At 38.4% G+C, this 142908-nt stretch overlaps 9 protein-coding genes, 1 long non-coding RNA gene and 2 pseudogenes across 13 annotated transcripts; 3 read left to right on the top strand and 9 right to left on the bottom strand.

The window, feature by feature from the left end:
- Positions 1-4364: 4364 nt before the first annotated feature.
- On the bottom strand, positions 4365-19919 carry LOC122656239 (calcium-dependent protein kinase 24-like). The gene is made up of 8 exons (XM_043850724.1): positions 19279-19919; positions 17026-17169; positions 16719-16871; positions 16477-16592; positions 5547-5714; positions 5149-5373; positions 4857-5007; positions 4365-4635 (listed from the first exon to the last, which is right to left on the bottom strand). The coding sequence occupies exons 1-7, from the start codon at positions 19820-19822 to the stop codon at positions 4879-4881; spliced, it is 1479 nt and encodes a 492-aa protein (XP_043706659.1). The 5' UTR covers positions 19823-19919; the 3' UTR covers positions 4365-4635; positions 4857-4878.
- A 305-nt stretch (positions 19920-20224) lies between these two features.
- On the bottom strand, positions 20225-38283 carry LOC122656240. Its single transcript, XR_006332064.1, has 3 exons — positions 38274-38283; positions 31595-31693; positions 20225-20239 (listed from the first exon to the last, which is right to left on the bottom strand). It is a non-coding gene; the product is annotated as an uncharacterized LOC122656240 (long non-coding RNA).
- Positions 33064-59917, top strand: LOC122656238 (DDB1- and CUL4-associated factor homolog 1-like). Of its 2 annotated transcripts, none has more exons than XM_043850721.1 (14): positions 33064-33372; positions 48737-48818; positions 48961-49077; positions 49188-49366; positions 49464-50409; positions 50493-50590; positions 50679-51102; positions 51229-51828; positions 51944-52123; positions 52235-52804; positions 53938-54048; positions 56900-57018; positions 57102-58731; positions 59012-59917. In XM_043850721.1, exons 1-14 carry the CDS (start codon positions 33188-33190, stop codon positions 59705-59707), a joined length of 5937 nt encoding a protein of 1978 aa, XP_043706656.1. In that variant the 5' UTR covers positions 33064-33187; the 3' UTR covers positions 59708-59917. The 2 variants fall into 2 exon arrangements, with proteins under 2 accessions (XP_043706656.1, XP_043706657.1); XM_043850722.1 differs by having other exon boundaries at positions 33065-33372; positions 52238-52804.
- Positions 59918-60997: 1080 nt separating this feature from the next.
- LOC122653881 (protein EI24 homolog) lies at positions 60998-73031 on the bottom strand. Of its 2 annotated transcripts, none has more exons than XR_006331859.1 (11): positions 72887-73031; positions 72733-72798; positions 71695-71845; positions 70905-70957; positions 68117-68251; positions 67925-67988; positions 67677-67762; positions 67493-67591; positions 67109-67185; positions 62740-62855; positions 60998-61342 (listed from the first exon to the last, which is right to left on the bottom strand). XR_006331859.1 is itself a non-coding variant. In XM_043847839.1 (11 exons), exons 1-11 carry the CDS (start codon positions 72997-72999, stop codon positions 61276-61278), a joined length of 1011 nt encoding a protein of 336 aa, XP_043703774.1. In that variant the 5' UTR covers positions 73000-73031; the 3' UTR covers positions 60999-61275. The 2 variants fall into 2 exon arrangements, 1 of the variants encoding a protein (XP_043703774.1); XM_043847839.1 differs by having other exon boundaries at positions 60999-61342; positions 67509-67591.
- Positions 73032-79834: 6803 nt separating this feature from the next.
- LOC122656870 (uncharacterized membrane protein At4g09580-like) lies at positions 79835-88982 on the bottom strand. Of its 2 annotated transcripts, XM_043851558.1 has the most exons (5): positions 88813-88982; positions 88465-88743; positions 83622-83892; positions 83361-83531; positions 79835-80025 (listed from the first exon to the last, which is right to left on the bottom strand). In XM_043851558.1, exons 2-5 carry the CDS (start codon positions 88725-88727, stop codon positions 79894-79896), a joined length of 837 nt encoding a protein of 278 aa, XP_043707493.1. In that variant the 5' UTR covers positions 88728-88743; positions 88813-88982; the 3' UTR covers positions 79835-79893. The 2 variants fall into 2 exon arrangements, with proteins under 2 accessions (XP_043707493.1, XP_043707491.1); XM_043851556.1 differs by having other exon boundaries at positions 88465-88982.
- A 7272-nt stretch (positions 88983-96254) lies between these two features.
- Positions 96255-98365, bottom strand: LOC122653832 (pentatricopeptide repeat-containing protein At5g66631). Its single transcript, XM_043847780.1, has one exon. It carries the CDS (start codon positions 98357-98359, stop codon positions 96389-96391), a length of 1971 nt encoding a protein of 656 aa, XP_043703715.1. The 5' UTR covers positions 98360-98365; the 3' UTR covers positions 96255-96388.
- An 8195-nt stretch (positions 98366-106560) lies between these two features.
- On the top strand, positions 106561-107778 carry LOC122654977 (annotated as a pseudogene).
- A 2191-nt stretch (positions 107779-109969) lies between these two features.
- On the bottom strand, positions 109970-111841 carry LOC122657073 (annotated as a pseudogene).
- Positions 111842-113970: 2129 nt separating this feature from the next.
- Positions 113971-116559, bottom strand: LOC122654976 (2-alkenal reductase (NADP(+)-dependent)-like). The gene is made up of 5 exons (XM_043849230.1): positions 116326-116559; positions 116002-116179; positions 115227-115420; positions 114556-114638; positions 113971-114349 (listed from the first exon to the last, which is right to left on the bottom strand). The coding sequence occupies exons 1-5, from the start codon at positions 116557-116559 to the stop codon at positions 113971-113973; spliced, it is 1068 nt and encodes a 355-aa protein (XP_043705165.1).
- Positions 116560-119013: 2454 nt separating this feature from the next.
- LOC122657074 (2-alkenal reductase (NADP(+)-dependent)-like) lies at positions 119014-120938 on the bottom strand. The gene is made up of 5 exons (XM_043851835.1): positions 120688-120938; positions 120407-120584; positions 119911-120077; positions 119690-119772; positions 119014-119392 (listed from the first exon to the last, which is right to left on the bottom strand). Exons 1-5 carry the CDS (start codon positions 120913-120915, stop codon positions 119014-119016), a joined length of 1035 nt encoding a protein of 344 aa, XP_043707770.1. The 5' UTR covers positions 120916-120938.
- A 3742-nt stretch (positions 120939-124680) lies between these two features.
- On the bottom strand, positions 124681-127490 carry LOC122657072 (2-alkenal reductase (NADP(+)-dependent)-like). Its single transcript, XM_043851833.1, has 5 exons — positions 127233-127490; positions 126918-127095; positions 125582-125748; positions 125352-125434; positions 124681-125084 (listed from the first exon to the last, which is right to left on the bottom strand). The coding sequence occupies exons 1-5, from the start codon at positions 127458-127460 to the stop codon at positions 124706-124708; spliced, it is 1035 nt and encodes a 344-aa protein (XP_043707768.1). The 5' UTR covers positions 127461-127490; the 3' UTR covers positions 124681-124705.
- Positions 127491-132118: 4628 nt separating this feature from the next.
- On the top strand, positions 132119-142017 carry LOC122654975. The gene is made up of 11 exons (XM_043849229.1): positions 132119-132294; positions 132356-132522; positions 136461-136647; positions 136690-136707; positions 136777-136817; positions 136926-137006; positions 137654-137786; positions 137870-138036; positions 140717-140996; positions 141126-141271; positions 141794-142017. The coding sequence occupies exons 1-11, from the start codon at positions 132125-132127 to the stop codon at positions 142015-142017; spliced, it is 1614 nt and encodes a 537-aa protein (XP_043705164.1). The 5' UTR covers positions 132119-132124.
- The last annotated feature ends 891 nt before the right edge of the window (positions 142018-142908 follow it).

Below are 142908 nucleotides of genomic sequence, written 5' to 3'. Positions count from 1 at the left end.
GCCACCAGATCTTCAGAAGGAAGAGTCCAACAATGGCCATTAGAATTGAAAGAAAATTGATTATGTAGAGAGGGCTGTGAAATAAAGACTAGAGATGATGGGATTTATTTATAGAGTTAGGACAAGAGATACGGTTCATGAACAATAGTAGATTGGATTTAAATGTGAGGGAGTAAATCTTGGAGAGAATAAAGAAAAAAGAACCAAAAGAGACTAAGTAATGAATGACAAGGATAACTACAATAGAAAAAGAGATATTTGGGACCCATTTGGAAAAAGAGTTGTGATGATCTGTTCATTTAATATGCCATGTCATCATCGTTTTGGCTATGTGTCATTGCAAAACTCTAAAACCCCTAACCCCATTAAAAAACCATTAGATGGGTACGTACAGGGAAGAGTTAGATTCAAGTTTATCTCTCAATAATTCTCTTTGTTACTCTTTTTAGTCTTGGGATTCCTGTTAATGGCAATGTCGAAGGTGGGGTCTCAAGACAATGATAGTTGAGTGTGTTTTGTTGATAACAATGTTGAAGGTAGAGGCCACTCTTTCTATTTATTTTTCTTGTTCCCGTCTGGGTATGTCTAAACGTTAATTCTGCACATTTTATTGTTTATAATATATTCTTTACTAACCTTTAGCAAAAAATAAGAACGTGAAGTGGGATAAGATCAGTCTGGCCTATCCTACTTAAGCATGGTTAGGCTGGTTTGGGGTTGGGAAGTGTCAGGGCTGTGTAGGGTCGAAACCCCTTGGGTTTGAGCCTGCTTGGCCCATATGCAACGTTAGGGAAATGTTATTGGTTGCATATAGTACAACATAACGTATGATTTTGTGTGTATATGATGTAAATATATCATCAATTAATTCCATCAATTTATCTTCAACTTGTTTTAATGTAGTATCGAAAAAAGTTTTAGTATAATTAGTTAATGAGTTAATTGTTAGATAGATCATATCTCTTAGTACATGTAGCTAATGAATAAGGCTTGTATGAAGTTATGAACTGGTATTTCTAGAGAATGGTTTATACAATAATAAAATATACGTTTGTTTTTCATGCAAATATTATTAATTAGTCGTTTAAATGTCGTATTGAAAAGATTTTATTAAAACTATTTAATAAGTCGTACTTACATAGCAGTTTTTATCATTTAATAGATGCAACTTATACATAAATGTAGCTATTGGTTTTTTGCTGTTATATATAGGGAGGCTAATCCGATTGCAGACTTTATTGCCAAAGATGCGGCAAAGCATGGATCATCTTTTTCTATGATTGAGTTAACCCCTTACATTAAAGAGTGGATCATCTGTTTCTATGGTTGAATTAACCCTTTACATTAAAGATGAGCTTCTGATGGATGCCCACAGCAGACCAAGATTCAGGTTTTCGATATAACTATTTAGTGTGATTAAAACTCCCCCGCGGATGGCATTGCCGAAGGTGGGGGTTCTAATCTTTCTTTCTTTCTTGTTTTTTTTTTTGGGGGTATTGTGAGTCTAGTTCACTTTCCAGACATTTCTGTAATCATTTCTATTCTTTTTTCTTACAACAAATCACCTTGTAGCTAAAAAAACGAAACAAAACACAAAAGCTATGGGTTTTTTCCTTGTTTCCTATGATGTTGTTAAAGAAGATATTTTTAAGGCAGTCCATAGCTTCTTCTACCAACCATCTAAGATTAGAAGCATCAACCACACTTTTATTTGTCTTGTTTCTAAGTTTGAGGGGGCTGACTCCGTATCATCTTTTTGCTCCATCGCTGTTGTGATCTTTCTTTATAAGTTTATTACTAAAATTGTGACCACTAGAATTAACTTGGTTATTGATGCTTTAGTGGGCCATAATCAAGGAGCTTTCATCCCTCAGAGAAGTATTGCAGATAATATTCTTTTATGTCATAAAATTGCTAGGGGTTTTGACAGGAAAAATCAACTTGTTTCTATTCTTCTCAAACTTGACATTCACAAAGCATTTGATTCAATTAGATGAGAATATATTAATCTTCTTTCTTGGATGGACTTCCCGTCGAATTTCATTTATTGGATCTATTGTTACATATCATCAACTCAATTTTCAGTTTGGTCAATGATTCTCTTCAAGGGTTTCTTTAAATCTAGTTTAGGGATTCATCAGGGTTGTCCTATCTTTCCTTTACTGCTCTCTATTGCCATGGAAGGACTTTCCAAATCCTTGAGATTAAAATGGATGCAAACTCCAATCAACCAATTCCTAAGTGCAATGCTTTGAAGATCTCCCATTCATCTTTTGCAAATGACCTTATGATATTAAGCCTCTCGTAGCTACAATTTCTGATGAGTTAAAAATTTTCTTTAGGATGCCTGGCCTTTCTATTAACCCCTCCAAAAATTTTTTTTCTTTTTTTGCAAGTGTTCCTATTAATCTAAAAGCTCAGCATAAAGATAATTTGGGTTTCCCTGAGGGTCATCTTCATGCTAGCTACTTGGTTCTCCCGTTGATTTCTTCGAAGCTCTCTATCCATCACTGTTCTCTTTTTCTCGATAGGCTTCTACATAAACTTTGGTTATGGAAGAGCAAGATCCTTTCTTTTGCTGACCTATTAGAGCTTATTAGATCAGTTATGCAGAATTATTTTATTTATTGGTATGGAGTCTTTGGTCTGTCAGCTTCTATTACATCTAAAATTGAATCCATTAGGTCATCTTTTCTTTGGAAAGGCCAGGAGAGCTCAAATTTTGTTCATCCCATGGGTTGGGCTAAATTTGTCTCTCTAAAGAGGAGGGAGGCCTTGGCTTCGTAGGGTTAAGGAATCCAACATTGTTGGCATCATAAATCTTATTTGAAAAACTATTTCTAAAATGAAGAGTATTTGGATTGATTGGGTATAATCCACATACCTCAAGTCTGACTCCATCTGAACTACATCTTGTTTGATGGATGCATCCTGGTCACGAAGAAAGATTCTCAAATATAGACACCTTGCCTGTGATTCCATCCAGACAAGTATTAATGATGGTTTTGATGCTTACCTCTACCTTGACAATTAGCATCGTGATGGTGTGCTCATTTCCAAATATAGTAATAGAATCAATATGATGCTAGCTCAGATAGATTGGCTCAGGTTTCTTCCATTGTTCGTAATTGTTATTGGTTTCCTGGCCCAAGTAATTCCCATAAACTCAGCAAGGTTTAGAGTAAATTCCTAGCATCAAATTGAGACCTAGAGATAGTAAGGATTTAGTCATTTGGATTGTCAATACATCCAAAATTTTCTCATCATCTGCTTGGGATTTGGTAAGATCTAAGTCCCATAAAGTTCCATGATATAAGATGGTTTGGTTTAACTCCAACATCCCTAGATATTGTTTTACTATTTGGAGAGCTATAATCAATTCTCTTCCTACTCAGAAGTGAAGTTCCTTCTTCATAGGCATTTGTCAATCCCTAACTGTTGCCTTTGTTGGAGTACTTTTGAAAATGTAAATCCTTTATTCTTCTCATGTCTTTTCTCCAATTCATTCTAGATATATTTTCTTAAAATGTGTGGCCCCATCCTATAGTTATCCTTCCTTTTATTAGAAAATAGAGGTAGATCTTAAAAAACTTTAGTAACGAATCACATGTGATATCCTTGGAAAATTGTCATTCGATGCAATGATTTATCATGTGCTGGGAAAGAAACAAGAGAATCCTTGATAATGATAGAGATAAATCACACTTCTTTCTATGAAAGTAAAATCCTGTCATTTCATAGGTATACTCAAAAAACATGCTAGACAAAGATAACTCTTGATAATGACAGATAAATTACTTTCAAATTATGTTGAGAACCCTTGTTTATAGTTGACTTATAGAACTTTTCGAAATAAGACAAGGGGCAAACAAAAGAAGGTTTCCTTTTTCATATTTTTTTCCCCAACAAGTGAGCTTCTGGGGTTGGAAACCCAGACATCTAAACGGCATTTCAAAAGATAAACCATCTGTGTGCCATTAGCCTTATTGATAAATGATAAGTTCCTTACATTGCTGCAGCTAGGTTAAGGAATCAAATCCCATGTTCACCCTTCTAATCCTCCAACCACACACTTCTGGAAAGGGAGTTTCCACTTTGGCTTTTGAACGCTAGTGGGGAATGTAGTTCTATGTTAACTGTTTTAAAGATATTTTCTCCCAAAAATGTTATTTTTTACCCAATAGGCAATCCGCTGGTTCATGTTAGCACCTCAAGATGCTATTTTTGCCACTCATCATCTTCCTGGTTATGGTTTTGTTGGACTTGGGTGACCAAATATCTAAATTTCAGACTCCAGTCTCTGTTCATTTCTTTTAAGCTCTGTTTAGATCTCAAATTTGATTCTACATTGAACCTGGTGAGGATGATTTGACATGATTATAGATTAGAATTTCTATTTAAGGCACTAAATTCCATATCTCAAATATAAATAAAACTCCACAACTTCAGGTTAAGGTCTCAATTCTTAATTATTGTGGGAATTAAGCATGGAGATAAAGGATACAATTCCCGAGATGGCGATGCCTCTCCACCTGATCTATGCAAATCAAGGTAATTTCTGGTTATTTGAAGCCCCATGATCCAAACTGAGCTTTTCGTAATATACTTGCATTTGTGGTTGGACCCTGAATCCCACTGCAAAATAGAAAAGACATAAGAGAAGTAGATTGTACTCGTATGGAATGAATTAGCATACAGTAGGCCTTGAAAATTTTATGGTTAGAGGGCAGCCTTTAGTAGACATCAACCAAAGTAATGACCAGAATCCACAAATCAAAAGGTTTAAGCATTGCTTTCTTCTTACCGCATATGTGCACAGCTTAATTATACAAAATTATTGACTGCAGTTACATTACCTAGGTCAGCCAGTAACGTACATCACGAATCTGTTACTCCGAAGGCATCACCCAAGTTGAAGTTCAAATTGCCTCTCATAGTTCTCCTCCCAATCCCTCCATTGCCTTTCCTCATCATTGCAGCAAACTCCCCATAATCTATTTGCCCATCCTGTTTAATTAAAAGCCAAGTAATGAAAATTAGCGTTAAACAATAGATTCCACCTAATAACATTGAGAAGAAAATTCACTGCCTAGAAAAACATGTACACTTGAAACTTTAGACTTTGTACTATGAAGATGGAGGACCCACATTGTCTTGATCAATTTCTTTGATTATCTCATCCAGGTGGACTTCACTCAGGCCAAACTGCCTGCAAGCATGCTGTAGCTCATCAATGGTTATAGAACCACTACCATCTTTGTCAAAAAAGGAAAAGGCAGACATCAAATTCTCCTCTCTCTCCATCTTGTTCATGTGCATGGTAGCAGCAAGGAATTCACCATAGTCTATCGTTCCATCATTGTCAATGTCAGCCTGCCAAACTATTCCATGTTAAGATTTCATCTTGCTAGGCAGCTCATAGTAGAAATAAAGAAAGCAAAAGAACCCTATGGTGACTGCATAAGCATTTCAAAGTCCTATCATAAATGTACACAACCTTAACAGAGCGTAAAATTCAATCGATGTCTTCCTATAAATTTACTCACCGCCTCCATAAGGGCCTTGATCTCAGACTCCATGAGTTCAGAGCCTACTTTTTTTAAACCTTCTTTTAGCTCATCAAAAGTAATTGTTCCACTGTTGTCTGTGTCAATCATTTTGAACAGCTCCTTTAAACCCCCAATTTCTTCCTCTGACAGGCTTTCTGCTATAACCTGCACAAATAGATTTTGTCAATGTAAACAATTCACAACATATCCCTTGCAAAAGTAAGATCCTACAAGAGGAGTTGACACAAATTAGCTTTGATTATCTCATGATATAATTCGATAAATTTTTCAATTAGTCAATCTGTGAGGCAAATTAAACAGCTATTGTGAGGCTAAGAAAAAGCACAATAGTCCATTTGTCCCATGAGGAGTAGACTATTCTATCATTTTTAGGTAGTCAATAGTCTTTGACAATTTTCAATTCCAACCTTATTATCCTTAACCAATTGCTACTGAAATCCCTACCACTTTCCCAACTCTACAATTAGTGGATTAACTTATCCCTTGCAAAAGCAACATCATACAAGAATGATAGGAAATGTAAATTAATTTTATTTTTCTCACAAATGAGATATTTCTTATTAGATTTCCAGCTCAAAAGACCAGTGTATTAAGTGGAGGTACTACCAGGTATATTGACAGAATGGGGATCCTACTCGCAGCCTATGTGGGATCCAACACTCCCCTCACATGTAGGTGGGTTGGAACCACCGTACACGTGAATGAAGGAAGGGGACACACTGAAGCAGGACCAGGACCCGCAGAAAGATCTGGACATGCTCTGCTACCATGTTAGATTCCTGCTTCAAAAGACCAGTCCATTAAGTGGAGGTACTACCAGGTATATGAACAGAATGGGGATCCCACTCATAGCCGATGTGGAATCTAACAATTCTATCACTTTTTAGTCACCTTTTTAGTTAATCACTTTGGGATGTTGATGGCCTCGATGGAAGAGCTCAATCTGCAGGGGAAATTAGACAGCAATAGGGAGGATGAGAAGAAAAGGAGTCCAGTTCCATTCGAATCATATTATTCTACAACTTTTTAGTAGTTACTTTGTCTTCTTTATTTCTCTTGCACCTTAACCCCACAATTAGAAATAAAAGGTCCCTCCTTTGAAGTATTATCTATAATAACCAGTTAAGCCCTAAACCTTTGTTAGCAAGCCTTCTCTTCTAATTGCTCTTTTTTCTTTCTTTCTTCGGGGTGGGGCTAAGACTTTACCAAACAGCATAAAGACCCATACTGATAGAGCACCACAATGTGTCCTGCATCACTTGAGATTTTGGTTCTTGCCATAGTAGAAAGTTAATACCCTCTAACAATTGAATACTAGAATCTCAAAAGTCAGAAAAGCATTTAGCAAGAGGAAGGACCAAACATAGTGTGATTGGTCTGTAAGAGGGAAACAAAGAAACAGAAGAAGACCTCTGGGAATTATCACCAAAAGGTGTTCTCTTGGACTAAAAAACCAGGTATGCAGCAAAATCAAAAAACATCCAATTTATTTCCATGGTGCATAATAATCAAATTACATCCCCAACAAATACCCTTTTATAACATTTCTAACGTAGTTCTCAGCCATGTATTTGTTACCTAGTTTTCAGGAAACCGAAATATTTCGCATAACAAAGAAATTTCGGTCTGTCGATGGTTTTGATGGATGATTTCAAGGCCCAAATTGCCATATTAGGTCCCAAAACTTCTAAGAAACCTTATTATTAGGTCCCAAAACTTCTAAGAAACCTTATTTTAAGCCATCTAAATATAGTGGGACCCATGGATTGTAAAAAAAGATGCACTCAAAATGGAAGTTTGACTTTGGACCCTAGGTTGGTAGTATACGTTATGCATTGTTGAATACATTCTCTAATGTGGCCTGTTCCACACAAAATTTGGTACTAGAACACACATAATTCAATTAAAACAACTAAAATCTGCATTATAAATGAATAAACATAAAATTATAAACCGTTTCCTAATTATCAAATTCATTACAAAGAGTCAAAGATATGAGAGTGAAGAATATAAGCAAGTCACTCCTTTGCCCATCCAAGATTCATAGCACCACATCGAGTTCCAGACAAGATTAAACTTGTTCCATGCTTGTATGGAAGTAATTTGGCCAAAAATCACACAAAAAAAAAAACAAGTTTCCACAAACGTTAGAGTCGAAACCGGGGGTCTTTCGAATCTATACGTTTTGTATTAAAGGTTTACATAGTTTCAGTCGAAACAATACCGAAACCACACATATCATCAAAATTTCGACCAAAAACTTGCACTTTTTACATATAGCATGGAGTTTCATTCCAACATCTTGCAAAACCGAAATATTTCGTGAAATTTCGGCGAAACCTTGAACATTGTTTGTTAATTAGGAAAAGAAATAAAAAGATAGCAATAAAAATACAACATCAAAGCTATAGTACCATGAAATACCCTAATGCTAATGAACCCAAAGAAAGAAATCTTTGGAACAAACAAATATCATCATTCTGCCTAACACACATGATCAGACACACATTACAGTAATGCCTACTTTAGAAAATACGCATGTCTTGATTCTGACCCCTCCCCCGACCCCAGTGTGCTGCCGGTCAACCAAATCGTCCCAGTTGAGCTGTTGGTCGATCGATAGGCGACCGGGAAGTTCAGCAGTATAGCCAGTTGACTGCCGGTCGACCATCAGAGCTCAAAAATGACCTTTAAGTCAGGCTTTTGACTCATTTTTCTTATTTTTTATTCAAGACTTAGAGAAAAACCAGAGGAAAAGGGAAAGGAAAGGAAAGAAGAGGAAGAGAGTAAAGGAGGGGGATTGTGGATTAGAGGGCTTTGGATTTGATTTGCAATCAAAGTGTACAGGTCTCAGATCTTAGGGATCGAAAGGAGAAGTTCTAAAAAAAAGGATTTTGACACCCAAGTGGTAGAATTTTGATCTCCATCTTAGTTTATTTGATTCTTTATGGTTTTAAAGTACATATGCATGCCCAGTGGATATAGGATGGTGTATTAGTATGAGTATGAGTGAAGGGAGATGAAACCCCGTAGTGTTCTTGGGAAAATAGTGGCGGAAGTGCCATTCCTGAGCTGTTTTCTCCGTACCAGTCAACTGGTAAGTGGTAATACCCGAATGCCCTAAGGAGGGCTGTTTAGAGAGGTTTGTTAAGTAGGAATGGTGGGGGACCTTACATACTATTCTAAGAGCAATTAAAGAGGGCCTAATACATATGAATTGTTATGTAGGAGCCTTGTGATTCAAGAAATCGGATCGTTTGAGGTTGTTTAAGAGCAGTATAGCTACAAGTACATAGTAGAGACATTGAATTGAGGGGAATTCTATCATAATGCATATGTTTTACAGTATTTCCTATTGCAGCATGTTTCATGTATCATGGAGTTATGTTTTTAAATGAAATGCATTATATGTTTAGCACGATGATCTACTGTGAATATAATACTAGTATGATGTGATTCATACATAGTATGAATATAATCCTAGTATACTGTGATTCTAAGATTCTAATGAACCTCACGAGTAAACGAATGGAAAGAGAATGAAAGAATGAAAGGCCAGTCAATGTCAAACTCAAGAAACGACTCAGATCCATTGAGCTCCGAAGGGGGCAAGAAACGGGCAAGGCATTGAGAGGAATCAAACATCCTACTCAAGAAATGACCCAAATTCGTTGAGCTCTGTAGGGGGCAAGAAACGGACAAGCCATTGAGGGTACGCAGACAACCACTCAAGAAACGACCCAGATCCATTGAGCTTCGCAGGTTGGGTGAGAAACGGGCAAGGCGTTGAGAGAGGGTAGACGTCCAGATCCGTCGAGCCCCAAAGGCTGGGCAAAAAAGGGGCATGGCGTAGAGGCTCAAGAGTAAGGAAAACTAAAGAAAAGAAAAGAAAGTAAAAGGGATAAGCTATGTTTTACTGAGCATGTTTTCAATAGTAGTTTTGAATCCTATGCATGATAATTATGTATGACCAGAGATATGTATTATAGTCCAGATTGATGCATTCATGAGTTCAACATGATTTTAGTATGTTTCCCCATGTATGTAGGACTTCTTTATCGATGTGATGTGATTCGTCTCACTAAGCTAGTTAAGCTCACCCCATTGTTATGATGTTATATAGAGTCAGAACATGTTCAGTGTCGATGCACTGCCTGTACTTTCAGAAATCAGGGGAACGATGTACATCCCTCAGAGGGATGAGGATGATGCAGAGACTTTAGACATTTCTTTTGTTATGATATTTTGAAATGATGTAATATGACATAAAAGTTAGAGGTTAACTGTGGAGTTACAAATACAGTGTTACTTAGCCTTTTGAATAGATGAATGAGTCAGGTGATGATATGAAGATGAGTATGAATGTAATTAATTGATATCCGATCCTGTGGATGTTAAGGCCTCCCGAGCCAGTATATGTAGATGATTTATGATGTTTTAGTCTTCTGCTGCGGTATTTATGATTATGAATTCAAATTTGTCCATTGTAGAATGTATGATATAGATGATCGGCCGTTATCACACATCGGGCCAATTCCCATATCTTTAACTCGGATTTGGGGGCGCTACACCCTCTATTACAAAAAGACTGTCTTGTTTGATGGAACAAAAATTTGCATTTTAAGGAGGTTTTTTGTTAATGCATTAATCACCCACTAATTCAAACCCTGTTTCCAGCATTCCCCCTATTAATTTGGTCTAGGTAGTAGACTGAAACAATTACGATAATTGATAAATGAATACAATGAATGTGGTTGAGTAAATAGGGGCATTATGGAAAATCCAACAAAACTTCATATCATGGTTTCTAAAATTGACAACACTTTTGGGACAGTGCAAACTTCAAACAGGACTATCTTTGTGGAATGGAGGGAGTACAGCATATAACAGGCCCATGACAAAAGTGTTGGGGGTACGCTGTCTTGTATTCCGTCGCTTGCATTAGTGGGTTGATTCCAAAGGGCCGTAGGGGCCAAAGGGGGAGTGTTAGCATATGTGTGTGTCTGTTTGTGTGTGTGTTACTGTTATGGGTGATTTTCCTATTGTAATTAGTATTGGTTTCCTAGTATGTTTCAGATTCACAGTGTGGTTAGGATTAGATAACTAATAGCGAGCTAAGAAGTCTAAGTAGTTTATTTTATTTCTACTTTGTAATCTCAGTTAACACAAGTAAAGTTGCTGGCTGGCAGTAGATACTATTCTGATCTATCGACACAAGCCCTCCTCCCTCAATCTCTTTCTTTCTTTCTCTATCAGTTCTCTTCTTCTTCACAGGTTCTGGTTGCTAAGCTTTTATCACAGAACTAATAGAATAAGCAGGCACAAAAGGAATTCGAATACAAATTGTGATCAGGTAGAAGTTCAGGTAGCAAAGTTCATGACTCAGAATTCAGTCAAGAGTTAAAGAATTGGCTTATCATCATTCTAAATATTGTGAAACAATACCACAAGATCAAATCAAGAAAAATAAAAAATAGAAGTAAATGATGAGAAAAAAGAATCAGACACTAACAATTGTGGGAGGATATTCCTCATCAACCACTTCCGGGCGAGAACCTCCTGAGTAACTCTTTATTCTATCTTCCATTAAAGGATCAATAATAAGCATCTATGTAAAAGACTTTGTTAAGATTCGGAGAACATCACCAAAAAGCAAAAGTAACCGCTTTACTACACTGTACTCTTCTACATTTTCTTTCAATAAGGCCTCACCATACTGTATTAGGCACCCAAGAGACTGATATATGAAACCCTCAATCCAATTGTCAAGCAAACAAGAAAAAAAATTCCAACAGCTAGCGTACATTTGTACTGCATAATATTTACAGATACAAGCACATCTGAGCATCAATTTCCATACTTTCAGTGCAACCTTGTATGCTTATCTTCTGATTTAGCATACTCATTAAAACATCTTTGGTGCCTTAAATACTGGTTACTCCAGAGAACAGCAACAGGCAGAAACAACCAAAGCGTTCAATACTTGGGTTGGTACTCAGTAATCGCCAGCTGACCAAGAATCATTAAAGGAGTTAAAAGAAGCAGTGAAGCAAGACCTCATGCAGCTGGCATAACCCAAGAAACCTCCAAGGTAGGTCATGTTAAATCAGTTTAGAACTCCTAAGCAAAAAGGGCGACAAAGTAACAGGTGTAGCAATACTGGGAATTGGAACAGATGATGCAACTCATTCAGAAAGTTACACTAAGGTGAAATTTTTTGTGTAGGTAGTTTTTCAAGATAGCATTTTCGTTGCTGACCATCTGACTTCTAGAGCTACTTTAATGCGTGTTTGCATGTTATATCTGCCTATTTTCTCAAGAAGATAAATCCTCATCTGCTGATAAATTGCATGCCTGTTCATGAAGCTTCTATTGATGTTTTGAATTCCTTACATATGCAAGGAGGATAATGGAAACTAGACGATTTGTAATATGGTTCAACTCGCAGGCCTTCATCTGGGAGTAAAAAGAACATGATCTTTTATATCTGCAGCTGCTCTTTGGAGCGTCCTCCCCCCCCCCCCTCTTCCATAAGATAAATTTTATTCTTTGAAGCATTTGGATGGCAAGGAATGGAAAAGCTTTGAAAAATTACTCTGTTCAAGCTTAAAGAATTGCAGAAATTGCAGAGTATTCACATATCTTCCTGACATATTTTGCCCAGAGTTAACTCTAACAACTACAGAGATCTGAACTAATTGTAGAACATTTTTGTATTGTAACTATACTTTCAGTGTAGAGGTTTATAAAGTGAAGCCTCTTGTACATATTCCGCTTAGGGTTCTCTCCTACCCCCAGCTTCAAACTACTAAACTTTCTAAGTTTTAGAAAAGCATCTGTAAGGTTGTATAGCGAGGTTGAGAATTAACAAAGCTTTCCAAACAAAAACTTGAAATCTTTGAGGAGATTCCTTCTTTATATACTACTTTGTAAAATAAGGCTCAATTTAACATTTGACTCAGGACAATCTGGAAGTTCCAGATTCTTAATCTATAATGCATGTTTCAATCAAGAAATGAATAACCCACCAAACAGCTGTTCCAGCTCATTAGATTCACATTTGTCGAACCTATTTCTAAGAACAGGACACACCATCAAAGGAATAAATATCTTGTACATAATTAGCAACAAAAGCTCCTTTATTTTAGGCCAGCCTCAATGGATAAGGATATTGGTTATTATACAGAATATCAATTTAAAAGCTAGCCTTACCCATCACCCACCTGATTTTGAGGCCTTGAGTGAAGGACAAATTGTCATGCATGATTATCAGCCACAATTAAGTTCTTCCAATTGCAAGCCATATACAACAACTCAGCCTTATCCCAACTAAATGGGGTCGGCTACATGGATCCTTTCACTCCAATCAGCTATATTCGAGGTCATACTTGAATACTTGATACAAGGCCCAAGCTATATATGTCTTTCCTCACCACTTCTCCTAAGACCATTTTAGGTTTGCCCCTGGCTCTTTTAGTTCCTTCAATCTGAATCAAATCACTCCTCCATACTGGAGCATCCAAAGGCCTCCGTTGAACATGGCCATGCCACCTCAAAGGACTTTCTCGTAGCTTATCATGTATCGGAGCTACACCCAAATCAGCTCTAGTATGATCATTCCTTACTTTATCGTTCCTAGTTTTGCAACGCACCCATCTCAACATCCTCATCTCCACTGCACTGAGTTTATCTATATGATGCTTCTTAATTGCCCAGCATTTCGCACCATACACCATAGCCAGTCGTATGACTATCCTATAAAATTTCCTTTAAGTTTTAAGGGAATTCTCCGATCACATTCCAAACATATTTCTCCACTTCGTCCATCCTATTTTAATTCTCGGTGAAACACCATCCTCTATATCACCTTCTTTATTTATGAATTGCACGTCTATAGCTCCTTCTCGAGTAAGTTAAGCTTAACCCCTTGGCCTAGCCCTGGATCAACTAGCTCAGATGATTTGGCTTTTAAGATTAAACTATTCGTATGCAACTGATCGTAGACCACTCTCTCCCAGTGGTCGAGCTGATTTACCACTGGCGCCCCTGTTGAATTTTGGTTTTCTTGCTAAGCGCGCACCTGACTCTCCATTGGGCTCATTCACTCCTTCTAAAGACAGTCATCGTTGTGAATCTTCCCTCTTCCTTTCTCGGCCCCTTGTCTTGGTCAGTCTGTCATAGCCCATGCACCGGGTTGAGCTTTAACCCCCTTTAGGGATTGAATGACTTATAAGCCATTTGTAATGGTTGACCAGGAGTGAGATGACTTGCTTGCAAAGAACGTCTTTCACGGGAAACTACTCAAAATTCCTTTGCTCTCGTTGCCTCTATCGCTCGAACCAATCCCATTGAGAACACTGACCCTCAAGCAGGACTTGCCTAAGGTCGACGCTAACTGCTTCAACCCCAGATACCTAAAATAATCACCTTGCGGAATCTCCCTCTCACCAATTTTCACCACCTCATTATCCGTCCTAATGTAACCAAAGTTACACACCAGATACTTCATCTTCGTTCTACTTATCGTAAAACGTTTTGATTCCAAGTCGATCTCCATAACTCCAACTTGGCGTTGATCCTTGTTTTTGTCTCATCCACAAAAACAATATCATCAACAAAAAGCATACACCAAGGAACCTCATCTTGAATGTCTCTAGTTAAATCATCCATGATAACCGCAAACAAATAAGGGCTTAAAGCTGATCCTTAATGTAACTCAACAATACCTTGGCCCCCCAACAGACACTTGTCACCGCATCATCATACATACCTTTTATTATGTCCACATATTTACTTGAAAGACTTTTCTCTAGTACTTGCAAGCCATATATTTAACTTAAATGAAACCTACCCCACAAGTTCCTGGTTGGCTGTTTCAGTAGTAGACCTCCAAGGGTCCTTGCCAACAATGATTTTATTCATCAATCAAAGTATTTCTCAGACCAAGACCACCCAGCCTTTTAGGTTCAGAACCTGATTCCAGATGAAACTCTAGTGCAACCTTTCCAAAGGAAGTATGCCCATCGAGACTCCAATCTTTCAGTTACCAATGCAGGAATGATGAATAAATTTCTTTATGGGAACTGTTCGACTTCAAAAGTTGTTGGAAGGGGAACTGTCAAGCTGAAACACACCTCCACAAAGGTGATTACGTAAAAAATTAAATACAATCTTGGGTACGTAGCACTCCCTCCTTGGCACCCTTGACCTCACTGACTAAACTTGTAGATCTGCTAGCAGGGCTCATCCTTTCATCAACTGAAATATTGAGTCCTCAGTATTCAATTGGCTTCAGGATCATCTATAAGACTATTGCCTCCAGAAGTCCTAAACCCTTACAGATGTATGGGTCTAAAATTTTCTGCAGGCATTCTTTACTAATTGGTGGAGATGCTCCATGCCCAACAAGATATAGCATGAAACTTAATTACTTGTAATAGATGGTACCCATGGCTTACTTCCATCCAACATAAATTTCTTCCCCCTACTTAAATTTCTTTAGCTGGTTGATACATTTGTACTCCCAACTTAAATTTCTTCCTCCTACCTATACAAGAAACAGCTAATGAAACTCTTGTATAGAAAATTGTCATCCTATTGGATTAGGTAGCCTCACAATAGTGGGTTTGATATTCATAACAGCACAGCAAGCTTACCGAATCTTTGATAAAGGATCCATAGGATCTTCAAATTCCACAGAACCCTAGGCTTTTTTTTCTTTTTTGTTGGGGAGGGTGGGAGGAGGAGGGCGTGGGGTGAGAAACCTTGATTAAATCCACATTTTGGAGCCTTCTCACACACTACTTGTCAGTGCTTAGAATACCTCAAAAGGCTTTCAATACCATTGAGAATATCTTTTGGGGTTTTTGTGGGAAGCGAGGAGAGCCAGAGAGATTATTTGATAGGTTAGGAGACTCTCCCTCTGCTGACAATGATGGGGAGTTTGGAATTTGGTAATGTGGACAGCAAGATTTTTACTTTGCTAGCCAAGAAGATTTGGAGATTTCCTATGAAGCAGCCATCTTTGTGGCATGGGGTGATATGTTCTATTTGCAAGCTGTCAAGTAATGATTCTGATTCAACAGAAGCAGAAAGAAGCAATGCTGAGAGTACCTTGGAAGTGTATTAGGAGAGTTCTGCCTTTAATGAGCCACTAGACCATATATAACGTTGGTAATTGGCATAAGATTAGGCTTCCAGAAGATAATTGATGGGAGGGTATGTATCTTCAAGAAATTGTTTCCCTACACTGTACATTTGGAATTCTGCTAATAGAATTGTAAGTGTACAGTGGTGGAGAAGGACAGGGTAAACTGGGATTAAGGATTTAGGGAATGTCAGATCCTAGGTGTCTAAAATCTTTTAGAGGTTTGAAAGACATTAACAGTACATCATAAACATATACATCCACATCTTAGCTTTGTTTGGGGGAGGAGGGAGAAAGAAGCGAAGATTATTTTATTTCTTTAGGGGGGGGAGGCAGGGGGAGGAGAGAATAAGAACAAAATTTAGTTAGAAAATAAACAAAGGAACAAGAGAGACATACATGAAAACAGACAATCTCTAACAAAACAGAGCTAAGAATACATCAGCCCCCACCACACTTTTCTATACATTCATTTCTTATTTCCTTTGACTTCTTGGTGTTACCGATTACTGAATGGAGCAACATAAGGGGAACCCATTTCACCCATTGATCTAATCCTCCTAAATTTCAACACACAATAAGTGGCCTTTAAACCACAGTAAATTTCAAATCTTTACATACTGCAAAGAAAGTATGTAGGAGTGACGAAAATTACAAGCGGATGCAATTCACTGTTCACACGTCTCTTATAATTAAAAACAATAATCAAAATTCACCTAAGTGATCAATTAACAACAAAACAAATTGATATAAGCTTACGCGCAAAGCCATCTTCTTAAGCTTGTTCATCGCAGAAAATTGCTTCAAGCGTGATAAAACTGCAGAATCCAGAGGTTTATCTGGAGCAACTCTGTCATCCACAATCCATGGGTGACCTGGTAAAGAATTTAATCTCAACATCATGAAGAATAGAGCTAAGGGTGTACCAATACTAAGACATGCATTAACTCTCTTAGAGAGTTCTTTCTAACAAACTGTCAATACTGCTGAAAATGACTCACAGAGCACTTCATGGGCAGTTAGTCTTGTCTTTGGGTTCCTATCAAGCATCTTCCGTATCAGATCTTTTGCACTCTCTGAAATTCCAGGCCATGGTTCAGATTGAAAATCTAATTTCCCTTGTAAAATCTGCCTGAAGATCCCTGATTCAGTCTCTGGAAGAGAGAGAGAGAAGCAAATAAAAAACTGGTAAAAAAATATGGTTCCAGTTTTTTTCTTTTCTTTTTTTTTTTTTTTTTGGGGGGGGGGGGAGATGGGGGTGGAATATCCCTGCACGGAGAACAGTACATATGAACTCATCAACATTACCTGCCCAAAAAGGTGGAACACCACTTAATAAGATGTATAAAATAACTCCAGCACTCCATACGTCTGCTTCAGGTCCATATTGTTTCTTCAACACTTCAGGTGCAACATAATATGGACTTCCAACGACATCAAAAAAAGTATCCCCTGTAAAGACAAAAATAATTCAGATATAACAAAGTGCCACCAAAAAAAATAAAACTGGATTTAAATAAGGGAGAGAATAGAAACTGGTCCATCATGGTCATAGAAATATTAAATTAGATATATTATATGGGAGAAATTTCTCTGTCTGGGAGTGTGACCTATGCCAGCACTCCCATGAGTCTTTCTCTCTCCTCCCCATTTGAAAAAACATCTCTGCCCCTTGTTTTGAGGAGGAGAGAGATAGACACATGGGAGTGCTGGCATAGGCCACACTCCCGTACAGAAAACTACTTCCCATATTTTATATATATATATATATATCAATTGGGACCCACTGTAACTTGGTCCAACAGAGTAATCCCTACAAGTTAAAAGCAAACCAACTTAGAGTAGTTGGCAACTACCCAATCTAATGACAGATTGAAATGAATGGAGAATGCTACGAAAAGTTTGCAGGCTAGATGTCTCAAAACTATGATCATTCAATAAGGTTGGGCACTGGGTAATCTCCATCATGACCTATTCCATGGTGGTTTCCTGCCATTTGCATGTGAACATGTATAATGCATAAGCCATTGCGAGGTTATCCTGATGGTCTATCTTAAAGGTGCATTAAACATCCTCTGATGCCAATACATATCAAGTCCTTAGCCAAACTGTAAAACTATTTTCCTTTTTTTTTTTTTTGAAAAAACAAACATTTTAATAAACTCCCCACTTAAATTATTTCCAAGTTTTCCCCTTGCTTTTTTAAGTTTTGGAAATGTTAGTATGACAATAGGAAAAATGGGAAAGCAACCAGATTTCATGCATTAAATGCTTGAAATGGATTAATATTTTGGAACAGTTAAAAAGCCCCAAGTGGACAGTCTTTGAAGACTGGAGAGAGTATATGTATATATAGGTCACAAGTCAATGATCCAACCTTGCCATGTGGTAAAGCCAGAAAATGACGATAACTAAGTCTACCCATCAGAGAAACATTATCAAACTAATGCAAATGAGATACACAGACATCCATCCCTGGCTCACTGCCTCTTTATACTTACAACTTGTGTTCTCTTAATAACAGAAGACTGAGGTATGGTTTTCACTGCTCTTATTTCAACCATCATGTGATGGGAGCTAGAGGAATCTGTAAGAAGTGACCTACTGAAGATCAGTAGCCACCACATTGAATCAGACTCTTATATATTCATGTTGTCCCAGTGGTCAGTTTAGCATTTTCACTTCTCTCCTTCCTCTACAACTAGTCAACTCCTTATCTTCTTTGATGGAGGAAAAAGCACCCAGTTCCTTCCATTTCTTTGGGGGATCTGTATCCTTAACAAATACACCGGATCGGATGGCAAAATGTAGTAGTTGTTTAGGTGAATATGTGGGTGGACTTGTCAAAAATATGCTACTCTGCAAATAATTGACAAAATTTATTCCTGAAAAAAAAAAAGCATTTTGTTATAAGCATAATGCCTTCCAAAGTCTGGAGATTTACACACAATTATATCATCGATATATGAGTCATACAAACTATATCATCAATATGAGTCCTCCAACTTCAAATCACTATTAGTCAAAAGTTCCATGTTCCTCATATTCGTACATGCTCACATTGATCCATGGAGACGTTAAGATACTAAAGCTTTTTCTTCCCTAAAAATCATATGAATCTGATTCAGCTCATTTAGAACGTAGCCTTGTAAAGCATGCTGACCAATCTCAATAGCTGAAAGCCTAATACTAATGTTTTCACAATAAAGCATGTCAGACTGGCGCACTTTCACTTCTTTTACTTGTCACCTATCTGATTTCTGCAGTAATGATGAAAGCTTGTGCTAATTCATTAATAAAAAAAATAGACAACAAAAACATTCCTCTAAGTGGAAGGCAACCCTGCTTTCTCTTCAAACAGAAGGCAATTCGCAAGTACCTGCGCAACTTTTACCATCACAAATATTTTGCTCTGAATTGAAAACGAAATACAGGGGAATCAAGATAACACAAAATTAACAAGCCAACAAGTTTAACTTATAGTGGATAGATTCAGGTCATGAAAAATAGAAAAGAAAGAAGAATAGAATTCAATAAAATGGAAAGAACCCATCAATCAACCTGGTTTGTAGAACATGGAAAGCCCAAAATCGGTGGCCTTCATTGGAGCATCCTCATCAGAATTAGCAAACAAGAAGTTCTCAGGCTTGAGGTCTCTATGCATGACACCAAGAGAGTGACAAGCCTCCACAACCACAACAATGGTCTTGATCAGCTGTGCAGCCTGCCTTTCACTATAATGCCCCTTTTGAATAATCCGATCAAAGAGCTCCCCACCAGCACAAAGCTCCATAACCAAATGAATAAACAAAGAATCCTCATAAGCCCCTTTGATCCTCACCACGTTAGGGTGCTCAGACAAGTGGTGCATTATCTTAATCTCTCTATACACATCCTCATAATCCTCCATGCAAAGAAGCTTCCTCTTGGGTATAGATTTGCAGGCATATCGATTACCTGTAGACTTCTCTGTACAGAGGTATGTGGTTCCAAACTGACCTTGCCCTAGCTTCTGGCCGATCTGGTAAAGCTCCCTGAGGTTCTGGGTCTTATAAGGAAGAACTGAAATGGGTTTTGAATTTGAAGATGATGAATGTTTCTTCATGGGTGGAGCCGTGGTGTTCGTGCTCTGAATCGAAAGAAAGATTTTGATGATAGGATCACTTTCCCTTCCCTCTTCTCCAACTGGGTTTCTTGAAATCTTCTGTAGACTAATTTCTTTCTATCTTTCCCTTGTTTCAATTTTTCTATGGGCCGGGCAAATCAAACAGAATATTTTGATTTCTGTTTATTAGTGGGAATGTGTCAGGAAAGGATGGTTTTGTGAGTCAGGTCGGTGTTGTCTGTGGGAACGTATTGGCTCTTCTCGCTCGCTCGTTTTATTGGTCGGAATGATGCCAATAAAGAATTGCACTGGTTGAATGTTTTCATTCTTTCTTTTTTTGTTTTTGCAAGAGAAAGATTCCCGGTGATTACAATTCTCAATCATCGGTCCCACGTGTCTGATGATGACTTGATATTTCTGCCCATTGGATGTTTTCTTTCTTGGTGAGTTGGCTCTTCCCTCTCATATTATTGGTCGGAGTGATGCAACGTAAAACTTCACCGGTTGTGTGTTTTCTTTCCTCTCTGTTTTGTAAGAACAAAGTTTCCCCTAAATACAATTCAATCATTGAATATCTTTTTTTTTGGTAAACAATCATTGAATATCACGTGTAATATTTGTTTGAAGATTTTATATTGAAAAAAAGAATTCTGTCCGAAAATGTAGCGTACGCCTCAGTTATATAACTCTCTCTTCATTTTTATATTTTAGGATAAGGGGTAGTTGGCAGGCTAGGTGGCCCTTGCACCAGTGTGGACCAATTAAAGTATACAACACCATTGATTAGAGAGAGTCTTCATTTTATAGTGGGGAGGTAATCATTCTAGGGAGGTTTTGTCCAGGTGTAAGTTGCACACAACCTAGTAGTAAGGATCTGGATCCTCTCCAACAATTGGGAGCATCCAGGCACGCACCCTGAGTGCCTCTAGCTGTCAAATGTGCACTAGAGAGGGTAGCATGTTGGAGCCTGATCCTACTTGGGTTCTAAAACAAACAGAATTTTGGTTGTCCAATTTGGAGATTCATCGTCCCCCTATTGCATCCCAAGTTGTAAATCCAAATAGTCATGATGAGGTAGACTTAACTATTCTTTCATCTATTCCTCATTTCAATTATCCTATCTTAATCTGTGTAGGATACCAGAATTCAGGAGTAATTTCAGCAGGACGGTCGATTATTTTTTCGCTAGATGGTAGCTTCATTTTGCTTGTGACAGGGTATATTAAGAATTGCAGTGGCATTAATCCGGAGGTGATTAGTATTAGAAATGGGTTTGATCTCTCAAGGAACTTAGGGTTGAAGATTAAAGAAAAGTGGTGCTCAAATCAACAGATCGCTGATCTTCATCCATCTCCAACTTCTAATCCTTGGCTGTGGTCGTTACTAAAAGATCTTTTGTATATACATAACCTATGCCTTGATATTCACTATACTCCTAAGGGTGACCTTATTTGTCGTGCTATAGCTAACAACCTTGCTGAGTCGGCTTGTCCAACTAAGTCTTTGTATATGGTTTCTCCTTAATCAATTAATATTTTTTTTTTCCTTTTCTCCTAAAAAAAAAAAAAAAGGGTAGCATGTTGGAGAGGATTCATTCTCGCTTTTAATGGGCAAGAGATTGTTGTAGTCTCATGACCCTACATCAACGTGGGGCCCAATGAGCATATGCAAGCACATCAATTTGGAAGGATTTTTTATTTCATGGGAAGCAAGATGATAATTTTAAATGTCTTTATATCTGGGCATTGGAATCACGCAGTTACATAACATACTTTTTTCCATTTTCAATACAACTTATCTTCAATGCAATCTCATTTTTTTCTTAAAAAAAATCAAACTATTTCAAAAAGAAGTTGAGAATAATTAGATGATAACATGAATAATATATCCAAAGAAATTGAGTTCTAATCATAATTTAATTTGAATCAAGTTCTAATCATAATTTAATTTAAAAAGTTAGAAAATAGAAATTGTACGGGATTGGCTTTTGATCCAACCATGTAACACTATATTTTTCTCTTTTTTTTATATTATCCGATTTTTTTTTCCTTATCAAAGAAGGAATCAGTGGGTCTTGGCCTCTTGAGAAAGGGGGAAAAGATATGCACCATCTTCTTTATGTTGTTCACATTCACATATCAAAGTGCGAACAATATGAATATTAAATTTTAACCAAAACAATTGTCTTTTTCTCTCCATTAGATTAGATTTGTTGGTGAAGGCATTAGCAAAAGCATGATTCTTAAGAATAAAATCAAGAACACGTAAAGCAAATCATGAGTTTAAAAGAATTAAGTATAGATTAAAAGCAGTTGAGATTATTAATCATATGAACCTAGTCAATATTATGTAAGTGCAATGTGTTTTTTATATGTACATCTCTAATTTGAAGTAGTCAACAAGAAACTAACAATAAAGCCATGTTCATTAAATCTTAAATTTTCATTGTTTACCTAAAGGCTAAAACAAAAAATTAAAATTTCATAAATGTGTCTAGTATTTTCGGGATTCAGATTCTCTACTGCCTAGATGAGTCCTGCCATCGTCCTGCCATCGTTGGTTAGAGAGACAAATGGAGATTCCACGATCTAACGGGGAGGTTTAAATTGCCTTTAAAAGGATCGAACAGACCAAAATGACCGAATCGATCTTGAATCCCAAGACAAAACCCTAAGTCGAGAATGAAATCGTTTTCTTCCTCTCCATCTCTCCTCTCCGTGAAAGGGCGCTGCTGCAACCAACCCTAAGTCGAGTGTGAAACCGATCCATCGTCTTCTTCTTCTCAGTCTCCCCTCCTGCTCTGCTTCCATTTCTCCTCTCCGTGAAAGGGCGCTGCTGCAACCCCATGAAGATCAAATGCAACTAGTATAATACGAGTGTCAGAATTTTGATTGACTTAAGAAAGATTTTGTAAAATCTGAAGAAACCAGTAAAAGAACTTTACTGAAACACAAGCCTGAATGCAATCCAACTACTTAATGGGCCACATTCTGTACATTAAACATTTTCAGATAGCTCTAGTGAATCAATTCACAGAAAAACTGAATTGTAAATCTAGATTTTTAAAGAATTACACCTGAAGTTAAAAATAAAAAAATTCATAATGTCCCAAGTGAAGGTAGTCTACTCTTTCTTTTTCTTTTTTGTACCTCTTTTGGAATGTCCCTATAATTTCCCAAAAACACTGCGTGAAGATTCTAATCTTTTCAGGTTTCTTTCAGGGGACATGTCATTCAACTAATTGTCATTTTTCTGTAAATAAAGAGCAGAAGCTAGCAACAAAAAAACTTAAATAACAGAATAAATGGTTGCAAGTAGCTGCCTTTGTTTATTCTTTGTATTTATTAAGCCCTTACATTTGCTTAGGCTGTGTTTGAAAACCAGGTGAAAACACAGCGCCATTTCACGGAGAGGAGAGATGGAAACAGAGCAGGAGAGGAGATCTGGGAGGTAGAAGACGATGGCTCGGTTTCACACTTGACTTAGGGTTGGTTGTAGCAGCGCCCTTTCACAGAGAGGAGGGATGGAAGCAGAGCAGAGGGGAGATCTGAGAGGAAGAAGACGATTGCATTCTCGACTTAGGGTTTGTCTTTAGATTCAAGATCGGTTCGATCCTTTTGGTCTGGTCGAACCGGTCTGTGTTGGTTTGACAAGAGAACCCATTGTTTTAAAAGCAATTTGAATTTTTTAAAATCTCACCGTTAGATCAAGGAGTCTCCACATGTCACTCTCACCGAAGATGGCAGGACGATACAGGATCTGAATCCTTATTTTCGCTTCCACTTAATCTATCTATGCTTGCAAATAAAAGCGGACACTAGCCGTAATAATTTTATGAACTTTTGGGAGGCTATGGGCTGGTGAATGCAGTTATTGATGATGCTAAATCAAGGTTGCTTGAATCAATCGTTTATGCAACACATTAGACCTAAGAGTATAAGCTTCTACGTAATGGATTCTAAAGGGGTTAAAAAAAAGGGATGAAGAGAGGGGGCAACCTGTCATGGATTTTACTCCTCTCCATTTCTAGATCCATTATTTCTTATTATTTTCCCCTCCAGAGTGTGACATATGGCGGTCTTAAATTTAATGGTCCTAAATCATTCTCTTACTTTTGAGTAATGAACTAACTATGGTTACCCCAACCCATAGTCTAACCCGGGTCAAGTTTAACCAAACCAATGTTAGACCCATAGTTAACTCAAACCGAATCTTCAACCCTAAGTTCTCATCGCCTCTCTCTGTCTCTTCTATTGCCCTCATTGAGAGACGAAAGAAGTTGCCGCCGGAAGCCCAACCGAGGAGCTGCAACTTTGCCGGAAGCCCACCTCTTCTTGCCACTCTCAACCGAATCTTCAACCCTAAGTTCTCATCGCCTCTCTCTCTCTCTCTTTTATTGCCCTCATTGAGAGACGAAAGAAGCTGCCGCCGGAAGTCCAACCTAGGAGCTGCAATACTCAGAGCAACTCCAACTCCATCGTTCATGGCCATGGCCCATGTGGATCTAACGCACGCAATTTTCCTTTCTTTCCCAGTACCATCACAAAGACTTCCCACCAAGAAAACTAGAACCCAACTCATCTTTTCTTCCTCTTCCTCTTTATCTATCAGTTCTGGTTCTCTTCTTTGTCTCTCTTCGTCTTCTTTCAGATCGTTTCAGTGTAAATACAGGATGGGTTAGTTCCAATAGTAGCTAAAGAGCCTTCTTATTCATCTGATTTAGAACAAATCTGAACCAAACCAAGCTGTATCAGAGACCTGATACACTGATCTCAGAGGAAAAAAAAAAAAGAAGAAAGAAAGCAACCCCCTTGAATCTGAAGATGAAAGAATATATTACACGAATTACAGGGTAAAAAGCTAAGTTCCAGTAACAGATTAGTTCATGTTCCTTGTATTAACGAAATGGGTACTTTGATTTTGATCACTTGCAAGTTCAGTGTAAATCCATCGCGCCCTTCTCCTCTTCACTCCCTTTTCCCCTTCTTCCACCAAGCAGCCGGACTGGACCCGACCTAAATAAACAAATTGGCGTCTACTCAAACTTTAATGGTTTGATTAGATTCAGTTCTGGTAATTTTCCATTATAGCTACATCATTACAAAGTTCTTGATACCCCACTGTTATAAAGTTTAAAAGGCCTCATCGTGATATTTTTATGCAAGGATAACCCTCTATCATCTATAAACAATTATTTGTGAGCAAAACCTTTCCATATTCAGTTATTGGCAAAAAAACAGAGTTGAATGGAGAAACGGGATCAAAATCCCATTTAATCGTGAAAAAGGCTTGTCAAGTTCACTGACAAAGGCCATTAAGTGTGAGTTTTTAATGTTTTCTTTCTTCTTCTTAAATAATAGCATATGCTAGTCCAATGACATGAGACGGTATAATCATGGTGAAGGTTGTGAAGCTGCAATGGTTGGCGGTGGGTGCCTAGGGCATGATTACAGTCCAACGCTGGAATGATGGAATCATAGGGTAATATTCAACCAAAAACAGGTAGAAGAAAGGCCCAGATCGAGCAGCTTGGTTCATGGAAGAGGCTCTATAGAGCTTGAAGAGGAGAAGAATGACTTTGAATAGTTTGAGACGGTGCCATAGAAGAGGAGAAGAAAGGCTTTGAAACGTCGGCCGAACTCTGCGATCTCACCGGAATCGTTTTGAGCAGCAACGGCGAAGATGATGTTCATGGGAGAAGAGAGCAGCAACGACGGTGTTTGTTTGGGAAGAAGGGTTTGAACATAATGGAAGTAGAGGATGTGAATCTTGAGATTAGGGTTGGGCTTTCGGTTTGAGTTAACCTTGGGTTTAATGTTGGTTTGGTTAAACTTGACCCTGGTTAGGCTTTGGGTTGGGATAACCATAGTTAGTTCATTACTCAAAAGTAAGAATGATTTAGGGACGTTAGATTTAAGACCGCCATATGTGTCGCACTCTGGAGGGGGAAATAACAAGAAATAATGGATCTGGAAATGGAGAGGAGTAAAATCCACCTGTCATGCCCCATACCAGGGTAAAAAGTATGGGGGTTGACTCTCATGAGCTGCCGTGTGAGAACTGCAAATTTGTAAACGTGTAGATTACATATGGCAACGGAAAATAAAATCTAAAACAATACTAGTGGCATCTAACAATTATTGAAATTAAACTTAAAGTTATAACATCTCTATACTCTTCTATTTACACCAAATGTACATTCATTTACATCAATACACTTTCAACATCATTGTATTTTTTTCGTTCATTCGCTTCCCATCAACTACATCCAAAGCATTGTCCCAAATATCACTAAATAAAAGTCGGGAAAAAGTTCTCTGTCCGGGAGTGTGGCCTATGCCAGCACTCCCATGAGTCTATCTCTCTCCTCCCCATGTGAAAAGACACCTCTACCCCCTTGTTTAAGGGCGAGAGAGATAGACAAATGGGAGTGCTGGCGTAAGCCACACTCCCGTACAGAAAACTGCTTCCCATAAAAGTCATAATCAAAAGGGTTTATCTGGCCTTTGTACCATAGTCTCCAATTTAGGAGACTTTACATATCTTCCCGTCTCCAAATGGCACTCAACACATTGACATTGTATGTGTGTAGGCTTTGTAAAGAATCATATAAAGGAGGGATGAGCTCAACAAGTCCAATGAGAGAAATGATATCATATTAATAGAACAAAATAATGCATATATGAGTAAATAACTTATACATGTAGCTTTTCATGAATAAGTGAATCTGAAATATGAGTATGCATGTCATTTATAAATCAGCATACACGGAAATAAACTAAATGAAAACATGTACATCCTTTAACTCCTAAGGCAAGTCATTGTCATATATGTATTACCCTAATGCATCACAATGATGAGGATACACGACTGCCCTGTTCTGAGCTCTTTTGATGGAACCCCCAAGCCCTTTGATAGGGTGGATATGTCCTCATTCAATACCTGAACCCCTACTGAAAAGGGTGGTAGACATATGAGATCTCTAATGTTCATTTCATTCATTTTATTTCAATTCAATTTCTGTTCCTTTCCTTGTTTAGTCTTTTGTCTGCATCTCTTCCAAGCCCTTTGATGGAAGTCACGAGCCCTTTGAGAGGAACCCTGAGTCTTTTGACAAAGGATACATCTATGAACTTTTAGAGTCATAAGCTTTTCTCATTGTCTTTCTCAAGCCCTTTGATGGAAAAGACCTATATAAACCATGAATTTCCTTTCACATGTACCATTCATTCTTGAACACATTAGACATATAGGATTCAAGTTGCAACAGTTTAATATTTTTTTGGCATTTTTTGAAAATTTGGCAAACGCCGACAGAAATTCGAGGCTTCGTAGAGAATGGGAAAGAGGGATTTCTCATACTGGGATTTTGTGAGTTTTGAGTATGGGAGGGTTTGTGATACGTGCAAGATAATCTACAAAAATGAAATAAGAAAAAGAAGAGAAATAATAGGGAGAGGGAGAGAGAAAATAGATAGGAGTTCGGCTTTACAGACCAAGCCTGACGTCTTGGCACAATTGGGAGGCCGCCAGTCCTCTTCTCAAGATAAGTTAAGGAATAATTTAAGATTCAATCTCTATTTTCTATTAAGTTGGACTTCTTTAAATAAGTAATAAGTAGTACAATCTAACCGACCAACTCCATAAACCCACGATTTACTCAACACCTCCTAATAACTTCTCCCATCACCACCGTAACTATCCCAATTACTAATAATTTCTTAACTACTTACATAATCTTACTTGCAACTCCAACCGCCTCATGCACTTAACAGTTTGGCTATTTATAAAACTTTGTTGATAATTTTTGGGATTTTCCATAAAATTTTAAGGGAGAATGTTCTCCGTGCCGCAATGCAGCCTGCGCCCAGGCACATGGGCAGCCTGTGCAGGGGGTAGGGTAGTCATTGCACACACCCCCATGTGCCTGGGCGCAGGCTGCGCTGCGGCACAGAGAACAGCACTCCAAATTTTAATTATTTGAAACAAAATTTTAAGTAAAAAAAGAATAGCCACGCTTGCCTTAAAGGTGTGTCGTTGGCCATTGGCATACTGACCGCACGAGTGACATGGGTTTGGTTGAGATTCGGTCGGGTCTTGAGTCGGCCCGCGACCTGATCCAAGCTACGCAATGGAATGGAGTTTTGAAACTAATTTGTCTATAAAAATCAGCTGGAAATTTGTTCAAGTGTGGGGTCCACATGGCCAAAAATCATATGAAATGATTTCCAAATCTACCCATTCTTGCACCATCATCAAATACTAAATTTTTATGACAAAATATGATTAAATCATGAATTTTATAATTTTTACTGTTATTAATTTATTTCCCTAATTAATCTATCCTAAGGGTATTTTAATAATATAAAAGATGGGTCATCCCCTTTGTCTTGAAATGATCATCTAAGATCCCTAGGGTGACAAAATGTGGTGTCTACAGAGGCCTATTGTTAGCTTGACACCAATGGCCAGAAGCATCTTGGAGCATATGCAACAAGCAATTGCAAAAGGGTTCTAGAGTGTAGAGATTTGGACAGATAGTGCTAAGCTCATTATGTGGCTAACACCAGGGAGTCAGGATGGATGGCTTTGGGAGTTACGTATCTGATAATGCTAAGATAGTTAGAATATATTGTATTTGTTGACGGTGATGCAGTTAACTCTATTTTTGTCTACCAACAAAAAAAAGTGTTCATGTTACGTGCGAGATAATCTACAAAATAAAATAATAAAAAGAAGAGAAATAATAGGAGAGGGATAGGGGTTTTGGGGCTTTACGGACGAAGCCACCGGACGTCCTGACGCAATTGGGAGGCGGCCAATCCTCTTCTCAAGACAGCTCTTAAGAGATAATTTTTCAAAAGTCCCTTCTTTACTCGTTACTCTACTAATTATAAAATTCAGATTACAATAGTAGTTATCCATAACTACTTACCCCTTCTCTAATTTAACTCTAACTACCATAGTTTTCTCCACTACTTGTAACTATTTAGCCACGTACTACAATAACTACAATAATTAAACATAGGGGTGTCAACCAGTCGGGCTCGGTCGGTCTCGGTCGGGCCTAGTCGGGTCTCACAAATTTTACAGGCTGCACCGTATCCGACCGTTTAGGCATTTGGGCTTGTCTTGGGCAGGCATGGTACGGTTTCATTTCGGTCGATCAGTGTTCGATCTTTAATCGGGACAGCCTTATTCAGGCTAATCGGGCCTAAGCCGGGTCTACAACGGGCTAATGAGGCATTTAATTTTAAACGGTCTCTAAACGGTGTGGGCTTACTAATTGACATGCAACCAGAATTTGAAGTTCAAACCATCACACCGTTGGGCAGTCGCTGTACACCTCAATTTAAAGTCAAATAAAGTTTATCCCAACTAAAATAGCAACACAACACCGAATAGAAGCTCATCTAACAAAGTAAGTAGAGGAAAAAATAATAACAGCACAACACCGAATGAAAACACATCTAACAAAGTAAGTAGAGGGGAATAAAAAAATAGCAGCACAATACCAAATAGAAGCACGTCTAAAATAAGATCTAAAAACTATTAACTAAACCTCATCTCACCTACGTTAAGTGTATCTAACCAATAAATGTAAAAGACCAACAAAGAAACAAAGATAAAAAAAGAAAATTTGGAGGGAAGGGGAGGGGAAGTTTATAAGTTAAAGGGTCGGGCTGTAACAGGGCGATCTAGGTCGGCCTGGAATCGGTCGGACTAGTTGGGCACCCGACGGGCTAGGACCCCACACCGGGACCGCCCAATTACTAAACAGCCCGACATGTTTAGTAATCGGGCCGGGCTTTAACCAGGCAAGCTTGGTCGGGCCTGGCAAGCCGGGCCTTGAATTGACACCTCTAATTAAACACAATAATAATAATAATTAAAACATATAAAATCTTAATTAACTACTCCCCCCTAAACGAGAGTAGCCTGTCCATTACATACGTAACAGTTTAGTTCCCCACGTACGTGCACCTGTGAGGGGCAACCACCTATCCTATTTTTGCCATTTACAAGGGGAGGAGGGATATTTATGAAAACAAAATAAACATGTGATTGACTCTGAGATGTATGTTCACATGCACATACAGATGATCCATTCTTAAAAAAATAAAACTTTATTTTTTGTTAAAATTTTTTTTTTCCATTAAAAAATAGGGGAAAAGAATGCTATATGATTGTGTGGTCCCTATGGTCATACATAAAAGTGCACAAAATGACCGTTTCACCCTCGTGAAATAAAAAATCATATCAACATGGAATCATTGATGCCCTTGCGCTTGCCCAAAAACAATATAGGGGGAATTTCCTAGATCTACTTGATTAAAAAAAGATTTACAAAACCATAAATTATGTTTTACATTCATAACTTACTTGATTTAAAAACATTTACCAAACCTGAGTAAAAAAAGTTAAATGAATAACCCAAAATGCCCCAACATCCTTCTCTCCTTCTTCTTCTTCTCCCAACGGAACCAACCACTCTCTCCTGCAACCACTCCCTTGATCCTCCTCCCCTGCAATCCCGCCCCACCCTTCTCCATTGAATTTGAAGGATGGGTGTATATGCGGCTTACCTATTGTGAGTGTGCTCTCTCCTCTGAATTCTATCTGTCATCTTTTCCTCCTCTCGTCTCTTTCCCAGGTCCGATTCCCTTCTTTAATATTATGCTCTTTATTTTTATTTTTTAAAGGTTCAATAATGCTCTTTTCTACTATTTGCATTACCATGGGTTGGAATGAGTTGATACGACTCTTTGTTCCTAAGCCCAAAAGACCTGAAACTATGGGAGATCGTTCCCCTCACAAAAAAGATTCAAACCCATGATTCCTGGTCTTTACAAATCTCACTACTGTTGCATCTTTCCAACCTGCCATGTCTTTGTGATTGTGTTGAACCAGTCCTAGTCGAAGCCTCTCCATTCCTATCTATAAATGCAATTCCAGGTTTGAATCAACCCATTAGGTCCAGGGGATCCCATCGATTGATTTATAGACCGTTCCGATTATAAATTAGAGGGCTGCTATTGAAAGGAGAAGGGTGGGGTGGGATTGCAGGGGAGGGGGGGGATCAAGGGAGTGGTTGGTTCCATCAGGAGAAGAAGAAGAAGGAGAGAGAAAGATGTTGAGGCATTTTGGGTTATTCACTTAACTTTTTTTACTCATGTGGGGGGGAGGGTTTGGTAAATCTTTTTAAATCAAGTAACTTATGAATGTAAACACACATGGCCACTGTTACATCGCCCAATGACACAGCAGTGCTGTAGTGCACAGCAACAGATAAAAATTCGACCAAACTAGTCGTCGTTTGTAAAACGCAAGGTTCAATAGTTTTCTACCCAAAAATAAAAAATAAAAGGGAAATTTACACATACCACCCCTGAGGTTTGACGAAAGGATATTTTCACCCCCCAATTTTGGAAAATTCTGCGTACCCCCTTGAGGTTTGCAAATGGTAACAAATAAGCCCATTCCGTCAGTTCATGACTAACACTGTTAAAAATTAGACTTGAACTGACAAAATTGCCCTTCTAAGAAGAACCCAAAAAAAAAAAAACACAAAACCTGCAACTCATCTTCCCCAAAATCGATTGGGGAAGATGAGTTGCAACCATCCCTTAAAATGTTTGCCACTCAATCACTCCTCTTCAACCTCTTTGCCTGAACCGAATCATCACCATCACTCTCTGCTCCACCCTCAAACCTAAACCTAAACTCTGATTTGTTCACCATCACTCCCTGTATTTCCTTTGCTGCCCGTACAAAGCATTGTAATTCTATCCAATAGAGCTTTAGTATCTTTCTAGCATTGTATGCCACAATCAAGCACTTGCAGAGGCCACTATCAGAGTTTCCAAAACTCTTTGCTCCACCCTCAAACCTAACCCTAAAACTTATAAGAGACGACTGGGTTTAGATAGCACCAGAGATTCAGAAGGGCTTTGTGGATACTTGTCATGATTTCCAAGCTTCTTCTTCCTTGATCCGGGCCCACAGAAGAAGGTACATTCACACCCATATGAGCTACCAAAGCACGAGAACAATCCTCCCCCAATTTTGCAGTCGGTGTGTCTGCGAGTATGCCGGCGAGGTGTCCGGTATGTCCCGTACCCACGATTGTAAATTGGTGGAAGCTTCGTTCGCCACCTATCCAGTTTCGATCTAAGCCCCTCAATGCTACCTTCTTCCATGCTCCAACCCTCCAGTATTGAACTCCCTATCTCGTTCCCCTGAAAGAAGTCCTCCACCGCCAGTCCTGCAGCCACTACGGACGGCGCTGGTCCGATCTCCGAATCCGCGTACGTGGAACCATTGGGGGTGGCCGTCGTGATAAATTTTAGCAGTGGTATTCCTCCCCCAACGCTACTACCTCGGTCGATTCCAGTATCCGAACCGTTAACGATGGAGCCAGTTTTTTGCGACACGGTGTCGTTGCAGGCCTCGGAGAGTTCGCTCTTGGTGCGGCGGAGCTGGATCTTGGGTGGTGGATGGTGGGTGTGGTGAGGGGTATGGGCTTCTTCACCCATGAGATCTCGGTATCCGATGGCAGAGGCAGAGACATGGGTGTAGAGTGGCATACTACGCATGGAGCTATCAAGTACGACAACTCCGATATTGAGGATTCCTTGTGGAGCAGAGAGTGATGGTGAAGATGGTGATGATTCGGTTCAGGCAAAGAGGTTGAAGAGGAGTGATTGAGTGGCAAACGTTTTAAGGGATGGTTGTAGGTTTTGTGTTTTTTTTTTGGGGGGGGGGGGGGTTCTTCTTAGAAGGGCAATTTCGTTAGTTCAAGTCTAATTTTTAACAGTGTTAGTCATGAACTGACGGAATGGGCTTATTTGTTACCGTTAGCAAACCACAGGGGCGTACGCAGAATTTTTCAAAACTTGGGGGTGAAAATATCCTTTCGTCAATCCTCAGGGGTGGTATGTGTAAATTTCCCAAAATAAAAAAATCCAATAGTTATGGATTCAGATGGTCCTAACGGTAGCATCAATCCGACCCGCTTACTTACCAGTTACCGCCTACAAAGTTTGGACACAATTGTCATTTGGAAGTTCTGTAGGGATGGTTCAGTCAAACAGGTAAAAAATAATACTTAATCCGCGTAGACCGATGGACGCTTCTAGGTATTACAGAGAGCGTATTCTAGCGATTCTTTCCCTCTTCTTCCTCTTCCTCCTCTTCCTCCTCTCTCCATGTTACGCTTATAAACACACGTAAGAGACGATGACACCCAAATTTTCCTGCAACTTTGAAACAATTTAAATAGAGAACTCAGCTATTCCTCGAAGCAGAAGCAGAAGAAGATTATCTATTTATCCTCAATTCCTCATCTTATTATCCGTGCTATAAATGGAGTCGGCCACGGATTCGCTGCAACCACCAGCGGAGTCGGAGGAGCCGAAGAACGTGAGCGAGGACGAAATTTTGCTCTCCAAAGCAAAGAACTTTATATCAAAGATAACATCATCTCAGGAAAACCCTAACCCCAAGGTCCTCAATGCCTTGGCTTCAATTCTCGAGACTCAAGAGTCCAGGTTTGTTCACTCTCTCTTATCTTTGTTTTCTTTTTATACTTTCTTTATTTTGATTCCTCAGGTTTGAGTTCTGTGTATGCTTAAATGGGTTTCGGGTTTTGGGGTTTGAATTTTGGAGAGGGAGGGAACGTTGGGGATTCTGGCCTAGTTGATGGACGTTAGGTGGTTCGGGCGGTTGGGAGATTAGGCTTGAATGGTTCAGGGCTTTTCTGGGAACTGAAAAATTATGGAAAGAGAGTTCTGATTGCGTCGAATTTTGGGGGATTTTGAGCTGTTGGGAATCATAAGAAAGGAGAGTTAATCGAAGCTTGAATATTGGTTATTGGTTGTTAACATTTTATATGCGTTGGTGCTATCATTATTTCAAATAATGCTTGCCTTCAGATAAAATGTGGTTGTTTTTCTTTACCATTTTAAATTCCCAGAATCTTAAGAGTTCGTTGTTGGGTGTTTTTGAATTTCTTTCTTTTCGTTTCTCAAGCCTTTAATATCTTTCCTTAACTATTTCTGTGCTCTTCTTTCACTTTGCAACTGTCACTCAAGTGGTGTAGATGCTTGTTATCACCTATTTCTGTATTTTGGAAACTTGAGCAGCGTCGACTTTCTTCTAGGCAATGTCTTGGGATGCGTTGAAATTTGTTTTGGTTTGTTTACATAAGATGCTTCCTATAATTATTGCATACTGTTTTTCATATGCAATTGTGTATGAAACAGGTCAATTCTTCAGCCATTGGATAGGCACCCGATAATCAAGTATTCCTATCCAACGGCTGAAGTGTTGACCATGCTCATATGCTACCTATATACTGTGCTCATGTATGATGCATGTTTCTAATGGTGCTTTACCTTTCACCTTTCACGCTTTTGATCTCCTGACAAACATCAAATCCACTGGCTCTTTCTGAAGAATATCGTACACTACCTAACCGTTTACTTGCTTTATTATAAGTTAGTCTCAGGATATTGGCTTTGAGTTTCCAACATGCAATTGCCTTGTACTTCTACAATTTTCTCATTTGTCAAAACACTTCTTGCTCCTAAAGCCAGTCGTTTCTAAGTTGTTTACATGTGGAGATCTCTTTATGTGCTCCAACTTTTCCACGTTAATATTTTTTTTTGTTAATGCATTCTAAATTCCTAGAGTCGCTACCTCTAGATGTTTAATCTCTCTCTTTGTCTCTCTCTCTCTCTCTCTACGATGTGGAATGATATGATTACTTGTATTAAGAAGGTTACTAAAGATGTCCTAGGCGAATCGAAAGGAAAATGTCATTCTTCTAGAGAGACTTGGTGGTGGGATGATGAGGTTCAAACAGTCATTAAGACTAAGAAAGCTAGTTTTAAGACATGGCAAAGGAATAAGGATGTTGAGGATCTACAAAGGTATAAATTTGCCAGAAATGAAGCTAAGAAGATTGTGGGGAAAGCAAGGGCGAAGAAATATAAAGATCTTTTAAAAATCTGAGCCATTAAAAGTGAGAGTAGAGATCTCGACCATGTTAGATATATTAAAAGTGAAGATGGTAAAGTACTAATAAGGGATGAGGACATTAAGAAGAGATGGGAAGGTTATTTCTACAGCCTACTAAATGAACACTATGTTCCGGAAGACTGCATTAACTCTCAAGACACCTCATGTCGTAGATATATACAAAGAATTAGGGTGTCTGAAGTAAAAGAAGCTTTAAGGAGGATGAAAGTAGGCAAGGCACAAGGCCCAGATGAGATCCCAATAGAAGTGTGGAAGGAATCTGTGGTTTATCTTGGCTAACCAAGTTATTTAATAAGATCATGAGCACAAGGAAAATGCAAGATGAATGGAGGAGAGAAGCATCATGGTTCCGATTTACAAAAACAAAGGTGATATTTAGAGCTGCAATAACTATAGAGGCATAAAACTAATGAGTCATACTATGGAATTATGGGAGAGGGTTATTGAAACCACTTGAGACAAGAAACTACTATTATGGAGAACCAATTTGGTTTTATGCCAGGAAGATCCATGATGAAAGCTATTTACTTGGGGCCTCTTTGGTAGCATATTTTTTTTTTTATTTTTTATTTTTTGGCTAAAAAAATGTTTTTGGTTGCATTTGGTATCGTTTATAGAACATGTTTCTATTTAAAAAGGGTTGAAAAAACAAAAAAAACCACAAATAGGTCCTGACCCATTTTTGTGTTTTGGACAAAAATCAGTTTTGGTCGTTTATGCGGGACTTTAATGAGCACGTGCTCATAAGTCTCAAAATCGAAGGGTAGGAGTGTCATTTCTCGTTTAATTGGAAGATTGAACCTCCTCGTCCTCCTCCTCCATCTTCTTCCTCCTGCTGCAACACCATCCACCACTTCCCCTTCCTCTTATTTCTCCTGCACTCCATCCGCCCCCTCATCTTCTTCTTCATGCGACCCCACCTGCCCCTACACCCTTCTGCAACCTAACTGACCACACTCGCCCCTTACACGCTGCAACCGACCCCTTTCTGCTACGAGGATATATTGTTCTGCATCGATGTTGACCATGAATCTCTAGTGATGAAAGCTTCGGGCCCTAAAGGTCGACCCATCACGAGATTGGATTCAATAAAAAATGCAGTCCTCCTTTTTGTCCATGCCAAACTCGCCGTCAATCCTGAGCACTGTTTTGCCTTCGCAGCTCTTGGCCAATATGCTTTTTGGGTTCTACTAGATTATATGGAAGGTTATGGGTTCTGGCATTGGCTTTTCTGCAATCATGACCCTGATGTTTTGTTTTTGTATTTTTTATCATATTCTTGGTTAATTGGTTATCAATAACATGATTTGAACTAAAGATTAGAACATCTGATGTGAATCACTGGATCCTCTCTTCGTTTTGTCAGACGTTTCTCAAAGCATCTGAAGTTTGATGAACTTGTCGATTCTCTGCACAAACAGGTTCCCTTGCGCCTGTCTGCTCTTATCCAATTCCAATCGGAATTAGGAAGAACCACCTGAAAGGCTGTGACCGTCGATGCTTATCAGAATTCCGAATCATGATTTCAAGTGGGATCCATTCCCAAGAAGGAAGATGGGTGAAGAGGGAATCTCTTCACCTACCACTTATACTATATGAGATTTGATAATTTGGGATTGTTTCTTCAAAAAAACTATTCTACACATACCTAAACCATTTCTCATTCTATACTCTATTTTGTCTAATGTTTACCAAACGATTTTTAGTTTTTGATAAAAAATGGTTTTCATTAATGATTTTTGTTAAATAGGCAAAAAGCAAAAATAAAAATGATGCCAAAGAGAGCCTTAATTAGGAGACTTATGGAAAGATTTAGTGAGTGCAAGAAGGATCTCCATATGGTCTTTGTTGACCTAGAAAAAGGTTATTCCAAAGTCCCTAGAGAGTTAATCTGGCAAGTACTAAAGAAGAGAAGTGTTTCAAGTAAATATGTAGACATAATTAAAGATCTGTTTGATGGTGCTGTGACAAGTGTAAGAATTGTGGGGGGCCAAGGTAGTGAATTCTCAATTACAATTGGGTTACATCAAGGATCAGCTTTAAGTCCTTATTTGTTTGCGCTTATCATGGATGATTTATGTTAAGAGGATCAGAATTAGAACTCAATGCTTGAATGTCTAAGGAAGACCCCAAGCCATATATTTATAATGAATAGAAAATAATAGAATCTGTACATTGGCGATGTGAGACTAAACCACACTCATAAAACAATAAAATAACAAGGAAAAATGTCCAGAATACCCTCACGGTATTCTGGCCCATATATCAACACTCCCCCTCAAGTTGGAGCATATATATCATGCATGCCCAACTTGACTAGTATAGGATGGAACAACTTGTAATTCAGCCCCTTAGTGAATACATCAACCAACTGATCGGTAGTCTTGACAAAGGGAACACAAATGAGTCCAGCTTCAAGCTTTTCCTTGATGAAATGTCTGTCAACCTCCACATGTTTAGTGCGATAATGCTGAACAGGGTTATGAGTAATGCTAATAGCCGTTTTATTGTAAATAAAGCATCATTGGAAGATGGACAGCAACACCAATATCCTGCAATAATCTTCTAAGCCAAAGAAGTTCACAAATGCCTTGGGCCATCGCACGAAACTCGGCTTCAGTACTAGACCTTGCCACAACATTCTGCTTCTTGCTGCGCCATGTAACAAGGTTCCCACCCACAAAAGAGCAATAGCCAGAGATGGACTTTCTGTCAGAAGAACCAGCCCAGTCGGCATCAGTATAAGCTTCAATCTTGAGGTGACCATTGGAAGATAAGAGAATTCCCTTTCCTGGAGCAGACTTCAAATACCTCAAAATACGCCGGACTGCATCCATATGAGAGGAATAGGGATCATGCATGAACTGGCTCACCATACTTACAGCAACCGCTATATCAGGTCTGGTGTGGGAAAGGTAGATTAGTTTGCCCACTAACCGCTGATAACCACCTTTGTCAACAGGTTCACCCTCTTTCTCCCTAAGTTTTGCAGTAGCATCCATAGGAGTATCTGAAGGATGACAACCTAGCAGCCTTGTCTTAGTCAATAGATCAAGGACATATTTTCTTTGAGAAAGAAAGATGCCTTTTGAAGAGCGAGCAACTTCTATCCCTAGGAAATATTTTAGAGAACCTAGATCTTTGACCTCAAACTCATGGCCAAGGAGAAGCTTTAAATCCCTGATAGCAGTATCATCATTACCAGTCACCATGATATCATCCACATAGACTATGAGAAGAGTAACCTTGTCACCAACTCGTCTGATGAACAAGGTGTGATCAGCATTGCTCTGCTTATAACCTGCTGTAATCATAGCCTTATGAAACCTGCCGAACCAAGCCCTAGGTGACTGCTTCAACCCATAGAGAGCACGTTTCAACTTGCAGACTCTGCCCCTAGTCCTGTCACCAGAGAAGCCTGGTGGAATGTCCATATATACCTCCTCCTCAAGCTCCCCATGGAGGAAGACATTCTTTACATCTAGCTGTTGAAGATCCCACCCAAGATTTGCAGCACAAGATAACAGCACCCTGACAGTGTTGAGCTTTACCACTGGTGCATAGGTCTCCTGATAGTCAACTCCATAAGTTTGAGTGAACCTCTTTGCAACCAGACGTGCTTTATACCGATCCATTGACCCATCAGCCTTCTGTTTGACCACAAAGACCCATTTACATCCCACTGGTTTTTTCCCTGGAGGAAGATTCACAAGATCCCACGTGTTATTTTTGTGTAGTGCTCTCATTTCTTCCAACATTGCAGCCTTCCACTTTCCATCTGTATATGCTTCTTGCCAAGTTTAGGAATAGAGACATAAGAAAGAGAGGATACAAAAGCACGGAAAGAAGGAGAAAGAGAACCATACGAAACAAAGCGAGATATGGGATGTAAGGTGCAAGGCCTAGTACCTTTGCGATGAGCAATAGGTAGGTCGGAAGGAGAGGAATTACTAGGAGATGAAGGATCCGGGTCTGTAGTCGGCAATTGGATGGGTACTGGTGCTACAGTGGGTTGCAGCTGCCCTTTGTTGGATCTGCCCCTCGTATAGGTGATGATGTTGGAGTTGTCAATTCTTTTCTAAAATTCACCAGTAGTTCTTTGGACTGGAGTCAGCTCCCCCTGTATAGGATTCCCATTAGGTGAGGGAGGAACAGCCAGAGGAAGTGGGGTATCCAAAGTAGGCTGGGCAGCAGCCGTGGGTGGTGGTAAAGTGGGCAGGACAACAGCCGTGGGTGGTGGTAAAGTGGGCTGGACAGCAGCCTGAGGAACCTCTGGTAGAGGAATCTCAAAAGGCACATCTTCACTAGAACTTTCCCCCTGAAGAGGTGGCGAAGAATAGTAAGAAAGGGACTCATGGAAAATAACATCCATACTAACCATGGTACGACGGGAAGGGGGATGATAACACTTGTAACCGTTCTGGGTCGGAGAATAACCCAAGAAAATACAATGAAGGCCCCTAGGTTCAAGTTTGCCAGGAGATCTAGTATCCCTAGCATAACACACACAACCAAACACCTTGGGGGGCACAATAAAGGAGGCATTTCCCAGCAAAATATCAGAGGGGTTACGAGAGTTAAGAACTCGGGAAGGCAGCCGATTGATGAGATAGGCTGCAGTGAGTACCGCATCCCCCCAATATTGAGAAGGGACATTCCTCGCAAACATCAAAGCCCTGGCCATCTCTAACAAGTGACGGTTCTTTCGTTCCGCCATGCCATTTTGGGCAGGGGTATCAACACAACTAGTTTGGTGAAGGATGCCATGGTCAGCAAGATATTTTTGAAATTGGGATTCTATATACTCCGTTCCATAATCACTTCTCAATAGTTTGAGAGTAGCCTAGAACTGAGTTTGAATAATTTTATAAAAATGCTAAAAACATGAAAAGACTTGATTTTTTGTGTGTAAAAGATAAACCCATGTATTCCTTGAATGACAATCTATGAAAGAGACAAACCAACGATGGCCAGAAATAGACGGTTTACAACTAGGGCCCCAAACATCAGAATGTACCAAATGAAAACAAGAAGAACTCCTTTTATTAGAAATTGGATAATTTGAACGTGTTTGTTTGGCCAGAACACAAGCCTCACAAAAAAAGTCATCCTTAGTACGAAGGGTGACCAAACTAGGAAATAAATGAGCTAAAATTCCTAAAGGGGGGTGACCTAACCTAGAGTGCCACTGGTAGAGTTCAGAAGAGACCATGGAGTTCTGGTGGAGCGGAGAAGGCACTTGTGGTGGAGAGAAGCAACCATCATCAAGCAGGTACAACCCACCGTGCAATTTACCCAATCTAATCGTCTTCCCAGATTCCAGATCCTGAAACACATAATGAGATGGACAGAAAGTGACTTTGCAGTTAAGATCACGAGTAATACTACTAATAGAAAGAAGGTTAGTAGTAAATTTAGGAATGTGTAAAACAGAACACAAGGGAAGAGTAGAAGTGCAGTTGATGATTCCTTTTCCAGAAATGGCAGAAAGGGAACCATTAGCCACCTTGACCTTATCCTTCCCAAAAGTGGGGGAATATCTGTGAAACAAACTAGAAGAACCAGTCATATGATCTATAGCTCCAGAATCGATGATCCAAGGATGGGAAGCTACAGAAGCACAATGACCCCCAAATGCAATACCTGTCCGGGCAAAGTGTGAACCTGAAGGAGCAGAAGAACTGGCAGGAGCTGATGTAGTAGAGGCAGCAGCGGAAGACCTGAGCATACGTAGGAGTGCCTGTAGATCATCCTGGGATAGACCAGGGTCAGTAGCAGGGGCTGCAATAATACTTTCAGACTGATGGGCCTTGGTCTTTTGCTTTGGCTTTGTCTTGGCAGCCCTTTTTGCTTCAAAGTCAGCCGGTGTCCTATGAAGTTTCCAGCAATTCTCCTTGGTGTGATAGGGTTTGTGACAGTGCTCACAAACGACAGTCCCTGTGGTAGAATCACCAAGAGAAGCAGTGCTATTAGGTGCAGGAATAGCAGGGGCAGCAGCCTTGAGAGTTGATCTGTCAGTAACAGGGAGATGCAACATGGCAGCCCGACGGTTCTCCTCAGAGGACACTAAGGCATAAGATTGTTCTAGTGTGGGGAAAGGCTGATGACCCAACACTTGAACACGAATCTGATCATACTCCACATTTAAGCCAGCCAAAAAATCGTAGACCCTAATCTTGTCCACATGCTTCTTATAGGAGGCAATATCAGCAGCTGTACTCGGGTGGAAGTCAGAAAAGTGGTCCAGTTGCTGCCAAAGGCTGCGCAGGGTAGCATAATATTTGGAGACTGTCAATTCTCCTCGACTAGTGTGAAGGACCTTCTTCCTGATTTCATATACCTGGCCATCATTGCCAAGCTGTCCATAAGTCTCCTTGTAAGCAACCCAAATTTCCGCGGCTGTGTCAAGGAGAAGAAAATTGTTCTGTAGCTTTGTAGTCATTAAACCGATCAGGTAGGACATAAGAACTCCATTGTGGGCAAGCCACTTGTCCTGAGCAGCTCCAACCTCAGTAGGCATAGCAGTGGTTCCCCTAATATGACCAGTAAGGCCACGGCCAGCAATGGCAAAGGAGGTAGACCTAGACCAAAGCAGATAATTTGTGCCATCCAACTTGATTGGATTTGGGGAGAAATTCAGATAATCTGGTTTGCTGTTTCCATCACCAACAGAAGTAGCAGTCAAATCCACAGAGTCACCCATGAGGACAGTGAAGAATCCCAAATCGCAAAAGGGGACTGTTGTGAATAGAAACCCAATAAAATCTCCAAGTTAAGGGCAACAACAAGGATGAAAGCCCTCTAATAATGAAGGAATAAATGTCTCCAAAAATCAGCAACACCAGACAGAGAGAACCTTGAGATCGATTTTTTCAGGGTTTTGAAAAAACCCTGAAAGTGCTGAAATCGATAAGATGAATTGAGGCCTGAGAAGTGACTGGATGAGGCTGAAATTGCAGTCGAATTAGTCTTGAACTGGGGAGAATCACCCCTCAAAAAATCAGAATCAACTGATATATGGAACCCCCAATGTCGACTATTGTCAGGGTTTTAAAAAACCCTGAAAGTGTGAAGAAATATCGACCTTGAGGGGCTGGAACTTGATGTAGGTGCTGGAATAGTATTCTGCTGCAGGTCTGGAGCTCCAATATGGTGAACAAATCCCTTGTTGTAAAGAGGGGTTCTGTCCAACGAAGGCTGAAGTCTTCAATATTCGCACCAAAGAGGCCAAGCACCCTATTGATCAAATCTTCAGATCATGGGGTGAGGTAATAAAGGAGGGCAGCAGCTGGATCAATTGATCACCTCATCAGTGCTGCCCTATGGGACAGAGAAGAACAAAACAAGCAAAGGGAAGAAGGGAAGAAGAGAAGAAGAGAAGAGACGTGAAGAGAAGAGAGATCGAGAATTAGAGAGGGAAGGGGATCGTGGATAAGAGTCCTAATTAAGAACCAGCTCTGATACCATGTTAAGAGGATCAGAATTAGAACTCAATGCTTGGATGTCTAAGGAAGACCCCAAGCCATATATTTATAATGAATAGAAAATAATAGAATCTGTAAATTGGCGATGTGGGACTAAACCACACTCATAAAACAATAAAATAACAAGGAAAAATGTCCAGAATACCCCCACGGTATTCTGGCCCATATATCAACAATTTAACTAGAGACATTCAAGATAAGGTTCTTTTGTGTATGTTTTTTGCTGACGATATATTTTTGGTGGATGAGACAAAAGAAAGGATTAACGCCAAGTTAGAGTTATGGAGATCAACCTTGGAATCAAAAGGTTTTTAGATAAGTTGAACGAAGATGGAGTATATGGTGTGTTGACTTCGGTTACACTAGGACGGATAAGGAGGTGGTGAAAATTGATGAGAGGGAGATTCCACAAAGTGATTATTTTAGGGATCTTGGCTCAATCATAAATAAAAAAAGTGATATAGAGGATGATGTTTCATAGAGAATTAAAATAGGATGGATGAAGTGGAGAAGTGCGTCCGGAGTATGTGTGATCAGGTTATTCCTTTAAAACTTGAAGGAAAATTTTATAGGACAATCATACTACTGGCTATGATGTATGGTGCAGAATGTCAGGCAATTAAGAAGCATCATATAGATAAACTCAGTGTAGTGGAGATGAGGATGTTGAGACGGATGAGTGGCAAAACTAGGAAGGATAAAGTAAGGAATGATCATATTAGCGCTGGTTTGGGAGTAGCTTCGATACATGAAAGCTACGAGAAAGTTGTTTGAGGTGGCAAGGCCATGTTCAACGGAGGCCTTTGGTATTTGGATGATTTAATATGGAGGAGTGATTTAATTCAGATAGAAGGAACTAAAAGGGCCAGTGGCAGACCTAAAATGACCCTAGGAGAAGTGAGGAAAGACATGCATAGCTTAAGTCTTGTATCAAGTATGACACTATGACCTCGAATAGAGCTGATTGGAGGGCAAGGATCCATGTAGCCTACCCCATTTAGTTGGATAAGGCTGAGTAGTTGGGATAAGGCTATATATATATATATTCTAGACCATCATATACTTTGTGTTTTTAACTTGTACCTTACCGTTTAGTAGTTTTCTGCCTAAATATTTGGGCATAGTTTGTTAGACACAAATTTTAGAATTCCTTTCCTGGATTTAAGAGTCTAGTTTTTCGTTCAATGTATGAATTACAATATTTTCTGCGGATGGTACTGATATATTTAAAAAAATCCTGCTAAATGTGTATTGTCTTCACCATGTCCTATTTTGAACCAAACAAAGATGATCATGCTTGAATTTCTTTATCAATGCATGTTAATCTAAAGATCCTGACCATAAATTCTGAGATTTGGCCCAGCCCAGATATGTAATTTCATAATGTTCGATTCACTCCCTCTTATTCTGCTCTAATTAATATTTTGGTATGCGAGTATATCGTCATAGACTATGATGAGAAAATAATGGCAAACACTGATTGACATTCCTATGTCCTCTGGGTTTACAAAGGACCTATTTGGATGCCATTTGCGGTAATAAGAATTTCGTGTGCTTGCTCCCCCCCCCCCCTCATTCATTATAGTTATTACATTTATTTATTTACTGATAAGCAGAAATCATAATCAAGCAGTGGCCTTCCAATTGAAAACACTTAGATTAGTACTTCAACCATTCAACAAATTGGAACTAGCTAGGCAGAGAAAATAAAAATGTATTATATCATACTACATCACATCCAAGGTCTTAGCCTAGCAATGCTGTACTTGCTCAACACATCAATTGTCGGCTATCTTGTTAGCTGACGGAGGCGTCCAAGACAAGAAAAGGTCACACTCTATAAAGAAACTATATAATGGCAGCATTTAAAAATATGCTGATGGCAGATAAAGCCATATAACCAGTAGTAAATCTTCCTTTTCTTATGGAGTAGTGTTCCTCCTCAGAAGAAAGTTTGAATAGCATTTCCTGATGGTTCATTTACATTTCATCTGGAAAGAAGGCCATGTATGCATTATGGGAAGGTGGGAAAGCAGGAATACAGTGATGCAGATAAGTCACTTAGAGGGCTTATTTTATTGGGAACAAGCCTTAGGTTGGGTTATGTATGTGTTGGGCCTTTGATCCCATGGGTTTATTTTGTAATTGGCCAATTTAATGAACCTAAAATATGGGTAGAAAGTAGGAAAACGGGATTTACTTCATTTAGTATAGTTTAGAGTCCTATTTTTAGTCTGTTTTCTTTATTATTTCACTTTCCTAGTGAATTTAGGATACCTTATTAGTTGAGGATTGGGTTAGGCCTTTCCTGTTTAGTGTCTAAGTCTATTTTTGAGTCTTCTATATAAGTTTGTAAGGGAGGCCAGCATTGTACACGAATTTGAATAATAGAAAAGTTTGCTTATAAAGGGCGTACCCAGTGCATGAGGCTCCCACCATTGTGGGGTTTGGGGAGGTCATAATGTACATAGCCTTACCCCTGCTTTCGCAGAGAGGCTGTTTCCAGACTTGAACCCGTGACCAACTTGGTCACAATGGAGCAACCTTACCATTGCACCAAGGCCCACCCTCTAGAAAAATTTGCTTATGCAATGTTGAAATCTTGAGATAGGATAGGTGAGAGGCCTAGAGTGAAAGGGCCATTCCATTCCCCCATCCGCTTCCATCGATCATTTACTCCAAGCCTTACTTCTGTTCAACACGATTTCAAGAGACTACTAAGATTGCTGGGATTTCTTTCTACAAGATTCTTTCATCGATCCTTGAAGATTATCAAATGCTGCCAGAGTGTACTCTCATCAGCCGAACTATCAAGAGCATTCCTCACAACAATCTAGGAGACTCTAGGGTTTTCCAAAACCCTGAGTGCTGCTTGATCTCAGTTTCTCTTGTTCTGATTGGTTTCTTCTATTGGGGAGGTCAACTTAATTCTTCAAGAGATCAGTCAACTTCAATTGCAGCTTCAACAGGTTATTAATTTGTAGATTATATTTCTTGTGGTTTTCAATTTGAGATCTCATCATTCTCCTTCTACAAATTTGAGATCCCATTGTTTTCTGGAGGTTTTCTATTTGATCCTGCCTGGGATTAGACCTATTTTGGTTCTAGTCTTACATTGTACAGTTTTCAGCGCCAAGGCTATTTTGGTAATTCTCAATGTAGGGGGTCTATTAATTTTCATGTTCATGGGGGGGGGGGGGGTGTGTGTGTTATATTACTTATAAAATAAAATTGGGTTTATAGGGGTAATCTACTTGGAGTTTATTCAGTTTTCTTAGGGGTTATATGAGTATGCTATAATAAAATGAGGGAGTATACAGGGTATGCTGAAAGTTGGATTCAGTTTTTCTTAAAGTTTAGTTCAGGAATTAGAAAGCTGGAACAATGGGTCGCAAAGTGGGCCTCGGGGCAACGGTAAGGTTGCTCCATTGCAACCTAGTGGTCGCGGGTTCGAGTCGGGAGATAGCCTCTCTGCAAAGCTGGGGGGGGGGGGGTAAGGCTGTGTACATTATGACCCTCCCCAGATCCCGCAGTGGCGGGAGCCTTGTGCACTGGGTATGCCCGAACAATGGGTCACAAAATTTGATTTTAGCTTGAAGTATTAGTAAGTGGTTTTATCTGTTGCCTTTTAGTAAGCTAGAGAGTTTGGAAGGTCAAGAAACTTTCTATTTTCTTTGAAGGGGGAGTCAATATTTGGTTCTGTTGTGGGGGTGAATTAGTCACAATTTCCCCTTGGAGGTTGTACTATTACCTATTTTATTATCAATAATGCACTTATCATTTATTAAAAAAAAGGGGGGCGGGGGTCTCAACATATGGTTCAGAATAAGTCATGTAGTTTCTATTTTTAAAGCATCGTAACCTATGTAATGGGAAGGGGCGTGACCAATCTTTTTGGTAGAGTCATGCAGATGTTATCTATTAAAGAAAGCTGTTTTATAAGGGTTATTGCTCTTTTCTGTTCTGCGCTGTTGTTGAAGCCAAGTTTCAGCCATTCACCCTTTGTAGCTTGGAGGAAGGGGTATCCACTTTGATGCCACTGAAGAAGGGAAGTTGGAAACAGAGGCATTTCTTGCTGATCCCTAAGATACCCTAGGTTCTAGCTACAGGCCAAAGAAAGAGGCCTCTGGCTGTCCAACCTAATTTTGGCTCCCTATAGCCGATCTCAATTTATCCATTAGAAAATGCAGGAATTATTACAACTGGATAGCCCTTATTTCACTACTTCTTGCTATCCGGGGAGTACTGATACTGTGTGCTCAATTGGGAGTCTGGATCTGCTCCCCATTTGGGGACGGTGGGGACAGATCTGAACCCTCCATGGGGTGTGGGTCCCACAGCCCATGGAGGGTTGGGATCTGTCCCCAGTGCTGCCCATGTGGGTAGCTGATCCCAACTCCCCAATTGGTGTGGTTGTTACAATAAAGCCTCTAGTTATTTTGCATTGAATATGCTCATGCTTGATGCAGTTATGCGTAGGAATTAGGATTTTATCTTTTTGAGTTAAAAAATTATAATTTTCTTTTTATTGTTTTATTCTTGATAGAGTCGTACATAGGAGGGCGGGCCTTGGTGCAAAACGGTAAAGGTTGCTCCATTGTGACCGAGTGGTCACGGGTTCCAGTCTGGAAACAGCCTCTCTGTGAAAGCAGGGGTAAGGCTGTGTACATTATGACCCTCCTCAGACCCTGCAGTGGCAGGAGCCTTGTGCACTGGGTACGCCCTTATAGAGTCGTATGTAGAGTTTGTTTCAGTTTGAGTCCCATATAGAGTCAAAACTCTATTTCAGTTTCAAGGTAGGGTTAGGATTTGATTTTCCTTTAAATACTTGGCTGTACCCAACAATTGAGGTTGGATTGTTTTGATTGAAATTGAAAGAAGTACTTACCGATGCTGCCAAGAGTTGTGTGTGCAACCTTTCCTCGTCCTATGATCGTCTCTTTTTTCTCCCACAATCTGCCCAAACCATCGAGTTCCTAAAGTTTTCACAGCCGTACCCTGTTTTCCAGCGCTACCTGCAACTAATCAAATTTGAATTGATTCCAACCATCCTTTAACTATTCTATCTGAAATTGGGCGCAAAGGTCCTACACTCTAGGGCGACTTACCCACCTGAATTTCTGACTGAAATACCAAAGGAGCTAGGAGATCGACATCAGAATCTGCTGTTGGTTTCACTCCACCAGAATTAGTTGCAGAGCAAGATAGACTGCTTTTTGGCATTTTTTTCTTGGGCTGTGTTGTTTGCAGTCAAGAGGGATATCGGTTACGATCCTTCACCTAAAATTTCAAGTTGATCAAACTCCATATGAGAGAGTTCTTGCATCCGCAATCGAACCTGGTTGTCATGAGTACAGTCTGATTAATTGAAGGAAGAAGAAGATGCAAATTTTTCTTATTTGCAAGTAAGAACATAGTTCTCTATCTACTTTCCAGCCCTTGTTTCTCAGTTTTGTTCTGTTTTGTCCCTAATCTTCTGAAATTCCAGCTTTGCCCCTTTTTTTTAAAAATTAAATACTCTTCCACCCCCCCCAAATTCTGTTCATCTCTTAAAGGGGTTCCTAAATTGTTTGCAATATTTGCAAAATTGCCATTATTCCTTTTACAATTGAGTTATTTGTATTTGTGGGCTCATAAGCGATCCAATAAGGGTTTGGAACCCGGATCCACATCAATGTTATTCTGGCTTTGTGTTACATTTGTCATGTAAGTTTAAATTGGGGATTCCTTACACATTCGCGGGATTGTGAATCATGCTTATCTTTTATTGTCTCATGTTCTGATTTACCTGTTAGGTTATCCCTTTCCCACATAGCAGGATATGGACTTAACATCATCCAAACAGTTGGGGCCCGTGTCTTTGCTGGATAAAATTGGGATAGGCAAAAAGGGGTAGGAAAAGCGTACTATTTCCCCATAAAATACCAAGGATGTGTGTGTTTGGACACATGGGGTGGGAAACTTCCAGACAAGCTCATTAAATGCATTTATTCTTGTCTGGTGAGGTGGCACCCCTCTTTTTCCCACCCCATTCACTTTCAAAGTACTACCAAAATTGGTAGGATTTTGGCACTATTCATGGAAAAGTTACTTTTGAGTCTATCTCTCTCCTCTTCCTATTTCCTTTCTTTCCCATGGAATCCCGCCCCATGTCCATTTCCTCTCTCTCCCACTAAATCCCACCCCACTACAAAATGCATATTCCATTATTTCCTTTCCTTGTCAACCCAACCCACAACATGTGGGACTCACCCTCACAAGTTTCCCACCCCTTTTTATCCTGCAAACAAATGAGGCCTTGTTGATTGCAGAAGTTCTGCTTTTATTATACCTGAATTAGCATCATCCTTGAAACTTCATTTTGGCTGACCTTTGTTTTTTAATTCAGATACATAGAAGAGTCAGGTCATTCTTCTGACACTAATGGACGCGCTTCTCATAGTATTGGAAGGCTGGGGAACTTGGTCCAGGTAACTGATTTTTTCTGTAATGACTTGCATGCTGTAGGACCCTCGAATTTTTGTCATAATAGGAATTCATATTATCTTTACTGGCTCGTATGGTGTTTTAGTTACCTGATGACTTTCCCCCCTCCCCACCGTACTCCCCCAGGAGAATGATGATTTCTGTGAGCTGATATCTTCTAAGTTTCTTACGGAAACTAGATACTCCACCAGCATCCGTGCGGCTTCTGCAAGGCTACTTCTTAGCTGTTCGGTAACCTGGATGGTAAAGCTCATTAATTTGTCTGATTTGATTTATATGTTCATTGTGAGCCAAATATGGTCTTTGATTATTTTGACTTACGGGTGAAGTGGATTATCTGCAAATGCCTACAGTATCCTCATGTCTTTGAAGATGGTGTCCTAGAGAACATCAAAAGCTGGGTGCTGGATGATAATGTCAGGAACTTTGGTGATGAATGTAATGTAAAGCATGATTCAGGGAAATATACACCCACAGATTCTGAAATGTTGAGAACATATGCTACTGGACTTCTTGCTGTATGCTTATCTGGGTATGCACCCTCAAGCGGCAGAACATCTCTCACACTGGTTTCTGGTCTCTCCTGTTTTTCTTGTCTCTGATTTTTTTTGTCTTAATGATAATTTCAGTGGTGGTCAAGTGGTCGAAGATGTGTTAACATCTGGATTGTCAGCCAAGCTCATGCGTTATCTTCGCACAAGGGTTCTTGGGGAAACAAGTTCAAGTAAAAAAGATTCAAGTTATCTGACAGAGTATAAGAATACATCTGGTGCTTCTTGCATAAAAAGTAGAGAAGAAAGTAGGGGTAGGTTCTGGCAGGTATTGGATGGTACTCAATTAGATGGTCCTAGGTTAGTGGATGAGGGATTTTTAGATGATCAAAGTGGTGAGAGGGATCATGATAAAACCATCAGTATTAGACAAGCGTGTGGTGAAGAGTGTTGGGATGATGATGGAGAATCACTAAAATCCCGAGAATATGCAGATGATTTACCTGAGGGGGTTGATGTGTTTGAGGTTGATGAAGATGATGTTGAACCACTTAATGAGGAAAAAAGGCAAAATCGTGATTTGCATGATGGGAAGTCCAAATTTGGTGACAGATATAGTACAAGTAGATCCATGAGAGATGAGGATTGTGAGGAGAATATCAGAGATGAGTCTTCAAGGCGCCGAACAAACCGTGGATGGGCAAGGATTAGAGGAAAGGGAAGGGCTAATGAAGGAGCTGTAGACAATGACAGAGTGTTGACCTCTCCAGGATCTGGAATACGATTAGGAGGACAAAGCCGGGTTGTCAGGGAGAGGAATCAAATAAGATATCAAGATGTGAAAAGAGTTTCTGATGCCAAAAAGTCTTCAGGCCGGATTGATGCTGATGGATTTGGCGCAGCAAGAGAAGATAATGATGATCCTTTCCAAGAATGCAAAGTTGGCACAAGGGATATTTCTGATGTGGTAAAGAAAGCAGTTAGAGCTGCTGAAGCTGAAGCCAGAACAGCCAATGCGCCTGCAGAGGCAATTAAGGCAGCTGGTGATGCTGCTGCTGAGCTTGTGAAGAGTGCTGCTATAGAGGTGAGTATTGATGGGTTTTTTTCCCCGTGTTTTGTTATTTTTACTGTTTTATAAGTACGTTACTTTATCCATTCCCTATGTAGGAATTTAAGAGTACAAATGATGAAGAAGCTGCAGTTTTAGCTGCTTCAAAAGCGGCATCCACTGTTATAGATGCTGCAAATGCAACTGAGGTCTCAAGGTAAGTGGAACTTGCTCTTGTATTTTCTTTGGTTATGCCTTTATAGTATGTATTTATGGTGGCTATACTTACTTTGGTTGTTTGACAGGCGCTCAACTAATCTCCATGAGGATTCAATTGATTCGAAGGCCACAGAATCAGACAAAGATGAGGAGTTAGAAGGATCATTTGTATTGGATAAGTACTCTCTTGCACAGCTGAGAGAAAAATATTGTGTCCAATGTCTTGAGAAACTTGGTGAATATGTTGAAGTCCTGGGCCCTGTTCTCCATGAAAAGGGAGTTGATGTCTGCCTTGAACTACTTCAAAGGAGTTCCAAAAATAGAGAGACAGCAAACTTCACAATTCTTCTGCCTGATGTGCTGAAGCTAATATGTGCTTTAGCTGCTCACCGTAAATTTGCTGCATTATTGGTTGACCGCAGCGGCATGCAAAAACTTCTTGCAGTACCAAGAATTGCTCAGACTTTCTTTGGCCTTTCATCCTGCTTATTTACTATTGGTTCTCTTCAGGTAAATGCATATATAATCATTCTACATGATTCTTAAGAGTTCCATTTTGTACTTATTTAGTTTATATTATCTGCAATCCTGGTCTTTTCTGACCCAGAGATTCTTTTTTATGGAATATTCTATCAGGGAATTATGGAACGTGTATGTGCTCTACCTCCAGATATTGTCAATCAAGTGGTTGAGCTAGCTCTCCAACTTCTTGAGTGTCAACAAGATCAGGCCAGGAAAAATGCTGCTGTTTTTTTTGCTGCTGCATTCGTCTTTAGAGCAGTTGTGGACTCTTTTGATGCACAGGATGGCTTGCAGAAATTTCTAAACCTCTTACATGGTGCTGCCTCGGTGAGATCAGGAGGTAATTCTGGGCCACTCACTCTGTCTAATCTGGGGTCTCTTCGTAATGATCGGTCACCTGCAGAAGTGCTGACCGCATCGGAGAAGCAAATAGCTTATCACACCTGTGTTGCACTTCGGCAATACTTTAGGGCTCACCTTCTCTTGCTTGTGGATTCCATTCGTCCTAATAAAAATCGAAGTGTCACCCGGCACATTCCAAGTTCTAGGGCTGCCTACAAGCCACTTGACATCAGTAATGAGGCGATGGACGCAGTGTTTCTGCAAATACAGCGGGATCGGAAGCTTGGTCCTGCATTTGTAAGAGCTTGTTGGCCTTCAGTGGAAAAGTTCTTAGCCTCCAATGGGCATATCATTATGTTGGAATTATGTCAAGTATGTGCTTCCCACTTCCCAATCCTTTTGTTTCTTTCATTTCATTTGTTTCCCTGCTCATTTGCGTCCTTATCATTGTTGAGTGACTGATTGAGTTATTTACTTATTTACTTAGGCCCCAACTGTTGAGCGCTACTTGCATGACTTGGCTCAATATGCATTGGGTGTTCTTCAAATTGTTACATTGGTGTCTAACGGCTGTAAACTGATTGTAAATGCCACACTGAGCAATCATCGTGTTGGTATGGCAGTTATTTTGGATGCGGCAAATGGTGCTGGCTATGTAGATCCAGAGGTAAAGACCTTAGGTGTCAATATTTTTCTGGAAATTGGATGCTGGAAGAAGGCTTTTGAAGCTGGTTTTATGGTTTTACATTCTATTTGGAATCAATTTATTTTGTTTTAGCAGGTTATTCAGCCAGCACTCAATGTGTTGGTTAATCTTGTGTGCCCACCACCTTCAATCAGTAACAAGCCAGTTGTGCTTGCACAAGGTCAGCAGTCTATTTCAATTCAAACCTCAAATGATTCTACTGTGGAGAATAGAGAAAGACATGCTGAAAGAAATATCTTAGACAGAAATCTTTCTTTGCCCATTCAAAATGAGTCCAGGGAGTGGAATGGAGAATCTGCTGTTGCAGAACGTGGCCACTCAACAGTACTTGGTATGCCAGCTTCCAATAATAATTCACAAGCGGCTGTTTCTAATGTCACTTCTGGGGTGGTGGGAGATCGTAGGATATCCTTAGGTTCTGGAACAGGTTGTGCTGGCTTTGCTACACACTTGGAACAAGGCTATCGTCAGGCAAGGGAGGTTGTTCGAGCCAACAATGGAATAAAGGTCCTTTTGCATCTTCTCCATCCTCGCATACTCACACCTCTTAGTGCTCTTGACTGTATACGGGCTCTTGCATGCCGAGTCCTGCTTGGTTTGGCCAGAGATGAATCAATTGCACATATTTTGACAAAGCTTCAGGTGATGGTCCAATACCAAAATTCCTACCTTTTAATATACTAGTAATCTGATCACTGCTCTTTTTTGGATGACAACACTGGCTGCTGGTTAGGGGAAATTCAATTCTTATGGGTGGCATTTGCTCAGATGATTTTAAGGAAAAGGAGTTTTATTGATAAAATGACTGGGTTGTGGGTTGCCTATTTCATTTTTTTTTTTTTTTTTTGGGGGGGGGGGGTTGGTTGGCTTTTTTTTTTTCTAATATTTTTGGATAGGTATGCCTCAAGGAGAGTTGAACTTATGAGCTCTATTGTGAGGTGTTGGTCCTTGCCAAATGCCAACTGAGCTACCCCCTTGGGGTGGAGGTTGGCTTCTTTGATGGAAACAGAAATTATTAATTCCCACTGAGCACATGTAGTCATTTGGATTTATCTTTATTCACTGGTTGAGACAGGAAGAAAAGTTTAATGTGAAAAGTAAGAACTTCTCATGATGGTCATATAAAGCTACATTTTCCGAGGATACAGTTGTTTTTTGTTTACGATCTATGGTTTGTAAGTGCTAAATATTTCTAAGTGTCACTCTTCTAGCTTAGTTACCCTTGCAGTTGTGAACATGGCAACCATTTTTTTAACATACTGCTGCTATAGTGTCTGAAGGTATTTGTATAAAAGTTGGTTTACCATGTGTCATTTCTGTGAAATACATAGACTGCATTCCAATCTTGATATAATTAATGCTCATAATTTTTGTGGTCTATTTTTTTCCCATTTTAGTTGGCTGGCGAGGGGAAGGGTTTCTCTCTGCTCCGTTTTGCTGTTTCCAGTTCTTTCTTGGAAGGGGGGGGGGGTGGTATGTTGCAGACTTGCAGTTTGGGTGGTGGGTGTATGGAGCATGTTGTTCTGTGAGGGTTCTGTTGTCTCTCAGTGTTCCCGGTTGTGTTTCTTGCTGTTTCCCTTTTCTGCTCTCCTTGCTGAGCTTCCTTTATTTTGGCCACCTGTTGTGTTTGTGTGTGCTTGCTTCTCTAATAAATTTCATCTTTTTGTTGCTTGTTCCAAAAAACAGAGGTTTTGCAGATGATTGCTCTGTGCACATTTATAAACATTTGAGATTTGTCTTTGATCTGTATCTTTAAATATGAAATTTTGTTGTAGGTGGGGAAAAAACTTTCAGAGCTAATCAGAGATTCAGGCAACCAGACGCCTGGTTCAGAGCAGGGCAGGTGGCACGCAGAACTTGCCCAAGTGGCAATAGAATTGATTGGGGTAAGCATCATTAGGCCCTACATTCAGATTTCCAATTTGCTCGTGTGTGTGTGGAAAGAAAATCTGAGTATCCCCATGCCTGCCGTTGTCGGGGAAATGGCATTCCAACTTCATTTGGGGTCACCGGCACATAGGCAGTGCAGGTTCTCTTTGCTACTCATCCCCTAAAGATTCTGCAATAAATGGTGCTGAACATCTTCTAGGTGGGCCATGATTGGAGGTTGTAGTGGATAACGTGCCCTTTGACTCATTCCTTTGATTTGTGAAGCACATTTTTCTAGTTTCTACAAGGTATAGGAATGAATAGGAAAGCAAACTTTTTTATTTTTATTTTGGAGGCTCGGAGTGGGGGGATTTTTCCTCCAATTGAACACCAATAGAGAGGAAATCTCTAGTTGGGGCACCTTTTTGTGCTCTATCGCCCCCCCCCCAAACAAAAAAAATAAAAATAAAAACAAATAAATAAATAAAATAAAAATATGCAGGTGCTCAAATGTTGTGGACAAGTCAGTTCCGTGGCACACTTTACCATTCAATTTTAGTTTACATTTGGATGTCTAATGATACTATGAGAATTATGTTCAATACATGATGGGCCATATGATTTTTCAGTAGTTGTCAGATGGTCAATCCACATGGTGTCATGGTCACCATCTATTTAATGTTCAAAATAGCCACACCAGCTAGTGTTATTGAGGTATTTGCCTCATTTGAGAAGCACACACCCTTTGTGCTTTATATGTCGCTGAGGTTTATGACTCTGTGCTTTGGTGGTTGGGTTGCTCTATTCAAGCAAACGAAGCATAATCCCTTCTTGTCTGACAATTGCAGCCTTATGGGCTCCTTCTGGTTGAATAAATAAAATTTTCTGCCTTGCTATGTAATTTTGCAAAGTGGTTAGGTTATGGAACTTTGTCTTTGCTGTTGTCTACATTGTTAGTGTATTTGCTAATTACTTGTAGTTTTGTATAGTTGTGTGATGTCATGGTATTGTCTTGTTCTGTTAATTGTTGTAAGCTATTGTATATAAAAAGGCGTACCCATTGCACTAGGCTCTCGCCATTGCGGGGTCTGGGGAGGGTCATAATATATACAGCCTTAACCCCCACTTTGTGGAGAGGCTGTTTCCAGACTCGAACCCACGACCGATAGGTCACAATGGAGAAACCTTACCATTGTATATAATCTTTATTATTTATGAGAATTATGCATTTGAAGCTTTGGACAACTCCTTTGTTTAATATTTAGATAAAGTAAGAATCAGGAAAATATTTCCTGGTTGGTTGGCCCACCTAGTGAGGCTTATCAGTTTGACCCATATTTTCTCTCATGTGGCATGTCAGATGGGGCCTAAATTTTGTGGACAGGTAGACTTCAAGGTTACCTGTTCATATGTCAAGTTTCATCCCAATTGGAATTGGCCATGTGGTAAACAAAAAGCTTTGGGAATCCAGGAGTGCCAATGGGGTGCACTCCAAAATATGGAATATGGAGAGGGTGCATGCCAATAGGGGGTTGTATACCAACCAAACCTTGCCCTATCTATTCAATAGGGGTATCACCATATCATCCTACCACATTGCACAACTAGTTGGGCCACCAAGAGGAGCTTAGCTACACTAAACCATGTAAAGGACATTCTCCCAAGATATTTTGGTTCTTTTTAGGATTTAACAACTTTATTTGTATAAAGCTCTAATTTGTGCTAATTTATATAAAGTATTATGAATTATTTGCTGTTTTATATTATAGCGTGTTCTAATAAATAATTAACAATTATTTGAAGAAGAGTGTGCCTCACATCCCTTAGGGGTATGCCTTGTCCTGGGGAAGCATTTTTGTCTTGGGTACACCGTACACCTCACGCCCTTGACAACTCTGGCACTAGTCTTGCACTCGCTTTTGCTTGAAATTACAAGAAGAAAATTCACTAGATGGTGCATTTAACTGGGATGAACCTGGAAACTGTACATGTATACGATCTAGGGATGCTCCCAAGGTGTCAAGTATTGGTATCGGGCAGCATATCAGAAAACTGGTTTTAGTAGATGTCTTAGAGACTTATCGGAGATACGCTTTGATGCACATGGATATGCTTATGATAATGTGCAAATCTAGTGCTTTTAAGCATTGTATACCATAAATAAGCAATAAACAATAGTCCTACTAATGTCAGGTTATCTTTGTCTTTGTGGCATGTATGTGATTCAAGTTTTCATTGGCAATTGTAATATCAGACCTACTAATAAGTAATAAGAAGCAATTAAGCATGAAGATTTGAAAAAGAAAAATCCATGTGGTTCAAGTCTTCATTCGCAATTCGCAAGTGCTAATTTTTGCCTGTTTAATCATTCCTCCTAGGTCATTTTTGAGTATGGATGAGATCCACTTAGGTTTTGGCCAATAAATCAGAGTAGAAAAAAGTTATTCTTTGAAAACTGGGATTTTTGGGTTTTGGCAGCCTATTTTTTGACTGTATAGGCCTGTATCGATCTGTATCTGTTCGATACAGTTCTCTGCATAAATATTTTTATGTATCAGTTCTGTATCATATTGACTTGGCCAATCTCAATACGTATCTGGCCATATCGGTCGATATGAATTGAGACTTGACACCACGGGTGCTTCATCAGCTCTTCACATGGCAGAAATGGGTGTGCTCATCAAGAGATTCATCTCTACGGGTGCTTACCTAGAAACCTCTCTCTCTCTTGTTATGTGGCATAGAAATGAACAAATCATGGCTCGACTTTTGCAGTTTGTATCTGGTTATGCTGGGCAAAAAACTCAAATAATCATATTCAGTTATGAGAAAATCATTATATAACATACATTTATGCTTGCCGTACAGATTGTAACAAATTCAGGGCGTGCAAGCACACTAGCCGCCACAGATGCTGCTGCCCCTACTTTGAGGCGTATTGAAAGAGCAGCTATAGCTGCTGCCACTCCTATTACTTACCATTCCAGGTATTTCCACTTCTTTGTTTTGCAATTCTGTACTAACTCGTTCATCTCTTTCTATTCACTCCCTTTTTGTGTGCTGGTTTCAGGGAGCTTTTACTCCTTATACATGAGCACCTTCAGGCATCTGGCTTGACCAGTACTGCTGATTCATTGCTAAAAGAGGCTCAGTTGACACCTTTGCGATCTTCGGCAGCACCACCTCCACTCCGACACCAAATTTATGTTCAAGAAACCCCACACACTCAAATTCAGTGGCCATCTGGTCGCACTCCTTGTGGGTTTATCTCAGATGCATCAAAACCAACAGCACGAGATGAGGATTCAAGCCTAAAGACTGATTCAGTTGTGCCTTCTTTAAAGAAGAAACCACTGCTTTTCTCACCAAATATCAGCTTTCAGTCAAGAAACCAGGCTCTGTCTAATCCACCGTCAAATAGCAAGTGTTCCGGTACTTCAAGATATGCATCTGCAGCTTCTGGGGTATCAGATGCTTCAGCAGTGTCTGCTCTAAAGCCTTGTGTAGATACAGAACTCCAGTTTAAGACTCCAATCGTGTTACCAGTGAAACGAAAACTAACAGACTTCAAGGATAGTGGATTTGCTTCACAAGGGAAGCGCCATGCAACTGGCGAGCATGTGTTCCGGTCTCCAATATGCCAGACACCCAGTACTGTCCGTAGAAGCAATCAACCGATGGATTCTATTGGGTTGTCTGTTACACAGAGTTCTAGTCAGTGGGATCAGTTTGGGCGCTCAACTGCAAGTGGGATTGTTACTGATAATTTGGATAATAGCCAACAAAATAGTAGTACCCCATTGGGCCCGATGACTCCCTCTTCCTCCCTCCCTGGTCTTCTTGCTGACTCAGTATCTAGTATCACAGAACGAGTAACTCTAGACCATCTTGTGGTGCAGTATCTAAAGCACCAGCATCGCCAATGCCCTGCTCCAATAACCACTTTACCTCCACTTTCTCTTCTATACCCACATATGTGCCCTGAATCAAGAAGAAATGTTGATGCACCTGCAAATGTCACTGCTAGGCTGAGCACACGTGAGTTCCGGAACCATTATGGTGGAATTCATGGAAACCATATGGATCGTCAGTTTGTCTACAGAAGATTCAGGCCATGGCGTACTTGCCGGGATGATGGCACCCTCCTGACATGCATAACTTTTCTTGGGGACTCCTCCCAGATTGCGACTGGCAGCCATTCTGGTGAACTCAAGATTTTTGACTCAAACAGTGGTAATGTTCTGGAGAGCTACACAAGCCATCAGTCATCAATTTCACATGTCCAGTCGGCCTTGTGTGGGGATAGCCAGCTGATTCTCTCTTCCGGATCCTATGATGTGCGATTATGGGATGCATCTTCAGTTTCAGCAGGGCCCATGCGTTCATTTGAGGGATGCAAGTTGGCACGGTTCAGCAATTCAGGGACCACATTTGCTGCCTTATCATCAGAGTCGAGCAGGCGTGAAGTTCTCTTGTATGACATCCAGACCTTCAATCTGGAGTTGAAGTTGTCTGATTCCTCTACAATTTCTTCAGGCCCGGGCAGAGGGCATGTACAGTCTCTCATACATTTTAGCCCATTAGACACAATGCTACTGTGGAATGGAGTCTTATGGGATCGGCGGGGTTCTGGACCTGTTCATCGTTTTGACCAGTTCACTGATTACGGGGGTGGTGGATTTCATCCTGCTGGAAATGAGGTATGTATAAAGCTTTTCATTCTCCAAATTATTTAGTGTGCATATTTTAAATTTGAAAATCAGATTTTAAATAGCAGCTCTGGACTAGGATCATCACTAAAGTAGGAATAAATTTTTGCATCTAAACATCTGTAATGAGTCTTGATTCTTGACTTGTTATCCATGTAATGAAATCTAGTCAGCTCCTTTTGGTTTGATGGGGATGCTTAAACCTGTCTTTCCTTTGTTAGGTAGTTGTAGTGTTTATAATTGCTAACTGGTGACGATATGAAATTTGTAGGTTATTATAAATTCCGAAGTCTGGGATCTCCGAAAGTTCAAGCTTCTACGCAGTGTACCTTCTTTGGACCAGACAGTTATAACATTCAATGGACGTGGAGATGTAATCTATGCAATCCTCCGGAGGAATCTTGAGGACATAACATCGGCAGTAAACACCCGGCGCGTCAGGCACCCCCTTTTTTCAGCATTTCGGACTGTGGATGCTGTTAACTACTCAGACATAGCCACAGTCCCTGTTGATCGCTGTGTCCTTGATTTTTCAACAGAGCCAACTGATTCTTTTGTCGGTTTGGTATCTATGGATGACCATGAGGAGATGTTTGCTTCTGCTAGGCTGTATGAGATAGGCCGAAGGCGGCCAACTGATGATGATTCTGATCCTGATGACGCTGAAACTGAGGAAGATGATGATGATTCAGGAGCTGATGAGCCGATATCAGGAACTGACCTGGATGCTGACATCGATAGTGAAGGTGATGATATGAGCAATGGTGATGAAGATGATGATGAAAGTATAGATGAGATGGATGAGGATGATGAAGATGGGGATTTTGTCATTGACAATTTGGATTTCGATGCTGGTACAGGAATTCTTGAGATTGTAACTGAGGGTGACGAAGAGGAGGATGACGAGGTGGTTGGATCTTTCAGTAGTGGGGAAGAAGGGGATATGGACAATCGGTTTGGGTTCTGAATGTCATATGAAATGTATTCATTTGAATGATTCAAAGGGTCTTGCAAATTTGATGTAATTATTTTTCGGTTATCTGGTGTCTCTAAGGTGTTCCAGGATGAAATTCATCCCTTGAGTTGAGAGATGAGAAGGCGACGGGGATGTAAGAACAGATGTCCCTGTATTTGGCCTTCGTTTAGTAATAAAAGCTTCATTCATGTTCTTTGTATCTGTTAAGTGGTCCTTTCTCATTTTCTGGAGTTTTTTTTAGCGTACTTGTTGGGAGAATCTGAAAGATTTGTGGTATCAGGACCGATCATGAGTTGACCAGTCCAATGCTCAGACTCGTTATAAACAAATTTTTGGAGGCAGTTTTGATATCCCTTCACCCCCTCGGCTCTGTTTGGTTGTAAGGGGAATTAAAGAGAAGGGAAGTGAAATTTTCATACTTAAAAAATAAACTTTTTTAATCATTACCCCATGTGACACCATATGACAATATATCTAACTCCGAATCATTCCATATGTGGTTATTAAATTTCACTTTACTTTGCATCCATTTCCCTTTGATTTAAAATGTAAAATAAATATTACATGTAAAATGTATCTTTACTAGGTTTGGTAAGAAATTTAATTAGTTTATACAATCACATGGGATAATGATTACAAAAGTTTCTTTTTTAGGTTTGAAAATTTTCCCTTCCCTTCCCTTTAATTTCCCTTGCAACCAAACGGAACCCTCTTGTTATGAGACATATGAGTGTCAAAAAAGGGTAGGGTATTTCTAACCTTCACTCCTAAATTTTGTGTCAATATGGATTTAGGTATCTATCAGCCCATCCTATCAGGAGGTCTTGAGTTCAAGCCTCCTGGGTCACTCCTCTTCTCTCCCCCTAACAGCATCTGCTGTCCCCTCACAAGGAGGCAAAATGATGACTTAATCTCCTTGCCCGAACACATTCCCCGAGGGAGATTAAGTCATCATTTCGCGCCTCATGTGAGGGAACAACACTGTGCTGTTCGGGTAGCGAACAACAGAGGATAAAATTTCCCTCCCCCCCCCTCTCCGAAGAATTAAAATCTGTAGAGTAGAGAATGAGGGGGCCTTCCAAAATAGTCTGACTCCACAAAGTTATTAGAGTCATTCCCAAAATTCTGAGAAAAACAAAAGAAAATAGAACTTCCCTAAATTCTCACAGCATCCCCCACCATAGGGATCAGAAGGATAGGGTCGGGAGGTGATTAACCAATCTCCAATACACTAAGAGACTACAGCTTCTTTTTGTTCTGAAGTCCTTGCAAGTATTCTTGTTGTCCGAAGGCGTGCCCGTGATTTCTCATTTTTATCAAGTAATTCTCCAGTCTGTTAAACAACATATTCCCAATTACTCACGAATTAGGAGGAATATATACTTTATCATATTACTGTACATAAGAATGAACGAGGTAAGATTTTGACTTTTCCTATACACAACTTGCACAATGGGAGTAGCTCATATATCTTTTGTATCCATAATATTCTCTGCTGCAAGCACTACCACAGAGTTACCGGGAAGTTTGGAATCAACTAGCATAATACGCATAACTTCTCAGGGGGTCTTCTTGTCTGGTGTTCGTCCATGAGGTGTCCGACTGAAAAGAAGCAACACCCGCATCCTATTGCAATGGAACAAAAAAAGAACAAAGAAACGTGTTACGGAAGTATTTCAATTCATGATATACAAAGATCCAATACATTATCTATTAAGTTTCTCTTACGAAGAGCTTTGGCAATTCGGCACTCAATTAAGTCTTTTCCCAACTAACCTTTGCCACTTGCTAGAGTCAAATCATGTGATAGAGTGGATAGCAAGCAATGATTAACTACCAAAAGGTTTTGTTAATACAAATATAGTGAAAATGACAAATTCTAGGATTAAATGTGCGACTTTCCATACCAAAACGGGAATTTATGAGAAGTAATCATCAACTAAATCTTTATTTTAGAGAAGTGATGAGATGTATCCAACTGTTACTTAATGGCTGATCATCCCAAAAGGAAACTAACAGGTAAGCAAATGGATCCAACATCTTTTGCTGGATTTCTTTCCTGATGATCTTCCTACAACCCATCTATTGTCTCCAGCATTAGCTTGGCCGAGACATTCCCATTGATGATTATGTCAAGCTCTCTCTGCATTTGGATCTGGATCTCATTTTGGAGCAACTAGACACCTTTAGTGTAAATAATTCCAAGGGATTCCAAACAAACTATCATAGGTTTCCATGTGTAGTAAAACAGCTAGTTCTTGATTAATTTATCAAGCCAGCTTAATCTCAGTTGGTACCTTGATATGATCAGATGAACATCATAACCATAAATGTAGGTGTTCATATTGTTGGGCCATTTTACCATACCAACCAAAGCATGACCAAATTTTTGCACAAGTCTATTTTGGTGCTCCTTTTTCACATCCTAATAGTGTTTACCAAATAAACATGGGTGTTCTCAAATCTCAATCCCTGGAGTACCTCAAAAGCATTATGCAATCAATTTGTGATGCAAATGGAACATGGCAAATCCTAAAGTGAAAGATGCGAAAGATTTACACTCAGAAAAGAAGCTATTTCTGACTGATGGAGCCAATATTTCTGATAATACATTCTTCATGATCCTAAAATCTACAAGATGCCCATAAATTAGATGAAGGATTGTTTTTCAATCAGGAGAAGGCTCACAATTTACAGAATCTAAAGAAAATCCACTTCATCAGTCCATTTAACCATTGGCCTAGAGAACATTCATAGTACTGGCAAATTATTACACACTATGTCACTACCTCTCAATTTGCATTCCACTACACTCATCTTTGTGGATTCAATCTTCAACTACACTCACATTTACTAGCTAGGACACCAAACTTGAATAAATAAATAAATATAAAAATAGTTTCAAACAATTAAATGACAACAGCTATTTCTCAATTATGAAAGAATTAAATTCTGAAATATTAAAGGTATAGTTATAAACTAACATATAAAAGCAAAAAGGTTGTGAATGAAATGAATCTTACGATAAAGTATCGGCAGCATAAAATATTGGAAGCCTTCCTAATTCAGCTCCTCTCCATGTACTTCTGTTAGAATTCATAGCTTGGTCAGCTTCAGAGCTTGTGGCAGTCGCAACAAACTGGAAAATGAAATTAGTCAGCATTGCTGCAACCATACAAGGTACATAGAGCAACACACATGAAGTTTCTATTAGTTGATTTATTTTAAACTTGTATGTCCTTAATGTTTTACATGTTTCTCTTTATATTTGTATACTATTTACATTCAGGCAACAACAATAAAAACATAGCCTTATCCCAACTAAATGGGGTCAGCCAAATGGATCTTTGCTCTCCAATCAGCTCTAATCGAAGTCATACATGATACGAGGCCTGTCAAGATGCTTCCACTTGTATCCCCTTTGCTCTCTGAAATGGTTTCCATTCGTTTCTCATTCACTTCCATAATGTATCTTATTCGCTTCTCCTTCGTCTCTTTTAAAGAAATTTTTAGGACTCACTTTTGCTTTGTTTCTCATTTTTGGCTCCTTCTCTAGTAAGTACTTCAACTGTTTACTATCCATAAAATAGTGGCTAGAGTTCAAGATTACTTCAGTTTATTTAGACTTTAGAAAGATCAAAGTACTTCATTGGAGTCAAAAAAGGAATCTGGTATTTCAGTGATCTTAACACTGGTAGGAGTAATAGACAGCTTAGTTTGCTTGAGGAAGAGAGTCGAAGATTGGGAAGATATTATAATTGAACTTCTGTTATGGAAGATGATTTAGGTGGTTTGTTGTCTATATGGAGGGTCTAACACTTCTGATGCAAATCACATAGTCTTGATGGATTACTGTTCCATGTTGGTATACATTTTTTTTTTGGGTTATTTCCAAATGCCCCCCTGAAAATGGCCAAACTTACAGTTGCCCCCCTGAAATTTCACTAATTCCACATGCACCCTTGCTTTCCAAACTAAGTACCACTATAGTCCCTGCCGTTAGACAGAGACGTTATGTTATAACGGATCCCAGTTTTTGAACTTCGATGGACCATTCTGCCCCCGGATAGGATAAATGACCAAAATGACCTTACCTGAGAAAGAAAAAAAAAAAAACAAAAACAAAAAAAAACCTGCAACTCATCTTCCCCAAATCATTTAGGGTTTGAGGAAGATGAGTTTTTGAATCGTTTCAGGTTTTGGCCATACTTTCGGCCACTTTAGTGTATTCAGTGGTCTATGGGTATCGTTTCTGAACAGCAATCGGGCTGCCCAGCGATTACTTCCCCTTCATGGTGAATTGCTAGGTAGTGTTGTTGGGCTGCAACTTGGTGTGGCATGTTGGGGTCCTTCTGTTACATTTGAAAGGTGGGTGTAATGGAATTGGGGCTTGGGTCTTCAATTCTGTATTGAATGATGCCATCCTCCTGCTGTTCTTGAACTTCTACGTGAAGATGCATCTCAGGAAGAGAAAAGTAGTTGCAGTAGAAGATGACCCTTTAACGACCCATACATGTTTTGCTGCCTCTGGCTTGGAAGCAAGAAGAGAGATTGACAAGATTGAAGAGAAGAAGGATCTGTGATTTTTTTGTCTTTTCGTTAATCATCTTCTTAAGAAATTTTTGTGTAATGAGTCTGTATTGTAACTGTAATTCCATCCATCCATGGATTTGGGGGAGAACTCATATCAATTTCCCCCAGTATTTTTGTATAGAATCTGTTAACCTGACATACAAAATGTTGATAGTGATTGTAAACTCTCTACCTTCTTTCATTAATCTTCAAGAGAAAGGGTTTCAAAACAGGAGAAGAAATCTAATAGCCATGAAATGTTATTGGAATCCTCCACTGATTTGTTTTCTCAATCTAACCCATTTACGATTTGCAAAGGATCTGGGGACGATGGTTTTTTGAATGATTTTAGGGTTTTTTTCGATTTTCATTCCAAACCCTAAACTGATTCAAAAACTCATCTTCCCCGAACCCTAAACGATTTGGGGAAGATGAGTTGCAGGTTTTTTTTTTCTTCCAGGTATGGTCATTTTGGTCATTTTACCCTATCAAGGGGTAGAATGGTCCATCGATGTTCAAAAACTGGGATCCGTTATGTTATAACGTCTCTGTCTAATGGCAGGGACTATAGTGGTGCTTAATTTGGAAAGCAGGGGTGCACGTAGAATTAGTGAAAGTTCAGGGGGGCAACTGTAAGTTTGGCCACTTTCAGGGGGGCATTTGGAAATAACCCTCTTTTTTTTGGATGGCATATCATTTCTCATTTGATTGGTTAACCGAGTTAACTTTAGTGTCAACTGATCAGAAAATCAAGAATCGACTAGCTCTGAAACTGCATATATGTCAAATCTAATTCCAAATCTTTATGATTTGAATTGTATACACTCCAAAATGGAAAAGGAAAGGAAAGAGAGGCATAAAGTTATATGATACAATAACATTCTCATTTCAAATATAGCGCCCTTGTTTTGTTTTGCATCCAAGCACGTTTGAAAACATCTAGAGTACCAATAGAATAATGCATTTTCAGTGCGACTTTCTTGTCAGTCAGTTTATTTTCTAGCTGGTATGTCAAAAAAAAAAAATATGTCCTAGTAGCAGAGTAGGTGGAATTACAAAAATAATTAATACCGGTCCAAGAACTCCACCAATTGGAAACTTTTGGGTATTACTAAAACTATATGGACAGGAGGTCAATAAGAAAAGTGAATCTTCACATATTGTGCAAGCGCAAAGATAAACCAGTCTACTCATTTATTTTTGCATTCTCTTCTCTCTTCATATCAATTTCTAGTTCTGATTCTGTTCTTAGCATAAAAATCCTTTTTTATTTATTCTGGTTTATTGAATTCCTACTCCAAGTCTCCAACAAGGAATTTTCTGAAGCTTCAAATCTAACCATTGGATTGCAATTCTGCTTCCGTAGTTCACAATTGATTTCTGTTCTGAACCTTCTTACGGTTTCAAGATTCAAACTTGAAACTGATTTCCTATTTTCCTACTACAAATCTTATCTCAGTTCAATCGATTTTCAAGTTCTGTTTTCTAAGATCTCAGACTTCTAACTATTATCAGGCTTCTTATTTGGTACCACAATCAATCTCTAATTGGGTTTATCTGAACCTTTCATCAATTCTCAGATTTGGGAATTCCTTCCTCAAGTAGGAATTTTTAGATCCTAAAAATTTGATCATGGATCAAAGCCCGATTTCTGATTTTATACTCTCCCATGAAATTAGAGCCTTTGAACAGAATGTTGGCAGAATCTGATCCCTTGATCCTCTGATATTGAAATTCTTTGGAAATTTGGCTTTATTCTTATGTATGGTCCTGTACTTATCTCCCATTGGATCTAACTGGTTCGAGATTAGCATTGCATTACATTCAGAATGAAGTTTTTGCAGCTAATCAACTGTCTAAGGCCTCAGTATCATACCTCAATGCTAATTTATCCCCAGTACCCCTGTTGGAGACAGCAACACTTGAGTACACACGTGGAATATGTCAGAAATCCTCCATATCTTCTTTTATTTTTATTTTTTAGTAGGGCAAGTGCAACAATTTTGACATGCACCGAACATAAATATGGATTGGTAGTAATCCACAGTTTTAACCTACATTAGGTTTGTAGTATGCTATTGTGTTTGGAGTTCTTAATGTCATAATGCATGATCATAAGGGCACATTCTTTTTGCTATATATTTTCAATATTAAAATGGATAAAGGACTCTGTCCGGGAGTGTGACTCCTGCGCCCAGATGCAGCATGGGGCGAAATAACTGCCCCACCCCCCATGAAAGGCGGAACTTCCACCCCTGTTGATGCTTGCACATGCACTCCCATTGGCCCCCACACTGGCGCAGGGGACATACTCCCAGACAGAGAACGCATCCGCTTTTTAAAATGATGACTTGCTTGCTGCATGAAAATTGTTTATGATTTTCAGTAGATATCTCCTGGTGGCTGACACTTCAAAAGTCAAGCATGGCTTTGTTGTTTTGAACAATAAACATGAGATTATCATACCCCTTCAAAAAAGGCCCCCCTCCCCCCCTTGGGGTTTTCTTTTTGTTGAGTGGGGGGGGGGGTGTTCCATAACTTCTATGGTAATCAATGTGTTACTCAAAATGAACATAAGGTACTTGCAATAATATAGACCATGAAGCTGCTTTCATATATTATGGTAACCACTTTCCAGACATGAATATCCAAATCATCATTAAGAACATAACTGAACTACGTGACTGAAAAGTCCTTTCAACTTTTTTCTATTTAGAATATGGGCACACAAAAAAATGCAGTCAAAGCAGAATAACAGAGAGGGAGAGGGGAACTAATGAAACTCTAGGATGAGAAAAATCAAAGAATTCTGGGAATTACCAGTGGAAAGAGGATAGCCATGACGCCGTAACTCACAAGAGGAGAAAAGAAGAAAATTGCCAAAATACAAGGGCCTCCTAGAAAAAAATAAATGAATCAATAAATATAGTTACCACAAATTAACATCTTAACATCCAAAAAGGACAACAATTGAGTAAAGAAACGATCACAGATAAATAGCATAATAAAGTGTTCACTTTGACAATTTTTAAAAGAAGAAAGAAAGAGAAAATGAGATCAACAAATATTAGAAGTATATTTACTTCTTCAAGCAATTGTGCATACAATTTTTGCATGTAATTTAGCATTCACTGCAGCCCATTGCACAACATTAATTCCGGGTGGAAGATATTTTTAAATAATGTTGGAAGCTTTATACTTCACTGATCAATATCATTACCAAAACCTGCGAAGAAGGCCCAGTTTGATTCAAAGAAGTCAAGCCGTTTGTCTAGACCCACCTCAGCAAGATTCCATTTGTACCTAATAAGTTGAGAAATGCAGTGAGTCTTTGTCAAGATAATAATAAATGCTACTCATGAACTGCATAAATAAATTCTGTACGTACTCAAAACTGTAGTAGGAATACATCCAAGAAAGAAGTATGAAATTGAGCACCTTCCCAATGTAGGGTATAAACCCAACAGTAAAAACCTGCATTGTAAATCCCCAAAAACTTTCAAATCTATCAATTACATAATAAACAAATCACCAATAAAGAATAATTCATTGCACACGTAAAACATTCCTACTGAATAAAGTGACCCTAAAAAATAAACAAATGAAGCATGCCCACCACCAACAAAAAAAATGCACCTCAAGGAAGAAGAAGTTCAACAGGACGAGTGAATAAATCTGTTCCCCGATTCCAATTATCACCCTGTTTAGACATAACAGAACATAAACAATCACTTTACTAATACAATTCTACATTTAATGGAAATGGTTGTATGTGACGAAGCAGTAACAGCATTGTCCTGGAAAAGTTAATTAGTTTGAAGATTGTACCCCCCAAGGCCAGGAGGCTTTTCCATATGAGCAGAAGTTTGTGAGTTTACTGACTCCTTCTGGATTGATGATTCCACCACAGCTGATCCATCTTTACCCATTGCAACAAAAGCATACTTAGCAATGTCATTGTACCTAGATTACAACCCTTGATTAGAAAAGCATCGAGATAAAGTAGAGCATAGTCTCAACAAAGTAGCAGGTAGTATCTCAATTCCATCTTAGGCTAAAATAATTTGAGAATGACAAGAAAGGGGGAAAAACATTCAAATAAAGGGAGCTTCTAAACATCACTATACCTAATGATGTTTAAAACTACCTTATACTTCACAACATGCTGGGTGGGTCCATGTTATGTGCCTAATGGGGCCCACTCTAGTGTGTGGGCGCTAGATTGGGCCAACCAAGTATGGGATAGATTAAAGGGCTTGATTTAACGTGTTCCATTAGCTTTGGAGCTTTTGGCATATCGGCCAAGTACCTAACATTTGGTATCAGAGCTAGGCACCATGTCACGGGTTCGAGTCACGGAAAGGGCTACCTAGGAGAGGGCTACCTAGAGTAGAGTGAAAGTCATCAAGAAAGGGCTACCTGCCGCTAGGCACAAACCCTGGAGCAGAGTGGAGCTGCTTAGAAAGGGCTACCTACCGCCAGAGTGAAAGCTGCCTAGAGTGAGAGCCGCCGAGGATGACGGATGCGGAAGCATGGTGGTCTGTTATGTGCCTAATGGGGCCCACTCAAGTGTATGGACGTTAAATTGGGCTAGCTAGTATGGGATAGGTTAAAGGGCTTGATTTAATGCGTTCCATCAGCTTCGGAGCTTTTGGTGTATCGGTCAAGTACCTAACAGTCCATGTGATATGGGACCCCACACTAGTCTTGTCGAATTTCAACCTGAATCAAGCATAAAAAATGGTTAAAAAGCGAGTTCAAAGTTCCATTAAATTATAAGAATTTCATTTTACTGTAATTGAATGTAGTGGCTTTTGTAAAGTAATGTAACTTTGAACTCACTTTTAATGCACTTTTTCATCCTGTTTCGGGCTGGAATTCACCAGTAAGACAGTTATGAGGTCCTCTATCATGTAAAACCATTCATGTGCCATGAGGCAGGGTGTGAAGTATAGTGGTAGTGTTAAATGTCGCCATAGATTTCTCCCAAAACTAAACGAGGAAAGTCTAGGAACAAAAAAAGAGAGACATGGAAAAAATCTGTTCAGAATACCAAAATATTTTGCACCAACAAGTAGATTACCCTCGAAACTCCAGCACAAATAGCTGCCATATAACCATCTTTTAGATAATATGGTCAAAAAGGTGTTTTAGATCTAATTTTACTTATCTTTTGAGATTCAGTAGTTTATCTTGGTTAACTGAGTTACTGGTTGTATTAACTCAGATGAATATTACATAAACATGTTACATTGAAAAGCATGAGCAAGCCATTGCCTACCAAGAGAGTAATTGGAGCAGTAACAGCACACTTAAAGTAGAGGGCCTTTAAAGTATCTTGTTCTCTATTAAAAGAAGAATTATATATGACCAACTAAATCAGGGAAAAGAACACCAGTTTAATTTTCTTTCTTCTTTTTTTCCCCCTTATTTATTTATTTTGGGGGTGGGGGGAGAGGGGGGGTTCTTTCCTCTTTCCTCTTGAGTAAAGAAAATGTATTCCAGCATGGCATAACACATAGGATACTAAACCCAAATTCCCACTGATCTGATTTATGTTTTATTAGTTATTGATTTTCTCTTAAAACACCAAAATCAGCCCTGTTTCATGTTTATTGATTTTCCTTAATCATGTCCGATTCTATCCTTATTTAGCATATCATTTTCTTATTACTTTTCAATTCTACATTCTGTTAATTCCAATTCTTAACATCTGATTTATTTTCTTAAACTTTCTAAATCATTTTAAAAAATTTAGTTATCTTCAAAGTTTCATATCTGTCCCCTAACTCTTTAGTTGATTCCAACAAGCTATTTTGCACTAGTTCTCTAAGTTACCGTGATACTTGTATCCATTCCATTATTATAATTAAAGGTTGTCAATGCAAATGATTTTTAGGTTTTAATTTCTTATTATAAGCTTAAAAACCCTTTTTTTTTGTGAAGGGGTATTTATTCAGAGGGAAATAAGAAGATGAGGCATTAGCACAAACTGGCAAACCAACATACCTTTGTGTCACGTAATGTAGCACTTTAGCCCTCACTTACATGGAAATCTTAGGCATGTGATTCGTTTTGGTTGTCTGACTACAACACATTCTTTCTTGTTTATCCTTGAAATTAATTGAGCTTCCTACTGCATTGAAAACCTTACTAAAACATAAGCACAAAAATTAATCCTTTATTAGGACCCTATTTTACCTTACACCGACCATGGATGAAATAGTTATGCATAAAAATTGAAACAAATGAGCTTTCCTCAACATCGTATCATGTTAATCATCACATCAAATAATAGGTTTGGATTAAACTAGGAGGAACTGTTAAAGCCTGCGAGCATATTTCCAGAACCTGATTCTCCATATAACGAAAAGGTGAAATAAGCAGAAAGTAATATGGTCATAGCAGATACAATTTAGTCATAACCCACACTTTAGATGCAAGACATGAGGAGGTTCATGCTACAGACTAGTTTTAATAAAATAGCAATATGTCACAAACCAAAATCCCCAATAGCAAAATATTATATTCACAAGGAGAAATACTACTTATACACAAGAAACTTTATAAAGCTCTTAAGCATAAAAATGGTAGATTATAAGGAACAGATCAATACCAGAGAATGCTTAGTACAAAGCTGAAAACATACAGTGGATAAAACCAAAATATCTGCAAGGGAAACACCAAAACAAAATACTCAGAGCCAACTGGATTATTTATGACAATAAATATGAATGGAATCCACAAAGAAATAAAGACTAGTAATGCAGCACAAACAAGACTTTAAGCAAATGATTCCAGAACAAGTTATAAGAAGATAATAAGAAGACAGTTCCAGAGAAAATAACTAGGAGCAAAGACAAAATAAAAATAACAGCGGAATAAGAGATATCAAATATCAACATCAGGAAAGAGGCCAATGATATAACTTAGGCTCACTGGACGCTACTTTTAGCCAAAACATATGATAAATCATAAGTTGACTTTAGCATCTATAATGGGATGAGATGTTCAATCTGGTAGCAAAGGCTTGTAGATTCAACAATGAATCTCCACATAGCACCAATGAGGTTGGAGGACCAATAATGGAAATAAAAGAACTCGAGAACCATAGAAATGAATCTAAAATATGTATAAAATATTATAGAGAATACTTCCCTCTGAAGTCTTAATGTCATAACTGCTAGGTGGGTACAGCAGTACTCAACGGTAAAAATATTAGAAAATGCATAATCATCATTTATTGTACCAATCTCCAGACAGGATATAGGAGTTAACCAATAAGACACATAAAGACACAACACAATAATACATGTCCATGTCTGGGGTAAACATGTAAAAGACATCTATAAGGAAATCAATTGCAAAAGAAAAAGCCTAATTACATAGATAATCTGCATACTCACATAGAAAAGCTGAATAAGTCCTGAGCGTAAGAAGGAATAAAGTTTTACACCACCAGCAAAGGAACATTGATCGTCTGAACCAAAATTTGGGCATCGATTTGGTAATATCCATTCTAGAGTTGGAATGACAACTGAATTTATAACAAACATGCTGCAACAGTGAAAAGACTCATAAATTTTAAAAATAAGTCAACTATAGATGTGTCCAAGCTGAAATCAGATACTTTGACATGCAAGAAATTCTACACATCAATCGAATACTGGTCCAAGAATATAAAACAAGCTTTTCACTAGGGGGCATTGGGAAATAAAAAAAATAAAAAATTTGAATAAAAGCAAAACTGAAACTATAGAAAAGGTAAATAGAAGTAAAGTAGTCAAGTGGGCTGTTCAGCTCATTTACATTGTGCAAGTTAAAAAAGACAAAATGGATCCATAGAGGAAATACAACGAAAAGTTTAAGCAAAATCTGCTGGACGCCCCAGCTGTTGACCACTGGAATTTGAACTACAATTTTAAGACTCAGAACCCAATTTTGAACCACCTGGATGAGCCATAGTTATTCCAACTACTATAAAAATTGGATATTGAGGACTCTTGTCAAATTATTTTGGGTAAAGTATTATGCCAAGCAAACAACGTAACACATTTCCCATCCTTACCCTAGGCTTGAATTGGCAGTCAAAGTTGCAGGGAAGTGGTCCAAAGAGAATGCTCTAAAATTCTTTGCACCCAACTGTGAAGATTATTTGAGTCAACTTAGAATTGGTTAAACTGTGCTGGAATAATTTGTAGGACCTTTCAAACCAAGTGCACTGAAAATGCATTCCCAAAATCTAGTCCTAATAATGGAATGCAGATCTTCTTCAGACAGAAAGAATTCAAGCCAGTAATAAAGAATATTCTGAAGGGAATTACACTGTAAAACACAAACTTGTGACAATTTCAACCCGTAACAAGGAGAAAAGAGTAAAAGAAAACCGCTGGAACTGAAAAGATGCAAAATTGAAAAACCAACAGAGAGAGCGAGAAGATTACCTTCCTAAGAAAATCAAGCCATTCAAAAGAAAACACTGCCCGATTCGGATCAAGAGCATCCTCGACCTGTGACAAGAAAAGTTCGACCACAATTGTTAATATAAAAAAAAAAAAAAAAGAATTAGAATTAGAAAGTAGAGGTAAAAGGGAGAACCTGAGACAGAGGAAGACGACCCTGTGAAGACAACATGCCTCCCTGAAACCATCAATCCACAGTAAAACGGCTTGCTTGACCTGTGGTCTCAGAGAATCCATCTTTAGTGCCATAATTTTTACAAGGGAGGGAGGGAGGATGTCCGTTCCGTCTGGTTTATGATTGCTGTTGGATTAAGGAATCTGAGTATCTGAACAGAAGAGAGCGGGTTTTTTGAGTAAAATATTCAGAGGGCCAAGGATATGCTATCGCAACGCGCTCGCTTGTTTAGACGCGCCTTCTTAGTTTCATAGTGCTTCCCGCCTTCAATAAGGAGGGAGCTTATAAGCTTATTACGTGTAGAATTCGGTTGCTGGAATTTAATATCTCCACCCATGGAAGTTTCTATGGCATCATCACCTAATATATTAAATGGAAGGATGATTTGGTAAAATCCAACCACTGGATAGGAACAACATGGTCCATTGGATAGGAAGAACATGGTCTAGACTGGTGTTGAGTTAATTTCATAGCAAAACTCCATCATTTACCTTGTAGTAACATTTTTCCTTATATGTTTCAACCATTCATTTGTTTTTTATCTAAAAGTAATGAATTTTTAAACCTTTATATATACTACCATATGCTCCAGTTCTGATTGTGATGTAGAAGACTTTTGAAGAATTTTTTGATCAGCTGGACCGGTGGAAATCCTCCCGATCAGACCAAAAATATTGACTTTCAGTAATTGATGAGTGCAACTTTTGATTCAGGTGGAGTTACGGGAGTCATAATACCCATATCCAAATGGCAGTCAGTGGTCTACAACATTTTGATGGCTCTAATGGCGAGTCATGGGACCACCAAAATTGGGGGGCAAATTCGCACGTTTAAGGGGTGTACCGGACCTCCGAAGTTTTGTGCACGATTTAAAGATATTAGTTTCCTATTTTATTTCATTTTTCTTCTTCGTTGCAAGATGACCTTATATAAAAGTCATTTTAGACTAATGAAAGGGCATCTTGAAGTTTATGAACAAAATTCATTTTATTTGCTCTTCTTCCTCGTTGGAATTAGGGGTTTCTTAATCTAATAGATTCGAGAGTTCGTTAGCGCTAAAACAAAATCCAGCCCCATACTTCTGACTGCTTCATATTGAGTTAGAATTTTACAAGTTGTGAAGGTATTATGGCTAATTCAGATCATATAACATCCAATGTTCAGATAAATCACTAGACCAATTCCAATTCTGATTGATGTTCATGCCATAGTTGTTACTAGTTTTTCTTTATCTTTTATTTTTGCTAATGAGGAAACCCTTGAACCTGCTCGGGTTTAGGGTTCAGGCCCAAGGGAAAACCCCGATTACACAAACCCTCCCTCCACCCCGTGTGACAATTCATTCGTGGGGACTTAACCTGGGACCTTGTGATCGAAACACATCGTCCTAAACCAGCCAAAAAAACCCACGGGGTTCCAGAGTAGTTACTAGTTAGTAAGTTCAATTATTCAAAAATAATTGAGCAAATAATTAATCCAACCCCAAATCGTTATTGGAAAACTAGGTTTTGACTCTGGCGAGTCATCCGAATAAAGTCAAAAAATATCAAAACCTTGTCAAGAGTCATAGGGACTCAACCACTAGAAAAATGATTGGACTTGGTTCGAGTTTGTTTGAATCACAAGTAACACAGTATTTAAACCCTATTCACATGAAGCTCGTTGAGTTCGATCACTTCTCCTCTTCCCTTGCCTTTGTGTCCTTGTTCTAGAACTTCCCCGTTGGAATTAGAGTTATAAAGGGTTTGTGAGTTTGCAATGCAAACAAGTCAATTTCGGTGCGAACAAGGTTTGATATTGTTATAGAGGTTTCTAGGCACATATGATAGGTGTTTTAAGCATTACACAGTGTATTATATGTTTGCACAGTGTCTGGAAGAAGGTAGACGCAACGGGTGAAGGGTGAAGGCCCCATACAGTAAACATGTTGATTTTATAGGTTCTCGTAGTGGTAGCATGTTTGGAGATAATTTTGGAGGGTTTAATGGCTGGGCAGAGTGGTCTACATAAAAAATGTATTTTGTTATGTCTTAGTTCCAACACAACTTGTTTTGCATTGTTTCTTTTTTTTTTTTTTGGTTGGAGTTTTGCATTGTTTCAATGTAAAATGAGAAAATTACAGTGATTTTTCGTATCGTCGCGCGAAAACAGAGCAAATTGAGAGAGGGTTGAATGAGTTTGAATGAATTTGGGGAACATTCAGGAAGTTTTAATTGAGAATGAATTTGGGGTTTATTGAGAATGCATTTGTGGAGTTAAGGTCCTCCCTGTCATGAGCGTTGTGGCGAAATCTGTGTCAAAAATACTTTAAAATGAGTATTTAATGGCTCAGATACCTTTTCAGGAATTCTTGTTAGCTGAGTTACTATGAAACAGGATGCATTGAAACATTAATCGGACGGTTGTGAAGCAGCTACGCCATCATATTCGAAATCGGCGGCTATGAGTAAAAGCGGGCATATGGTGCGATTTGGTGACGGGGAAGATTCCTCACGAGCATCCTAAGTGGGCCGTATTGATTTCAGTATAATGTACGCGATCGGGCGCAGTTCCAGCTTAGCAATGCGGATTGTATTTTGATGCGCAGATTCTATTCTATTGGTCCAAAGCTCACTCGAGCTAAGGTGTTTAATGGCAGTACAAGAACGTCTATAAAGATTCCAAATGGCTTGTTCATATTCAACACACAAATAGGTGACGAGATTTTGTTGATCGGAAGTCCTATAATTCACGAAATTGAACCACGATCCAACGCTCAAATTCGGGCCGATCAATCTCATGACATTTTTTTTTTTTTTTTTTTAAATGTTCAAGGAAACCAGATATACAAGTTAACGATCGTCACAATCTATAATACAAACATTCCTAGCCATATTTTTCGCAAAGGAAATACATAAGGCGCTGTCAGATTTAACAAAATTCACTCCTTGAGTGTTATCAGCTATATGGAGAAAGTCTTTAAAAAGATGCCATGGCCATAAGCATTTGGTAGGAGATGAAAGAGTTTTCGAGATGAATTGATTATCACTCCAGACTTCTTTAATCTTCAACCCAATGCCGGCTGCATGATCTACACCCTGTCGTATCGCAAAAAGGAGGGATGAAACCTCATCTCGTGAAGGAACAGTCCCTGTATCAAAAAACTTAATCTTGCCATTTGTCAAAAAGAAATATGACCAAAATGACATTTTGAAACCTCATGTTGTCGCTCGTTACACTTCCTAACGTTTGGAAACTTTCTAAAAAATGACCAAAATACCCCCAATTTGCATGGTTTCATTGAAACTAAGACATTTTTCTCGTTTTAACTCAAATGAGTGTGGGATTACCCAAAGAGAGGTATTCTATTGTTCCAAAACCCTATTTTGCTGCTAAGAAGGGTTTTGATGTTCAAGATGATAATGTTTAGTGTTTTAGCGTATTCAAGGCCACACGTATACGTCAATCAAGCAGTTATCAGCGTGATTATACTAGTTGAGGTATTCCACATTATAGATCCCAATTTTATTTGTCTAGAGTTGTTATTGATGAAAAATACCTAGACCATTGTTAATGATATTTCATTTATTGCTTTCTCTTTTGGAAGAGTGTATTTTTTCTTACATTCCTAGGGCAGTAAATGTTATTGCTGATATCCTTGCCAAGAAAGGCCGGTCGTGACTTATGTCATTCAAGTGCCGAGTATTTATCACATCTTCATCAATAGATTTGTTTTCACAGGAAAAAAAAAAAAAAACTCATCTTAATTAGCACAGTAGGAATCCCACAAGTGATAGTGTTTTACATAGCCAACCATCACATGAACAACAACATAACCTTATCACAACTTACTGGGGTTAGCTACATGGATCCTAGTGGAGACAGAAAATTAATATAGAAGTAGGGAAGGGATACACAACAACGACACAAACTCTAGGGCATCAACCCTTCCTAGCTACGTAGCGCTTCATAATTGCCAACATCCAGGCCTCGAAATTGGGGTTTATTACAACAATAGCACCACAACATCAAAGTCCAAATAAATGAGGTTGACCACATGGATCGTTGCTCTCCACTCAACTCTACTTGAAGTCATGTCTTTCTTCCAATGGTAATCTTAGGTCTGCCCCTGGCTCTTTTGATTCCCTCAATCTAAATCAGGTCACTTCTCCGGACTGGAACATCCAAAGGCCTCCGTTGAACATGGTCATGCCGCCTCAAACGATTCTCTCTAAGTTTATCATGGATTGGAGCTACTCCCAACCCAACTCTAATATAGTCATTCCTTACTTTATCCTTCCTAGTTTTCCCACACATGCATCTCGATCGGCACCCTTATCTCGGCAACATCAAGTTTATTTATGACACTTCTTCAGCCCAACATTCTGCCCCGTACATAATAGTTGGTCTAATGACAGTCTTACAAAAATTTCCTTTAAGTTTTAAAGACATACCCCGATCTCACAGAACTCCAGTTGCACCTCTCCATTTCATCCACCCTATTGTAACCCTCTGGGCAACACCATTTTCTATGTCGCTCATCCCAGAGTTGCTAAAGTTACACACCATATATTCAGTCTTAGTTTTACTTATCTTCAGACCTTTTGATTCCAACGTAGATCTCCATAGTTCCAGTTTGGCGTTAATCTTTGCTTTTGTCTCATCTACCAAAATAATATCATCTGCAAAGATCATACACCATAAGACCTCATCTTGTATGCCTCTGGTTAGGTTGTCCATGATAAACACAAATAAATAAAGGCTTAAGGTGGATCCTTGGTGTAATCAATTGCGAATGAAAATTCACTGCCTTGGGCCCTCGACATTCTAACGCTAATCACCATACCAGCATACATATATTTAATTATGTCTATATATTTACATGACACCATTCGTTTCTCTAGGATATTCCAGATTAGCTCTTTAGAAACTTTGTCATAGGTTTTCTCTATGTCTATAAAAACCATATGAAGATCTTTCTTGCTTTCTCTATATCTTTCAATAAATCTCCTAAGTAAGAAAATTGTCTCCATCAAGGATCTTCCTAACATAAATTCAAATTGGTTTTTTGAAATAATAGTCTCCTTTCTCAAGTGGGTTCCAATAACCCTCTCTCATCATTGTATGACTCATTATCTTTATGTCTCTATAGTTATTATAGTTCTGAATATCTCTTTTGTTTCTGAGTATAAAGGAGCTTTGTATTAAATAAAGAATAAAAGAATAAAATTACAATATGTAATAAATCTTCCCAGAAGCGTCATTCCGTACATGATTTTAAAGGCCTTCAGGGAGACTATCAAGGGATACATCAACTTCTTGACAAGAATTTAAAAAACTTGCCAGGAAGTCGACACAAGTATTGATTTCACGAGCATGATGCACAAAGATACGACTACGAAGGGATGCACGGAGTTCATGGATCTCAGTTATCTCACAAAGTGCAAACCATGGGGCTTGGAAGCACCCCCTGATTGACTGAATGGCCACCAGTGAATCAGATCGAATCTGGACCTACTCAAACCCGCAGGGTGTAGCCTTCATGAGACCACATTTAATCGCGACAAGCTCCACCAAAACAATATTGGTCTCCATCATTCCACCCGCCATTGCAAAGAGAACAGCCCCAGACTCATCTCTGCCGATTGAGCCATATCCACCCCTATATCCTTGAACAGATCCGTCGCAATTTATAGCAATCCATCCCACCGGTGGTGCAGTCCACTTCATGGCCTTTGGAGATGTCACGACAAATGGCACTTGGATCCTCCAACGGTGAAAAAAATTCACGATTCGCTGTTGTATCTTGCACCCGAACCTGCGTATCACAATACCGTGATCTCGTATCTCTGAGTACTTGGTGAAGGAAATCCTCCGCAGTTATACTTATCTCTGAGAAGAGCCTGTTATTACGCTGGATCCGGACCCTGTAGATAACCGAGATAAAGCTAAACCTCCTAATGTGAGACATAAGAGAGGTCCCCCTGAAGTGGTCAACCAACCAATTCACCTCCTGTTCCCACGACTCTAGTGTGTCTCGTCTATATCCATTTATGGATAAGATATTCTTCCAGATGAAGGCCGAGAATTCACACTGAAAAAATAGATGCTCTAAAGACTCCGGTCCTCTCTGGCACAATAGGGAAGAAGTATCTCTCACAGCCCCCCAGCGAGCCAGCCGTATTCGAATGGATAATCGTCGCCGGATAAATTGGGGACAACAATGCTTCTCCTCCATTCGTGCATTCTCATGAATAAGACACAAAATAACCCTTTTGGCTTTTAAACATGAAATAAAAAGCAATCTGTATAGTACTTGGCTATTAATACAACTTCGCATTTAAATTTGTCACAAAAACGATAACTATGTAATTGTTAAATAAGCACGGGAGGAATTCAAATATAGGATAGGAAATCCCCAAAATATGAATAAATTCAGAAGGTGATGATAAATAAGAGAGCTACCAGTCTACCATCTTCCTTGGAACCTTACAATTGAAGCCGATAAACCAACAATAAATGGAAAATAATAGAATTTGCCAGGCCACCATTTTCGATCTAGTCATTCTTCTGACTTCTCATTTGCATGCTGGAAGATACATGGAAGCCCTTTCTTGTAAAAATTCTGGCCTCCCATAAATCTTAAATAAATCTATATACTCTTTTCAATATAAATAATGCCATATTAATGGATGTGATTCAATTACAACAGAAATAAATTAAAAAAAAAAAAAAGAAGGAAAAGAAAATCAAAAACAAGAGGAAAAAGGAGGGGGTGAGATCAACTTGTATATCACAAAGCACAGATGGATAGCTCCAAGGGAGAAACTCCACAACGGTGCTTTTATGGCAAGAACGATGACTCCTGATTGAGACACTGAACAGCCATCTCAGGTCAGACAGCATCATGACAAGACTGGATCTGTTTTCTCCAGTCATGTATGTATGCTTGCAGATTGGGAAGGACCAACAGACACACCTTTCAATTTTCATTCATATGTTCGCTTCCTCTTCAGGATGGTTGGAAGTATGGACACTGAACCGATGAGGAAAAGCACAGCCAAGGTCTTAAAATCATATAGATCTCTGACTGACTTCAGATCGCCCAGAGCAAGACCAGCCTGATGAAAGCAGGAGAACAGGTTTAGCTTTTTATGCTATGAACAAGATACATAAGAGAGAAGGGATCAGAGTTCCCTGTGAGATTATGTCCCTTTAGACAGTTATATTTCACCACTAATTAAACTAACTGTGATAAGAAAACAATGCATGAAGAAACTTAAAAAAAAAGATAGAATGCTGCATTATGTGTCCAAAATTGGAAGTGAATCTTTGTGCTGTTTTGTTCTTCACTACTTCTAATAACCTGTAATTAGGACCTCATGCATCAAAATCCAGAGCATTGAAATTGGGCTGTGTTAAAGTGTACAGGGAGGGGGGGGGAGTGGGAGTCCTTGTTATGTAATGTCTCTTGAGTTAGTTAGAGTTGGTTTATGCTTAGTCTAATTAAGTCATTGTTGGTCTTTGACTCTTTGTTATTTACTTTAGTTGTAATTTGAATCTAAGAAGGATTTTTAGTTTAATGTAAGTAGTGGGCCTAGGCTATGATAGGGGAATTCTGAATCCTATCATGGCTCTAGGTTTTCCTCCCCTTTTCGCCTATTGTGATCTCTCTCTCTCTCGGTTCTCTTTTTCTTCCTTCTTCTCTTCTCTAAGTTCTCTTATTCTGTTTCACAGGTTTTGGTTGTTGAGATCAAGTTTCGGCATATGGTAATATGGTATCAAAACAATTAAGAAGAAAAAGAGAAGAATAAAAGAGTTGCAGAGATCCATTGCCGTGAACCTCTGACTTTGCATCCTTCAATGCCATGGTGTTCATTGCTGCAATCGGCAGCCCTTCTTGTCGCTGTGCCCATAACCCACAGCCCAGATAAGAGTAGATTGAACTCTATCGGTTTCACCTTGAGAATTTTATATGTTGGTTACACCCTTCTACCAGCAAGAATTGGAGTTATCTAATATTTGAAGATTATTATTATTATCTACTTGCTTCATCAGCATAGTGTCATCTGCTTATCTGTTCATTTGAGTTATAATCTGTAATTTGAACATTATTATTTGTTTGTTTCATCTGCTTGTTTGTGTCATCTGCTCTAGTCATTAGCAACACATTTTCTTATGAAGATAGTTATTTGTGGTTCCCAGCAACCTTATGCTGTTACTTGTGGTTCGCAACAACTATGCTGCACTTTTATCAGTGGCCTACAGGAACTAATGCTGCTCTTTTATCAGTGGTCAGCAGCAACCTGTACTGCTCTTTTATCAGTGGTTCACAACAACCTATGCTGCTCTATCAGTGGTTCGCAAAGACCTATGCTGCATTTTTATCTGTTTTCTTTGCAAAGATTATTACTTGCCTTCCTTAAGAAGGGCTTATGATGTTGCTGTTGCAGATACTATATGTTCGCTTGTGGTTGGTATTCTATGCCACTTATCTGAGAATTATTATCTACTAGTTGATGTTTGGATTTATTAGACATGAAGATTTTTCTCCAATACTGTGCTGATGGCTGGTGTGCTTATGATTGTGTTGCGACTGGAAGGTGGTGTTGCTGACTATTGACTTCTACATATGATTATCTGTTCAAGTTGGGTTCTGCTGGTTATGTCTATCTTTGTTATTCTGAGCTGGAGTCTAGGATATATATGCTCCAACTTGAGGGGGACTGTTTAAGTGTACCTGAGGGGGAATTGGAGTCCTTGTTATGTTATGTCTCTTGAGTTGGTTAGAGTTGGTTTATGTTTAGTGTAATTAAGTCATTGTTGGTCTTTGTTATTTACTTTGGTTGTAATTTGACTCTAAGTAGGATTTTCAGTTTAATATAAGTAGTGGGCCTAGGCCATGATAGGGGAATTCTGAACCCTATTGTAGCTCTAGGATTCTCTCTCCTTTTCTCCTACTGTGATCTCTCTCTCTCTCTCTCTCTCTGTTCTCTTTTTCTTCCTTCTCTTCTTCTTCTTCACAGGTTCTGGTTGTTCAGATCAGGTTTTGTCACAGGCTGCAAGTGAGAAACACTGCCAGCTAGGCAAGCACAGTGCACATTAATACTTTAATCTTCTAAGAAAATGAAAAGTAATTTTAATTGTTTCCTTTTTAAAAATCACTCTATAATAAATGTTCCAACATATTAAAAGTTAAAAAGTTTCTTCCAACGTTTTTCCAAACTAGAATTCCAGTAGAATTTCTCTCATGTCCCTGCCATAAGCCATGACCCAAGCAATCCTGCCAGATGTCCAATTCTAGTACCACAATAACATATGTAAACAATAGAGTCATATGACAGATCAAACAGACTTCACAGTGACATACAATATCAAGAACATATGTAACTATCTTGAGCATCCCAAGTTACACACATTGAGAGTGCAGGCCGAATCTTATGTCCTTTATGTGAGCATTGAATAAGGTGGACAGTGATTGTGTGACATGAAACTTTAACATGGAATTCATTTAGAAGGCCACTGGATCACAAAAGGTTCAATATAAACTATAAAGGGCATCACACCCAAGAGCTACAAGAGATGTAGGGCAATCACAAAAGAATTATGTAACAAATGCCTCTGAAGTAGTAGTAAGCAGCAGAATGGAGATCTCTTTTATTATTATTATTATTATTATTGTATTTCTCTTAGAGGTGGTGGGGTGGGGGTTGGCTAAAAATACATATCATTAAGCAGAAAAAGGAGGGAGCTAATGCCAGTATACAAGCAGCGAATGAGAAACTGGAACAATTAAAAAAGGGCATCACAGAGAGGCTGTTTCCAGACTTGAACCTGTGACCACTTGGTCACAATGGAGCAGCCTTACTGTTGCACCAAGGCCCGCCCTTTTGATGGTACTGCATCCCAATTCTCAAATAGTAGAGAATTTGATGCTTCTAAAGTCTGCCCAAATCAACAATCACAGGGAGCATCAGATTTCTCTTCAAATGTGCTACTGTTCCTTTCGTTCTGAAGTGATCAGAATATAGCAGAAGCTAACATTTCATAGAGATCCACTTCTGCAGCTGAAACTTCCTCCCTCAATGCTCCAATAAGGACTCCAAATTTAGGTGAGGGAAATCTAAAAAACACAGACCTCCACAAGAGGGACGAAACACTAATGGAGAAGCAACATAAAAGTTACTGACCAAACACTAATGGAGAATTAACGTAAAAGTTGCTTACATTCACTACATATTGGTATCTTAAATACTTAGTGCCAAAGTAAATAAATTTTAGACAATTTGTCACGACAAGAATGTGAATGCAATGAAAATTATTTTCAAGGAAATTAATCACCATCCATCACAAGAACAAGAAAGCAAAAAGTTCTATTTTATGGACAAAATGCAAACTGATGAGATAGAAAATCTCATAGCTTGATGAGATATGGGATGACCAGAAAAAGACTTACTCTGACAGTGATATATGAAGCTGGAATAAGACCCACCAACGTTGCCAAGAAAAACACATTAAAAGGTATATCCACCATTGGAGATGCCAAATTAATAAAAGTGTTAGGCAAAGTGGGAGTTATCCTCAAAAAAAGCATGTAATTCAGCAGCTTTTCCCTACGCTTTGCTATCTGAAATGCACAAATTTCAAGTGAGGAAGCAGTAAAAACTTTTAATACTAGGTCATCAGGCATAATTTTAAAGAAAAGAAAATCAAATACCTCTGCCTGGAAAAACCTCAATTTTTCAGCCCATAGCCAGTTAACTAAAGGTCTCCCAATTAACTTAGACAGGAAATAGCAACATGATGCCCCAGCTGTGGCATTGAAGACTACCAAAACCAGTCCTTTGATTACACCAAAAAGGGCACCAGCAAGCAATGACATAAAGATTGTTCCAGGAATCATAAATGTCTGCATGAAGATGTAAGTTGAACAGTAACCTAGAATGAACTGTCCTCGGTAATCTTTTGCATAAGTTGCAAGATTATCCCTAGAAAAACAATAGGAAACAAAGCAAATCAGGAAAAGTATGATGTATTCAAATATGTTAACAATGAAACAAAAACCATTCACCAAATTAAAAAAGAAAAGGAAAGAATTGAAACAAAACCATCCAAATATAAATAGATTTATTTCTTAAAAAGAAAGAATCGAAACAAAACCAGCTAAGTGTAGCGGAGATGAGGATGTTGAGATGGATGTATGGCAAAACGAGGAAGGATATAGTAAGGAATGATCATATTAGAGCTGATTTGGAAGTTGGCCCGATTCAAGATAAGCTATGAGAAAGTCGTCTAGGGTGGCACGACCATGTTCAACGAAGTCCTTTGGATGCTACAGCTTGGACGAGTGACTTGATTCAAATTGAATGTACTAAAAGAGTTAGGGGCAGACTTAAAATGATCCTACAAGAAGTGGTGAGGAAAGACATGCATAGTTTAGGTCTTGTTTCAAGTATGACCTCGAATAGAGCTGATTGGAGGGCAAAGATCCATATAGGCGACCCCATTTAGTTGGAATAATGTTGATTTGTTGTTGTCGTTATGTTCCTTTTCTTTCTACAATTTTTATTAAGCTTTTGTCTTTGCAAGGACCCATGTGGCCGACCCCATTTAGTTGGGATAAGGCTGAGTTGTTGTTGTTATTTCTTAAAAGGTAGGGGGTCTGAAATATCATGTCATGGAACTTGAACCTTGGAACTGTAACAAAAATAAAAAGAAGAAAAAGAAGAAACTTGGAACAAAAGAAGCCAGTTCCCTTTAAAAAGAAAGTTCCTCTATGAATTAATCAAAAATTTCAAACAGTAAAAAAGACAGATAGATGGCATTAACAGTCGCAGTTATAAATCTACAACTGTAACAGTGGTAAGCACTATGGTACAATTAAATGCTAACATTAACCTATTCAAAACCAGCTTCTTCCATCACTTTATACAGACATGCAGCAAGATGAAGCACTTGAAACGTCACAAGACCCCAAAGAAGAACAAGTACCCATTAGAGCCACCCTCATTCAACCATATCACTGAAGAGAAACCTTTTCCTTCAAGCAATTCAGCTTCACTAAAAAAAAATTGCCATTGCTCCTCCAGCCCAACAATTGGTGAATCCCAGGTTTTCCTAGGAGTCATTTAGTATAATATGATATATCAGAATAAGTAGCCCGAGTCATTTAGGTCATCCAAGCTTCAAAACCAAAAAGGAATAACTCTTTACATCCTAAAGCACAAAGAAATAAAGCGGATTCGGCATGAATCTGGGGATACAAGTATACAACAGACATTCAACAACAACTCAATCTTATCCCAATTAAATGGGGTTGGCTACATGGACCCTTGCCCTCCAATCAACTCTATTCAAGGTCATACTTGATACAATGCCTAAGCTATACATGTCGTTCCTCACCACTTCTCCTGGGGCCAGTTTAGGTCTGACCCTAGCTCTTTTAGTTCCCTTCAATCTGAATTAAATCACCCTTCCATACTGAATCGTCCAAAGGCCTCCGTTGAACATAGCCATGCCACATCAAACGACTTTCTCATAGCTTATATCGGAGCTACTCCCAAATCAGCTAAAATACGATCATTCCTTACTTTATCCCTCCTAGTTTTTCCACATATCCATCTCAATATCCTCATCTCCGCTACACTAAGTTAATCTACATGATGCTTCTTAATTGCCCAACATTCTACACCATAAATCATAGCTGGTCATGGGACTATCCTATAAAATTATACGTCAATCACACAACACTCCGGATCAAGGATTTAAGTATCGGTATCACGTATCATATCAGAGGGGTGATTTTAAGAGACTTATGGTATCATATCAGAGATACGCTAAAGGTGCACATGGAAATGGTCAAGATACACATGAAAATACACTTTTGGAGCAAAAAACAGTATAAATAAGCAATATATAATATGTATCATGCATAGACACTAAAATGGAGAACAATGTAAAACGAGACATGTGCATTCAATTGAAATTTTTATAAAGATGAGGTTTCTAACATTACATGTAGTAATAGTCTATTGCCATGAAGAGTGTCAGGGTGGTAATGTAATATGATTGTCCTATAAAATTTTTCTTTAAGTTTTAAAGGAATATGTTGATCACACGACACTCCGAACCAAGGATTAAAGTATCGGTATCGTGTATCGTATCGGCGGGGTAATTTTAAGAGACTTATGGTATCGTATTGGAGATACGCAAGGAAATGGTCAAGATACGAATGGAAATACACTTTTGGAGCAAAAAATAATTTAAATAAGCAATATATAACATGTATCATGCATAAAACATTAAAATGGAGAACAACGTATAATGAGACAAGTACATTTAATTAAAATTGTTATAAAAGGTGAGGTTTCTTACATTACATGTAGTAATATTCTATTGCGATGAAGAGTGTCAGGGTGGTTTTTGCAAGGAATTAAAATAAATAAATAAAAAACATGAAAAACAATTTTCGTTTTTGAGTGAACTTTCATGATCCAAGTAAAAATCCTTGCAAAAGATCATATTTGATGCTATGATTTACTTAAATTTACCTAAATCCATGAATTTTTAGAAGAAAATAAAAGGTCTAAAAAAAAAAAATTAACTAAAAAAATCAAGTTCTTTGAAAACTTACCTTTTTCCGAGAACTCCTTCAATCTCTGATTTCAGCCACTTGAATGATCAAAAGAAAGGTTTGTTGGTTGACTCTGATTCGTATTTGATGCTTAAATGTAAATCCCAAGCCAAAAAATTTAAAAAAAAAAAAAGAGAGGTTGAGAGCAAGGATTTGGACTCTCAAGTGGTTATTTCCGCCTTCAGAACTCATTTCGGACTCTGTTTTGAGTTCCATAATGTGAACATGAGAGTTTTAATGGCTTGACGACACCGGTATCAGCTATATCACATAGTATCGAGCTGTATCGGCCAATATGTTAACAATTATACGGCTCGATATGTTAACCATAATTACCAATACCTTATTTGTTTTTTTCAAACACTTAAATTGATGTATCGGTGAGTATCGGTAAGGACTGATAGTATCGAACCATATTGCCCCATATCAACCGATACAGTGCAATGCTTATCGATACATTAAAAAAAAAGGATACGTATCGTACTGTATCGTATTGATACCTTGTGATACCAATACGTATCAGCCGATGCGATATGATACGGTGCGAGGCTTTAAACCATGCTCCGGACGCACCTCTCCACTTCATCCATCCTATTTTAATTCTTTGTTTTATCATCCTCTACATCACCAACAGTAACTGAAAATCAAACATCATTGCATAAAAGCATAGATTCTTCCTTTCCGTTTTTTCTCCTTGTTCTTTTTTGTCCCCATAGACTTAATGTTTTGTAAAGAAGATTGTATGTTCCCAATCTGATCAACTCTAAAGGTTGATGCAATGCAAATACACCTATGACTGTGTGGGCTCTAATTTCTCCAGTATCTCGCCATATTACCTGACTCTTTTGCAAAGATCATAAGCACAAGACAACGCAAGAAGTTATTGAACTAAGAAAACAGTAGTTACAAATATACTCTCCTACAGTTCACATTTGGTACTACAATACTAGAAGATGATGCTCTTTTAATTCTTAAAGCCCCCAATTCTTAGGGATAAGTATCATCGTTTCCCATGTCTATCCACAAATGTGCATGAACCATCTCCAATGTTCAACGCAGTTCTTAGGATAAATATCCCCTTGTCTATCCACACATGTTTATGAAGTCCTGTGGTTACTTAGTTTTCCAAACAAAAGAAATATGATAACTTCTTCTAGAGATGAAACAACAGTATAATGAAAGTCTATAAATCACTATTCCTCTTCCCCCTTTGAATCCAGAAGTCAAGCTCAAAATTGTTGAATAAAGTATAAGTTTTTAAATTAACAAGAAAAGCCATCAATTATCCTTGCACAATCCAATGCAATAAAATAGGTGTGTTTCAACTTTCAACAAGTTTCTTCCACATTTTTACAGCGTTTATGTAACCCACAATTGCTTTCCTAAAGAAATCACACCATTAGAAGTTTAGAACCCCTCCTATCCATGACAATTGCAATTCATAATATCCTGCCAGCTATTTCTTTGGGAATGGGTCTTGCTATGGCATCAAGCTTTATAAAAGTATGGACCCCAGACTTACATGAACCACATCAACAGATGCAGTTGACATTTCCAAGTAACAAAATAAAAAGTTAAATTTTAGGAAGAGAATTTATAAATTTTCATCAATTTGTTAGTACCATGTGAGAAACTGAGATGCTACGTTACAATTTCCAGTTATGCATACAAAAAGTTAAAAAATCCTTGCAGTTTCCACTTAGAATAATAACAGCTTGAATGGCAAGTGATAGTAAGAGTTGTGACCAACAGATGCAGCTCAATACCAAAGCGTACAAATAACATAACTGTTACTAGGTGCCACCACCAGAAGAAATAGAATCCCCCCCCCCCCCCTTCTTTATAGAAGAAACCGAAAAGGAAAAACTGATCTATAACTTAAACCTCTAACAAAGCAGAAAGATAAATTCTTTGAAATGGAACTCACTTGAGAACTCGGAGATCTGAAATAGAGCGAGGCAACTTGATCTTGCCATACTCGGCAGCTGGCATAGTGACATAGACACAAAAGAGACCGACGGAGAAGAGCAAAAAAATACTAACAGCAATAGCCACCTCCCATTGCGACAACGGAAATCTGCCATCCAATTTCGCAGCGGTGGGTTTCTTAGTCGTGGGTGAATCCTCTTTCTCATTCTCTTCGTCCCTCTGCCTCCCAATATCGATTAAAATACTCCTTGGAGCAGCCATCACAATAATGTTTTAACAGTAAGAGAAGCACCAGGAAGCTTTACCTCTCATTCTACGCGAACATCATGGAGCCTATAGAAACCGAAATCCAGTGTAAATTCAGATCCCAAAACCTCTATACTACATTCCGTTAGTCCCCGAACGAACATCACAAGAATTTCGCTACAAACGAAAGAATAAACCGAATGTCTGACAATTCTTAGGCAGCCAAACAATCCGATCCCGCCACCGAAAATTCTTCCAAGTTCCAATTAACAATCCTTCTAACAAAAATATCTTCCAAAAAATTAAATTTCAACCTCAGTAGATGGAATATAATTGTGAAACCCTAAATATCCTCAAGAAACACCCCTGTGCACGAAAGGTGATAATAGGTGGAGGCTTAGTTGACTAGTTGAGAGGAAACCCTGCGAAGCTTCCAAATCAGACAACCTTAGATCGAACAATTTTAGTTTCGATTCGAGAGCTTCAGCACGGTTGATAAACAAAAACGAAAAGTGGAAAAGATATGTTCAGAGACGGAAAAAACATTAACAATGGCAATAGAAGTCAGCTAACGAAGACAACATGAGAGGAGTGTCGAAGAAATTTAAGAAATGAAGGGAGCGGTGAGCGTGTCACGACTCACGACACCCGACTCCCGAGTCTCATGACTCCTTGAGTTGATGGTTTCTTATAATTTCTAGAAATCCAAATATGCACGTGCATTGGGTTTGGTCAAGTTCGGTCGGATGACTCGGATCATATGGGTATATTATGTCCATAAAATGCCCATGACAGAATAGTGTTAATTTTAAAAAACGGTAACGAAAACAACTTCAGCTTTATAAATCTTATATATGCTTGTGTTTACCATTTTTCTCTCTGTCTTCCTCATTCATCATGTTTCTCATGCCTATGTGATTAAAAATAAAAGAATCTCATCTTCATCCGTCTTTTTTCTTTTTTTATGTTTCTTGTTTTTCCATTTTTTTTCTTCTCCATTTTCGAATGATAAGTAAACTATTTCTTTTATTAACAAGTAGAGTTTTGTTAATTCATTTTAATATGGTCCATCTCAATCTGTATTTCAACTTATATTTTATATAGTTAGTCTCAAGATATTTTTCTTAGTCTATGTTTCAAGTAAGATGCAACAATTGTTGTTTCTTAAATTAATTAATCCAATTGATGTATGAACTAGTATTCAAGTGAGAGGTACCAATATCTACTATGTTTTTCCTGGTTTCTATTTGGTTTAGAATTGTCGGTTTTTGGGTGGAAATCAAGTCCGAACGAGGGATAGAACCTATGAAATCAAAATCGAATCATTTTTTCGCGGTGTGGTTTGGTTCGATCGTAAACGGTCAGTTCTAATTTCAATTCCATTTTAACACCTACACTCCTCCTCCCCTGGTACTTTAAAATACCCAAATTACCCCTCCTTTTTTCATGATTCAAGCTTTCAATTTTTAATTTTTTTTCAACTCTAAACTACTATTATTATATAGGGAAAGAAAATGCCATCCAATCACACAACGCATGTCGCCCCTGAGCCCAGACACAGGGGTGTGCGAATTGACCACTAAACCCCTGGTAATTTCCATCTTTTCAGGGGTTGCTGCGGTCATTACGTGAGTCCCTGTGTTTGGGCGTAGGGGCGGTGTGCACTGCACGACTAGGTAATGTTCTTTCTCCCCTATGGAGAACGTGTTGTCACAGCAAAGATCAAAACATTAAGAAAGAAGGGGAAAAAAGGACTTTCTTTGTAATCTGTCTTTTTCATTTGCTCTGCAAATCATAATTTTAGATCATAACTGGAAGATTAAATCACTTGGATCTGGATGTATCTTCATTTTGGAGTTGAATACAAAAATTTTAGATCATTCCTCATAAGTTTTATCAATGTTCTAAAACTCTAACCCACCCATTTGAAGCCAGGTTGGGTTATTATTTGGCTCAAGAGATTCAAAGAAAGAGAAAGAAGATGGGAAGGAGATAGATGAAAATGGTTTCACCATTATCGACTATTTTAACAACGATATTATTTAAATCCTGTCACACCTCCTCACCAGGTGTTCATAAAAACGATCTCATTGATCTTGTTCCAAATTCTCCTCCCATGGTACACAATGATGGAGAAGATGTAAAATAAGACAATGGAAATATAGATGGTGATGATGACAATGATGATGGTCTTACAATAGGTAGTGATGTGATCAGAGGGAGCAATCCGCTCAAGAGCCACCAATTGAATCCAAGTTGATAAGATGATCTACTATGGAGCAACAACTATCTATCATAGTTCCACCACATTAGTATATGAAGATAAACCGGAATGCTTTTGAAGAAGGAAAGGCTGATGTGTTGCAGCTATGCAACCGGAGTAATTGTATGATGAAGTACAAGTTTTGATTGGTGCAAAGTTTGATCAGTTTTATGACCCAGAGTAATTCATTCGACGGACTAGCGTTCCACATAATAGCACATAGAGTGTGTGCACATAGGTGGTGTATATGTAATGGTGCATGCATAGACAGTGGAATATCTAGGAAAGAGAAAACTTGAGCGACCAAACAAATTATAAAAGTAATTATGTTACACAATTGCGTCAATAATTCAAGTCTCGAAGTGAATCAATAAATAATTCAAGTCTCAGCTTAAAGTTAATCAAAATTAACTTCATTACTATAAGCTAGCAGTGATAAATGTAAAAGATTCTTGTTGCTTTAAGCTGTCAGCAACGTGAGGCCCCACTCCAGAACCAGCATTGTGAAGTCATTCATTTTTCACCTGAATTAATCAAGAAAATGTAGACAAATAAGAACAGAACATAAATAACAAAGTGAATGGAAGCTGATATGGGCAAAGAAAGGGCCAAAATTCCGAATGAAAGCTGAGACCAACTTTGTTCCACCTACCCTATGAAATCCACATATCATTTCCTCTGTCAAACAATATATATTCATTAAAACCATTGAAATAAGATGCACGGATACAGAAAATCTTAAAGCAAACTTTCTGGTCAATATAGCTGTTTACCTTCAATAATATCATGGATTCATGGGTACTCTACTGTGTTTTGAGTGCTCATTTTGTGCTGCCTAATTTGCTTTTCCTGGTTCTGGTGGAAAATGGGGACCATCAGATGATACTGGTGGACTATACTGATGACAGGACTCCACATCTACAACATAAATTATGTTTTTTTGGTGAACATCTACAACATAAATGCAATCATAGAACAAGTGAATTCAGGCCTTGGTAGAGAGAAAATATTTCCATCTTATACTTCCTTTTTTATTTTATAAATATCTTATTTTTCCTCAATATGTGTTAATATATATCCTTTTGAATGCATGAACTCAGCTTCCATATCTGGCTTTGTACAAGAGCTCTGCCAAAATGGGGGAACCAAACAAGAAAATGAACAACCTCATGTAGATGACATAAACTGAAAAATAGGATCTCCCTTTAGCAGTGCATGGTGGCCTCGAACTACAAATAGGATTATATATCCTGGAAACTTCATTATTATTTTACAACTTATTGTATTTGGTATTGATTGATCAAACCTTATTAACTAACTCAAGTAAACATAGTTGCAGAAGAAATGCCTCATCGACTAACATTTGTCATAGTAATATAAGTGTCATTATTAGTGGCATCCTGGAAGTGTTTGTATGGTATTACCACAAAGCTTCAGAAGCACAATAAGAAAAAAGAATACTTAATCCCATAGACATGATTTAAGCAGAAAATATGTACTACCGAGTGACTAGAGAATACTTGAGCATCAATTCCTTTTCCACTGCTTGTCTCTTTCTTCTCTGTGCAAGCGACATAATCACTTGAGTGATTGATTACTCGCAACATTGTTTTCAGCTATTGCTTCAACTTTGTATTGCTCAAGGCTTCTTCTGCCTTAAAGGTTCAACTGGAATTCAAAGTCTTAAAGACATAAGCGAAAGGAAAAATGTAGGGACAGGGCATATAGATTGCCTTTTCCAAACATGATGTGAAAAAAATTCCTAAGTTTGTTCTTCCTAAAAGGTTAATTGAGAAAGTCAGCAGCAACCCCCCCTCCCCCCCGCCGGCCATCATGCATTTGAAAACTATGCTAATTGAATCATGTGAGGTCATCATTGCATTATCACAACAGAAATTCAGCCTATTCAGAATGGAATTTCAAAATGCCAAATATTAAAGATGCTATGGAAATATCATCCAAATGATGTCTTTTCATCAGATCATACTTATAACAGGAATGCTCTTGCAAAGATCATGCTCCATTATCAAGGTCAGAAGAGCGAATCCAGATATTGATGGCGATTCTACTTCTGTCAAGATTAGATCTCCATTATGCTGTCTCCCCTTTAGTGCCTCCCATGTCTTTAGGCCATCAGGAACAAACGCCAAAACAGAATACTGTTTTAGACAGTATCAATATCACATCTAGAGGTGGGATCTGCCTGCAAGCGATTAACATGATGACTTCTCTCTCATTCCCCCTCCCCCCAGGATAATATAAAGCATCGAAAATTCGCCATCAAATTTTTTCTCTAAAAGTTTTCCAACATTCACTATAACTGAATTTCAAGTTTTATCAGATCCAGAAGACATGGTTATAGAATATCCTTTCCTAGGATGCAGGTCTCAAGCATTGAGAGTTATCCTGAGATTAGAGTTCAAGCCTGTTGTTCTCGACTTCCTAATTTTCATGGAAATATAACCATGTCATTAGAGCTGCCAGACACATGGCATATCAGGTGGACTTCTAGTTCCATTAGAATTCAAGAAGCAGAAATGATATGGCAGATCTTATGGCAACACGAGGAGTTGTAAGTCCAAATGTTGTTCTGGTTATCTTATCCTTAAATGAAAGGATTGTAATGCAATCTGCTCCATCTTTTACACTTCTTATTTCCTGTATGTATTTCAAGTTGTGAGTTTCTTGTTGGCCAGTTGAGGTTGTACTGTTCTCATTATAATTCTTTATAAATAAAGTTACTGTTATTCATCTAAAATAAAAGTCATCCACCTTGTCTCATTCAGCGGTAAAATGACTGATATATTGTAGTGAAGAGACTTCTACCATCTTGTACTTCATCCAGCAAGCAAGAGTTCCAAGGACCAAGGTAGCTGTTATTTTGTCAGACCATTTTGCAAAGTTAGTTGCTGAGGCATGGTTGCGCAGCAAATTCGCCAATGGTAGCATAATTACCACAATGGCCCTATTCATCAGGTAATCACCACTAGCGTCTCATGATCTTTTCCCTATTTCAAATAACAAACGATACTATAATCAGAATAAGGAACCAACACAAAGATTAATTTTGCAACAAACAGTTGACAATCAGAAAGCCTTATAGAATACTGCATCACTAACAAAGTTGGAATGAAAACTTATATATAAGCTACATAATGGTGGGAGTGAGTATTCATACAACATTTACATATTAGTAGGACCCTGTGGTGTGTTCATAATCAATGGGCTTCCCTATGGGAATGATGGTTGTATTAAATCATTATTTAGAGATACAAGCACATGCAAGAAGACGTGCAGCATAAACCAAAAAAAAAGAATCTGTATTAAATCATTATCTAAACAAACCCACAAGCACAAACAGGTGAAAATATGTCAGCTAGTGCTTCATCTACGATTTGATATTTGAAGACCCAGTTGTGTACTGAGAATGGATAGGCAGAGGTTAGTTTTCTGGCAGGAGATGACGGTTGCACACATTAAATTGGCCAGTGATTTTCTAAAAGAAAGATAAGCTTGAATTTGCATTCATCCTAAATTGCTCATTAGAAGCTGATACATGTTAAATGAAAACCTATTATGAATAGAGGTAGTGGCAAATGCAACAAAGAGACTGACCAAATGTAAGATTGTACCATATGCTAGTCACTGAATACAGCATCTGAACTAAATGGGAGACAATCCTCAGTAATGTGGATAAATGTTTCCTAGGCAAAAATTAAATTGGCAGTAATTGGACATCGGGTCACTTGGGAATAGTTATGAAAAAATTGTAGGCAATGGTGTACTAGATATGTCATCAATCGTTTGATGACTATGGAACTGATTGAGATGATAACTGATTTATAGAACTGGAAAACTAGGGTGAACGGACAAGTCTTAGGAAAACCACCCATGATGAGAAGGGCAAGTTGAAACACTTTTTTCTTTCTCTGATAAGTAAAAGATGATTTAATTAAATAAAAAACAAAAGGCTTACAATGCTATACAAGGTCCTCTACAAAAACAGGGCCAAAGCAAGACAAACAGAGGCCCCCTAAATGCCAAGAAGAAATTGTATTTTTTACTTTCTAAATTTGAATCCTGCCTTCGGCAGCAAGTACTTGAGCTGCAAGTATTTAGTTTCCTTTTTAAGTTTTCTAAGTTGATGTAACAATTGCTTGGATAGCAAGCAATTCCCTTTTCTATTCTCAACACCAAGGATCTATATAATGTAATGGTCTTTAGAGATCCCCCCCCCCCCCCCCTCCATGATTTAGTTGAATGAAAAAATCAATTTGCTTTAGCAAATTGATTGTCCTGAGGGAGGCTGAGAGAGTCTAACTGGTGAGAGACCAGGGCTGAGAGAGCCACCCATCCCCTATCTTCCTTTCCTACTCTATCGCCCTACTTTCCTTATTTTCTGTTTAATTTTCCTGCAGCTATTCCAGGCCATCCGAGACCTATATGTGGAGGTATTGAGCATCTTCTGAGATTCTCTAATAGTCCTCACTGTTCCTGGAGATTGGTATTGATTGTGAGACTAACTCAACCCTGCGGCTGGATTTGTTCCCAACTCCCTGCTGTTGATCTGAACCTACTCATCTTTGCAACCTGAGAACCAATAAAGCTGAAATTCTGGGTATATATTACCTTGTCAAAGACCTCCATTCGATTGCCAAAAAGGCTTGATCTGAGGCCTGCTGGTTGGGATTTCAAAAATCTCCAGATCAGTTCTGCGGTTGTCTAATTCATCAAGCAATTCTGGCACAACTTCATCTCATCATACCTCAGCAGCAATCCATCCATTGAAGCTCATATTTGGAGGATTATCCTTCCATCATAAGAGCTACCTTCGATCCTAATTTAGTCCTCTTTTGCTAGTTGATCTGATTTTGGTTTCTGTTATTGACTGTAAATCTGAACTTAGAACCTGATTATTGAGATCCTGCTTGGGACTACGTCACTGTGACTTGGTCTTACATTATCTCTTCACAATAACTTCCATTGTGATAGTCCGGGTTCAGCCACTTCTTTTCACCTTTCATTTTCTTTCACTATGGTGGGCATGGTGAACCAAGTCTCTTTAGTTTCTTCTATACTAATTCTTACTCTCTTCGTGAAAAGAATGGTATTAAAGAAATAAAAAATAACAGAAATAGAAGATTGAAAAATAAACCTCATTTTTGAGAATATAACGAAATTAATGGAGAGGCAAAAGAACAATAACAGACACCCATACACCGGCACACACATCTCCAGACTCATTCTTGATCCAGCAAATTTGTGTGTGCAAATGCACATACACACAGCAGAAGAATAAGGCAAAAAGGAAACAGGGCAAGAATGGCCACCGAATAGTATCAACAGCAATTTGTGTTGAAATGGAAACTTACCACTTTTAAGTGCTTCACTTGACTTGTCATTGTAATAACTCTTAAACACCACTCATCATAAAACAACTGGAATAAATATTGTAGACTTCTGTCAGATCAGCAGAGCTCATAGTCCATGCATGACCTGGTAATGCAAGTGGAAGAACACCATTTATCTCCTCACTTTGCTCCTCTACAGCAGAAGCTTCCCTCAGTTTACCTTCCTTCCAAAGACTCTTCACAAGTAATGCTTTTGTGGCAGCGTCAGGGATTAAATTCAAGTTCCTCATGTCTTCGAAAATCCTAAATGCAAGAGCTGCTTTCTCACTCTTACAGTAAGCACGGATAAGTAACTGAAACATGTAAGCATTCGGATTTATACTGCTCTGCCTAACCATTCCAAACAGCCTCTGTACCATTCTCAAATCTCCTTCAAGAGCAAAGTGTTGCATCAACCCACAATATGTCTGGATATCAGGTAGAATCCCTGATAATATCATCTCTTCAAGTACGTCAATAGCATCCAAACCTCTCCTACACTTGACCAATGTCCACAGAAGTGACGAATACAAAAGCATTAGATTCAATTTTGACACTGCACCACAAACAAGTTCAACATCATGGAAGACCTTCAAAGCAGCATCAGCTTTTTTAGAAATACCATATAAGTCAATGATTAATCTCAGAGTGCTGAATGATAACCGAATCCCTTCTCTTCTCATCTTAAGCATAAGTTGATCGACTAATTCAACATGTCCATGACGTGCTAAAATGACAATCATCCTTGAGACTGTATAGATATCATGAGTAAATCCTCCAGGCTGACATGCAACCCAACAGAAGAACTGCCATGCTGTCTCTGTTCTCTTGAAACTCCTAAGCATCTTACAAACCAACCGAGTTGTCCATACAAAATTTGCATCTGTCAATGTTGAAACCTCTGTATCACTCCAATCACTCAATGCGCTTGCCAGAGCGCTCGGATCAAGCCAAGGTTTCAATTGAACTACATCACCATCAGCTTCTCCATTATCATCTTCACTATCCACCTCCTCATCATTGTCACTTTCATCTACGAGAAACCCGACATTACCAATTCTGTTATCTGGCGCTAATTCCCTGAGAAACTCCTCTGTTTCCTCAACATAACCAGCCTCTTGCATACATTTTAGTGACAACTGCATAGCTCGACCAGGCAAAATTCCATCATTCTGCATGTCCTTGATCAATTTCTTAACCTCATCAAATCTCTCCATATCTGTGAAACCCTTAGCCAAAACAGAATACTGCCTCAACGTGCGTTTGATTCTCATCAAGGGTAATCTCTTAAAAACCTCCATTGCTGAGTCCAACTTCCCAGAACCCACAAGGTGCTCAATGACAACCGTGTATGTCCTTGAATTAGGGTTTCTACCTTCGTTAATCATCTGGTAGAACATCTGAACAGCTTCTGAATTTTTACCCTTATTTGCAAAGAGACTCATAAGGATGTTGTAAGACTCAGTACAAGGACGCTTCTTTCCATCAGGGAGAGCAAGTCTCAACTCATTCCAAACTTGGATTGCTGAGTCAAGGTCAGCAGTAGCTGCATACCACCTTAATCGGTCCATAAAGCTGATCCGTGCAACATTCTTGAACTTTCCAGCATTAATGGCATTGATAAGGGTTTGGAGTTCAGCACTTCGGTGAGTCTTGGATAAGATTTTAGCAATAGCATGAAGAGTAGTTTGGGTATGTGAAAAATTTGGGAGTGTATTTAGGGTTTCAATGAGGGAAAGGGCTGAGTCCGGTGAAGGAGCACTTCGGAGGGCATGAGTGATAACAAATGAGTCAACTGCAGGATCATTGAAAAGGGAAATAATGGACTGAGGTGCTTTGGATCGAAGTGCAAGTCTGATTGAATCAATGAGTCTTGCTCGGTGGAGGTAGAGAGAGACACGGTTGGTAACTGAGTTAGAAGAAAAGTTGTGAGTTTTCTTGATTAGAAAGTTGTTTGAGTACACCATGTAATGGAAAAAGCGACTGAGAAGCATCTCCACACAATCGCCTGTTTGAACTGAATCACTGATCAGTCGACTCGGTCCTAGTGAGACTAATTTTTCCCTTAACTCGGTAGTTTTCTTCTGCTTCTCTGTCCGTCTATCATCCTTGCAACACTGAACAAAGCACTTCCCTCCCAACACTTGGTAATTGAAAAAATAAATAAAAACTTCTTTGAGACAGGCAAGAAGAGAAAGAATGGATATTAGAATGTTAAATCGAAGAGAGAGACTAACTGGGATCAAGTGATTAGAATGTTAAATTGAGGAGGGATCCGTCGATGCTGTAAAGGAAAGAGACTCCGAAGTCAGAAGGTAAGCCATTATTCTTCTATTTCGCTCCACCGTGTTTCACCGTTTTTCTCATCTTTTTAAGTCTAGAAGAAGAAGACTTGAAGCAGCTTTATATATTGGAAAAGTCATAAACACCACCCATTAACTAATTAATGCCTTGAAACTCTTACCCTCTCACATACACGGTTTACACAGTCGTATGAAAACTTTTCCCTAAATATATATTCACTATTTAAAGAGAACATGACTGGTTTGGGACCAGGTTAATTCGTCCGAGTCCCCAAGTTTTGAGAGAGACGTCTCTCACTCCATATCTTTCTCCATCTCTCTCTCCTTCTCTTCCCTAACCTTGGTTTTTTTTTTTTAAAGTTCCATTCTCCATCTGGAAATCGGAAACACAACAAGAAGAAATGAAAGTGCCCTACTTATCGTTTCTTCATAAACAATGTTAAGGAGCTCATTTGGGTTTTCAGGTTTTTTTTTCCCTTTATATTTCTCTTACTAATGTCCTGTTTATGGTCGTATTTGACTTGGGTATTCTCTGTTGCTACTTAATGAAACTTTTTGAAGTGGTAATTTTCTTCTGGGCTGCTTTGCCGTTATTGATATTTTCAGATCCTGATTTTGAAGTAGCATTTAATAGGGAAATGGGCAAATAAAATGAGATCAAATATTTGCATCACATTGCTTTGGTATTGATCATCCATTGATTTTGTTGTTGGAAGTTCGTAGTCGAGTATTTCAGTGAGGTCATTTAACTGATCGAATTTGATATAATTTGGATGAAATTTATGACTTGTTGCAAATCCTGTATTAAATTTTGACAATATTGGGTTCATCAAAACAATTTGCACAAGCTTTGCAATCTATCTTTTTATTGTTTTATGACAAACTGCAGTGAAGTTGTGTGTGGTGGAGTGGGAGGGTAGGAGTAACTAGGTGTAGAAGTATGGCAAACAGAATTTCCAAGAGAAGAAAAAAAAGGCTATTATTAAGCATGAAAACTCATTAACTTTCTACATAAGGAGTGTCGTATGTTTCTCTTTTGGAGTACTGATAGAATGAGAGAGATACTAGAATGAATTAGGACTGGATGCCATGATTTTCTACGACAATGTTATTAACTGCACTGTACTAATGGCACACCTTAATTTTCTGTATTTTCTACTGGAGTCATGAATTGCTGGATGCTTCTCAAATTGTAGCTGTATTTTGAGGAAATAGAAGGTTTCAGAGTGATTAGGTTAAGGACAATTGCTCTGAGGTCTGTATAGTTTTAATGATTATAGGCTTTCATGATTGCTTTATGTTTTAGAATGGCAACTGTTAAACCTGTCCAGATATGCTTGTTCTTGTGATCAAATTTTACTTGGTTTGTGAAGTTAGACATTTTTCCATCTGCTTGATGAGCTTATGTTACATAGGAATGCTTTAAACCTATATCTATCATAAATCTACCTACAACATCCTTAATACAAGTAGTCATCTTGTTCCACATCGTATTACTGTCTCCCTCAGCATCCCACTTTCCTTTTCTGACCATCTTATCTGTAAAGGAATTCAAGGTTTCTCTTTTTAAGCTCCACTACGTTATCCTAGGGTAAATAAGCTCCCCTATCTTACGATTCTACGTAATGAGGCACATATTCATGACCTCTAATCTATGTTGTGGGATTAGGCTCTCTCCTAGTATAACTTTCCAATCCTGAAAACACAATAAGAAGGGTACAAGTAGCATAACAGTTAAGTGACTTAGTGAGTTGACTAACAGACGAAAGACTTAAAAGTAATTTTGGAGCATTAAGCACAGAGGATAAAGTCATGGATGAGGTAAGGAAGACCGTACCATGACCGGTTTTACCTTAGTAGAGGAACCGTCAGTAAGAATAACAGGATAAGAAGTTTGAACTTTTGATATTGAAGAAAACAATTTTGACTTACCAGTCATATGAGACGGTGCACCAGAAATGAATCAATAATTCACAGAGTGGATGAGGTGGTAAGAAGAGCAAAGTTACCTGTGTGTGCTAAAGTGGCTGTGGAAGTGGAGGCAAAGGTAGATTCATGCTGTTGGAGATGCGTAAGTATATGATTATAATCGTCTCGAGGCACAGAAACAATAGAAGAAGCTTCAAATGTAGAAGCAAGTGTGGTGTCACCAGAAGTAACTCTCTCAGTAGAAGTATCAATCATGGCGGTATTGGCTCTCATTGGTCCAGTCCGATCGGCCATGTTTAGCCCAACATGTGTCAATAGTGTGATTTGGCTTTTGCCAAAATCGGTACACTGGTGAGAAGATTTGTTAATGTGATGTCCACTGGTACCACAGCCACTTGGTCCTCTCATTATAAGGCAAGGGAAAGTCTAGGTGGGATAAAAAAGTCGTGGGAAAAGGAGGGGAGCTTTTGTCACGATGACGGTAGATACGAATGGAGGGGTTGAAGGTTAACAGAGGGCTGGATAGGAATAGGGTTTGAATCATTAGAGTAGTTTGGGAAGGGAGGGCCAACAGCAAGAGGTCAACAAGGGGGGAGGGGAGGTGGATGGCTCCAATGGCAAATGTTGGAGCAATCAAACTGGGGCAAAAAGGGCACTAAAGGAGAAGGGGAGGGGGGGAGGGCGGAGGGCAGTAGAAGTGCCTCCTGCGGAGATGAGAGGGGGCAGGGATGATCCTGCAATGCTTGAGAAGTGAGAACCAGGGGCTTGTAATTCCCTCATGGGTAGAGAATATGGAGCGAGTGGGTCGACGGGAGCAAAAACAATGCCCGTTTGGAAGGAATGGGCAAGGCCCAATAGGTTAGACGAGATAACCTCTAGGAAGAGCCAGACCCAATTGGGAGGAGGCGGGCCAACAAGGAAAGGAAGAAGGTTGGGACAGCTCAGAGGAATGATGGGCCAGTTCGATAGGACGAATAATGGAGGGTGGGTACAGCGGTATTATGAGGAAAAGGACCCGAAAGACGAGGGTGATTTTGTCACCTTGGAGGTTGCTCTGACGATGATGACTGTCCTTTGAGGCGTGTTAGTCTTATATTTGTAGATTTGGGAAGTTTCCCGCACCTTCTAGTACGTTCACAAATCATCGATGAAAAATGACCAAAATACCCCTGAAGGGGAGATATGATGAAAAGTATTAACTTGATCCGTAGTGTATTGGTGATGTTTGGCTTGTGTTTGATGCAGTGAAGATAAAGGATCAAGGTGAAGTGGCCTAAACAGTGGGTAAACCAATTTCAAAACACTGGTGTTTGCACTAACATCAACTTTGTGTAATTTTTGAGTTGTTTAGATGGAGAATTAGTTGAAGCTCAAAAACTATAAGACTCCGACCCATTGAATTTTGATTCAGATGCTTCAAGTCTCACCTCAATTGGACTTTAGACGAAGGAGAAAAGATTTTGAATGTCCGTCATAGAGCTGTTTCCAAAATTCCTATTTTGCACAAAACGTCACTTTGAGGGCATTTCCGGGTGGTTTAATGGCCGATTTTGGAGTATCTCAAAACATGAAAGATATAGATCTTCGAGTCCTCATTCACATGGTGCAAGTCTCAAGTCATTCCGAAATTGGATGAGGGAGATATAACTATTTTCCTGATGATGCACGGAAGATGGTCGAACGGGTGGTTTAACCAAGGATGAATTTTAATCTAAGTTTTCTTTCTATTTAATGAGTCATTATGGCTTGAATACCTAATTCTTTCATGCACAAGAAGAGAGAAAAGACAGGAGAGAGCCATCCCTTTGCGGGAGCTGACACCCACTGGAAAATCGTTTTTGTTCATAATTGTCTGTTTTGGACATTTGGCAAGGATGAATAGTTCTTTTTGAAGCTGCCACGCTCAAGGACGTTGGTGCCAGAGTTGGAGCAAGCAGGGTGTGATTTAAGGTGGTATAGGGATGAGGGTAGCAAATATACGTTCTTAGTCCCTTTAAATGACGTCATTTTATAAGTGATAAAAATGTATGGTTATAAATTCTGTTTGTAACCTTCTTGATTACAAACAGATGCACCCATCTATTATTATATTCAAATAAAATAGAATTAAGACTTTACATTTGAAATGGAACAAATATATCAATATTTGTATTTTTGTCCGATTATTTCTAGTCAACTGTTCAAATTCTTACTTCCAAAAGCTCTATTATAAAATGCTCCTTAAATTGTGTGCAGCTTTATACTTTTATACCCTTGTAGCATTAGATTGACAAATAGGGCACTTTTCGATTAAATTCACTAGAACAATCATAAATTAGAAAAGTGCTCTTTTGCGCTTTTCAGGCAAAAATCTTGTAATCCTTATTCACTCAAGAGAGAGATTATTGTGAAGTTGATCGGAAACACTATCTTAAGAAGATACTTAGTAAACATTCGGGAACAACTTTGTTCACTTCATGTGGGTGAGGCTGTGGCAATCAGTGTGGGTCTTTGATCCAAAACCCAGATCCTCCATGCTTACCCTATCTTTCTTCGATTTGAATATTTGACCATTTTCATAATGTTGGATTTATAATGTTCATATATTATGGAAAAATCTGATCATGGACTGATTGAAGATCTGGTTTGATTTTGTTTATTAGTTTTACTCTTTTCCCTTGTACAAAATTTTACCATTTTCTTACTATTGGTTTAAACAACCTGTTAATTGCATTGACATGGCTGTGACAATCAGTGTGGGGTCTTCAGTCCAAAACGCAGATCTTCTATGCTTGCCCTACCTTTCCTCATTTTAAATACTTTCCACTTCCACAACATTGGATTTATAATGTTCCTATATCAAAACAATGGGTCTTTGATCCAAAACCCAGATCATCCATGCTTACCCTATCTTTCTTCGTTTTAAATATTTGACCATTTTCATAATGTTGGATTTATAATGTTCATATATTTTGGAAAAATCTGATCATGGACTGATTGGAGATCTGGTTTGATTTTGTTTATTTGTTTTACTTTTTTCCCTTATACAAAATTTTACCATTTTCTTACCGTTGGTTTAAACCACCTGTTAATTGCATTGACATGGCTGTGGCAATCAGTGTGGGGTCTTCAGTCCAAAATGCAGATCCTCCATGCTTGCCCTACATTTCATTGTTTTAAATACTTCATCATCTCCACAACATTGGATTTATAATGTTCCTATATCTTGAAAAAAAAACCTAATCATGCATTGATTGGAGATCTGATTCGATTTTGTTTATTAATGTATTCTTTTCCTTTCATACATTTTTTTTTATCATTGGTTTAAAACACATGTTACCTGTGTGGACAAGGCTATGACTGATGAGGACATCATACCATCCGAGCGAGGATTCCGCGTTTACCAGAGGAGACGTCGTAGGTCTCAGCCATCCACTGCTTCTCTGTGGATTGACAACGAGTTCCAGAGCTACCGTATTGCGAGATCGCAGGCTGTGGACCCCACTTGCAACAGCTTTTATTATTAGCTAGTGATTTGATGTCTTTTTTTAATCTATTTATTATTTCTGTTTCTATTTATTTCCATTTCTATTTCTGTTTATGAGTGTATGGAGGAAGGATGTTTTCTTTGTCTTTATTTCTGGGTTTTTTTTTTTAATTATGTTGTAATTATTCCCGTTCCCCCTTCACCACGAGTTAGTCCCCCCCTCTTTTTATTTTAAATATTTGACAATTTTCATAACTTTGAATTTATAATGTCCATATATAGTAAAAATTAATATAATCGTACTATGATTGGAGATCTGGTTCGATTTTTTATTGGTTATGTTCTTACCGTTTTCTTATCGTTGTTTTAAAACACATGTTAATTGTAGGGACAATGTTGTGGCAATCGGTGTGGGTCTTTGATCCAAAAACCCAGATCCTCCATGCTTACCTTACGTTTCCTCGTTTTAAATATTTTGCCATTTTCATAAGATTTATACTGTCCATATATATTGAAAAAATCTAATCGTGCGCACGGATTGGATATCTGGTTCCATTTTTATTTATTGATTTTATTTTTTCCTTATATATATATTTTTTTTACCGTTGGTTTAAAACACATGTTTAGACAGATTTATTTTTGTTTAATAGGTTTTTTTTATGGGAAAGATCTAATCATGCATTGATTGAAGATTTTTCTGATTTGGTTTCATTCATTGTATATCCACTAAAGGGGATGAATTGCAACATTCTTCTCTGCTTCTCCTTTACTACTTGTATAGTACTTTGTGTTGTCTACAGGCTGAATATCTGATGCATGTACAGGCTGAATATATGATGCATGAATACATGAAGATTTTTCTAATTTGGTTTCATTCATTGTATATCCAAAGGATCTATATATAAAGGGGATGAATTGCAACATTCTTCTCTGCTTCTCCTTTACTATTATTTTGATTAGTACTTTGTATTGTCTACAAGCTGAATATCTGATATGTGTACAGGCTGAATATCTGATGCATGTTGAAAGACACTGCCCTTGCATGTTATTTCACCTCCCCTGGTACTCTACGTGGAGTTATCAAAAAGGTCCATCAATGCTGCAAATCTTGATTGGGTGATGGAGATGTTGATTTGGGAAAAGATTGAAGAGCATGTTCAATTAGCTTTCAAGTCTTCAAGAGGATGAACAACAATGGGGGACAGCAACTACGTTTCTACATGTGTGCTTATACAAGTTGAGGTAATCCATTATTTCAAAATCCCTAGATTGTGACTAAGGTCTTGATTTGTAAGGGTTGGGATTTGAATTTTATTTTCATATTATTTTAAGCCTTTCAGGTAATAGCCTGTTAGGGTTTGGGGTTGTAGCCCTTGCTCTTGCTGCAAGAGTGGAAGCAGGAGTCGGTGCTCCTGAGTCATTGTAGTGGTTAAATTTGAGAAGTGTATTGAGCACCATACAAAGCCTAATCAAGGCAGTATATACTCCGTGGACGTAGGCATCTTGGCCAAAACCATGTTAAATTTCTTGTATTTATTTTTCTTTGGATATTTGAAGTGTGTGGTGATGGCAAAGTGGATACGCTGGTAGGCCTGGCCACTTTGTGGTAGTGAGGCAGGGTTGCATACGATCTGAATGCGATTGGTAATTGTAGTGAGCACCAACCAATCTTGCTTTAATCGGTTGCCAGTCTACACAACTGATCGCAGTAATCAGCTGAATCAAGGGTCAAAGCTTTTAAAGAAAACTTTTGTGCGGGCAGTGATTCACCCGCCCCTCTCAGTGCTAACCTGGGAACAACAGTTTGTTTTCATAAATTATAAATAAAGAATAAGAGATCATACCCACTACCATTGATTTGAGAAATAATTAGCCTTGAGCTTGTGAGTCTGTGACAAATGGATCAGGGTTTTGTAGGATTCAAAAACTGCTTTACTCTGGGATGAAGTCGGGAAACCTTGTTGGGATGCCAAGGCTGGAGTTTGTGGGATTCCTTCTCCACAATTAGGTGAGAGGCCTCACATATCCTTTCCCATACCCTTAAAAATGGCTAGCTTTTTTGACATTATTTTGTTGACTCTATTCTGTAGAAAGATGTGTCTAGGAAAATTGGCCTGGTCTCTATTCACAAACGTACAAACCGTGAACTCATGACTGAAAATAACATCATCAAAGAGAGAATTGCTACTCTTACAAGAGAAAAACTATTAGTCAATGGTAAAAGTGTCCAACCAAATCTCCCTCTTTCTCTCTCTCTATATATATTATATAACATAACATAGAAAACTGATGTAAACAATGACTTTTTTGGTAGATGAAAATGTGGGGCTGGCTGAAGAAAGAGATAGGCTGCTGGACCTCCTTAATCAGCAACAGCTCCAAACAGCCTTCCAGGAACCAATATATCTGGAGGTAAGACTATCATTGCCATAGCATGCACCATGATAGCAACAAAAACTGGTAGAATTTGGTCTTGGACAAAGAGAAAATGCCATGAATGGGCAGTGGTGCAGCAACATGTACACCAAGATACAGTGGCGCACATGAGACAGAACACATGCGCCATCACCATCATAATGAACCTCACTTGGCAAAATCTCCTTACCATGGATAGGAGTTTCACATAACTGAGACCATACCTATGTCAGCAGCAGCTGCTGCTTCTGAAGTTGTCAAGCCCCTGCATGCTAAAGGAATGAGGAAGGAAACCAAGACTATGTCATTGAAGAGGTCATCAAAATCATAGAGAAAGGGTTGTAAGAAGGGTGAAGACTTGAACAAGGTAATTATTACCAAGACACATGAATGGAGGAATGGCTGTGATAATGGTGGGGATGGTGGGGAGGATCGTAGTAGGCAGTTGGCATTTTCAAAATCTGATTGGAAGGATCATGACCTGGGATCGAAGCAGGTCACGTTCGATGCCTCAACCATTCCAGTGCCTGTTTGCTCATGCACTGGAGTCCTTTACAATTGCTACAAATGGGGGAATGGGGGTTGGCAGTCTGCCTGCTGCACCAACAACTTGTCAATGTATCCACTTCTTGCAATAACTAACAACCAACCCACTCGCAAAAGTGGACATAAGATGGGTGGCAAGTAGCAACAACAACAACTCAGCCTTATCCCAACTAAATGGGGTCGGCTACATGGATCCTTTCAAAACAAAGTAGGAGAAATTGAGGTTCTCACGAAGGAAAAAGAAAGTAAGAGGAATGAAGAATAAAGATGAAGAAAAGAGATAAGAAAAGTGAGAAATGGAAAATGAAAGTAAGAAGAAAGAGGATAGCCCAGAAAATCAGGAAAATCTAAGCTATATGGTGTCGACAACATCGATCCTTGCCCTCCAATAAGCTCTATCTGAGGCCATACTTGGCACAAGGCCCAGACTATGCAAGTCATTCTTCACAACCTCTCATATGGTCACATTAGGCCTGCCCCTAGCTCTTTTAGCTCCTTCAATCAGGATTAGATTACTCCTCCTTACTGGGGTGTCCCCCGGCCTCCGTTGAACATGGCCATACCATCTCAGACGACATTCTTGGAGCATGTCGCTGATCGGGTCAACTCCCACATCAGCTCTAAGATGGGTAGCAGAGCCTTTACTAAATTGCTTACACGCTTAGCTGCAAATGACCATGACCTATCAACACCCCTGGATCTCAAGGACCACTGGGCCAAGCATGGGATGAATCGCTTTATTACCATTAAATAGCCGGTTAGTTGATGTATATATTTGACAGAAATTGAAACATGATGGCAGGAGATGTGTAGGCAATATTTTTGGTAAATCTTTTTAGATATAGGGGTGTGAGTGTACTGATGATGTATATATTTGACAGAAATTGAAACATGATGGCAGGAGATGTGTAGGGAATCTTTTTGGTAAATCTTTTCAGAAATAGGGGGTGTAAATGTACCGATGACCTAGGATTCTAATCACATGGTTATATCACCAGTGGGGAAGAGATTTGTCTTCTCCACGAATGAAGGAAAACTTAGCCCAAAGTTGCATCATTGGTTTCGTTTTTAGAATTTTTGTGATTGTTATTCTCTTGTCTGTCTGAAACTTATGCATGGCTCCTGGTCTCATGCCCACAGGACATTGCATGGAGATTGTTGGTGCTCCAGGTCTAGCTGAAGTTGTTACTGCATGTAGTGTCCTCCCTACCCGAGTCACTTACGAATAATCTTGTTGCATTTCTAAAAGAATACAATATACCAAAACCAGATTTTGACAAAAATTCATGAGCATAAGCCAAACAACAGTGTACTCTACATGGAGCAAATGACAGGCCATATTTCCTCACCTGAGGAGGAAATATATAACCATAACTAAAATGATTACTCATGTCTGATTATTTAGGTGAACTTCCGGCATAACTAGAGCATAGAGTTGTAACTTGAAATTTTGGTTTATAAAATTTGAGAAAAATAACTTTGAAATTGACAGTAGAAGTTACAAATTGAGATGGATTTTGGGTGGTTAGAATGGGAAATTCTTAAGATTCTGAAAACAGAGTAAGGGGGTTTACTGTATTTTTTTTAAAAAACTTAAAAATGAGTGAGATTCAAGTATTTTGAACATGTAGACTAGGACTGAAACACTTGTTAGTAGGTTTAAGATCAGTGCTAGGTTTAGGGGGATAGTTTTAGATGGGGTAAAGAAAATGTTGGAATGGTTCAGATTGTAGAAAATGTAGATTTACAAAGCTATGTTTGTGTGTGGTAGAGAAGAAGAGAGTTAACCATAAGAATCACTCTAGGGTACAGAACTTATAAGCTTCACATAACACATACTGCAGTATGTTGAAGAATAAAAAAAGCCAGAGATAGCAGGCAAGAAGAAGAGAAAGTAAAGTGGTTTCACAAAAGTTCACCAGATTCAAAAGAACTGCAACAAGTTAGAGCAATAAACAACAGGGAAAAAGTTATAGGGAAAAGGTTCTCTGAGTCGCTGGGGCAAGGTATGCTAATACCTCTGTATCCATCTCTCGAGTCAAACGAATCAAACCTGGTCAGTCCTGATCATGTTCTTTGGCTTCACTCCATGATCCAATCCATATTCGCACCAATAAGACCGACATCCCACACCCAATTTTGGCACAACCATAATCACACTTCTTTTAAAACCTAAATTACTATGTTCAATTTTCAAGAATACAGAGTATTCAATAACTCGCCAATTTTCAAATTTCAATTCTTCGCACAAGTTTAAAACCTCAATAAACATCATATTGGAGAACTCACCTATTTAAACTTGGGTTTGAAAAATAAAGAGTATGGACCCAAACTTTTCTTTCTAGGACCCAAAATCATCGATCATCATCATTGGATCTTTAGATAAACACCCTATCAAAATACTAGTAGTGGCGCTAGAATTTTCTCTCTACTTTATTTATAATCGTACACAAGAAGTTGTAATTAAACTTGATTCAAGTACTGAGCAGTATTTATCGTTTTTGAGTGAATGATATAATATATTAAAGGAAAAGGAGAACAAAAAACAAAACATTAGCCATAATGCCTATCCAAGGGGAAAGGCCCCAACCGAACAATCATCATAAAGGATGATTGATGCAACCAAAAACAGGGGGAAGAAACAAGAAGTCGAAAAAGGGGGAATATACCAAAACACCAGGGGAGGGAGGAAACAGAGATCAAGAGATGATACATCAAGAACTGGGGATGGGGGAAATGAGGAAGATTCCAAGAATAGGCAAGGTTCGTCTTCCTATTAGTATCTGAACAAATAGAACTACCGAAAAGAATTCTGTTTCTGACCTAAGAAATATTGGCTTCCCAAATCTGTTGATTAGTATGCGACGAGGACGATCATCTTCTTTTATTTCTTTCTCACTAAATATGATGAATACCAGCAGAAAAATCCAGCTTACCAAGAGTATTCATTCACGAGAGACACGAATAACCAGTTTTCCAAGTACATGGCCAGCAAAGAGGTTTATTAAGGCGGAAGGCCCTCTCTCGAGGCCTTCAATAGTATCTTCAATATATACCATCTTCCCTTCTCTAATGTATTGAAGAGTCAAATTAAGAAAATTGGGATAGAGGTGATAGTAATCAGAAACTATGAACCCCTCCATTCGAATCCTCTTAGTGATAAGGTTAAACAAATTGTGAACTCCTTCATGCTGCTCAAGGTTGTACTGGGAGATCATTCCACATGCAGCGATGTGGCCGTTCTGTCCATGTTGGGGAGAACTGCATCAAGCATTTTACCACCTACGTTCTCAAAGTAAATGTCAATACCATCCCGGAAATACCTGCAAATTAAACCAATAATAAACAAAGCCAAATCTCATTATGATGGCAATGGTCTCAAAAGAGAGATAACAGACCCCTTGGAAGTACTTAAAAATGAAATTTAAAAAGTGAGGTATTAAAAATATAAAGAAAAAAAGCCAAAATTAAGTGATGAGATCAATGATGGTTGGTCATGAAATTCAATTAACCTTTTCAAAGCTGCATCCAAATCATGCTCCTTCTTATAGTTGAAAGCCTCATCAAACCCAAGCTTGTTCTTCAATAAATCAACCTGAATTGACCGCCAACAAAAAACAAATTGATCAATGGTAAAATCTTCAAAATTAGGAGAGGAAAAGATCTGATCTATTTTGACGGGTTTAGCTAGGTTATCTTTGACCTCCAGCCAAAGCCAACCAAAGAGAACTTGGGCTTTGGATATGTGTCCAACTTGAAACCCTTAATACAATTCCAAAATTAATTTTGGGTTTTCTTCCTTAGTTCATTATATTTCTACTACAGATAAAATTAGCGAGAGGTTTAGGCACGCCGTTGGCTTTTTTGGAGCTCGCAGCTGTGCCTAATGGAGAAGCTGGGATGGGGGAGGGCAGGGGTCATTTCCATAAAGGGTGCACAGGAGAATGACAGACTCAGGCTGGGTACAGCGCCCGTGTGCCCAGCAAGCCTTTACCCTTAAAATTAATAGACAAAGAAACAATCAATGAATTGTTGTAGTGGTCATAAGTGTTACCTTGTCGTCAGAACCAGCACTTCCAACAACATAGCAACCCATCAACTTAGCAAACTGTCCAACAATCTGCCCAACTGCACCACATGCTGATGACACAAACACATACTCTCCTTTCTTAGGGGAGCAAATCTCAAAGAAACCAGTATAAGCAGGTAGTCCCGGCATACCTACAACGTAGCCAACATGCAGCATTTAGATGGAGTACTGTTAAAAACAACCCTACAAGAAAACAAAACAAATATAGAAATTAATAGTCCATCATGTATACTTACCCAAAATTCCAGTATAGTAGGAGAGAGGTACATCTGTGTTGTGAATCTTAAACATGAACTGGGGAGTATTAATGAGGCTATACTCTTCCCATCTAGTCATCCCCCACACCAAGTCACCTACTTTGAAGTCTGGGTGATCAGATTCCAAGACTTTAGATACTCCAAACCCACCTATAGCCTGCACTTAAATAAGAAATTAAACTCAAATTAAGTCAAATTGTGTGAGCTGAGTTGAATGAAACAAGAATTTTGACTGTCTCACATACCGAGCCAGGCTCGACTGAATAAGGTGCTCCCTTCGTCATCAGTGCTCTTGAATAGGGATCACAAGCTAAGTAGACATTCTGCACCAGAATGGCTTTGGAGCCTTGAGGAGCCTTTAGATGGGTAGTCCCTGTGCTGAAAACCATGTCTGTCTCTTGGAGAGGCCCATTTACATAGTCTCTCAAGAGAATCTGTTTGTTGCTGATAACTTCTTCTCCTTTGGCCATATTAATGTTCTGGAATGAAAAAGAAAAACTAAACTCTCTCGATCCTCAAAGGCTCAAAAAGACAAACAAGTATCTCTTCCTTTCTATAAATGTATGAAGATTTATCACTTTTTTTAAGGGTATAATTTCTCTGTTTTGATATGATGGCTTTGACCAGTGTCAAGCCATGATCAATTCAATGTTTCATTTAAGTCGGTGTTTATGGGTTCTATGCTAAACCTCACATTTCGATCTAGTGGGGAATTTTTGTCTCAGCGCCAAAGACTAGATTTGGTTGAGGTTGAGATGGGAGTATCAGTGACACAGCAAGATTATGACAAAATTTCGGAGACTGGGTAAAGATGGGACAGGTTGAAAGGTAGCAACTTCCAAAGTAGATGTGGGCGAAGTGGAAAGAAGAAGAGAAGGGTGAGAGATATTAGGATGGAGGAAGAAGAGGTAACAAGTGGAAGGGCTGTTAATTCCAGAGTCAATGGCTGGCTATCACCTCATTCGTTGTCTGGTTTAATGAAACAGAAGATGAGCCAACCTTAGAATATGGGCCTAAAGGTCGGGAGAGAGGGCTTTGAGTACGGTGAAGAGGATTATAAGTTGAAGGGGGTTGAAACATAATTGCTAGCTGATGTGTAAATGATTGGGATTCATTTGTTGCATCTCATTGGTGTGCTTTGCTTGCTAAGAGCATCGTTGAAAAACCAGATTTTCTGATTCAACTCGCCTTTTTAAAAAATTGGTTAGTCGAACAATTCAAGCCTACTCAATCCTGGTCATGTTCTTCTACTTCACTCCATGATCAGTCCATATCCACTCCCATAAGACCCACACCCCACACCCAATTTTGGCACAACCACTTTTAGTTAGCAAAAACGAATTTAAAACTCCATTTTAAATGCGTTTCTATTTTTTATCATTTTAAACACGTTTTGCCGTATGTTTTCCAAACATTAAAAAAAAAAAAAAAAAAACAGCAAACAACGACCATTCCCTTTTTAAACGTATTTAAAACACGTTTCCGTTCTTTTGGCGTTTTTTAAGATCTTGGACTTGTTGAATAATGACTTACTTAACTGATCATATCTCTCTCTCCCGAACTCTGATCGACTTGATTCTTTCACCGAAGCAAAGATGTCTTGAAGGGCTACATTTCTCATTATATCACCTTTAACTCAAGGTCAATGCACAAACCCTGAAATTGAGCTATAACCCGATGCATTTATTGAAAAGGCTTTCTAAAGCGATGACTCCCAACTCCAACTAAACATGCATCACTCCATGAGTGTGTTGGATGTGTTGACAACAATGAGTAACACCATAGCCAAGCCACATTGCTCAATGGGTTTTGGAATATATATGGATTCAATTTTGGAAGTTCCAGTTATTTTAAACATTAGAAGCATATATTTCAAATAAAAATTTCTCAATTTATGAGACTAGTGCCCTTTTTTTGAGATATAAATGTTTAAAACCCGTACCATCCTTTTTTCATTTTCAACCGTTCTCCTCTTTTTGACCATTTTACTTGATCGTCCGTTTACAATTTTTTACCGTTTAAAACCTGTACCTTCTCTTTCCGTTGTTTTGCCGTTCCGTTTTTACCAAGTATGGGCACAACCACTCCCATTCCACGTAACCACACTTCCAAAGTTTAAAACCTAAATAACTCGGTCCAATTTCAAGAATAAAGAGTAATCAATAACTATCCAATTTTTAAATTTCAATTCTTCAAACCCCAAGTTTAATACCCCAATAAACGTCAAATTGGAGAACTCACCTATTTAAACTTGGGTTTGAAAAATAAAGAGTGCCAACCCAAACTTTTCTTTCTAGCATCCAAAATCATCTGTAGCCCAACGTTAACCACAATGGCTATCCAAGGGGAAAGACCCCCAACAAAAGAAACAGAACAATCATCATTAAGGATGATACAACCAAAAACAGGGGGAGAAACAAGAAACCGAAAAAGGGGGAATACAATGAAACACACAGAATAATTCTGTTTCTGTCCTGAAAATAATGGTTTCCCAAATCTGCTGATCAATATGCAACGAGGACGACCACCTTCTTTTATTTCTTCCCTACTAAACATGATGAATCACACCAGAAAAAAATCAGTTTCCCCCCAATAGTATTCATTCATGAGAGACACGAATAACTGCTTTTCCAACTATATGGCCAGCAAAGAGTCTTATTAATGCTGAAGGCCCACTCTCAAGGCCTTCAATAATATCTTCTACGTATACCATCTTCCCTTCTTTGATGTATTGAAGAGTCAAATCAAGAAACTTGGAATATAGGTGATAGTAATCAGAAACTATGAACCCCTCCATTCGAATCCTCTTGGTGATAAGGTTAATCAAATTGTGAACTCCTTCATGCTGCTCAAGGTTATACTGGGAGATCATTCCACACACAGCGATGCGACCATTTTGTCTCATGTTGAGGAGAACGGCATCAAGCATTTTACCACCTACGTTCTCAAAATAAATGTCAATACCATCCTTGAAATACCTGCAAATTAACCAATAATAAACAAACAAAATCTCATTATGATCATGGAAAAAAAATGTTTTTATTGCCCCAGAATGCGAAATTGACTTGGAATGCATTCTAAGAATGCATACCAAACAGTGTCTTAAAAAGAGAGTTATTAAAAAATATAAATAAAAAAAAGTCAGAAGTGATGAGATCAGTGATGGTCATGAAATTCAATTAACCTTTTCAAAGCTGCATCCAAATCATGTTCCTTTTTATAGTTGAAAGCCTCGTCAAACCCAAGCTTGCTCTTCAATAAATCAACCTTAATTAACAGCCAATAAAAAACAAATATAATCAATAATAAAATCTTCAATATTAAGAGAGGAAAAGATCTAACCTATTTTGATGGGTTTAGGTTATCATATACCTCCAGCCAAAGTCAACCAAAGAGAACTTGGGCTTTGGATATGTGTCCAACTTAAACCCTCAAAAAAATTCCAAAATTAATTTACTGTTTTCTTCCTCTAGTTGATATGCCTACTAAAGATAAAATTAGGGAGAGGGTTGGGCATGCCGCTGTGTTTAATGGATAGGGTGGGATGTAGAGGGGCAAGGGGGTTATTTCCATAAGAAGTGGGAGAGAGACAGACTCAGGCTGCACACGACACCTGCATGCCCAGCCTTTACTCATAAAATTAGGAGAAAAGTTTTCTGTGGGGTGGGGTGGGGGAGGTGTGCACCTTATGCTAGACATAGAGTGGGGAAAAATCATCGTCCCGCCCCCATAAAAGGTGGTAGTGACCGTCCTATTGATGCTCCTGCATGTGTTACTACTGACACCCATGCTTACATAGCAGCCACACTCCCCGGGAGAGAACTCTTGCCCATCAAATTAATAAACACAAGAAACAATCAATGAATTGTTGTAGAGTCTTACCTTGTCGTCAGACCCAACACTTCCAACAACATAGCAACCCATCAACTTAGCAAACTGTCCAACAATCTGCCCAACTGCACCAGATGCCGATGACACAAACACATACTCTCCTTTCTTAGGGGAGCAAATCTCAATGAAACCTGCATAAGCAGTAATACCCGGCATACCTACAACGTAGCCAACATGCAGAATTTAGATGGAGTACTGTGAAAAACCCGACAAGATTCTGTCTCTCTCTCTCGCAGTCGGACTAGATGTCATCTCTAGATTGCCACCAAGTTTTTGTCGCATGGAAGGGTTATGTGGCAATTTTGACTATATGGATGTTCAGAAAATGGTCTAGATTCCACAGATCATGATACTCCCTCTTATGTGCAAGTCTTCTTGTGGGCTCTGTTTTTGTACCTGGAGGCCTAACATACCTGCTCTAGTACCATATTAAGCTTCTATCTTAAAACCAATTAGTTCAAAATGGGTTGGCCACTCTTATATGTGATAGGCAGAGCACCCACAGCCGACGTGGGATAACTACCTCAATACCTTTAAAAAAATTTTCATTCTATCACAAGGCTTTCAAAGTTTTATTTTATTACTGGGTCAACTTTGTGTTAACTCAAACTTAAAACATGAGTAAAAAGGTATTGGGGTCTACTATCTACGAAATTTCGTCTTTATTCAATTTTCAATGTTGCAGATTTTTGGGCCAGCCTAATAACAAATATAGAAGTAGTCTATCATGTAGACTTACCCAAAATTCCAGTATAGTAGGAGAGAGGTACATCTGTGTTGTGAATCTTAAACATGACCTGAGGAGTATTAATGAGGCTATACTCTTCCCATCTAGTCATCCCCCACACCAAGTCACCTACTTTGAAATCTGGGTGATCAGAATCTAAGACTTTAGCTACTCCAATCCCAGCTATAGCCTGCACTTAAATAAGAAATTAAACTCAGCTTAAATTACACTCTAAATAGCAAGCAAGTGAGCTAAGATCTCTAGATTTAATCAAACTCGGAGAAAATATATAAATCAAATTGTGTGAGTTGAAACAAGAAGTTTGAGTCGTCTCACCGAGCCAGGCTCGACTGAATAAGTTACTCCCTTGGTCATCAGTGCTTTTAAATAGGGTTCACAAGCTAAGTAGATATTCTTCACCAGAATGGCTTTGGAGCCCTGAGGTGCCTTTAGATGGGTAGTCCCTGCTGTGCTGATAACCATGTCTGTCTCCTGGAGAGACCCAGATACATAGTCTCTCAACAGAACCTGTTTGTTGCTTACTTCTTCTCCTTCTTGATGGGGAGCCATATTAATTTTGCTGCAACGAAAACCTAATTAAGCTCAAAAACACAGAGAGAAGTATATATCTCTTCCTTTCTATGTATGAAGGTTTATCACTAATTAAGGGTATAATTAATTTCTCTACTCTTAATTTGAGGTCTGCTTTAATGGCTATTTATTCTTGAACTCAAGAGGAATAAGGCATGTATGACGTCACTGCAACGGTCAGCATGTTGAACAGTCAAAGAAAATAATTCGGAGATATTGGATAAAATTGAATGCATCATCAATGAGGTTAGCAATATAATTTTAATCTATTTTTTTTTTGGTCAATGAAAGTTTTATTCAAGATTTAGACACAAGGCTTCATTTAAACAAAGATTATGAAACCAAGGAGTGGATGAATGACAAACTGTCATCATCTTAGTAAATGACGGGCCTGCCTTGCTATCATCCTGTTCGTTTTATAAAACAAAAAACATAAAAATGGACCGAACAACATATGTAGATCTGTTTCATTTCTGCCCCTAGCTAGAAAAACTGGGAATCGAGTTTCATATATGTCACGAATTCAGCCATTAATACAATTTCTTTAGCTAAACATAAATTTCAGACCTCTAGAGGCTATGCATATCTATTAAGCAATGTCAAATATAGTCGTAACTAGTATATTGAAATATATACAATTCAAACAACGAAAATGAATAGATAAAAACCTGAAGTTAGGGCTGCAAACAGGGTCGGGCTTTTCAAAACCCTAGCCCAACCTTGACTCCCTTTACTTGGGCCCAGGCCCGACCCAGCCTTGACTCAGGGCCTAGAAAATCCAACCCTGACCCACCCTTAGGGTCGGGTCGGGCTGACCCTGATTGGCCCCAATCATGAAGTGGGGGAAAGTAGAGATGCATGAATTGGAATGAGTTGGACAGGGTCAGGGAGAAAATTATCAATTAATTTTACATAAAATAACACTATAAAAAAATATATTATCACTTATTATCTTCATATATAGTATATTATACAACAAAATATGTGTGAAATTTAAAGTTTATAATATATATAGTATATATATCAATATATATATTATAGTATAACTTAAAACAGAGTCGGGCTAGGCCGGGCCAAGATCAGCCCGAGGCCTCAACCCTAATCCAACCCAACAGGGCCAGCAATTTCCAACCTTGACCCACCCTCGGGGTCAGGTATCTCAACTCAAGCCCTGTTCGGGCTCAGGGCGGACCAGGGCGGGTTCAAGCTGACAGGGCCAAACTTGTACCCCTACTTGAAGTAATGAAATATTTCTTGAAGTTCATCCTTTCTTGATTTTTCTTTGGAGTCATATACCGACCATTGGATCAGCATGGAATCTGATGTAGTGGCCTAGGAGTTGAGTGCAGCACGATGGCCACTCAACCCCAGATCGCAGAGGATCCAAATCCCTCATACAAACATAAGACTCCATATGTGTCTTTACCTACAATGGAAGTAAAAAAATTATTATTATTATTTTAGGAGAAAATTGTCTTTCATCATTGTTAGAAAGCCAAGTTTTAGGAGAATGTTGTCTTCCTTATGGTAATCTTCCTAAAAATCATTTCTCGTGATTTTTGCTTTTGCAATAAGGAAAATGTACAACCAACCAAACATATACCCAAGTCATGCGGGGAATGCATCACTTCATATGGCAATTTTTATCTTGTTGAGAGATGGCTTGTCCAGCCCAATTGGGCTAGCTCTTGGTTCATAGATATGGCGCTCCTCTATTTTTGTTGGTGTGTTGTGAAGGGCACTTTTGAGCATATTGTTTCTTTGGGTTGTTGTTCTTTTGGGGCTCTTGTGGTTGTAGTTGGTTTTGCCCCTTAGCCTTCCCCCTTCGTTAGAAGGCTAGTTTGGGGCCTCATTGCTTTTGTATATATCTTTCTTCGTTCTTGTTAATAAAGTTGATTTACTGTAAGATTTTGTATTTTTTGGCATAAAATTTTATCTGAAAAAATTTTCACGGTAAATTTTACTTCGTAAATGTAAAATTTTACATGTTGAAAAGTTTTCTAGTGTTTGTTTCTATTAAAAAAAAAAAAAAACATTGTAACATTTTCCAACATTTAAAATTGTACATCTAATTTTTTTTTTTTAAGTGAAAATTTTTACGCAGGTAAAAGTTTATGTCGCAACAAACAGAGCCTAAAAAATATTCTAAAAGCAGAATACGCAAGAGAATGGGCAAGTACAACCACATTGCTTTGTGCAAGAACACAACAAAGGAATGAAAAACCTGTTTAAACAATAATTCTATCATATATAAAGAAAGGGATTAAATCACCAAGCACACCATTATTTAATCTTAGTAGACAAACACCCTACCCGCCAAACACTAGTAGTGGCGATAGAATTTTCTCTCAACTTTATTTATTTATAATAATACACACAGAGTTGTAATTAAACTTGATGATTCAAGTACTTAATTACTAGGGCAGTATTCATTCATTCAGTAGTGACACAAATAACCGCTCTTCCAACTATATGGCCAGCATAGAGTCTTATCAAGGTGGAAGGCCCACTCTCGAGGCCTTCAACTATATCTTCTATATATACCATCTTCCCTTCTTTGATGTATTGAAGAATCAAATCCAGAAAGTTGGGATACAGGTGAAAGTAATCAAAAACTACGAATCCCTCCATTCGAATCCTCTTAGTGATAAGGTTAAACAAATTGTGAACTCCTTCATGCTGTTCAAGGTTATATTGAGAGATCATTCCACACCCAGAAATGCGGCCGTGCTGTCTCATATTGAGGAGAACCGCATCAAGCATTTTACCACCTACGTTCTCAAAGTAAATGTCGATACCATTCGGGAAATACCTGCAAATTAACCAATAATAAACAAACAAAATTCCATTATGATCATGGAAATCTCAAAAGAAAGATTAAAAATATGGGTTGGCATTCTATGTAGGGGGGAGCATGGCCCCCGAGCATGTACGGGGGCCAATGAGAGCAAGTGAGTTGGCATCATGGGGGTGGAGCGGTCATTTCAATCCCTTTGTGTCTAGACGTGGGGTACATTCCCCCAAAAAGAAGTTTTCTCCTAAAATATATATTTAAGAAAAAAATATCAGAAGTGAGGTTAATGATGGTCGATCATGAAATTTAATTAACCTTTTCAAAGCAGCATCCAAATCATGCTCTTTTTTATAGTTGAAAGCCTCATCAAACCCAAATTTGTTCTTCAATAAATCAACCTAAATTAACAGCCAACAAAAACAAATATGATTAATTAATGATAAAATCTTCAAAAATTAATTGGGAGAGAAAAAGAACTAATCTATTTTGTACCATAATAATGATAAAATCCAACACTTAATTAAGGCAAATGTTACCTTGTCGTCAGACCCAGCACTTCCAACTACATAGCAACCCATCAACTTAGCAAACTGTCCTACAATCTGTCCAACTGCACCAGATGCCGACGACACAAACACATACTCTCCTTTCTTAGGGGAACAAATCTCAAAGAAACCTGCATAAGCACTTAGACCCGGCATACCTACAACATAGCCAATATCAAAAGATTTAAAGATTAATTATGAGAGACACAAAATTATTTAAAAGTGTAATTCAATAATTGGAATCCTTGGTAAAACCATAGTTAGAAGGTTTTTTGACTCGACTCATCTTACAGAAAAATTTGGTGACTCGGTCTTGTCAAACCCAGTCAAGGTGAGTCATGTTTTTAATTTTTAATGTAATGATTATTTATAAATTAGTAAAAAATCAGATAAATACAGGAAAATATGGAAAAACTAGAAGGGAAAAAAAAAATAAAAAATCAAAGAATCACATATCATAGCCCATCATGTGCAGTTGTGCACTTACCTAAAAGTCCTGTATAGTAAGAGAGAGGTACATCTGTGTTGTGAATCTTAAACATGAACTTGGGTGTCTCAATGAGGCTATACTCTTCCCATCTAGTCATCCCCCACATCAAGTCACCTTCTTTGAAGTCTGGGTGATCAGAATCCAAGACTTTAGATACTCCAAACCCACTTATAACCTGCACTTAAATAAGAAATTAATTAAACTCAAATTAAATTGCACTCTAACAAGCTAGGGAGATAATAATTAAGATGTCTAGATTTAATTAAATTAAGTCTCACCGATCCAGCCTCGATTGGATAATCTATCGTATTCGACAATCCCTTTGACCAGATTGGCCTTGGATCACAAGCTAAGTAGATATTCTTCACCAGAATGGCTTTGGAGCCTTGAGGAGCCTTTAGATGAGTGGTCCCTCTGCTCAAAACCATGTCTGTCTCTTTGAGAGACCCATATACAGAGTCTTTCAAGAGAACCTGCTTGTTGCTAACTTCTTCTCCTTTGCCCATTTTATTTTTCTGTGAGGAAAAACTAAGCTAAAAAAGACAGAGAGAAGTAAATATCTCTTGCTTTCATGGCTATTTATATATATATATATATATTCCTAAAATCAAGTGGAAGACATGAAGTCACCACAAATGTCAGCATTATATTATGAGGTTCACTTAGTATTGGCTGAATGATTCTGACGTGACTCTCTCTTGGAGATTCACTACCTTTATATATTGAAATCAAATTGTGAGATACAAAGTCCTCAACAGACCAAACAAAATAGGAAAACAACAACCGACTCAAATTGATCATATATAATCCTATATACTATGAAACTAAATATCCCTAAGGACCGACTCAATCTTGAAAAACATTGTTATGGGTTTAATGGGGCTCACTCTAATGTATGAGCAGTAGATTGGATCAGTCTAGTATGGAATAGGTTAAAGGGCTTGATTTAGCGTGTTTCATCAATTTTGGAGCTTTTGATGTATTATCAAGTATCTAACATTTGGTATATGAGTCAGTCACTACGTCACGGATTCGAGTAACAGAAAGGGCTACCTAAGAAAGGGCTATTTGAAGTAGAATGAAAACCGTCAATAAAAGGCTACCTGCCGTCAGATCACAAAAAAAAAAAAAAAAAAAATTGGAGTAGAGTGGAGCCGCTTGGAAAGGGCTACCCACCGCTAAAGTGAAAGCTGCCTAAAGTGAGAGTCGTCGAGGACGACAACTGGGAAGTATGGTGGTCTGTTATGTGCCTAATGGGGCTCACTATAGTGTATGGGCACTAGATTGGACCAGCCTAATATGAGATAGGTTATAAGCTTGATTTAACGCGTTCCATCAGTTTCGGAGCTTATGATATATCAGTCAAGTACCTAACATTATGAAAACCAAAATCAAATGAAATAGGAAGAAAATAACCCAATATCACTTGTGATAAATATGTGCACTCGTAGTTGGAACCGTCTCGGTTGATACTTAGGCAATGTTTGATATGCATTCGAGATCAATTTTTCTCATTCTTGGACAATAAAAATAATTATTTTTATCATCGAAGAATGCAAAATCGACTTGGACTACATTCCAAGAATACATACCAAACACTGCCTTGGATTTTATTTTTTTTCTTTTTCTTTTTCCCATCATAATATATTCACATGGCAGAAAAATAGCTAGCATGAAAGAAACGTATCAAAATAGTGCAAAAGAAAAGCAAACCATAAAGTCAAAGGAAATTTCAAAACGTAAAGTTGGAAGCAGATTTGAATAGGGAAAGCCAACTTAAATTGTTATCTGTGATTGGTGACTTGAGTACAACAAGGCTTCATGAGAAGCCAAATTAAGAATGAGGAACAGAAAAAAGCCTGATTGGTGACTAAGTATTACTTTTAAGATACACGAACGGTTGACAGTCTTGCCCATCTATAAGGCCAGAACATATGGATTTTGAAGGTTTTAAATGATGTCCAGAATAATGACACAAGTGATGAGATACTATAGTAGTGAGTGGGGATAAGAGTCAAAATTTGAAATTTATAAACTAACCCAAACATTGGATCAGATTCAGACCTAGCTTGGAGAATTGAACATATTATGGGCTTGGGCCAGGTCTGGGCCCATATGTTTAACACTCATGGATGGGGTTGTGCTCTTAAAGCTAGTCCAATGACCAACATTACCAAATGTGTCCATTGGAGATTTTAAGGCCTTGGCAACACTTCTAAGAATTGATATGTGTATTAAATATACAACAAGAATATTTGAGAGCTAGACGTATCTTAATGACTTAATAAACATGAAGATGAAACAATCCCTTAGACCTTCCAATAGTGATTGCACTCACTTACTGGGCCACGTTAGAACATACTCAGGTTGTGTTCAATCAATAGAATTAGTGGTTAAAATTGATGGATTTCTTTAGTAAAGAATGTCAGGTAGTTCTTGGTGAGAATGTAGAATGCCAATTAAAATTTGGCCATCGGGAACACCTTCTCACATGCGTTATGGTATCAACCATTTAAAAAAAAACAGAGGTTGTCACCGCCTGATGGGAAAGCTCCTTTAATGATGAAACCCTAATGTATATAAGAATTTCTCTTCCTCACTCAATTCTGAATTCTTAATTTGTAAGACTGATTGCAGTTTCTTATAACCATCATATTCATAACAAAACTTAGGAACGGTGGATTGTAGTACATTAAATGCCAAGAAAAAAAATGTAACAGTCCCAAATCCTTGATAGCAAATTGTGTGGCAATGCTTGAGAGAAAGCTAGACACAAATGTGGTATTGTTGTCAGTGATGATTATATCATCGACATAAACAAAATAGATATACTGTGACACCCCCATTTGTGCTAGATAAACAATAATGTATCGGTCTTAGACCCAATGAACTCAGACTCCATAAGAAAGGTACTCAGTCGATCAAGCCAGGCCCAGAGAGCCTGTTTGAGGCCATAAAGGAACTTGTTCAGCTTGCATAGATAAAGGGGCAACTGAGAATCAATGATACCAAGTGGCTAGGTCATATAAACTTCTTCCTATAGAATGTCGTATAGGAAGGAATTTTGAACGTCAAGTTTTCGAATTACCCAACCATGAGAAATAGCAAGTGAATGCACCAAGTAACAGTTGTTTTGTTTTATCGCTGGGCTAAAAGTTTCAATATAATCAAGGTTTTCCTGTTGATTATGGGCTTTCCTAGAGGAAAAACACAAAGACGTGTATAGTTCTATTAGGTCCTAAAACCAGGTCCAAATACCCATGACATACATAAAAATCAGGCCCAAGAACACTTTAAGCCCATTGTCAAAAAAGAAAAAGTTATTGGACCTAGATCCATGTATACACGGCATGACCCGGCGATCAATCCCAAACATAGGAGAGGAAAGATACCTCTCTTCAAGGAAACCTACTCCTATTTTCTCATTACTATATATGAGCTAGTCATTTCATTGCTTCCGTTTAGTGTTTTTGTTTGTCTTGATATTTTCGTCATATGAGGTGGTCAAGGGTTCAAACCTTGAAGCCAAAGAATATGCAATAGGATAATGATTTCAATTACATTTTGAAACTTAAACAAAACACAATTATAACAGGACCAATTGAATTCTACTAAAGAGAATCTTGTGCATCATCAAATAGCAATTACACATTTAAGACTTTTCTATGATCATGTTCAATGCACATATATGCACTCACACTTGAATCTTAGAATCCCTATTCCGAAAAATACATGACCACCATATGAATAGGATGTCCAGTTCTATCCATAGTTTAGAATTATTTTAGGTGAAAATTTAAGGATAACCATAGCCCATAATTAATAGGCAAGAGATCTCTACTAGGTCGCATGGTCTCCACACAAGTATCTGGGCCAATAAGGAAGCACGCCTGAGTATCTACCCAGGGGGTAGAGGCATCATCTCACGGTGCCCTGTGAGAGGACGTAGGAAACACCACCAAGTAGAGATTTTTTTACTTAATAAATATTAGATAAAAACTGGGTTTAATGGACATATTTCTAACATCATCTTATTGGTGTATACTTTTGGGATTTTTGGAGATAAATCACTCACAACTTCATTAAGAAAAAGGGAAACCTACAAAGCACCAAAAGCGTACAAGAAGCATAGAGGGAAAAGCAACCCCCTCCAAACAAAATTACAATCAAACCTAAAAGTAAAATCTACAAGAAAATGGGCAAGTGCAACCACATTCCTTTGCCCAAAAACACAATAAAGGAATGAAACTACATAAAACAAGGACAAACTAGATTCAAGTAGTACTGGGGCAGTATTCATTCACTAGAGACACGAATAACTGGTTTTCCAACAATATGGCCAGCAAAGAGTCTTATTAAGGCAGAAGGCCCACTTTCGAGGCCTTCAATAATATCTTCAATAAATACCATCTTCCCTTCTTTGATGTATTGAAGAGTCAAATCTAGAAACTTTGGATAGAGGTGAACGTGTTCATAAACTACGAACCCTTCCATTCGAATCCTTTTAAAGATAAAGTTAACCAAATTGTGAACTCCTTCATGCTGCTCAAGGTTATATTGGGAGATCATTCCACATACAGCGATGCGACCGTGCGGTCTCATGTTGAGGAGAACTGCATCAAGCATTTTACCACCTACGTTCTCAAAGTAAATGTCAATACCATCCGGGAAATACCTGCAAATTAACCAATAATAAACAAGCAAAATCCCATTATGATGGCAATCTCAAAAGAGAGAGAACAGATCTTAGAAGTACTTAAAAAGAAATGGGAGAAAGAGCGCTAACTGGTGTTGTGCCTCGGCATGTACCTATGCCTAGACACAACCCAGTGCAAAAAGACCATCACATCCCTGGTCTTTTCCACCTTTTCAGGGATGCGTTCCTTTTCCCTTAAAAATATTAAAAAAAAAAAAAAAAAAAAAAAAAAACAATTCAATTAACCTTTTCAAAGCTGCATCGAAATCTGGTTCTTTTTTATAGTTGAAAGCCTCATCAAACCCAAACTTGTTCTTCAATAAATCAACCTGAATTAATTAAAAACCAATAAAAAACAAATATGATGAATTAGTGATAAAATCTTCAAAATTAATTAGGAGAGCAGGAAAAGATCAAATATAATTTGTACCATAATAATGATAAAATCAAACTTAATTAAAGCATGCAAGTGTTACCTTGTCGTCAGACCCAGCACTTCCAACCACATAGCAACCCATTAACTTAGCAAACTGTCCAACAATCTGCCCAACTGCACCAGATGCCGATGACACAAACAAATAATCTCCTTTCTTAGGGGAACAAAGCTCAAAGAAACAAGCATAAGCGGTTAGACCCGGCATGCCTGCAACGTAGCCAACATCCAGCATTTAGATGGAATATTGTGAAAAAACCCTAAAAGGTTCTCTCTCTGGGACCTGGCTTTTCTTCAGTCGTCTAAGAACTGGAGGATCCAGTCCAGCCAAAACAAGGATGTTTGGATCATTCCACGACTGGAGTAGAGCCAAATTTCTCTCTCTCTTGGTAAAAGTTTTTGTAGAGAAATTATGGAGAATATATCCTCCCATAATAGACATACTAGGTTTGGTAGATGCTATATAGGCAAATTTTATTTTAATTTTTTTTCTTTAAAAAAAAACTCTTTCCAATGGGAGTGTCTGAATGGCACTTTCATAGGTGTATTTAGAACTGACACTTTTTTATTGCCCTTTGTCTTGTTCTTAAAAGGTTTTTAACATAGGAATATAAAAAAATATTCAAAAATAAAATGTAAAGATGTCATTATGTCATCATCAATAGATATCGTCATGCACATTTTTTCAAATACGTATGTGAAATGACACTATTATCCTTGTTGAAAAAAATTATGAATCATATCAAAAGGTAAAAAAATAATATTATAATTTATTTGACACTTCCTTCTTTAGTATTTTAAAATAAAGTTTACTTTTAACTCATTGGATCTAAAATTGCATGGCATATAAACATTTGGCAAAAAAGAGTCTGTCTGCGAGTGTGGTTCCTACACCCAGACACAGGTCCTTACGGAATGACTCCCCATCCCCATGAAAAGTCAAAATCCCACACCTGTTGATGCTTCCTCACACTCTCATATAGGTTCTGCGCTGGCATAGAAGTCATGCTCCCGAACAGAAAACTTTGACCCTAAACATAAATACAAATCCTTGCAAATGTTTTGTAGATCATAGTGCCACATTTTAACAATTAAATAGTACTATAAAAGTGTAATGCAATCATAGGAATCCTTGCTTATACAATAAACAACTAGCTTAAAAATTCAGAAAAAAAAAAAAGAAAAAGAAAAAATTATAAATTATTGGTAGACCCTAGAAAGCCAAAACATTAAAGCATAATTATGAGATCCATAAAATTAAATCTTAAGAAATGCTTAAAAGAAAGGACAAAATTATAATTTTATTGGTTAATTAGATCAAAACCCAGCCCAGAAGAGAGCAATTTGCTTTGAGATCGTAGTCCATCAAGTGTACTTACCCAAAATTCCAGTATAGTAGGAGAGAGGTACATCTGTGTTGTGAATCTTAAACATGAACTCGGGTTTATTAATGAGGCTATACTCTTCCCATTTAGTCATCCCCCACACCAAGTCACCAACTTTGAATTCTGGGTGATCAGAATCCAAGACTTTAGCTACTCCAAACCCAGCTATAGCCTGCACTTTTAAATAAGAAATTAAACTCAAATTAAATTACTCTTAACAAGGGAGATAAGATCTCTAGATTTAATTAATTAAACTAGACATAAATTAAATTGTGTGAGTTGAAACAATTAAGAAGTTTTGAGTCTCACCGAGCCAGGCTTGATTGAATCATCTAGAAATCCCTTCTTCATCAGTTCTCTTGAATATGGATCACAAGCTAAGTAAATATTCTTCACCAGAATGGCTTTGGAGCCTTGAGGAGCCTTTAGATGAGTGGTGCCTGTGCTCAAAACCATGTCTGTCTCTTTGAGAGACCCATATACATAGTCTCTCAAGAGAACTTGCTTGTTGCTAACATCTTCTTCTCCTTTGTCCATATTATTTTTCTGCAATTAAAAACTAAGCTCTCAATCCTCAAAGGCTCAAAAAGACAGAGAAGTATATATCTCTTGCGCGCTCTCTATCTATGAAAGACTTGTCACTTTTTAAGGGTATAATTTCTCTCTACTCTTAATTTGCGATGTTGAGGTCTGCTTTGATGGCTATTTATATGTTAAGAAAATCAAGTGAAATACATGAAGTCATTGCAACTGTCAGCATTTAGAGGTTCAATTATATATTTATTTTTTAGGGAAAAAGAACCCACCTGGTGATGCAGTGCACGCCTCCCATGCCCTCAGAAATAGTGGCGTACGAAATGACTACCGCATGATGTTCTAGGAGGGTGCAGCGATCATTTTGTACACCCATATTAAAATACAGGGGTGGTTTGTCTGACGCGATCGATGACGTTCTTTCTCTCTTTTTTTTAAAAGGTTATCATTTTCTTTTTCATTTTATATTGGAGGCTGGGGGTCAAAGTATTCAAGCCATGACCAATAAATTAAGTTGGCATTACCAATGAGGTTAGCATTTAATTTGTAATGTTCTCTGGTGTTTGTATTCGTTGCGCTCTGTTGAATAAATTTGTTATTCAAACCAAAAATTAAGAATGAAGAACATATGTAGTCCAATCAAAAAACCTTTTGAAAGATACATGAACGGTCTTGAGTCCCACATGTAAGGCTACAACATATGGATTTTGAAGATTTTAAATCATTTTTTTTTCCTTTCTCTGAGGATGATACAAGTGATGACGATACTATATATAATAGTGTAGAGACTAGGGATAAGAGTAAAAATATTGAAATTAATAAATTAATCCAAACATTGGATCAGATTCAGACTTAGCTTGGAGAATTGAACATAATAGGCATCCTTCGATAAGGATCGAGTTTTCCTCCACCCACGAATAGGATCCCACTCACCAAGGGGTGGGAGCCGAGAGGATGGTAATGGATATCAGGAGGGTATTTTAGAACATACAAAATCTCTAGGAGGGATTTGTGAACCCTATGATGGTGGGTGAAACCTCCTCTGTGGGTAGAAGAAAACTTTGTTCGTTTAATAATGTTTTTAAAAATACTAAATTGTGTTGTAAAAAGTATGTATTTAGATGAAAAATTATCTCCTTCTATTCCCCAGTCAAAATGGAAATACTAAGGGCAACTCGGGTAAATTCTCTACTTATTTGACATCAATGGAACTTCTAAATGCATTTTATATGGAAATAAGCAGAGGAAACTAGTTCTTATTACTGATTGAAATGGTGAATTTGTCTAATCAGAATCTCATGGGTAAATCTTTTTTTATCCATTCTAGCCTACTGATTGGCCGTTTTGTTTTCTAGTGCCTCGGCTGATCAATAGGAATTCTGGGTTTAGATTGCCATTTCTCAATTCAAGCATAACTTGAATATCCATACTTGCCTACTTAGTCATTTTGAGGAATTGAGTGGCTTTTCCAATTGAGAAAAATAAATCTAAAGAGGAAGTATGCTATAAAACCCAATTTACCCTGTAACCTATGTTATGTATCATTAATCAATAAAAGAGTGTTTCAATGCACGAGGCTTTCACTATTGTAGGGTCTGAGATCTTGCAAGTTGATTGCCATTGTTGTTAGCAGGTTAAATGAGTGTTTAAAAAGGTATTTCTTCAAAATTGGTTAATCTTTTAGGATTAGCGTGTGGTTTGTATGATTAAACTTTCATTAAAAAAAAAAAATTTCAAACGCCTCCCTCAAAATGCCCATTTGTCCAAATGTACCTTTACAATTTTATAATTTACACATGCCCCTTACTTTCAAAATATTGTAACACTTTAGTCCAGTCTGGACATTAGACATTAGTTTCAGAGAATCTAATTACCAAAATTCCCTTGTGACAAAAACCCACCAAAATTAAAACTACCCGGTGTTGAAACAACTCAAAGTTCATTGATTATAGGGTTCATCTTCCTCAAATGGTTTAGGGTTTGATTTTCCGTTCCAAACCCTAAACGATTTGGAAAAGATGAAGTCAATTTGGTCACTTTACTCTTTAATTTTAGTGGGTTTTTGTCACAAGGCCATTTTAATCATTAGATCCCTTAAACTAAGGTCTAACGTCCCAAACTAACGAATTTGACTAAAGTGTTATAATGTTTTGAAAGTAAGGAACACATGTAAATTGTAAAATTGTAAGAGTCCATTTGGACAAATGGGCATTTTTGAGGAGGGCATTGGAAAAAAAAAAACCCAGGAAAAAATAGGTATTTCTTCGTGTCTTGATGACCAAACAGAGACACGCATGGCTGAAATCTTAGGGTTTTGAATTTTGACATGAGCAATGCTATGAGTTAACTGAAGCCCATATATGGAGAACTAGGACTGGTTTTTTGTTGGTCTGACCCTTGGGTCACCAAGTGAGACCCAAAGTCCCAAACCAAACCAACCCACTAGGGTAGAGGGAAACCCAACAACTCCAAGAGTTCCTTAAACTGAAAGCTCTACAGTCTATACACTTGCTGCAACTCTGCAACTGCTAAATATAACTGAGGAAGTATTTCTAATAGTGATAGAGAAAACTTAGGAATCTTTCATCCACATCAGCCAGAGGATCAAGAAAGCCTGCAACCAAATCAGTTTTGATCTGTCCATCAGCAGAATAGAGATATTCTTTCCTCCATATTAAGGAATTCATAAATTGTGATTGAATTTGAAAATTAAAATACGTAATTAACATATGTTCCAACCGTGTTAAAACTTTAACTATAAAATCTTTTAAGTCTTTTTTTTTTTAAGTAGTTAAGGTTAAATTTGAAAGTTTTGACTAGAGTGTTTAAAATGGTATTAGGTATTATGATATAATCCACGATACGTATCGGTATCATGTCGCTCGTATCGGCGTGATATCTACGGTTTTGATTGTGGTCAATCTAGATACTGTGTCGATATTATATTAGTGACACGGTACGAACAAGAGGTAAAACAGTCAAACATCTTCTTTAAAGGAAAATCAGGGGCAATTTTGTCAGATAAAGTCGATCCTTATCGATACCGTAGCGGTCTCTACCGATCCAGATCGGTTAGGTTTTCCCCTACTTCCTTTAAAAAAAATTTAAATTTGTACCCTTGTCTGCACTAGTCCACCGAGCTGGAATGGGCCAAGAATCAATAATTGTCTCAACCGATACTGATACAAATTAGATGATACCAATACTGATACTAATTGGTTGATCCAATTCCGACTTTGGCCTCAATTCACGCAGCAGTTGATGCAGGATCAAGATCCTCTACGATCCTGTCCTGCACAGACACAGGCAACGGGCAGGGGTAAGATAGTCATTGTGTGCGGCCTATGTCTGCACAACACGACACAAGACGAGCAACGCATCGTAGGGGATCGAAATTGGTTGATGTAGCCCTTCCAGCGTATTTTGCAAGACACCACACAAGCGCAAGGGATGTAAAGAGATAAAGAAGAGAAACCAATGTGACTTGTAGGATTCTTTTGCACAAGGTTTGTGGGAGAGAGAATTGAGATTAGATTCCTCATATTTCTGGACTCTATCTTTAATCACCTATTTCATCCCAATCACTATTTATGAATTCCTAAAAAATAGGAAAAGAGGAAAAAGAAAAATTAGAAAAAAAATAGGAGAATGGAAGTTAGCCATCCGAGGATTCTTCAATATCGTTGGAGAGGATCCGGACTCATTGCACTTGGGCACTTTCAGAGTACTTTTCTTGAACCACTTCAAGCAAGAGAGTGAAAGCATTCCCTTTCGGTGCTCAACACGTCTTTCCAATTATGGGTAACACATTACTCGCAATGATCTCTCTTCTATTCATTCACGCTGTGTCTACCATCTTCTCAGCTCTTTTCTCACGAAAAACAACTACCCAGAATCAAAGCCATGGAGAAGACGAGGCGGATGGTGAGTACCTTTCTTTTCTTGATTGTTCTATCTTTTCTAACATTTTGAGCGCTTCACTTTCTGGGAAGAATCATTTATTTCGATGGGACCGTTAGCAATTGATCTACTGTAGAACTTTGTGATGGCTAAAACTAACAGGAGAACAAGGGGGATTTTGCTGAATATAACGAAATCCAGTATTCTTTGTTTGTGCTTTAAGGGGAATGGGTAACAGAACATTGTTTCTTTGAAGAAAAATGTCTCTCAGTTCTTGCTCAATCAAACCATTTGGAACATGTTTAGTTAAATGCAAAACAATGTCTGAAGGCTTCTCTTCAAGTGATGTTATTTGCAGAACTGTGATCTTCTGTTCAGAGACTAGATTTTTCTGCTGTTTTATAGTTGTCTTTTTCTGTAATGTTTTCTCTTGGCAGGAGTGTGTGTTAGGCCTTGTATGGGTAAAATCTTCCTCCAAACTGGGCAGAAGGAATAAACGGATATTTTTAAAAATATTAAAACCTATGGGGATAATTGCGAACCGGGAAGGTGATTATTCCATTTCGGTGCATGCAATTACGAGCAGCAGGAAATTTGCTGTTGCCTGATTTGCAGGAAATTTTTTTCTGCCTTGCCTAGTTATGTTGTTGCTGGCTTCTTGTTTGTGCCCCTAAAGTGATAAAGAGTAAAACACACACCATATGTATGATCAAAGCTTTTCTTATAATTTCTTCACTAAATGAATATGTTTTTTGGTGGTAGGAAGAATGAATGCAATGGACTCATGCGATTCCAGCTTTCCAAGAGATCTGTCAAGATCAACGAGAGATGAACCTCCAACCCACTACACTTTCAAAATCACTCACTTTTCAGTGTTTGAGAAGTATTCTATACAAACATGTCGTTTGCAGTCATTCCATGCGGGTGGCTACAAATGGTGGGTTTCTTCTTCCTTTCTTCTGCTTCAAAACTAGATTACTTGACATGTACAAATGCAGGCAACTGGTTCTCTACCCAAATGGGAAGGGCAAGGCAAAAGGTGGTCACTTGTCGCTCTACTTGAAAATCACAAATGCTACTTCTCTTCCCCTAGGTTGGGAGGTCCAAGCGGTTTTTCGCTTCTTTGCATTTGACCAAATTCGAGGCCAATATCTGATGGTTGAAGGTAACTTCTTCCATGCAAGTCTGTTATCATCAAACTATTCACAAACATCAGATCATAAATGGCTTAATATCGTATATAATCTAATTGTATTTATCAAATGGAGAATTGCATTGCTGAAGCAACAACTCAGTTCCTTCATGCTTATAATTGTCCATATGCTAGCAATGATTTCCCTTTTGAGAACGTTATTCAGAGGGAAAGAAGAAGAATTGAGCGGTAAGAAACCTCAGTCCCTGTGTAAGGCCTGTTAAGAAACCAAGCCAACAAAAGCTATAGCAGAACAGTTCACTTTAAGGAATTACAGATATTAGGATACCTTCCAATAATGTTTATGTGATTCTGAATCAAGTACTATGCCTTCTATAAACCTGAAGGATATCATTCCAAAACAACATACTAATAGATTTCCTGAAGAAACTGCAAACTGTCTAGTCAAATCCCGTCAAAAGTTTCTCTTTGCCGTTCCAACCTAATGGTCATCAACTTGCCAGTTTTGAACCCCTACTCTGTATTTTCTGCTGTTAAAATCCAAATACTCTAAACCCCCAGCGAAAACTCCACTTTTGATGGAAACATCCTCCCCTGCATCAGTTTAAATGGCAAAATCAACCTCTCCCATTTGAAGTAGAAGATGAAATTTCTGACAAGATGGGCCATTTACCAGATCTCATCTGCCTTGTATTCCAAGACCACACTTGTAATGTTCTATTTGATATGAGTACTGCCTATTTGTCTTGCGAGTGAGATTTTCAGCATCATAACACAAGGTTTCACTGTAACCGTCATTTGTTTCCACACCATTGTGGGGTTCTTGTTTGGTCTATCTTCTGATATTTCTTCCTCTCTTTTTTTTTCGGTACTGTTGAATAGCATCTTGGCTAAGTCTTCACCACCATGACGGGACAGACCAATCTGACGATCTATTGGATTCATATTTGGGTTTAACAACCTGAATAATGCCATCCTTGGGGATTGCATTCCATTTTTAACAGTTTTGTTGTTTGCACCATTAACTACCATGATGTGGTTCCTTAAGGCAGTTGTTTAAGCTAACACCTGCCAAGCAGAATCTTGGTCTTTGTGGAAAGCTATTGTTGTGTGCCCAGGCTAATTCTGGGTTCAGGGAATGGGATCAATTGGTCCATATATCTAATTGATGATGGAGTAACCCACAGACTACCAGAAGTTGAGCAATGACCATCTTTCTGGCTGCTGGCTGATCTTACAACAAATGTCTCCAATTTGACTTGCAACATCCTTGATGAAGAAATTAAGTTCCAAAGCAGTACCAGAGGAGGAAAGAGAAAAAAAGAAGAAGCATATTCTAAAAACTGACTGACATCATATGGTCACCATGACAACCAGCTTGACAGCAGTCAAGCTATGATGTGTTTTCACTGATCACATCTAGAAGCCTTATCCTTAGTTCCAAATTCTGGAACCCTTATCTCTGTTTCAGATTCTAGAAGGTTTTTATTTTTATTTTTTAAAATTAAAGCCCGTCTTACATAAGGAAAATTTTATTCAGACCTGGCTATCTTTTCCTCATTGGTTGTTAAATCTTTAAGTCAGTTAGAGTTTTCCTATTGCTTGGATGATGGAAGAGCTAAACATTCAGCTTTCTGAATTTTATGCTGTGGAATCAACGTTATATCTGTGGATTCAGGAGTGTAACTGGTGGATGACGGGTGAGGCTTTGGTAGGATTCCTAGCCAGTTATCTGACTCTTTTCTATCCATTCTTCTACTTCTTCTGTTAACAATGAATTAAGTCATATCTACATACTTAAACCTTGCGGTTTCATTGTTCTTTGATTTCTCAGTTTCAGATTCTGCTACTATCGTTAAGTTCTGCTATTGATTACTTTCTAATAACAATTCTCTGGCTTAGCTATTTCTGTAGTGTACTGTTTTGAATTCTGGTTCCTCTAATCGATCTCTGATCTGTTTTGTTCATAGTTCAGGTTCTGCTTCTTCCGGTTTAGATCAATTTTGATTCATTATTCTGCATTCTAATAGCTTCCGAGATTTTATGATTTGATTTTTTGGTTCTATTGATTGATTTTCAACAGTTCTGTTCTTGGTTTCTAGCATTCTTGCTCCAGATCTCACTATTCAGTCATCAGATCTTGATATAATTTTGCAGGGTTGATCTGTCAACAGGACAGATCCATCGACTGAAGTTTCAGCTTGATCTGTTTAACTCTTTAACTGCCGATAATTTTCTATTTCTGGTCATCATTCATTTTTCCTGTGATCCTACTTTTCTGATCTTCTATTTTTAGGAGATTAGAATTCCGTTAACATTTCCCCCGTTAGTGAAATGGCAGTCCTTTTACTGCCATCCAATAGCTTTTTCTTAAACAATTAGGAATCAGTATGTTTTTCGCAGAAGCCCACCAGTGAACAATCGCACTAAATCCATTTCAAGAGTTCTCTTTCAGAAATTTAAAATATCTTCATCTGACCTAATAACAAAATAGTTTCAAATTCCTTTTAGGTTTTCAAAGATACCTCTCAATTACTTGTTGAGCTCATTTCCAAGATATCTCACTTGAAAACCAATCACAAATGACTGCTTTTACCCAAATTTCAAAATCTACTCATGGGCCAAATACTTTAGTCTTTACCATTGATGAACCTGTGCAACAATTTATTGAGGAAGAAATTAGATCTCTGGAAAAAATTGCCCCCGAATTCCTACAAGAATCCATTTAAGATCAATTAAAGATTCACTTGGAAAATTTTCTACTCCCACCATCAAGAGATTCCAGAGTATGTATCAAACAACACCAATCCTCTAAAGCATCCCTTTCAGTTATTATAACCATTCTGCTTCTGCTTTTCTAAACAATTCACAAATCCTTGTATATATGATCCATTGATTACCTTGACATTCAAGAAGTAGAGATCTTCCAGCAGACTATTCACTCTGAAGCCTCTATTGGTCCTGCCTATTCTGGGAGAATCTAATACAAATCTTAAATCCAATCAACACCAATATCTCCACTCCAAATTGTCTTAGAAAATCGTTACCCAAAATGAAATTGTGTTAGAAAATCGCCCTCCTGTCTCTATTGAAATCTTCAAAGTGATGAAGGGTCACAAGGTCATCACTTATATTTTCCGGTTTTATTAGCCAAACCATCACCACTATGTTCTGCGCCCCCCACCCCTCACACAAAATAAATAAATAAATGCTACCTGAATAGACCGAACTTGAGTATCAACAAGTTTAACTACATGTTTGAAATATTTGATAGGGCCATTTTGTTGTTTAGCTCACTATTCATAAGGTCAGCATTATCTAGACTGATAAACCATTTAGAATGCAAATATATTAGAAGCCAAATGCTTTTGTGCTAGTGAAAACTTAATCGTTGAAAACAATCAGGATGCCAGATTTTATAAAGAGGATGACAAAGATCTAGAGATGGGTTTCTAGAAGCCTCAAGGTTTAGGATCAGAAACACGGTAATAAACCAGAACCACAGTGAATAATTAGTGGCCAAAATCAAAGAAAATTCAATAAAAAAAATATAAGGATATCAGATGTACTTCAGAATGCAATGCATTACTCTATTCTAATAGGACAACAGGAGAACAGAAATTGAAACCAATCCAGTGGTGAGATTCCAAGTCAAAGAAGAGTCCCACTAGAAGCGAACTCTCTAGAACTGAAAACTAATATCAGTGAAGGTAGATTGATCTCAGAATAGCAAAATAATATAACCTGATTGAGCAACAGCAGCAAGTAATAATTATAAATATGTCAGTGTTTATCACTAGTCATTCTCGGTCAGTCAAACTCAAAGGTTGAGTCCTTCTGGCTAAATCAATACTATTTGATTTCTTGAAAATTTAATCCTTTATTACTCTAAATTTTTCTCCTGTAATCACATAATTAAATTCCAATTTTTATTCATCTCTTCAATACAGAAACTCAAGGGAAGCGATTTCATGCGATGAAAACCGAATGGGGATCTGATGAGTTCATCCCACTCAGAGTGTTCAAGAACCAATCTTATGGATATCTTGTTAATGATACATGTGTGTTTGGAGCAGAGGTATTTATTTTTGGAGAGAGTAGAACAGGACAAAGTGAATGTTTATGTCTTTCAAAGGGAGGGACTATTACCAAGCCCATTCAGAATATAAAAGACGGATTATCTAGATATTCCAAACGGTATGTGTGCATGCCCTCATTTTATTATTTCTGCCTCGTCAATAGTTTTTTGACATTTAAATGATGCAGGATCGTCAGATTGTTTAGTAAAAGATACCATGAAGGTAAGCGTAGTCTTTTCAACAGCCTTAGCTGGTCCAAAATGCATGATATTTATATTTTCATCTGGTAAAGCATTAAGTGTATGTTGACTGAATTTAATGGATTTGTATGGACAGAGCCTATTCTGCAATCAGGCTATGGTGTACCTATGGGAAAGTCAGCTACATATGATGCAACCTTTCCTTCTTCAAAAATAGGTGGGTGAATTGAAAGTGAATCATCAATACAAACAGAGTTTTCTCAAGGATCCAATTTTGAGGGACCTTCCAACTTGACCATGCCCGAACGTTTTCCTTTTTATGGTAAAGCATTAAGTGTATGTTGACTGAATTTAATGGATTTGTATGGACAGAGCCTATTCTGCAATCAGACTATGGTGTACCTATGGGAACGTCAGCTACATATGATGCAACCTTTCCTTCTTCAAAAATAGGTGGGTGAATTGAAAGTGAATCATCGATACAAACAGAGTTTTCTCAAGGATTCAATTTTGAGGGACCTGCCAACCTGACCATGCCCGAACTTTTTCCTTTTTATGGTTGGGCAAGTACACCAAACTATCAACTCAATTCAAAGTTGTCTTTTCTGGGTTGGTCTGTTCCAACCCAGATGCTGCATGCTCGCATTCTTCTTAAAAACACAAAATGACATGCAATTCCACCCTGTCTTTACATCTCACGCTAGCAAGCACCTTTAGTTTGGACAAAATTTAGATGATCTTTTAACTTTATATCCTACTTTTGATGTTGTTAGGCGTCTTACATATGATTAACTATTTAATCATCTTTCGAATTTTATTTAGTTGGACTGAATTTTACAGAATTTCACTGTTTTTTCTTGGCAGGAGATCCAATAAAATCAATGAGAAATGATATTCCAACACACTACATATTTAAAATTCTATCATTTTCAAAACTTTGCAAGCTTCATGAAAGTAGATGTGACTCAAAGGTTTTTGGTGCTGGTGGCTATAAATGGTAACTTCATTTCCTCGTCGTCCTCATCCTGAAAACCATATTTCTTAACATGTAAACACGTATCTTTTTGGGTTCACATGCAGGAAAATGTCTCTGTCTCTGAACAAAAACAATCAGCAGAAAGTACATTATCTGTCTCTCTACTTGGGCATTGAAGAAACTGGATCCCTCCAGCCTGGTTGGGAGATTGAGGCAGTTTTTCGTTTATTTGTATTTGACCAAGTTCGAGGCCAGTATTGGATGCTTCAAGGTACTTTACTAAAACATGGATCTGTATCACCCATCATGGCTAAAACTGATCCTGCACTCATTGTCCCCTGTTGAACACCTCCAACCCTCCCCCCCCCCCCCCCCCCATATTCCAAATATTTCTGTTTGTTTATACAAGTCCTGCTCCATCATTCTTCTATTGAAAGCCATACTTGGATAACTTGAATACAACATTAAAAACATTTTAAAAAATGCAAATAAAATAAAAGACAAAAGCTTTCTTTTAATGCCCTAATTTACTTTACTTGAAGAGATTTCATAATTTCATTTTTACCAATATTTTGTATGCATTCCAAATTTGGTGCTCCTAAATTGTGGTACTTTCCCTGTCTTCCAAATTATTTTTGATATGTCCTAGGGTAGGTAATGTAAGATTAAGAGAAAACAAATAATCGAAGGACAAAAACACCGTATTCCAAGCAAACAAAACAATATGGAAGAATATAGAAAGTAAAATATTTCAGAATCCAATGGTCAGATGGGGCTGAGATTTAGATCGAATAGACCCTCACTAGTCTATTCAGTCCCTCCAAATATCAAGCTGATCCAATAGTTGGATCTGCTGTAACAAAGTATAACACAAAATTGAAACTTTATGTCAACAGCGTTTACCAACCCACGAGAACAGAAATAATTCCCAATCTGTGGGTCAGATGGCTCTAAAATTCTGGTCGAATGTATTACTAACAGGGAGGAAAACAATTTCAAAAGATGAAGTCAATCCAATGGCTGGATTGACTAGTGTCAACTTGAATCCCTACAACCAGAACAATAGGGGATTGAAGGAAATAAAGAGATAAGCACTAACAAACCCTAGAGATCGATGGTTCCTAAGTTACAACCCAAAAACAGAAAAGAAAGCAATGGAAACATTCTGTTATGTAAACCTGCAGAAAAGCTTGGTAGGTGATAAGTATAATAGGACAGGAAATAAGATTAAAATCATTGAGAAAATACCTAGAGTATGTCCATGGTAGGAAGGAGATTACCTGCTGGAAAAACGGACAGAATCAATAGATGGAAGAACCAAAGAGAAGAGAAGATGGCAGAGAAGGAAGGATATGATCCTGCTTCACCACCAAGATCTAGGTTAGGCCACTTGGTTGCAGCTACTTCACCTTAGGAGCTGCTGTTGTTGCTCCATTGTAGAAGACACAATATGTGTTGCCAAAATCGTGTAGAGGTCCCCCTACCTCTTCTATTTTTTTTTTTGGTGAGAAAAAGGATTTACTGATGATAAGAATGTGTACAACCAGAGCTTCAGACACACGACGTCTGTGAAGCCAAACGAATGGAATCTGGCCAATCTGTCAGACACATGGTAGACAGGGCCTTCCTAGCCCGGGAATCTGCAACACAGTTGATAGCCAAAAGAAATTGAAACAAAAGAAGCACCAAGTTGCTTAATCTCATGTAGAACTGCTGCTGCCTCCAATGGTGGTAAACGTGTAGAATCATGAATCAAGTCAATAACCTCCTTATTGTCAGACTCTATCTGTAGTTGGTAGAAGCCTAAAGACAGAGCTTGGGAGATTGTTGTCCAAGTAGTGAGAGCCTCACCCTAAACAGGAGGCGGCTTTAACTCAATTGCCCCAGTGATCTCGAAATATGAATCCCAATCCACCCTTTAATGTCCCTTCGGGCAGTGCGGCATCATAATTCACCTTGAGATAGCACAATGGTGGATCTTTCCATCGATTATCCGAGGTATTTGCTGCTGCAGATGATGATGGTCTATGATGACATAAAACAGTATTTACTATGGAGAACTTGAGAAAAGCCTTCTCTGCTACTGTGAAGACTTCTTGTGGTGTCCATACTTTGACGTTCAATTTCTAGCGTGCCATAGGTACCAACAAAGGAAGGAAAATCTTGAAAGCGATTCTCAGGCTAACTTCTTGTCCCTCCAGACCCCTACCTCTTCTATTTATTAATCGAGACAAGGCTGAGCACACCGCCCATTATGTCTATCTCTCTCTTCCCTCTTTTTTTGAAATGACCCCTGTCCCTCTGTATGATACCCATCCTATGCCCCCCATTGGTGCCGCCCGCTAGCTTACCACACACGGGCAGTGTGCCTATCCCTCTCCCTAATTAATTTGTGTAGTTGCAATTACAAAATAGAAAGCTTGGCAAACAAGTACCTATGACCAGAAAAATTAGAAACTTCTAGTGGTTTAAACCCAAAAAAAAAAAAAGAAAGAGAACAACATACAAAATAGAAACTAATAAAGTAGATATTTCCCACACGAGACTACAAGATATGATATGTTGTTGTCCAGCAACTGCTTGAATAGGTGGTTCATTAAAGAAAAAAATATGGGCTTCAAACTGGTGCAACCGATGGCTTCTATTGGGATTAAGTTATATTCAGCCAATGGGCCTGCTATGGACATGAACAAAACACATAAAACAGAGCCTATAATCGGGGGTTAATGTAACACCTAAGTGTGGGCCTGACTTTTGCCAAACCGTGGGGGCAAGTTGGGCTGGCTCTTTCTCTATTGAGGCTGGTCTTCTAGTGCATCAAAACAAACCCATCCAGTCTGTTGGACCAATCTATTTTGTTTTACCCTGCTGATCATTTTACACTCCTTTAATTTTTATGCTTAGCACTGCTATTTATAAATGGAATCTATTTCATGCCATCAATAATGCAGAAACCAATGCAAAGTTTCATGCACCGAATACCGAATGGCGAGTTGATAAGTTCATGTCACTGAAAACCTTTAGTGACCCATCTTGTGGATTTCTTGTTAAAGATTCCTGTGTCTTTGGAGCTTCTGTTTTCGTTCGTAGGGAGAGATGTTTGGGCAAAGGTGAATGCTTGGAGATGATAACAGAAGGGATTACTACTGAATATAGTTGGAAGATAAAAAAAATTTCACAGAAAAAAGGATGCTGTGTATCTGAAGCATTTGGTTCTGGATATAACAAATGGTACATGAATACTGAGTATACTAATACCGTATTATTTGACTTTTGGTTTCCTCATTTATTTTAATCGTCAGGAATCACTATTAATTACATTGTAATTTTCTGATCTTCCTAATCTCCTTCTGTTTGCAGGACTCTCCGTCTCTTTCCAGGAGGATATCAAGAAGGTCTGGGAAACTCTATTTCTTTGTATCTGGCATCGGCTGAATCAAGCCCCATGCCTCCTAGCCAAGGACTATGTGTATGTTTGTCCTTGAGAATGCTTGACCAGTCAAATGGTAATACCAAGAGCAGAAGGGGTAAAATTCTCAACCTCTTTGACATCAATGGAACTTCTGAATGCATTTTATGTGGAAAATAATCAGAGGAAATTATTATTCCTTATTACTGATCGATTGACATGGTACGTTTGCCCAATCAGAGGGACCTAGTCCTTATTATTGATTGGCCGTTTTGTTTTTGAGTACAGAACTGGTGGCCTCACCTGATCAATAGGCATGCTAGGTTTAGGTTGCCATTTCTCAACTCAAGCAAAACTTGAATAACAAATGACATTATTACTTAACCTAATAATTCTGTTACGAACCAAACTAACCTGCTAAAAGTCATTTTAAGGCGTTGAATGGCTTTTCCAATTGAGAAAATTCAATCTAAAGAGTAACTCTGCTTATAAAACCCATCCCATTACTCAAAAGTGTTACAGAGGTGTAGCTATAATATGTGGTTGGTAGACAGACCGTCATTTACCCTTTAGCCTATTTTATGTCTCATTAATCAATGTTGGATTATATTTTCCACAGCAATTTACATATCTTCTGATAATCTTGCAGATGCTTTCCCGTATCCAATCCAACAAGTCCTGGCTTTTTTGCATTCAAGCCAAAGATTCATGCTGGGTTATGCAAAGTTCATGCCACTTAGTGTGTTTGCGGATCCATCAAAAGGTTTCCTCGTGCAAGATACTTGCATCATATCAGCAAAGATCACAATCCTTGGATCAGTTCAAAATTTTCGTAAATTTTAGTACGTACTGGTGTCTTGAGTGAGTACAATCTATAGAAAAGTGTAATTAGTGAGAGAATCTATTTGATCCCTCTTTTTTCCTGTTATATAGGATAGCTTTTCCAGAATCACTTTTCCTCAGACTTCAGTTGAAACTGAAGTAGCAATGCTCAAGACACAAAACTGAATCTTGCAACAACTAAGATTATTGAATACTTATTTCCAATTGCTCAGGTCCGCTTTAGTGATGCATAGCTTCTCACCATTGCAGCAATGCCACCCAAGTATTCATGGGGGCAGAGGTGTCTTTTCACATGGGGAGGAGAGATATAGACTCATGGGAGTGTGGCCTATGCCACACTCTCGTACAGAAAACTGCTTCCCATATCATAAATAAATAATAATTAGGCTGGGTGAGCCTTGGCACAATGGTTAAGTTGTGCTATTGCAGGTCCGAAACAAGGAAACAACCTCTCCGCAAAGCGGGGTTCAGGCTGCACACATTTCCCCCTCTCAGACGTTCAGTAGCGAGAGACTCGTGCACTAGGATGCTCTTTTCTTTTTCTTTTTCTTTTTTTTTTAAAAAATTAGTAATTGGATCCGATCATAGGACATTAGGTGATCAGACCCAATATTTGCCGATGTGGTAGACCATTTCGGATAAGGGTATCAATCGGTTCGGTTTGCAATTTCGGTTTGGTTCAACCAATGGTTTTTGCCTAAAACTGAAATTGAATCAAACTAAACGAAATTTTAGTTTCCAAAACCAAAACTGAAGCAAATTTTTATTTTCGGTTCGATTCAGGTTGGTTTTAAACGGACAGTTTTTGTTTTGATTCTAAATTGACACCCTCAATTAACCTATCTATTTTAAACTCAATCAGAATTGGTCATGAGGGCAGTAACTATTAAC

Source organism: Telopea speciosissima, chromosome 3 (assembly GCF_018873765.1).
Source record: "Telopea speciosissima isolate NSW1024214 ecotype Mountain lineage chromosome 3, Tspe_v1, whole genome shotgun sequence".
Classification (NCBI taxonomy): domain Eukaryota; kingdom Viridiplantae; phylum Streptophyta; class Magnoliopsida; order Proteales; family Proteaceae; genus Telopea; species Telopea speciosissima.
The sequence above is the reverse complement of the archived record's forward strand: the minus strand, read 5'-3'. Positions and strand labels throughout refer to the sequence as shown.

Bases quoted from the DNA above. Each gene is read 5' to 3' on its own strand.
- LOC122654975 (XM_043849229.1), top strand. From the start codon at position 132,125: ATGAATGCAATGGACTCATGCGATTCCAGCTTTCCAAGAGATCTGTCA. The intron at 132,295-132,355 runs GTGGGTTTCTTC...GTACAAATGCAG, and splicing joins CATGCGGGTGGCTACAAATG to GCAACTGGTTCTCTACCCAA. The intron at 138,037-140,716 runs GTACTTTACTAA...TCAATAATGCAG, and splicing joins CCAGTATTGGATGCTTCAAG to AAACCAATGCAAAGTTTCAT.
- LOC122657074 (XM_043851835.1), bottom strand. From the start codon at position 120,915: ATGGGCAAAGGAGAAGAAGTTAGCAACAAGCAGGTTCTCTTGAAAGAC. The intron at 120,585-120,687 runs GTGAGACTTAAT...ATTTAAGTGCAG, and splicing joins ATCCAATCGAGGCTGGATCG to GTTATAAGTGGGTTTGGAGT. The intron at 120,078-120,406 runs GTAAGTGCACAA...GCTATGTTGTAG, and splicing joins TTACTATACAGGACTTTTAG to GTATGCCGGGTCTAAGTGCT.
- LOC122656238 (XM_043850721.1), top strand. From the start codon at position 33,188: ATGGAGTCGGCCACGGATTCGCTGCAACCACCAGCGGAGTCGGAGGAG. The intron at 50,410-50,492 runs GTGAGTATTGAT...TTCCCTATGTAG, and splicing joins TGAAGAGTGCTGCTATAGAG to GAATTTAAGAGTACAAATGA. The intron at 52,805-53,937 runs GTGATGGTCCAA...ATTTTGTTGTAG, and splicing joins ATATTTTGACAAAGCTTCAG to GTGGGGAAAAAACTTTCAGA.
- LOC122653881 (XM_043847839.1), bottom strand. From the start codon at position 72,999: ATGGCACTAAAGATGGATTCTCTGAGACCACAGGTCAAGCAAGCCGTT. The intron at 70,958-71,694 runs GTGAGTATGCAG...TTTCCCTTGCAG, and splicing joins GACTTATTCAGCTTTTCTAT to ATATTTTGGTTTTATCCACT. The intron at 67,763-67,924 runs GTGCATTTTTTT...TTTACAATGCAG, and splicing joins TGAACTTCTTCTTCCTTGAG to GTTTTTACTGTTGGGTTTAT.
- LOC122654976 (XM_043849230.1), bottom strand. From the start codon at position 116,559: ATGGCTCCCCATCAAGAAGGAGAAGAAGTAAGCAACAAACAGGTTCTG. The intron at 115,421-116,001 runs GTAAGTCTACAT...GCTACGTTGTAG, and splicing joins CTACTATACTGGAATTTTGG to GTATGCCGGGTATTACTGCT. The intron at 114,639-115,226 runs GTTTCTTGTGTT...CTGTTAATTAAG, and splicing joins TCTACAACAATTCATTGATT to GTTGATTTATTGAAGAGCAA.
- LOC122657072 (XM_043851833.1), bottom strand. From the start codon at position 127,460: ATGGACAAAGGAGAAGAAGATGTTAGCAACAAGCAAGTTCTCTTGAGA. The intron at 127,096-127,232 runs GTGAGACTCAAA...TTAAAAGTGCAG, and splicing joins ATTCAATCAAGCCTGGCTCG to GCTATAGCTGGGTTTGGAGT. The intron at 125,435-125,581 runs GTAACACTTGCA...TAATTAATTCAG, and splicing joins GTGCTGGGTCTGACGACAAG to GTTGATTTATTGAAGAACAA.
- LOC122653832 (XM_043847780.1), bottom strand. From the start codon at position 98,359: ATGCTTCTCAGTCGCTTTTTCCATTACATGGTGTACTCAAACAACTTT.
- LOC122656870 (XM_043851556.1), bottom strand. From the start codon at position 88,727: ATGGCTGCTCCAAGGAGTATTTTAATCGATATTGGGAGGCAGAGGGAC. The intron at 83,532-83,621 runs GTATTTGATTTT...TGTGCATTTCAG, and splicing joins TGAGGTTTTTCCAGGCAGAG to ATAGCAAAGCGTAGGGAAAA. The intron at 80,026-83,360 runs GTAAGTCTTTTT...TGCTTTCATCAG, and splicing joins CTTCATATATCACTGTCAGA to GCTGGTCTTGCTCTGGGCGA.
- LOC122656239 (XM_043850724.1), bottom strand. From the start codon at position 19,822: ATGAAGAAACATTCATCATCTTCAAATTCAAAACCCATTTCAGTTCTT. The intron at 16,872-17,025 runs GTAATGTTGATG...TCTCTCTTCCAG, and splicing joins TGTTCCACCTTTTTGGGCAG to AGACTGAATCAGGGATCTTC. The intron at 16,593-16,718 runs GTGAGTCATTTT...ATTCTTTACCAG, and splicing joins AACTGCCCATGAAGTGCTCT to GTCACCCATGGATTGTGGAT.